Consider the following 144,179-nt stretch of genomic DNA (forward strand, 5'->3'; position numbering starts at 1 on the left):
ATTAGTTATGTGATCTACCCACCTTATCTTCAGCATTCTTCTGTAGCACCACATTTCGAAAGCTTCTATTCTCTTCTTGTCCAAACTATTTATCGTCCATGTTTCTCTTCCATACATGGCTACACTGCATACAAATGCTTTCAGAAACGACTTCCTGACACTTAAATCTATACTCGATGTTAACAAATTTCTCTTCTTCAGAAACGCTTTCATTACCATTGCCAGTCTACATTTTATATCTTCTCTACTTCGACCATCATCAGTTATTTTGCTCCCCAAATAGTAAAACCCATTTACTACTTAAAGTGTCTCACTTCCTAATCTAATTCCCTTTAGCATCACCCGACTTAATTCGACTACATTCCAATATCCTCATTTTGCTTTTGTTGGCGTTCATCTTATATCCTACTTTCAAGACACTGTCCATTCCGTTCAACTGCTCTTCCAATCCTTTGCCGTCCCTGGCAGAATTACAATGTCATCGGCGCCCCTCAAAGTTTTTATTTCTTCTCCATAGATTTTGATACCTACTCCGAATATTTCTTTTCTTTCCTTTACTGCTTGCTCAATGTACAGATTGAATAATATGTGGAATAGGCTACAACCCTGTCTCACTCCCTTCTTAGTCACTGCTTCCCTTTCATGCCCCACGACTCTTATAACTGCCATCTGGTTTCTGTAAAAACTGTAAATAGCCTTTAGCTCCCCGTAATTTACCCCTGCCACCTTCAGAATTTGAAAGAGAGTATTCCAGTAAACATTGTCAGAAGCTTTCTCTTAGTCTACAATTGCTAGAAACGTAGGTTTGCCTTTCGTAAATCTATCTTCTAAGATAAGTAGAAGGGTCAGTATTGCCTCATGTGTTGCATTATTTCTACGGAATCCAAACTGATCTTCCCCGAGGTCGGCTTCTACCAGTTTTTCCATTCGTCTGTAAACAATTCGCGTTAGTATTTTGCAGCTGTGACCTATTAAACTGATAGTTCGGTAATTTTCACATCTGTCAACACCTGCTTTCTTTGGGATTGGAATTACTATATTCTTCTTGAAGTCTTGGGGGTATTTCGCCTGTCTCATACATCGTTCTCACCAGATGGCAGAGGTTTGATTAGCCATTTTGCACTTCCTGTCGTTCTCATTTTTGAGACGTTTTTGTATTCCTTTTTGCCTGCTTCATTTACTGCATTTTTATATTTTCTCCTTTCATCAATTAAATACAATATCTCTTCTGTTACCCAAGGATTTCTATTAGCCCTCCCTTTTTTACCTACTTGATCCTCTGCTGGCTTCACTATTTCATCTCTTAAAACTATCCATTCTTCTTCTACTGTATTTCTTTCCCCCATTCCTGTAAATCGTTCCCTTATGCTCTCCCTGAAACTCTCAATACCCTCTGATTCTGTCAGTTTATCCAGGTCCCATCTCCTTAAATTCCCACATTTTTGCAGTTTCTTCAGTTTTGATCTACAGTTCATAACCAATAGATTGTGGTCAGTGTAGTCATTATCTTGTTGAAATGTAAGTCCAGGATGGTCGCCATGAAGGAGAAGAAAATGGGGCGTAGAATATTGCCGAAATACCGCTGTGCTGAAAGGGTGTCGTGGATGAAAGCCAAAGAGGTCTCGCCATGACATGAAACGGCATACCAAGCCATAACCCATGGTTGTTGAGACACATAGTGGGAGACAGTTATCTCTGTATCCCATGGATTTCCTCTTCAAGTCAAGGAGATTCCAGGCCGAAACCGTGGCTGGAGACGTTCCAGTCCGGTGGGACACAAACCTGACTGTCTCCCAATATACGACCCGATAACCATGAGTTTGGGATCCCATTTCATGTTATAGCGAGACCTCTTTGGTTGCCATCCACGACGCCCTTACAGCATCTTGTGACACGTCTCCGCTCAAGTCAATGAGATACCAGGCCAAAAACGTATCTGGGACGCCTCAAACAGCGGTCACGTACCAACTGACCATCGCCCACCATACGGGCCAACAGTAAGGAGTGATGGTCTGGGGTGTCATTTCTTTTCGTAGTACGACCCCTTTGGTTATCGTCCGCGGCAATATTACATCACAGAGGTATGTCGACGAGATTCTGCACCCATTTTTGTTGCTGTTCTTGGCATGTCCCCCTGGTCTTAAATTTCAGCAAGATAATTCCCACCTTCACGCTGCGAGAGTTTCTGTTGCTTGTCTACGCGCTTACCAAATCCGGCCTTGGCCAGAAAAGTCGTCGGATCTCTCCCCAATTGAGAACGTTTGGAGCATTGTGCATAGGACCCTCCAACCAGCTTTGGATCTTGAGGATTTAACGTATCAGTTGGACAGAACTTTGCACGACATCGCTCAGAAGGACATTCAACAACTCTGTCAATCAACGCCAAGCCGAATAACTGCTTGCATAAGAGCCAGAGATAGACCAACGTGTTATTGACTTGTTCCATTTGTGACGCTCTTTCTCTTGAATAAACCATCCAATTTTCCTGAAACTGTAATCATCTATTTTCTGTACACGTAGATTAGACTTACCGATATTCATCCCATTCGGGTAATTCTTTAGTGGTGCGTCTTTTATTGTGTCAGAGTGTAAACAGATCTGAATATTGGGGCGGCGTTACATCTTCTTTGGAATCCAGCAGAACCACCACAATGGCAGGGCCACACCAGATTATGAGGCGATTTGGCATTGCCTGTAGCAGCCATGGGTTCAAGTCTGGATTGAGCCAGTAGCCACCTTCACTGAGTCCCATGCGGGACTTGGTGCCTCAGCATCAGACGCCATCCAACTCCAGCTCGACGGCAGCAGGTAGCATCGTATGCACAGCAGTCACCACCCACAGCAGAGGTGGATGCATGCAGGGCTCAGTCGCGAGAAGAGGCCATTCCCCAGCGGAACACGAAGCGCTGCTAATGTCATGGTGATGGCTTACTGAGTTGCCGGCCGTCACCTGACTTGTCATCAGCATTGTGGGCCGCCTACGTCAGCGTCTCCTTGCCAGATGGCAACAGCTAGCTACAAGCCAGCGCCAGATAGGGTAAATGGAGTCTCTCTGCCTCACTGAGCTAACTATGTAATATGTCACTTAAGTTGAACAAACGGCTTTCTTTTGGTCACCAGTGTTTCCACCGGGCTTCTGGCCTGTTGTCATCGCCACTCACCTTTCTGAATGCGACCAGACTCGACAGAGTGGTGTCAGGAGAACGGGCGTCGTCACAGTGGACAGCAAAAGGTGTATCAATCCCCACAACGTGACGTCCAAATAGCAGCCTCAAGTGTCGTCGTTGTGCGTTCAGCGAGACTATTCTCTTCTTTTGAGGTGACAATCAAGGAATCGAGACTTAGGGGACATCATTACTTTAGAGTTATTTCGTGAGATCGGAAGAGCTGATGGGTGTCTCTCACTTTAAGGGTTATTCTAGGGATAAATGGCTAAAACCTTTGTAATGAACACAATGCAATTTACTTTGGCATTTTGCCCCTTGTGTCTAGTCTGTGGAATCTCTTCGCTTTACATGTAATGGTCACATGACAAGACAGTGTTGAGAGTCTAGGTGGTTCATGATTAGACAGAGGACATGAGTGTGGTAGTACGAGTAGCTACGGAGTGTTCTATCTGTGTTATTTTTTAATTATTAGTACTAGATTCGTACAATTAAGTAAGGATGATGCCATGGCAAAATCGGATGCACGAAGTGTCAGCAGTGAGGAAGAAATGCAGTCACTGCATAGTCAGATATCTCAGTTAAATATAAAGAAAACATTTGTAAATAATAAGCTCGTAGAGAAGTATCTGGAGATAGAATTATTGAAGTTGCAGAAACTGGAAGCAGATCAGCATTTGTGAACCCGACTTCATCTTTTTGCGTTAGGTCGTCTGAGGATGTGTGGGCCTTTGTAGAGGATCTCTTGTCATCGGCTGACAAACAGGGATGAGCAGATAAACAGTTGTTACATATAGCAAGATTGAATCTGTCAGGAGGGACAAAGTCATTTGTATGGTGCACAGAGACACTGCACAAGCAGGGGAATTTTGAACAACTCAGGCAAGGATTATAACATACACTCCTGGAAATGGAAAAAAGAACATATTGACACCGGTGTGTCAGACCCACCATACTTGCTCCGGACACTGCGAGAGGGCTGTACAAGCAATGATCACACGCACGGCACAGCGGACACACCAGGAACCGCGGTGTTGGCCGTCGAATGGCGCTAGCTGCGCAGCATTTGTGCACCGCCGCCGTCAGTGTCAGCCAGTTTGCCGTGGCGTACGGAGCTCCATCGCAGTCTTTAACACTGGTAGCATGCCGCGACAGCGTGGACGTGAACCGTATGTGCAGTTGACGGACTTTGAGCGAGGGCGTATAGTGGGCATGCGGGAGGCCGGGTGGACGTACCGCCGAATTGCTCAACACGTGGGGCGTGAGGTCTCCACAGTACATCGATGTTGTCGCCAGTGGTCGGTGGAAGGTGCACGTGCCCGTCGACCTGGGACCGCAGCGACGCACGGATGCACGCCAAGACTGTAGGATCCTACTCAGTGCCGTAGGGGACCGCACCGCCACTTCCCAGCAAATTAGGGACACTGTTGCTCCTGGGGTATCGGCGAGGACCATTCGCAACCGTCTCCATGAAGCTGGGCTACGGTCCCGCACACCGTTAGGCCGTCTTCCGCTCACGCCCCAACATCGTGCAGCCCGCCTCCAGTGGTGTCGCGATAGGCGTGAATGGAGGGACGAATGGAGACGTGTCGTCTTCAGCGATGAGAGTCGCTTCTGCCTTGGTGACAATGATGGTCGTATGCGTGTTTGGCGCCGTGCAGGTGAGCACCACAATCAGGAATGCATACGACCGAGGCACACAGGGACAACACCCGGCATCATGGTGTGGGGAGCGATCTCCTACACTGGCCGTACACCTCTGGTGATCGTCGAGGGGACACTGAATAGTGCACGGTACATCCAAACCGTCATCGAACCCATCGTTCTACCATTCCTAGACCGGCAAGGGAACTTGCTGTTCCAGCAGGACAATGCACGTCCGCATGTATCCCGTGCCACCCAACGTGCTCTAGAAGGTGTAAGTCAACTACCCTGGCCAGCAAGATCTCCGGATCTGTCCCCCATTGAGCATGTTTGGGACTGGATGAAGCGTCGTCTCACGCGGTCTGCACGTCCAGCACGAACGCTGGTCCAACTGAGGCGCCAGGTGGAAATGGCATGGCAAGCCGTTCCACAGGACTACATCCAGCATCTCTACGATCGTCTACATGGGAGAATAGCAGCCTGCATTGCTGCGAAAGATGGATATACACTGTACTAGTGCCGACATTGTGCATGCTCTGTTGCCTGTGTCTATGTGCCTGTGGTTCTGTCAGTGTGATCATGTGATGTATCTGACCCCAGGAATGTGTCAATAAAGTTTCCCCTTCCTGGGCCAATGAATTCACGGTGTTCTTATTTCAATTTCCAGGAGTGTAGATACAGAAATCATAACAGTGCACGGCTTTTCCGTCAACAGCTGAGCATAATTTCAAAAAGGCATAATGAAGCCACAGAGGAGTTAGTGGATAGTATTAGGAAGCTTAATGTGCGTATGTGTGAGTTATAACATAACGAGGAGATGAATATGGTGCTGCTATAGGAAACCGTGCTTTCCTGAAGGGTTCAGCACCAATGAGGTCTAGGATGGTTTTCACTGGTACGTCTAAGGATCTTCATGTAGCAACTTCGTGGACATTAGAGTATGAAGAAATTGATGTTTTGCCAGCTGGGCAAATTTGTTTCTGTCAAGTGCAAGAAGTTTTAATTGTGGGCATTCAGGCATGCAGAAGTAGTGCCACCAGCCATGGAGTAATAGGGATGGAATGAACTACCAGCACTTTAATGGGAGTAGTAATAGAGGTAGTATAGATCAGCAGCAGGGGCATCGGAGTAATTTGGAGGTGGCGGTAAACTTCAAAGGTAACCCAACACCCACCGAAAGGCGTTCCCAGAAAAAGTAAATGTAGTGAAAACGGATGCAGTGTGTGGAAGTATTGTCTCATGTAAGCGTGGTAAAAAGCATGGAACTATGTTTACATTTTCTGCATCAATATCATGTCATAGTTGACCTTCAACAATGTATCTTTTTGGGGAAGACGTTCCGGTGAGGTCGTCAATGTTGATCTGTTACGAGGAACGGGTATTGTGTAAGGTAATCCAGTTAAACGGTGAACTATAATATCAAGGCTTAATTCACACGACTGTGTGTCATGTGTTACTGGGAAATTGCTATACGTTAGTGTGAAGCCTGACTTACTGACCGGTATGTTATCTACAGTGCAACCTCTGGAAGATAGGAAGTATTAGATTCGGCTTGTTTTTAGTGAGACGTAGTACCGTACATGTACAAGGAAGGATGGAGCGAAGGTGATTGTTGTCAATGAGGATAATTTTGACGCTGAGAAGATTAAGTAGTTAAAAAGAATATTAGTGACAGCGTTGTAAATTCCGGGTGAGGAACATTGCCACATAGGAGGTGAGTGCTGCAGCACAGAATGCTGCTACGACTGCATTTCATGAGAAGGTGATATATTTAAAGGGGACCGATGGAGGAACTGTTGCTAGACTTTTGAGACCTTTTTTTTTCGCAAAGACCATTGCTTGCAGTACTCGTGATCCAGCAAAGGTTTCCAATTGGGAATGAAGTACAATTTTTTGGAGGCCGAACAGAATACTACAGTCTCTGCAACCGATTTTGGAACACCTTATCTATCAGAAATTGGTACGGAGTATAACAGAAGAGGGCAGTAGCCGCTTGTGGGCAGGAATTGTGATTGTACCGATGAAGTCATTGAATGGTTCGAGGAGATATTGATTCTGTTACATTTACCGCCATTTAAATAGTAACACTACGACTGATACCTACCCTGTTCAAAACACAAAAGGAACGATTGATAATCTTGGAAAGTGTCAGTACTTCTCGACAATGGGCTTCATGAGTGGGTAACATAAGTTAGAAGTGGCTTCAGACAATAGAATTAAGACTGCGGTTTCAGCACCTTGTGGAAACTATCAGCATAAAAGGATGCTGTTTAGTTTTAAAAATGCACTGGCAACATTCCAGCCTTTATTCGACCGAGTGTTGTAAGGAAGCGTTGGGGGAAATGCATGCTCACTTCTTGTTGGGCCATGGGGGATGTAGAGCGACGAATCGGTGGGTGGCGGAGAAGTAGTGGTGGGGAGAACGGAAAAATGATGTCGATCAGTGCGACAGGAACTGTTCAGTATGTGCGCGGCGTGCGGATTTCAATCAGTAACAGATGCTATTAGAGAAGTTGCCAGAAGCAACAGGGCCTTTCAGTTTTATTTTGGTGGATGTATTAGGAGCGTTAAAACGAACGCCAGCAGGTAATCGTTGTATGTTACCCATGGTAGATGATTTATCTTGTTATATCGAGATAGTGCCGGCTCCACACCGGCAGGTACTAGCAATCATGCAAGTGTTGGTGAATAGATGGAATGTCAGGAACAATAACAACAACAATAGAACGGAAAACAGACAAAGTGGAAAATTTTACTTTTATTTGCTTGACGACTAGTTTCAGGTTGGGGCCCATTATCAGATAGTCAGAACGACATTTCTCAAAATATAAGAACTGTCTCAAGGTAAAAACATGTTATCTTGACACTGTTCATATATTTTGGGAAATACCACTGTGACTATCTGGATGATTTACACGTATATGTATATGTTTGTTATGTTGACACGGTTCTTTTATTTTGGGATGTATCATTTTGACTATCTGGATGATCTGGTAATGGGTCCCAACCCGAAACTAGTCATCTAGTAAATAAAACTGTAATTTGCAACTCTGCTTGTCTTTCCGTTGTACTGAATAACACAAGTTGCTGTGCTGTAATTCGACAACAGTAAACGATCAAGGGACGAACTTCATGTACAAACCTCATGAAGGAATTGTGTCAGTTATTGAAGACAAAAAAAGGTTAAAAACGAGTCCGCTGGATCCTCAAGCTAACGGAAGGACGGAACGCGTTCATTGGACTATTATTATATGAATGCCCCCCACAGAGGTTGGGATACATATTTATTTTCTATGGTGAGCGCATGTAATTCAAAACTACGCATTAGCACGGCGCTGTCACCATTACAAATGGCACATGATAAGAACGTGCCATCGCCATTCGACGTGATTAGGCTGAAGAAAATAACGAGCGAACAGTTTAAGAATGTTACCTCAGTACAAGAAGGACTAGTGGATGATGTTATGAAATCCGTATATCCAAATACGGAAGACGAAAACGTTTGTGACACAGTACCAGGGCCCTTATCTTGTTACTGAAACCACGTCACCTGTGAATGGGAAGCTAAAGTTGCCAACAAGGTCAATTATTGCACATGTCGGGCATCTACGACCGTTCAAGGGTGAGCCAGAAGTAGTTCCAGGCGGAATGTCAGTGGAACCAAGGAAAGACTAGAAGGAAAAGAAGCGGAATATGAGCAACAGGGGAAGGAGGTTGATGTACCTCATGCACAGTATGTGTTAAAGCCGTGTGTCGTGTAGCTTATTGGAGAAATTTTTAATGTTTACGTTAAGGCAAGGATTATCTTTAATGCGATGACATGTGCTGCTAAGAGAGAGCAGGCTTCTGGCGGGAGGTGAGGTGATAATGCTTTCTGCCCTCAGGTTGCCGTGTGGCGAAGGCGAGGGGACAAGAATGTCAGCTTTGACAGTGATGTAGCTCTTCGACTGAGGTGGAGTCGGCTGAGGACTTAAAAAAGAGCTATTAATAAGTGATTCTATCTCCATAATCAGGTACCCTTAGTTAGTCAGTTTCATGCTTCATAAATCATTTAAACCAGGGGTTCCCAACAAAATTTTCTCGAGGACCCTCTCATCGAGAAATATTGTCATATCACAGTGTCAAGTACCTAAAACAGGCAAATTAAGAGTCTTTTTGTACGTTTTCTATTTTTGGTACTTAGAAAAACATTACCATATTCATTATTGAAAAACAACATTGAGCTGCCAAATCAAAAAAACTATCATACGAAATATACACTCCTGGAAATGGAAAAAAGAACACATTGACACCGGTGTGTCAGACCCACCATACTTGCTCCGGACACTGCGAGAGGGCTGTACAAGCAATGATCACACGCACGGCACAGCGGACACACCAGGAACCGTGGTGTTGGCCGTCGAATGGCGCTAGCTGCGCAGCATTTGTGCACCGCCGCCGTCAGTGTCAGCCAATTTGCCGTGGCATACGGAGCTCCATCGCAGTCTTTAACACTGGTAGCATGCCGCGACAGCGTGGACGTGAACCGTATGTGCAGTTGACGGACTTTGAGCGAGGGCGTATAGTGGGCATGCGGGAGGCCGGGTGGACGTACCGCCGAATTGCTCAACACGTGGGGCGTGAGGTGTCCACAGTACATCGATGTTGTCGCCAGTGGTCGGCGGAAGGTGCACGTGCCCGTCGACCTGGGACCGGACCGCAGCGCCGCACGGATGCACGCCAAGACTGTAGGATCCTACGCAGTGCCGTAGGGGACCGCACCGCCACTTCCCAGCAAATAAGAGACACTGTTGCTCCTGGGGTATCGGCGAGGACCATTCGCAACCGCCTCCATGAAGCTGGGATACGGTCCCGCACACCGTTAGGCCGTCTTCCGCTCACGCCCCAACATCGTGCAGCCCGCAGCCAGTGGTGTCGCGACAGGCATAAATGGAGGGGCGAATGGAGACGTGCCGTCTTCAGCGATGAGAGTCGCTTCTGCCTTGGTGCCAATGATGGTCGTATGCGTGTTTGGCGCCGTGCAGGTGAGCGCCACAATCAGGACTGCATACGACCGAGGCACACAGGGCCAACACCCGGCATCATGGTGTGGGGAGCGATCTCCTACACTGGCCGTACACCTCTGGTGATCGTCGAGGGGACACTGAATAGTGCACGGTACATCCAAACCGTCATCGAACCCATCGTTCTACCATTCCTAGGCCGGCAAGGGAACTTGCTGTTCCAACAGGACAATGCACGCCCGCATGTATCCCGTGCCACCCAACGTGCTCTAGAAGGTGTAAGTCAACTACCCTGGCCAGCAAGATCTCCGGATCTGTCCCCCATTGAACATGTTTGGGACTGGATGAAGCGTCGTCTCACGCGGTCTGCACGTCCAGCACGAACGCTGGTCCAACTGAGGCGCCAGGTGGAAATGGCATGGCAAGCCGTTCCACAGGACTACATCCAGCATCTCTACGATCGTCTCCATGGGAGAATAGCAGCCAGCATTGCTGCGAAAGGTGGATATACACTGTACTAGTGCCGACATTGTGCATGCTCTGTTGCCTGTGTCTATGTGCCTGTGGTTCTGTCAGTGTGATCATGTGATGTATCTGACCCCAGGAATGTGTCAATAAAGTTTCCCCTTCCTGGGACAATGAATTCACGGTGTTCTTATTTCAATTTCCAGGAGTGTATTTAATGTATTTTTTATTCTAATAGGATCTTGCAGACCCCTCTGGCAAAGCTCGCGGACCCCTGGGGGTCTGCGGACCACCTATTGGGAACCACTGATTTAAACGACTGTTTTATAGAAATGATGTGAATTATCAGTTCACAGGCTGTGTATATATGATTAGCTTTAACATCAAGGAACACGTTGTTTCTTAGGTTTACTCATGCAGCTACACTTAACACATTGTTTTTACAGAGTGATAGTTTTTAACCAAGAATTTATTCATGGAATAGAAAAAATTGTTCTGAAGAAACGATTTAAGATTATATTTACAACACGCTTTGCTACCTTTCTAATATTTTAAGTTATTGGGCAAATGATCAAAAACTTCTGTTTCTGCGTATTGAATTCCTTTCTGAGCCACTGACAGCTTTAATAATGGGTAACAGAGATCAGTTTCTTATTTATCGTTTGAGGTATGAACATCAACAATCTTCTCAAACTGTGTAGAATTATTTGTGACGAATTTCACTGGGAAACGTGCACACTGTAATGGAGCAGTTAAAGAGGTACCTAAAAGATGCCCATGAGTGAACTTCACATATTATCCTTACTGCTGTTTTTTCGCAAACAATATTGTTGTTCCAAGTGATGAATTGCCCAGAAAATTATTCTATTAGACATTATTGAGTGAAAATATGCAAAATATGGTTGGACGTTGATTCAGTTGTTTCCAAGACTGACAATTATACCAATAGCAGAAACAGATGAATTTAATTCTGTGAGCTGCTCAGTAATATGCTTATTCCAGTTCCAGTTTTCATCAGTTCTTACATCCAATAACTTTGAAGAATCAACTCTATTTGCTGACCCCCAGTTCTTATGCACATCATTTGCTGATAAGACACTATTTGTTGAACATAACTGAATATTGCATGTTTTCTCTAAACTTATGGAGAGTCTATTTTCAGTGGACAAGACGTAATTAACAAACTCGTCTGTTGCTTTCTCTTCAATGGGATTTAATGTGACATCAGTGTTGCCTGAAAAACGTTACAGTTATGCGTTATGCTTAATGAGTGGAACGTCACTCACATAAAGCAGGAATAGGTGTGGACCCAAAACTAAACCGTCTGGAACTCCTTTCACGATTTTTCAAGTCACTAAAATTTTCTCTCGTTCCAGTCGTGTTTGAATTATTTAGTTCAACTTTTTGCAGTCTGTTTGTCAAGTATGAGTCAAACTACTTGGTATGTAAAGACACGGACTGCATAAAATCTAAGTTCATCTAAAAGAAAACTGTAATCAACACAATCAGATGACAGAAATATCACAGAAACACCAGTTGGCGATAGTTTGCTATTTGATGCTTGTAATATTTGGTGAGTGATTGTACAAATGGCATTCTAAGTCGAACAACTCTTTTGGGATCCAAACTGTGATATTCTAAGTAATTTTTTTTACTAGCTTCAGTGTTAGGTGGAAAACTCTAAAGGTTGTACCATATTCGTTTGATTGTCAGTAAAAATAGAGGATAAATCTGTGGGTAAACTAGGTATTATCCTTTAACTTAATATAAAACAGAGTCAACTAAAATGTGATGTTTCATGATCGGTACAGTGCAAGCACCTCACACTGGAATGTCTTCTGCTGGAGCAAGAAGCCATGTGTCGTGGGGCTGCATCCTAAGCGAAGAGCAGTGAGAAGAACCTCATCGCTTCTGCGTGGCTAGAAGGAGGGACGTAATGGCAGGGATATCGACTTTACTAGACGCAGCTTGTTGTTTGTCACTTCCAGTCATTCTTCATCCCATCTATGATACAAGTGATACCGCACCTTGTCAGCGAGGAAGATTATCGCGCCACGCCACCTTCGCTGCTCCACTTGCCACTTTGTTTCTCTTAGTACAAACGTGCCCTGGTCCCCAACAGAAAGATAGGTATTTCTCCAGCCTATGTTAGCGCAGAAGGGGTCCAGGATGTTGTGGACTACTTTTTTTGTGGGCTATGAGTGTTGTGGAGAATTAAGAGCATTCAAAGTGTCAGAACAGACGAGGAATTTAGCAGTGTCAACACATCTCACCCGCTCCAGTGCCCTCAAGGGCGCGTACGCACTGTGGTGGCAAAATTTATAGGTTACCTCCTAATATCGCGTTGGTCCTCCTTTTGGCCACGTAATGCAGCCGCTCGACGTGGCGTGGACTCAAAAACTCGCTGGAAGTCCCCTGCGGAAGTAATGGTACACGCTGCCTCTCATCCCTAAATGCGAGAGCGTTGCCAGTGCAAGATTTTGATCACAGCCTGACCTCTCAGTTACGTACCACTAATGTTCGATGGCATTCATGTCGGGCGTTGAGTCTGGCCAAATCGTTCGCTCGAATTGTCCAGAGTGTTCATCAAACCAATTGCAAACAAATGTGGCCCAGTGATATGGCGCATTGTTATCCATAAAAATTCCATCAAAATTGTGCCCAAGTAGCCGAAAATATCCATTTTCAGTCAATGATCGGTTCATTTAGAACAGAAGCCACAGTCCATTCCGCGTGAACATAGCCCACACCATTCCGGAGGCACTGCCATCTTGACAACTTGGGTCCATGTCTTCGTGGGGGTCTGTACCGCACTCCAATCTGACCACCAGCTCTTACCAACTGCCGGCCGCGGTGGTCTCGCGGTTCTAGGCGTGCAGTCCGGAACCGTGTGACTGCTACGGTCGCAGGTTCAAATCCTGCCTCGGGCATGGATGTGTGTGATGTCCTTAGGTTAGTTAGGTTTAAGTAGTTCTAAGTTCTAGGGGACTAATGACCACAGCAGTTGAGTCCCATAGTGCTCAGAGCCATTTGAACCATCTTACCAACTGAAATCGGGTCTCACCTATCCAGGCTATGGTTTTCCAGTCGTCTAGAGTCCAACCGATATGGTCACGAGCCCAGGATGGGCCGTGCAGGCGATGTCTTGCTGTTAGCACAGCCACCTGCGTCAGTCGTCTGCTGCCATGTCAATATCGCTACCCCATGACTTTTGTCATTTCAATGTAACTCTATGTAGAAGACCGGAGGCCTTGGGGTAATAGGATCTTAAGGACCTGATCAGGAAAAACAACACTGTGTTTATACCCATCACTGAATACAGCTAAATACTTATGGTGCTCATTTACAATATTGCAAAATATCTTATTAAAAACAGATGCGGCAGTACACAATCTCCTGTACAGCTCTAAACCTAAAATTACTATGCGCCTCTCCAGTAATGAGGGTGCCAATTGGCTTGGAGTTTGTACTCACCCCACGCCAAATGACTCCAGCGCATTTCATGCTGATCCCAAACTGCAGTGTCGCTCGTGGACGTTTGGAGAAAAGGTGTTCCATAGCTGGACCAGGAACAGCGCGGTATGCTGGTGAACTGAGAGCAGAGAGGGACCTACGTGCTTGACGCCCCATGAGGATTTGCCGCTGAATGGTGAGTGACGTTTCGCCAGTCTCAGCACAGAGATTGGGTATGGGGCTGGTCCCGCAAGCACTCATGGCCAGCCTGATCCACTCAGGATGGATTTCGCCAAAGAACTTCAGGCTTATCCGTACATTGCGCACCCATTGACACACTCTCACAAAAGGTCTATAAAACTGGAGTAGACGCGCTCTGTCTCGCTCCGCAAGACCTGTGGGTAAGGCACTTTCTACATCTACATTTATACTCCGCAAGCCACCCAATGGTATGTGGCGGAGGGCACTTTACGTGCCACTGTCATTACATCCCTTTCCTGTTACAGTTTCGTGTGGTTCGCGGGAAGAACGACTGCCAGAAAGCCTCCGTGCGCGCTCGAATCTCTTTAATTTTACATTCGTGGTCTCCTCTGGAGGTATAAGTAGGGGGAAGCAATATATTCGATACCTCATCCAGAAACGTACCCTCTCGAAACCTGGAAAGCAAGCTACACCGCAATGCAAGAGCGCCTCTCTTGCAGAGCCTGCCACTTGAGTTTGCCAAACATCTCCGTAACGCTATCACGCTTACCAAATAACTCTGTGGCGAAACACGCCGCTCTTCTTTGGATCTTATCTATCTCCGTCAATCTGACCTGGTATGGATCCCACACTGATGAGCAATACTCAAGTATAGGTCGAACGAGTGTTTTGTAAACCACCTCCTTTGTTGATGGACTACATTTTCTAAGGACTCTCCCAATTAATCTTAACCTGGCACCCGCCTTACCAACAGTTAATTTTATTTGATCATTCCACTTCAAATCGTTCCGTACGCATACTCCCAGATATTTTACAGAAGTAACTGCTACCAGTGTTTGTTCCGCTATCGTATGATCATACAACAAAGGATGCTTCTTTCTATGTATCTGCAATACATAACATTTGTCTATGATAAGGGTCAGTTGCCACTCCCTGCACCAAGTACCTATCCGCTACAGATATTCCTGCATTTCGCCGTATATATATATAGTGAAAAGCAATGGTCCCATGTGGAACACCAGATGTTGCTTTAACGTCTGTAGACGTCTCTACACTCTACATTGAGAACAACATGCTGTGTTCTAGAATGAAATTTTCACTCTACAGTGGAGTGTGCGCTGATACGAAACTTCCTGGCAGATTAAAACTGTGTGCCCGACCGAGACTCGAACTCGGGACCTTTGCCTTTCGCGGGCAAGTGCTCTACGACTGAGCTACCCAAGCACGACTCACACCCCGTCCTCACAGCTTTAATTCCGCCAGTATTTCGGCTCCTACCTTCCAAACTTTACAGAAGCTCTCCTGCGAATCTTGCAGAGCTTCACATTATCGCAAACTCTGCTGTAGAGTTAAAATTTCATTCAGGAAACAACCACCAGGCTATGGCTAAGCCATGCCTCCGAATATCCTTTCTTTCAGGAGTGTTAGTTCTGCAAGGTTCGCAGGAGAGCTTCTGTAAAGTTTGGAAGGTAGGAGACGAGATACTGCCAGAAGTAAAACTGTGAGGCCGGGGCGTGAGTCGTCCTTGGGTAGCTCAGTCGGTAGAGCACTTTCCCGCGAAAGGCAAAGGTCCCGAGTTCGAGTCTCAGTCCGGCACACAGTTTTAATCTGCCAGGAAGTTTCAACATGCTGTGTTCTGTTTGCTAAAAACTCTTCAATCCAGCCACACAGCTGGTCTGATATTCCGTAGGCTCTTTACAACATTGCTTTCTGAGTCCTTGCCTTGAGGTCCTTTAGCTGTGGTGACTGCGACAATTTTGAATAAAAAATGAGGCCGACAAACTTCATAGAGTCTTTAAAATGTAGAATTGCGTCCTTCATATAAACGTCTGGTCGGTTAAAAATACAACAAGAAGGATTAAAAGTAACACACACACATACTGTATCATCAGAAAACGTAAAACTTGTCTTTGCAGCCTACTCCTCCAGCCTCTTCACTGTAAGCTGCTGTAGTGTTGAAGGAAGAACATAAAACTGGAAAACTGTCCACAAATAAGGTGCACTGCACAGCACTCCTTAACGTAGACTGTGGTGTGCGTACTGTAAGACCTTCAGTACACACACCATCAGATTATTTGACTTGTCGCTCTAACGAAGTAGGCGAGTGTCAGCAATACGTCTCGTGGTCTTATCGTGGCGTGTTTATCATCTGCCGTTAGGTCAGACTATAGAAATGCCATCTGCACCCTTAGAGTAGCAGATTGACAGTGACCAACTTTAAACAGAACTTGATTAATTTTCACATACATTTATTAAAATAATAACTAGCATAAAATTACTTAACTTGATTCTGGATGCTATTTACAATTGACAATCTGAAGTTCCTTTGGTCTTCGTACGTTAATCTTATTCTCACATATCTATGATACTTGACAAAGTGTCTGTACATTTCTCTTCATGGCTATGTACAGGAATATGATAATCTTATTAGGCGCAGACTGAAACTTAACTATAGACTAATGCAGACAGGCTAATCGGAAGTCTGTACAATCGTTATAATACCTCCCAGATTCAGGTATCACTGCACTAGTGTGATCTGCGAGGAGTAAAGGTTCTACGTTAGCATCAATCTCATTGGCTGCGTTACATATTAATACACGGATCGGCGGAAGCAGAATTTGGCCGGTCTCTAAGGCAGCGCCACCTCGTAGTGTGGAGACGGACGAGCGCTCCGCCTGCGCTGTTGTGCTTAGCGGGGCGCGCTCTAGTGGGAAAATTGTGTACGCGCTGACTACGCGGAACAATGTACACAACATAGACGTTACACTGTTTATGGCTGTGGTGAAAAGGGTGACAAAACACTTTTTTGTAGTATACGAGTGGAGTATGGTTCACTTGCACTTCGAACCATTCTGAATTAGGTTTCCAAACTTTTCCAAGTTAATGCTGGCACGATTCATCTGCGACAACCCCAGTCGACCCCCGCTCCAATCACTGTGCGACAGACAGAGTGCTTCGTCTGTAACGACAGCGACGTGAGCGTGACGCCAGCCTCTGACTCGCTGCCCTCCTCCCCCCCCCCCCCCCCCCCCTCCCTGCGTCGAACGGCCAGCTGCCTGGCTGGGCTCGCGCTGTTATTCGTGGCGGCAGCCCATAAAACGCGCGGCGGCGGTAATTAAACTTTCTGCATGGAATGGCCCACGGCTGGCAGCGCCCGAATAATTAGAGCGCAGCATGCGACGCCGCGCCACGTTTTAATTGTGACGTCCGGCGGTAGCGGCACCAGCAGTGCCAACGCCAGGTACGGCAGAGGTGGCGCCACTGGAGAGAGACGCCGGATTGGGGTGATTTTTCGCAGTTTTGGGGAAAAATATCTTTTCGAGGAGGAGGGGGGTTGGTGGGAGGCACTTTTGGGGAAGCGAAATCATTGGGGAATTTTTTGGGGAATATAATTTCGACACCAGGGATATTGGTGAAATATTTTAAGTCTAACCTTACCACTAATACCATCTTTAAAATTGTCGCACAGACAACACATACTTAGTTTTCTAGATGTTCACTATGTGATGTCCCTTGGCAAGACATTCACAAAATCTTTGAAATGTTGTTATTGTGGTCTTCAGTCCTGAGACTGGTTTGATGCAGCTGTCCATGCTACTCTATCCTGTGCAAGCTTCTTCATCTCACAGTACCTGCTACAGCCTACATCCCTCTGAATCTGCTTAGTGTATTCATCTCTTGGTCTCCCTCTACAATTTTTACCCTCCATGCTGCCCTCCAGTAATAAATTGGTGATCCCTTGGTGAGTCAGAACATGTCCTACCAACCTGTCCCTTCTTCTAGTCAAGTTGTGCCACAAACTCCTCTTCTCCCCAACCCTATTCAATACCTCCTCATTAGTTATGTGATCTACCCATCTAATCTTCAGCATTCTTCTGTAGCACCACATTTCGAAAGCTTCTAATCTCTTCTTGTCTAAACTATTTATCGTCCATGTTTCACTTCCATACATGGCTACACTCCATACAAATACTTTCAGAAACGACTTCCTGACACTTAATTCAATACTCTTCTTCAGAAACGCTTTCCTTCCCATTGCCAGTCTACATTTTATATCCTGTCTACTTCGACCATCATCAGTTAATTTGGCCCCCCCCCCCCAAATAGCAAAACTCCTTTACTACTTTAAGTGTCTCATTTCCTAATCTAATTCCCTCAGCATCACCTGATTTAATTCGACTACATTCCATTATCTTCTTTTTGCTTTTGTTGATGTTCATCTTATACACTCCTTCCAAGACACTGTCCATTCTGTTCAACTGCTCTTCCAAGTCCTTTGCTCTTTCTGACAGAATTACAATGTCATCAGCGAACCTCAATGAAAAAAAGAAACATTTATCTGTATTATTATTATTATTATTATTATTGTTATTTTTATTTAATTCCTGTATGAACGGTTGTCGATTATGTAGACTCTATAAAAAAGAAATAATCTTTCTTCATTTTTATGTTTGCGCAATAATAATGTCTCTGCATGTTGCAAATAACGTCTTTGGCCAACGAGTGTAAAATGAAAGCAGACAATGATAATTAAAAAAGATAACAAAGATGCAATTAAATTGCCTATAAATAGTGGAGGTTAAAACATTACTCCCCCCGTCTTCTTGTAGCCGTTAAAGTTGTAAGAGCTTGTAACGCTTGAATGATTGGTTAGCTTTCTTTTGTTCCTTGTTCGAGAAAGATGCCATTGGAGGCTGATGAATAAAAAAGGTGTGTACTTTGAATATAGAAATTGTTGAAAACACTTGTAATAATTTATTGCTAGCTTGCCCATTATTTCATTAGCCGTTTTCAGCATATTTAGAATTTTTCATGACGCAGAGCTGTCAAATTAAATTGAATGAAATCAGTTTTCCCGTAACTGAGCGGGCAGGTAGCGGTACATTAAAATTATTTCTTTCAGCTTCTCGAAGACCCCAGAGGTGAATGGTGGATTATATTATGTTATTTCGAGTTGGACATGGGCAATTGCTATTACAATATCAGTGACGTAAATAATTTAAGTAAATCAGAGCAATAAAGTTTTACTTGTGTGATACCAAAGACTGCTGTGATGAAACATGTTCTCGCTAATAATATAAAAACCAAATTTCATTTTTAGTTTCCTGCTCTCGTGTTAGTCGTGGCAATCAACAGTACCCATATATTAAAAAATCCACTGCAAATTTTACGTTTAGTGAACATAGCATACTGTAACTTCTCTACGTATAATAAGAGCAATTTTCAATGCATTTCAGAGATGAAAGTAGCGAAGCACATGTTCAATTACATAATTAGTTACAGTAATGATACCGTGTTCCATTTCTAACAACCCAGATGAGGGTTGTATAAAAATAGTTTGCGTAGCACAGTTCATACGCGACAACTAGATGTCTCTTCCTCTCTCTCTCTTTCTCTGTTCTCTCTCTCTCTCTCTCTCTCTCTCTCTCTCTCTCTCTCTTTCCGTCCCAATCAATCATTATGCTTTTCCGTTTGTCGTGTTCGGTATTAGCTTCATATCGATGGTTGCAAGACACCAGCAAAAGTGTTGTGAATATCGACGTCATGACTTGTTCAAACTCTGCTTGCCGAACCAGGTAGTCATTGCAATATCTGATACAGAGTTTTAGCTCTCCCCTACGGAGACAAAGAGACGTAACTTGTGATTTTGTAGGCGTAAAGGATAGCTAACACTGATTTCGCCAGAAATTTGATAAGTGGTTGTCATTTCTCCAAACTTAAGTACAACACTGTAGGAGCTTTTGATGACGTAAACGTTCCCGTCGTAATAAAATTTAATGCTATTCGCGGGTATGTAACCCGATTTCATCGCTCTGGCGACACAATATTTCGATAGTCCAAGTGGCCGCCATCTTCAAATGAGGTTACAGGCGCACAATCACGCCGAAACTGAGGTAACATCAGATACGGCGGCTCCTTTATGCCCAGGGATCACGACGCTGGGAGTGCGCGAGAAGCGGAATGGCTGCCCTGAGTGAAGCGAAGAATTGCGGCGCCGCCAGCGGTAGAAATTAACAAGAGAAATGAATCGCAAGCTAAGAGGCAGCCGGTCGAAAACCAGACTGTTGTGTTCTTATATTTGATAAAATAGGATACCACATCTTGCTTAAAGGAAAACGTTTATCTTTATTCATAATGACACCGGATAATCGTATTTCGATGGGTTCCTTAAACACACAATCCCAGTAGCGGAAAGGTGTCGCTGAACATTGTCTCCATGAAGAGCGTAATATATCATTTAAAGAGACGCAAATTTTTGCTCCGGCTTCTCGTTACTGGGATTGTGGCTCTGAGCACTATGGGACTTAACTTCTGAGGTCATCAGTCCCCTAGAACTTAGAACTACTTAAATCTAACTAACCTAAGGACATCACACACATCCATGCCCGAGGCAGGATTCGAACCTGCGACGGTAGTGGTCGCGTGTTTCCAGACTGAAGCGCCTAGAACCGCTCGGTCACGCGAGTCGGCAACTGGCATTGTAAACTTAAGGAATCCACAGAAATACGATTATCCGATGACGTTATTAATAGAGATAGAAGTTTTCCTCTAAGCAAGATGTGGTATCCTATTTTATCTGATATAAAATAACAAGAGTCTAGGTTTCAACTGGCTGCATCTTAATTTACTTCTTAGGTCATCAGTCCTCTAGAACTTAGAACTACATAAACCTAACTAACCTAAGGACATCACACATATCCATGCCCGAGTCAGGATTGTAACCTGCGACCGTAGCGGTCGCGCGGTTCCAGACTGAAGCGCCTAGAACCACTCGGTCACGCGGGCCGGCTACTGGCATTGTAAAATTAAGGAATCCACAGACATACGATTATTCGATGACGTTACTAATAGAGATAGAAGTTTTCCTTTAAGCGAGATGTGGAATTCTATTTTGTCTGATATAAAATAACAACAGTCTAGTTTTCAATAGCCTGCATCTTAATTTGCAATTCATCGCTTTTATTATTTCCTACCGCCGCCGGCGCTGCAATTCTTCGCTTCTCGCTTCTGGTTCCTTTGAAGGGGGTACGGTCGATTTCCTTCCCCATTCTTGACACCATCCGAGCTTGTACTCCGTGTCTAATGATCTCGATGTCGACGGGACGTTAATCTCAAGCTTCCTTTTTTCCTTCCAAGAAGTAAATTAATTACGGACGCAGCTGGTGTACGTTTTGTGGTGGTTACTTTGTAGATGTTTTTTTCGTTGTAGCATCTCCGAGTTTTTATTGTTTTTACAGTACGTTATCTGAAAGTTTTTAAGTAGGCATGTATGACCCAAAGTAATTATTATTCGAATATCGGGCTGTATGGGCAGCCCAGCCACAATTTTTTACTAAGTTACTATATTTCTACTGTTGCTAGTTAGGGTGCTTTATTTGATGCAAACTAAAGTTTCATTCTTGTCTAAAGCAAAGCTAAAAAGCTACAGGCAAACGATTTTCGTTTTCTTTTTTTTTTTCATAATTTCAATTCTGGCGAAATCAGGTGCTACGAAACCATACCATTTCGATACATTCCTAAGTGCGCTCTATGAGTACTTAATAGAGTGGTCAAATATGTAAGTTTGGGTTTGGTTGCCGGTTTGTGTTTTTATTTACATTGAGTTGGCTATGTGGGTTTTATGGCTGGTTTATGTGCCATTACAGGCGTTATGGGCTTATATTCGTCTAGTGGAATAGAGATAGTACCAGACGACGCCGACCATTGGACCAAACAACACACCACAGACCGATTCGATCGAAGAAACACGCACAACTCTCCTTCACTGTCGTTGGTCAGAAACGAGCGCCACGGTGCATAGATGGAAGTGGTGGCATTTTTTGCTATCACAAATAGTCCGTGTCCGAGATCTGCCGTCAACAAGTCATCCATTGTATTCGGTCAACCAGAATTGCCGCGCCATCAACAGACAGATATTGCCATTATTTGGCCATGCGCAGGGAATTTTCAGAAGCCAGGGACTGTGATGGCCAGTAAATTTGGTGATTGCAAGCAGCTTGTCTCTGTCTGCCGTCAATCGGTGCCCTTGGAGTACTTCATATTTTTGTAGAAGAGAGTGATAGAAATTCGGCGTATCCATATTTGTTAAGTAGGAAGAGAGAAGCACAGCCGCTGGAAAATTACAATATTCAGCACTACGTCAGTTTTAATTTCATTACCAATTTATTTGCAACGGGTTTCGACAATGCAGTTAGAGGGCCTGGTGATGACGAAGAGCCTCGCGGGATTAGCCGAGCGGTCTCAGGCACTGCAGACATGGACTGTGCGGCTGATCACGGCAAGGTTCGAGTCCTCCCTCGGGCATGGGTGTGTGTGTTTGTCCTTAGGATAATTTAGGTTAAGTAGTGTGTAAGCTTAGGGACTGATGACCTTAGCAGTTAAGTCCCATAAGGTTTGACACACATTTGAACTTTTTTTTTTATGACGAAGTGTGTCGTCGAAACTGGTTGGCAATAAATTGGTAACGTTATTACAGCTGACGATAGTGTTGAAAATTGTAGTAAATGTATATAGAGACACAGAATCGTGCCAGAGCGGCCAGCACATCCGCTTCCTTTTGCGGGTCTGAACAGCACCGGCGCGGCGCGCGGCCCTCGGCTGGTGCTGCTTCGTCCATCTGCTCCATTCCGAATGCCGAAACAGAATGAACTCCTGCCAGCACAGTGACTCCTGCAAAAGTCCCGCAGGCAGACATGTCGTGCACTCTCATGGGATACGGCCGAACCCACTGTTGGGTAACTACCACAGACAGTGGTGGACAACTCCTACCGATACGAGCTGGTACTGCTCGGTTAGAAAATAAAATGAATTTCTCAATGCAGTTCTTTGTACCATTTTCACTAATCACCTTCCCAGAGCACAGCTGGTAATCCACTGAATACATTAAAGAGCCATGTGACTAGCTTAAGACCATTCTAACATCACTTTCCATTATTCACATCACCAACCTTTTTAATTAGAATTTCGAAAATATCTGATTCCACTTGAGTTTGACGTATATATCATATTTATTCTAAGATGTCAATTTTTAAAATGACAGCATTTTTATTACAAATACAGTCGCGTGAAAGAAGGCGTGGGACACCTCTAAATACCGTGTCGAACCTCCTTTTGCGTCTAGCATCTCGACGTTGCATGGACTCAACAAGATGTGAAAAGTCCCCTGCAGAAATATTGCGCCAATCTGCCTCTACAACTGCCGAGAGTGTTTCGGCACAGAATTTTCCTCACGAACTGACCTCTCGATTGTGTCCCATAGATGTTGGATGGTATTCATGTCACCTAGGTGGCCATATCATTTGCTCAACTGCCCAGAATGTTCTTCAAACAAATCGCGAACAAATCTGCTCCGTTGGCATGGCGCTGTTTCATCCACAAAAATTCCACTTTTGTTTGGGAGCAGGCAGACGCACATAACCATTTCCAGTCAATAACCAGTTCAGTTGCACCAGAGAACCCAGTCCATTCCATGTAAACACAGCCCACCCCATTATGGAGCCATCGCCAGCTCGCACAGTGGCTTATTGACAGCTTGGCTCCATGCCTTCGTAGGATCTGCGCCACCCTCGAACCCTACCACCACAGCAGCTGAAGTTGGGACTCATCTGACCAGGCCACGGTTTTCCAATCATCAAGGGTCCAACCGATATGGTCACGAGCCCAGGGGAGGCGCTGCAGGCGATGTGGTGTTGTTAGCAACGGTATTCGCGTCGGCCGTCTGCTGCCATAGTCCATTAACGCCAAATTTCGCCACATTTTCCAAACGGATACGTTCGTCGTACGTCGCACATTCATTTCTGCGGTTATTGAAAGCCGTGTTGTTGTCTATTAGCACTGACAACTCTAGAAGAATGCCGCTGCTCTCGGTCGTCAAGTGAAGACCGTCCGTTGTGAGAGCTAATGCCTGGAATGTGGTATTCTTGGCATATTATTGACACTGTGGATGTCGGAACATCGAATTCCCTAACGATTTCCGAAATATACAATGCGTCTAGATCCAACTTCCATTCCGCGTTCAAAGTCTGTTTATTCCCGTCCGGCGGCCATATTCACGTCAGTAACCTCCTCACATGAATTCCCTAACGATTTCCGAAATATACAATGCGTCTAGATCCAACTTACATTCCGCGTTCAAAGTCTGTTAATTCCCGTCCGGCGGCCATATTCACGTCAGTAACCTCCTCACATGAATGGCCTGAGTACAGATGACAGCTCCGCCAATGCACTGCTCTTCTATACCTTGCGTACGTGATACTAAGGCCATATGCATATGTGCATATCACTATAAAATGGCTCTGAGCACTATGTGACTAAACATCTGAGTTCATTAGTCCCCTAGAACTTAGAACTACTTAAACCTATCTAACCTAAGGACATCACACACATCCATGCCCGAGGCAGGATTCGAACCTGCGACAGTAGCAGTCGCGCGGTTCCGGACTGAAGCGCTTAGAACCGCTCGGTCACAGCGGCCGGCCATATCACTGTCCCATGACTTTTGTAACATCAGTGTATATTAGACTTATGGTTTATTTCGCTTTCCAGAAAACAGGATGTAATTTTAAAGATTGAATAAATGGATCAATTAATGTTGACGTCTACATAATTAGAGTTGGGACACAAATTCGGATGAGACGAGGATGAAGGAAGGAATTGACTTTGGCGTTTGAAAATAATCTTACTGGCATTTGTCGGAACTGATTTGGAAACCACAGAAACCCTATACACGGATGAGCATACTTCAGTCTGAAACCCACCCCTCTCGCAGATTAACCCATTCATTCACCAGTTCACCACATCGCTTGGTTGCACCTTAACTGCCGATTGTCAGAGTTACAGGATCATTCGCGATACCGTCGCCAGGTCAAACGGAAGAAACCAAAACAAAACCAGTTCTCCTCACATCGCAAGATGACATGATGGGAAAAAGTGCAACCGATGGCGTCATATCAGTGGATTGCAGTAACAACAACAACACGAACGTAAAAAAGTTTATTGACTACATCAAAACAGTTGATACTGAGCTACGGAAACGGCTTGATTTGTATTGGCAAGATGAGACGACAAATTAAAATGCGCTCTCTCATTATAGCAGGCTCATCCAAGAATTGCGCCCGGTGGGCGCGCCCGCGCCCTGCGGGCGCAAGACAGTGTAGTTCAGCGCCCCGTCCGCGACCGTGTGTCGCTAGTGTCGCCATAGGAGCGAGCGGGAGAGAGAGAGAGAGAGAGAGAGAGACCGCACAGCACTGCTCTGCGCTGGACTGTCCCGCGGTCAGATCTAACGTAAACAAAATATTCTATTTTAAAATTAATTTTATGTAAGGGATACAGAGTCTCATTCGTGCTATTAGTAGTTACAAGTAAGTATTTTTTTCTTATACTTCGTGCTACAATTTTTTGTGTCCCTTTTCAGAGTTTAGAAATCGGATCCTTAGTTTGCTGTTTTGTACGTAATAATTTTAACAGACCAAGTTTGGAAACTTATTAAAATAGAATTAAGGTTATAAAGCTCTTTAATTCTTACAGTCAACATTGTCAAAGACGACAATTAACGTTTTACACGTTTTTCTTTTGTTCGCAGCTCGTGTTCGTGCGGTAGCGTTCTCACTTCTCGGGTTCCCGGGTTCGATTCCCGGCGGGGTCAGGGATTTTCTCTACCTCGTGATGACTGGGTGTTGTGTGCTGTCCTTGGGTTAGTTAGTTTTAAGTAGTTCTAGGGGACTTATCACCACAGATGTTAAGTCCCATAGTGCTCAGAGCCATCTGAACCATTTTTTGAACGTTTTTCATTTTCGAGGAAACGATTTTGTCTAGGTTTGGTATAATATTCCGTGAGACTCCTAATCTCAAAGAATTGGTCAAATTTTTATCGCCGACGAATGAACGGTTCTTAGTTTTAGCAAGCTTTAAAAGAGAGAAAATATAGGTGGAACCAAACCTTGAGATATCTTTGGCCGCGTGCTTATGCAAAAGAAGATATTTCTCTCGTGGAAGACAGCTGTAAAAGTTATCCAAATATTTACACATAAGAAAGCGGTCCTTCAGGCGGATATGGCACTGTAGGTCTATCAGCTCTAGTTGAAGCACTTGTGAGATGTCTTCCGCTCGAAGGTAAAACGGGCGAACAAATATATCTGCCGGCTGGCGTTCGGGCGGTCCGCACGGCCAGCTGAGCGACACGTCTCGGCCACTGCAACAACACTGCTGGCCGCGGGCGATCGCGGGCGCTAGCGCCCCAGGGGCAACGTTTGGACGAACCTGCATTAGAGCATGTGAGCTTCTCGCAGTCAGTGACATGTCAAGTCATTGATGAATTCTTCTCGTGTTATCAGCCGAGTGGTGGCGTCGTCTTGTCGCAAAGTTTCAATGAGTTTCGTACCCATAATCTTCTTCGTGAAATACGCCGAGAAAGACCGCAATCGCAAATGTCAAGTCATATTATTACGACTATCTCTTAGAATCCACAGCAGCTGTCGTTCAGAGCACTGAGAGAAACTAGACAATCCGGCGGTTACTTTATCGAATGCAGTTGATACCCACAGGTGTGTGCTGCCCTTATGTCCCTTGTGATTCCCACTTCCCTGAGGTGCCGCCCTAGTTGAGGTTCAGCTCCATTGTCAATGGCATATCGAATCCTGTAAACACCTGGTCGGCTATTCATAATGGTCCCCGTACTCCACAAGCAATACACTCACCCCTGTTCGACAAATTAGTTGCCCTTGAACGAAATAGCGACAACTTCCAGACGGCCGCGGTGGTCTCGCGGTTCTAGGCGCTCAGTCCGGAACCGTGCGACTGCTACGGTCGCAGGTTCGAACCCTGCCTCGGGCATGGATGTGTGTGATGTCCTTAGGTTAGTTAGGTTTAAGTAGTTCTAAGTTCTAGGGGACTGATGACCACAGATGTTAAGTCCCATAGTGCTCAGAGCCATTTTTTTTTTTTTTTTTGACAACTTCCATTTCTATCGTTTATTTGTTTGGTCAGTAACATCATACCAGTTTCGAGGTCTCATAGTCAAATAAATCGGGCTCCAACCGACGTAAGTACTATCGACTCAATAGCTTTAAAAAGTCGTAGTTGCAAAATACCAACACTAGTTGTCAATACAACAATGCAGTGATTGACAGAAGCTGGCGGAAGACCAGAATGGGATCCGGTGAAGTGCGAGAACACATGATGCAATACTGACCATAAGATTTATCATAGAGGATGGTACGACGGAAGACTAACACACATTAAAGCGCTTTGTTGATTTAGAGAATGGTTTTAAACAATGCTGACTCGAATACACCCCTTGAAAAAGTGAAGTTATCAAAAATACAGAGAACGAAAGGCTAACTACAACTTGCACAGTGACTCTTGCACGGTTGCAGTGGTGTTTTTGAATATAAAGTGTGTTCGAATATTATGAGACATCTCGAAGAAAACGATTTATTGACAAACTGCCCATACAGATTTAGAAAATATGGTTATTATTAAACACAACCAGCTCTTTTTCTTGCGAAGTAATGAGTGCTATTGACAGGAGATGTCAAATGGACTCCATGTTTTTTGATTTCCAGAAGGCTTTTGACACCGTACCTCACAAGCGACTTCTAGTCAAATTGTGTGCATATACACCATCGTCTCAGTTGTGCGACTGGATTCGTGATTCCTGCCAGAAACGTCACAGTTAGTAGTAACTGACGGAAAGTCATCAAGTAAAGCAGTTCTAATATCTGGCGTTTCCCAAGGAAGTATTACTGGCCCTCTGCTGTTTCTGATACACATAAACGATCCAAGAGACAGTCCGAGTAACACTGTCAGACTGTTTGCAGATAATTCTATCATAAAAAGTCATAAAGTCATCACATTATCAAAACAAATTGCGAAACGATTTAGACAAGATTTTTGTAAGATGCGTAAACTAGCAGTTGACTCTAAATAATGAGAAGTGTGATGTCATCCACATGAGTATCAAAAGGAATCCGCTAAATTTCTGTTATACGATAAACCACACAAATCTAAGGGATGTAAATTCAACAAAATACTTAGAGATTACAATTGCTAATAACTTAAGCTAGAAAAATTAATGATGTGGTTAAAGCAAACCAACAACAACGATGTATCACCAGAACACAGAAAATGCAACAGGTCTACTAAAGAGACTGCTTACGCTACCCTAGCCCGCCCTCTTCTGGAGTACTGCTGTGCGGTGTGGGATCCGCATCAACTGGGATAGGCGGAGGACATGCAAAAAGTTCAAAGAAGGGCAGCCCGCTTGGTGCAATCGCGAAATAGGGAAGAGAGCGCCACGAATATAATAACTGAATTCAGGTGGTGATCTTTCAAACAAAAGCGTTTTTCGTTGCGGCAGAATCTGCTCGTGAAATTTAAATCATCAACTTTCTCCTCAGAGTGTGAAAGTATTTTGTTTGTGCCCACCTACATAGGGAGAAATGACGATCACAATAAAATAAGAGTCAATATATTCAAAAAATCTTCTTGATTTTGAAGAAATCTCTTGAATAGTTTCTGAGAAAAAGGCAGATACACTTTGAAAATAAAATTTTGAAATTGAATAAAAAAGTTAAACATACACAATTCAAGCAATTTAACAGTAAATATTTTAAATTCATTCAAAGCACAGTACAATATTTCATTGACGTATCTACAAAATTGTGGATTTGGTGAATCTTTAAAATATTGTGTGTTTCTCATGAAGGTGCTCCTTTAAAGAAAATTTAATATTATTTGGTTTTATTGATGGGTATAAGAACGTGGTAGATTGGATAGCCAGATGAAAGAGGCTGTTTTCCTTCAAAGATATGCAGGGATGCTTACACTGGCAGCCCATATAATAGGGGGTATTTTAAAGAAAAAAATTTCTCACCATGTTCCATGCGTTCTTGTGCTACTGTGCTTGCCTGGTGCCTTTGAATGTACAAATTGTTTGAATCTACCCAATTTAATCGTTCCAATAATGAATAACATTAATGAGAAACTGCCTGTTGCCTCCTGTCTCGAGTTCTTCTTCCGACATTCGATGATTTTTCTGGCGTTTCTCCAGCACGAGTGACTGGCACTGTCAATGTTTCACCCTCCATCGCTGGTGGTGGACTGGAGCCGAGCTCGTCACAGACTATATGTACCTGAGAACTGCACCTGTGGAGGACACGCACTGAAACAGCCAGGATACTGCCCCGAGCAAACCCACCAGCTCGCAAGAAGAGCTTGAAAGAAGAGGTACAGGCTATTAAGAAATCTTAACGCCGTCAAGAGTATATTGATACTACCTGCCGATAAGGGAAATGGGGCTCTCGTAATGAAGACCGAAGATTATGAGCCGAAGACGAGGGAACTATTAGATCTGACGGCGTACCGAAAACTAAGCGCAGATCTGACGCAGCGTATCACAAGGAATATGAATCGGTTAATCAACACGGCTTCGCTGCCGGCGGACATACAGGGGAACCTGCGCAACACAGGTGCTCTACCATTGCGGCTGTATAGTCTACCTAAGATCCATAAGAATAACGTTCCACAAAGACGGAGCGTTAACGCTCCAGGTTCACCGGCGTATAAACTGGCAAAACACTTGGCCTCTCTGCTCCAGCCGCACATGGGGAAGACTGACACAAACATAAAGGACTCAGGACATTTCACTGAGAATCTGAAGAAACTAAAACTTGCTCCAAACGACATTCTGGTCAGCTCAGTGACTCTCTGGAGGACATCGATTCCATTTTCTCGCAAGACATCACAAAGCTCTTTCATGCACGTCTCACCACGAGCTGTTTCACTTGGAACGGAAATTTCTACGAACACCTGGAAGGCGTTGCCATTGGTAGTCCTCTGAGTCCAGTGGTGGCCAACTTCTTCATGGAACATTTCGAAGCACAGAGACTGGACTTGGCACCTTGTAAACCTAAGGTGTGTGAGCCGTGCGCTGCTCGTGTTCATGCAGTTTATTGCTTGTCATCTTGTCCTTACTGTACTGTCCCCTCGCTTCTTATTCGATTTACTGGCGTTACTAAGTTGCTGGTTTGCTTTCCCGTGAGTAGCAGCAGCGGCGCTTATCCATAAGTGCACTTTTGTACTATCTTTGGAGCGACCGCTACTTTTTCCGGGTCGTCGTGTGTCGGCAGTGCGGTCGGGGCGCAGTGCTAGTGAGGTACGAACAGCTAGTACTCGCCGACCGCTTGCGACACACATAAACTGTCCGACGGAAGGAGATTGCAGTGAGGACGACCGTTGGTTGGTCGTTCGGTCGGTCGTCTCATCGGGCGACGTGTCTTTGGTCTTTTGACCGTTAGTTGGTCATCTTGCCAGACGTAGGCTGGTTCCTTCCTTGTGCAGAGATATCGGGTGGCCAATGGGCAAGGGGTCCCTCTGCAAGGTTGGGTCCGAGCCAGTGTGCGCGGGTCGCCGTGTCTCCTAGTTCCGAATGAACAACAAGGGAGTCGGGATGGAGCTGCAGAGAGCTCCGGACAGCCATGACTCGCCCGACTGTTGCCGACACATATAACTTGAGTGGGAACGACCTTGGTTGGTCGTTCGGTCGATCGTCTCATCGGACGACGTGTATTTGGTCGCCGACCGGTTATCGAAACTCCACGTGTGTCGACATCTGATTCGACCTTGTTGTTCCACAGTGATTGGTTTTAGGATTGTCGGAGTTTATGGTGCAAGTGTTTACGCGGAACTGTGTGTAGTTTCTGTGATTTCCACTGAGCAGTTATGAATGCTGTCTGCGTACTGGAGTTGGAAGCCGGTCGGTTGGGACAGAGCAGCGAGTGTGTGTTTCCTCTCCGTGTTGATGCTGTCCGGCACGGCGTGTAGTTCGACAGCGTGTGGTGTTTGTTTATGTTTTTGGTGGTTATTGTGCCTTGACTGTATATAGACGCCAATTTTCAACACGTGGTGCAGCTGGTATCTTCGTCCTGGGCTCGTATTTTCCGTTGTCGTGCCGTTGGTCGGTGGAAGGGCATTGATTAGGTTGTTGGTCGGTCCTTCAGCTGCCATCTGATTACTTAATCTTATTCTTGGCTGTCTATCTCACCTCACCTTACGTTAGAGCTACCTCCTCAGGCCGACCCTTGGAACACTTCTGAGCACCATTGTTCTGTTGTTTTTTGATTGTGATTTTGGTCTCCAGTATTGCGCGAGACCTTCAGCCGCCTATTAATTTAGTTCGTTTTAATTTTAAAATAAAGCCTTCAGCCGACTTAGATTAAGGTTTCAAGAGCGATTTCCTTGAAAATCATTTTGACAAAAAGAGGAATTTTCCTCTATTGCAAATCCTTGTTATCCAGGCCTCAAGCCTTGAGTTGTTCTATGTTCAGTATGTGGCCTTCAGCCGAGCTTTTATATCAAATATTTTTAAGATAAGGCCTTCAGCTGTCTTAAATTAAAATTAGAAAATTCACTTGTTTAAAACCTTTTTACATTTTCTTCTCTATTGGAAATTCTTGTTATCCAGGCCTTAAGCCTCAGTTCTTCTATGTCTAGTGTGTGCCCTTCAGCCGAGTATTTATGTATTTTTTTTTAAGTAAGGCCTTCAGCCACTTGTATTCCTTAAGGCAGTTTTAATAACTTGTTAATTGCATTTGGTCCGCAGCTCGTGGTCGTGCGGTAGCGTTCTCGCTTCCCGCGCCCGGGTTCCCGGGTTCGATTCTCGGCGAGGTCAGGGATTTTCTCTGCCTCGTCATGACTGGATGTTGTATAATGTCCTTAGGTTTAAGTACTTCTAAGTTCTAGGGGACTGATGCCCATAGATGTTAAGTCCCACAGTGCTCAGAGCCATTTGAACCATATTGTATTTGACTCCTTTTAATGGCATGTGTGATTAAGTGTTTTTAGGAAAATAAAGTTAGTGTGTTTTGTGCAACTAACAGCAACTGATCTTGGCCCCAACCAGGATTACAGTGTGGTACAGATACGTCGATGGCACTTTCGTTGTATGAAGCACAGTTCGGTGACTTCTTAAGACACTTGAACAGCCTCCATGCCAACATGACATATACCAAGGAAGTAGAGAAGGACAAAAAACTACCATTTCTAGATGTGATGGGCACAAGGGATGGTGAGAACCTGGGACACAGCGTGTATCGAAAAGCGACACACACAGACCGATACCTGTACAAACCACCACCCGAGCCAGAAAAGAAACATGATTAATACGCACGTAACGAGAGCAAGAGCAATATGTGGGCCGCAGCACCTCACATACGAAATGAAACACCTGGAAAGTGTTCTGAGTAGCAATGAGTACTCCACAAGTTATATTAGAAGCTTAACAGAGCCAATCACTCGGCAGATCAGAAAAAGAAACATCGGGCTTGACATTTCTGCCATACATTCCCAGAGTGGCGGACCGAATCGACCGTATATTGCGCAAACACACAGCGTAAATACTCTTTACAGGCCGACAAAGATCAAAGAGTGTCTCAGATGAGCAAAGTACATCACTTACATACAATGCACGTGCGGAAAAGTTAATGTTTGAATAAAAGAACGATAAATCAACACCAGGATCACAGAACATAAGCGATATTGCAGGTAGGGGGAGGTGGAAAAGTCGGTGGTGGCAGAACACGCGCTATGTGAGACCGAACACGTAGAAAAATTCGCCGACCCGGAAGAGCTGGCTGTAGGGAAGAATTATCACACTCGCTTGTTCAGAGAAGCTATAGAAATGCGCAAACGCGAGAACAGCTTCACGAAGAAAGAAGAAAGCCTCAGAGTAAGTGGATCCTGGGTTCCCGTGCTGCAGAGGACGGTCGTCGCAGGTAGCAAGAGAAACTCAGCGGAAATGACCGCGGAGAATCCCTCGGACGTTGGCGCTCCAGGTACATATAGTCTGCGGCCTGTAGCTCGGCTCCAGTTCACCACCGGCAATGGAGGGTGAAGCTTTGACAATGCCAGCCACTCGTGCTGGCGAAACGTCAGAAAAATCATCAGACGAACGTTGGCCGAAGAACCCGAGACAGAAGCCAACTGGCAGTTTGTCAACAAGTCGCCACGAAAGCCTTCACAACTTTGTAATAACATTAATACTGATTCTGTGCACAACAAATTACTATAATGTTAGCACACTAGGTCACTGGTCCGTGGTAATGCGTGGAACATGCTTCACTGTACATTAATTTCATTTTCTCTTCTATAACGATCGCCGCTTTATTCTACACTCCTGGAAATGGAAAAAAGAACACATTGACACCGGTGTGTCAGACCCACCATACTTGCTCCGGACACTGCGAGAGGGCTGTACAAGCAATGATCACACGCACGGCACAGCGGACACACCAGGAACCGCGGTGTTGGCCGTCGAATGGCGCTAGCTGCGCAGCATTTGTGCACCGCCGCCGTCAGTGTCAGCCAGTTTGCCGTGGCATACGGAGCTCCATCGCAGTCTTTAACACTGGTAGCATGCCGCGACAGCGTGGACGTGAACCGTATGTGCAGTTGACGGACTTTGAGCGAGGGCGTGTAGTGGGCATGCGGGAGGCCGGGTGGACGTACCGCCGAATTGCTCAACACATGGGGCGTGAGGTCTCCACAGTACATCGATGTTGTCGCCAGTGGTCGGCGGAAGGTGCACGTGCCCGTCAACCTGGGACCGGACCTCAGCGACGCACGGATGCACGCCAAGACCGTAGGATCCTACGCAGTGCCGTAGGGTACCGCACCGCCACTTCCCAGCAAATTAGGGACACTGTTGCTACTGGGGTATCGGCGAGGACCATTCGCAACCGTCTCCATGAAGCTGGGCTACGGTCCCGCACAGCGTTGGGCCGCCTTCCGCTCACGCCCCAACATCGTGCAGCCCGCCTCCAGTGGTGTCCCGACAGGCATGAATGGAGGGACGAATGGAGACGTGTCGTCTTCAGCGATGAGAGTCGCTTCTGCCTTGGTGCCAATGATGGTCGTATGCGTGTTTGGCGCCGTGCAGGTGAGCGCCACAATCAGGACTGCATACGACCGAGGCACACAGGGACAACACCCGGCATCATGGTGTGGGGAGCGATCTCCTACACTGGCCGTACACCTCTGGTGATCGTCGAGGGGACACTGAATAGTGCACGGTACATCCAAACCGTCATCGAACCCATCGTTCTACCATTCCTAGACCGGCAAGGGAACTTGCTGTTCCAGCAGGACAATGCACGTCCGCATGTATCCCGTGCCACCCAACGTGCTCTAGAAGGTGTAAGTCAACTACCCTGGCCAGCAAGATCTCCGGATCTGTCCCCCATTGAGCATGTTTGGGACTGGATGAAGCGTCGTCTCACGCGGTCTGCACGTCCAGCACGAACGCTGGTCCAACTGAGGCGCCAGGTGGAAATGGCATGGCAAGCCGTTCCACAGGACCACATCCAGCATCTCTACGATCGTCTCCATGGGAGAATAGCAGCCTGCATTGCTGCGAAAGGTGGATATACACTGTGCTAGTGCCGACATTGTGCATGCTCTGTTGCCTGTGTCTATGTGCCTGTGGTTGTGTCAGTGTGATCATGTGATGTATCTGACCCCAGGAATGTGTCAATAAAGTTTCCCCTTCCTGGGACAATGAATTCACGGTGTTCTTATTACAATTTCCAGGACTGTATTAAGTTAAACATTGAAGAATGAATCACGCCTGGATTTATACATGGTGTCAATAAAGGTTGGGGTATCGGTAATCATAACTAATAGGAATTTTAGACTATGCGTTTGGCCTGAATCTTCGTCAAGGGTAGACGGTAACGTCTTAGACATGTGGATACACTGTTAACAAGGATAATGATAAAATTTGCGCGAAATAGGCCCTTGAAGCAATTAATAACTTTGCTTGTTACACGCACGTGGCAGGCATGGACTGGAGTGTGGAACAAGAATAACAGAAATGATTCGCACCAATCCGCAGAAGTAGGCACGCACTAGGCTTCTGCAGATACCGAACTACTATAAAACCCACCAGAGTAGGAGCAGGGCGAACGGTAGCATGTAGCTAATCAGATATCGTGGTGTCAGAAAGGACATTAAAGTTTGTAAATGAGAAACTAGAATAATTCTTTACTGTGTTGGTATTCCTTGCTTTACCTCAGATAGAGGAGCGCTAACTAACTAAATTATTTCACTGAAGGCGACATTCTTTTCATTTAATCAGTTCAAAATCAATTTAGACTGACATGGTAAGATTCAGACAAAGGACTAAGGTCTAGGTTACTGCTTAACATGTTAAAATTGTGAACAATATCTATGAATGCTTCGTGAATAAATAAATGCTTAACTGAGAAATGAAACGACTTATGAATGGCTACGTAGACACACGTGGTTACATGCCATCAACGCTAAACCGTGCCATACACATAGTGTTAGAGCAAATGCAACCAAAAAATATAACATCCAAACAGTGTATCGAATTCCGCCTAGATCATAAACTGATTGAAACTCTCTACATGCCGAAATGAATGAAACAGTTATCTAAGACCAAACTATACGAGCAATCTCAGAGGAGTTACCTTAATATACACATCCATTCTCAAAGAAAATTGCTTGACCGCTTGCAGTTCTGGGAGGTCACGTCCATGGAAAGTGGTGGTGAGGACCAAACCACTAGTCGCTGCCAACTGCAGTTTAGAGGAATTTAACGGGAATGATATAATTTTGACTCACCTTACATTTACTGCTAAACCCGAACCAACAGAATGTGGTTAGGTTGCTACAGCTCAGACATGCAGGCGTTTTTCTCTGTTTCCCCATGGAACATTCAAAATAGAGACATTCATCCAGTTGTAGTGCGCTGGTTGAGCTATTTAGCATACCCTACAGATCCTACAAGTCCGATCCCTAGGAATCTACAGAAAAGTGAAGCTTTCAGTAAGATCATGAAAATTAAGTAAAACAATTTCCCGCAACGGAAACGTCTTAGTGAAGGAAAACTACTACAGTGTAGCCCTGTTAATCGTGAGAGTACTACGTGTACCACACCAGACATGAATGTGTTAATAAAGGAGCTCCTCTAACCACAAAAGCAAAGCAACTAGTGTGGTATCGATAGTTCTGATGCCACAGTGTAGGTTGGCACTACGAAAGCGGAACATCTTCGCCGACTACAGCGCCCTCTAGCCGACGCTGTGAGGCTCTACGAGCGCAGCTCCACTTTCACGCAGTTCATCAAGAGCAGACGGCCGGGACACTTCGCTTCAGCTTCGCTTAGTATAGAGACTTTGCACTACTTAACGACGGGTCTAACGCTTTGCACCTACGTGCTCATCTGTACAAAGTTAAGTATACATACACTACTGGCCATTAAAATTGTTACACCACGAAGATGGCGTGCTGCAGACGCGAAATTTAACCTACAGGACGAAGATGCTGTGATATGCAAATGATTAGTTTTTCAGACCATTCACACAAGGTTGGCGCCGGTGGTGCCACCTAAAACGTGCTGACATGAGGAAAGTTTCCAACCGATTTCTCACACAGAAACAGCAGTTGACCGACGTTGCCTGGTGAAACGTTGTTGTGATGCCTCGTGTAAGGAGGAGAAATGCTTACAATCATGTTTTCGACTCTGATAAAAGTCGGATTGTAGCCTATTGCGATTGCGGTTTATCGTATCGCGACATTGCTACTCGCATTGGTCGAGATCCAATGACTGTTAGCAGAATATGGAATCGGTGGGTTCAGGGGGGTAATACGAAACGCCGTGCTGGATCCCAACGGCCTGGTATCACTAGCAGGCATCTAATCCGCATGGCTGTAACGGATCGTGCAGCCACGTCTCGATCCCTGAGTCAACAGATGGGGGCGTTTGTAAGATAAGATCCATCTGCACGAACAGTTCGATGACGTTTGCAGCAGTATGGACTATCAGCTAGGAGACCATGGCTACGGTTACCCTTGATGCTGCATCACAGACAGGATCGCCTGCGATGGTGTACTTAACGACAAACCTGAGTTCACGAATGGCAAAACGTCATTTTTTGGATGAATCCAGGTTCTGTTTACAGCATCATGATGGTCGCATCCGTGTTTGGTGACAATGCGGTGAACGCACATTGGAAGTGTGTATTCGTCATCGCCATACTGGAGTATGGCGTGATGGTAAGGAGTGCCATTGGTTACACGTCTCGGTCACCTCTTGTTCGCAATGACGGCACTTTGAACAGTGGACATTACATTTCAGATGTGTTACGACCCGTGGCTCTACCCTTCATTCGATCCCTGCGAACTCTACATTTTAGCAGGATAATGCACGACCGCATGTTGCAGGTCCTGTACAGGCCTTTCTGGATACAAAAATGTTCGACGGCTGCCCGGGCCAGCACATTCTCCATTCTCACCAATTGAAAACGTTTGGTCAATGGTGGCCGAGTAACTGATTCGTCACAATACACCAGTCACTACTCTTGATGAACTGTGGTATCGTGTTGAAGCTGCATTGGCAGCTGTACTCCGAGCTCTGTTTGACTCAATGCCCAGGCGTATCAAGGCCGTTATTACGGACAGAGGTGGTTCTTATGGCTACTGATTTCTCAGGATCTATGCACCCAAATCGCGTGAAAATGTAATCACATGTCAGTTCTAGTATAATATATTTGTAAAAACTAGATTTCACTATAACTATTGGTTTATTACCATAAAACATCAAAGAAATGATTTGTCCACTGAATTAAGTATGTAAATCTTTAATAAGAGGACAAAAGGATTATGATAATGAAATATGCCTTGGAACAAGTGGGTGGAGACATGAAAGCATAACAAGAAACTATATCTCGGATATGGCCAATGATGGCATGGTTTAAAGAAAGAACCCGGAAACGTAAATACGAACAGCGATAGAATTGCCAAAGCGAATGATGGAAACAAGTACTTGGCTGTGAACGTTAAAACTGTGCAGTGAAACCCGGTTGTAAGTTAATTAGCCTCACGTTCCCCTGAATTGGTTGACTGAATCATTTGCTCATTCTTACCACGCTTACATGGTGAGAGTGTGGAATGCGGCAGCAGTAACGGCTGGGAGTTCTTTGTCCAGATCGCTCTCTGTGCTCTGCATTAAGATGGAGACATCCTCTTCTGGAGCGCCTCTACTGTTCAGTGCCCCAGCAGCAAGTGTTGTGTCTCTTCACCCCCAAAACTGTGGCTAGTTCTGCCAGTGTAGGAGTCGCATAGGTTACATTTCAGCAGACCTAGTGAGTTCTGACCAATAATATGGAAATTTGTGGTAAATTCCTATGAGACCAAACTGCTGAGGGCATCGACCGCTAAGCTTACACTCTATTTAATCTATTTTAAACTAACTAACGATAAGGACAACACACACACACCTATGCCCGAAGGAGGACTCGAACCTCCGACGCTGGGAGACACGCGAATTGTGGCAAGACACCTGAGACCGCTCGGCTACCCCGCGCGGCCTGACCAATAATAAATTCATAAATAAATTTAACATAATCCTACTCTCACAGATTTTCTCTCGGTTGACCAATGAAAGACTGGCATGGGGAGGGAGAGAGAAAATGTCTCCCCTTCGATGACAGGTATCTGACCTGAGCAATCGAAAGGCTCACACATAGACAACCGTGTAAAAACATGTCTTCTTTCGAAAGAATTATTGTCGGTCAGTGAAAGCCTCTGTTATCTGGATTTAAAAGAACACTCTTCTCTAGTGTGGCTGCAGAAAAAAAGACTGGTCCCATGTTCTTCCATTTAGAGGGCAACACCTTCTTGAAAGGGTCCTGTAACCACCTTTCATTAGTCCGGTAGCCCACTTTCACTGGCATTTCTGTTTCTTTTCCTTGTTTCTCGTTTTTCATAACTCTCATAGTGGTGTGATTGAATTAATGTGGTTGTGTGTCACGTTGCTAGACGGTAGCGTAGTCTGCTGCAGAAAGTCTGCGATAGTCATACTGATTCAGAAGCAGTTGTACAGAATAGCCAACTCTCGTAGTGGTCAAGTAGGCAAAGAGGTTTGCGCTACTTGTGAGAAATCTACCTGTGTTAGGCTGGTGGCGGAAATGGCATCTTTGGGTTTTCCGGCCCACGCGGAGCGTGGAAGAGGCTGGAGAAGAAGCAGGAGGCAGTCTGCCGCCGGTACGGGAAGCGTCCACAGCTGTGCTCCAGTCGAAGAAGGGTGAGTTAGACTGAGCGCGTGGCGCGTTGTTACTTGGCGAGAGGAGAGCTGTTAGTTTTTGGTCTCGCTTTTCAACTCTGGAAGATTGCTTTGCCTTGTCGCAGCAAGTAATGCAAAACTTTGGCAGATTTTTCTTTTAGTAAATTTCTATAGCAGACTTGGATCCTCTGGAAGAGCGCCACACAAAGGTGTCGCAACTATAAGAAGTGAGCCCTCGCTTCTGTATGAATGCCTGTTTGCCTTCAGCTGTGCCTGTATACGCTTTTATTTTTCTAAATATTAATAGCTTTGGCCTCTCGTAAATTTTCCTTGCTTTATGTATCTTTCGTACGTGGGGAGCCAACCACGTGGTTGAACATTAGAGTTTGTTGGGCTACCGTTATCACTAACTGTCCGATCTCATGTGTATTTTAAAGAATGTTAACTGTTCATGATTGCGTGATGTGATATTGTTGCAACTTGGCCACGATACCTAGAAATTGCGTCTGCACAAACCACTTGGGCACGCGGGAGTGCTACGAAACGTGAACCGTTTCACGAGCCATTGCAGTCAGTAATCAACAACCGCAGTTGTGTGAATGATTCACACCAATGATTTTAGGTTTGGATCATAACGGTGAACGTATCGATGTTTTTCTTTAATCTTTTCGGAATTAATGTTGTCAGGAATTGTGTACATCCTCACATCCATGAATTAGGAATAAATGATTTTATCCACAATTTTCTCTTGTATTCCGAGGTTACGTTTTTGCACCTCAGTCACTCACCTCGTAGCTTTCCCGTTAGGACATCCAACGCGTTTCTTTACGCACACGTCCAGTGATTAGTTTCCCCTTTTATTTTAAAACGAATGCTTTAGATTAAGTCTTATTTTCAGGCGTGTGCTGGGAGCTGATCTTATGCACACTGTTCATGTATTTTCTATTTCATTTTAAATGTTTGATTCTCGTGAACAGTGCACGAACAATACTACTAATTACATCGCATCCCCTATGAGCGATATCACGACGTATGCACTTTATGAGTTTTTGGTTGATGATCAAATTAATTTATTTTCTGACTCGGTCCAACCTTTGACTAGTTGTATGGTTAGAGTCAAAAATGGTTCAAATGGCTCAGAGCTCTATGGGACTCAACTGTTGAGGTCATCAGCCCCCTAGAACTTAGAACTACTTAAACCTAACTAACCTAAGGACATCACACACATCCATGCCCGAGACAGGATTCGAACCTGCGACCGTAGCGGTCGCGCGGTTTCAGACTGTAGTGCCTAGAACCGATCGGACACTCCGGCCGGCGGTAAGAGACGGTGGCGACCCTAATCTTAACGTAATAACACGTAAAAACAGGTTAGTTACAACCTGGTTTCAGATTTCATCTTTCCAAAAAAGTGTTTCTCCTTGCCTCTCACACAAAGCATTTTTATGGCACACTGGCCGCTCCGAGTTTCCTCCTGTGCGGACATGGGACTTAGCGAATTCTCTGTGCTCTAAGCAACTGGGAGGCCTACTTCCACTGCCAAATAAGTTTCCAAACTTTCTCGTTCTTTTAACTCAATTTCCGTGCCCTGAGTCAAATAGAAAGTGCTCCGAAGGCTGCAGAAAATAGCAGGGCCCAATCACCGTAATAAAAGGAAAGGAGCAGAAGATGTAACTAGTTGAGCAGTTATTGGCTGTTTTGAATATTCTCTGCAGTTATCAGGAAGCCATACGGAATCGACAATACTGACTGCTTGGATGTGCATATTACATTACCAAACAGGTTCCGTGACAGTCTGGAAATAAACTGGTGAGTAATAGAATCATTCAGAATAGATACACAGTAAGAAACACTTATTAACAGGGTATCATAAAATAATAGATAAAAATATTTTCCCATTCAGGTTTATTCCAGGGGCTCATCACAACAGTGAAAGAGTGAGATTCACTGTAGCTTGCCTGCTAGTAAAATGCTTGGAAATTGTGACAAACCTTATGGGACATTACTAACAGGACCATTGCAGAAAGGCAGGCAGTAGCTGAGAAGGGGGCGGGGGAAGGGGGGGGGGGGGGGAAGGAATTTCAGTTTAGTTGAAACAACTACGAACGTTAAGGCTGGCCAATGACATCGTAATTCTGTCAGAGACAGAAAGGAATTTTGGAAGATCAGTTGAGCGGAATGGAGGGTGACTTCAAAAGAAATTAAAAGATGAGCGTCGCCAAAACTAAAACAAGGTTAATTGTATGTACTGGAAATAGATCATGTGATGAGACGGAAATGATTCAGAAGATGAGACATTAAAAGTAGTATGCAAGTTTTACTATTTGGAAGCAAAATAACTGACGATGGGAGAAATAGAGAGAATACAAACTACAGACGCAATATCATTTTAAAGTGTTTGTGAAAAAGAAAACTTTATTAACATCGTATACAAATTTAAATGTTTGTCTTTACTGACTGTTTTTTCCGTAAGAGATTATAAGACAGTAAACTCTGGAAACAAACATCGTGGACTAAAGCTTTTGTAATATTATGTTACAGAACAATGTTGAAAAACAGAAGGGTAGATCCGGAAAATAATGAAAAGGTACTGAAATGAAACATGGAGGAAAGGGTTGAGCGGTAAAATTTGACAAAAAAGAAGGGGTTGTTTGATAGGACATATGCTGAGGCATCGTCAGTTTGGTGGTTGAGAGAAAAGCAGTATGCTAAAAAATCTATATGGACAATGGATTTTTAATACAGGTAGCGGAGTCGTGTGGGTGTAGATTTCAGATAGTTTGACGGAGGTGGTGAGAATCGCACAGTATAGACTAACGAAGGAAAGCAGTGTACAACCAGTCTTTAGGCTGGGGACTACTAACTTCAGTCCCAAAATAAATCGAAAACTTATTCGTTCGCCGATTATTTTATCATACTGTGCTAACAAAACACCACTTTAACAGGAGTTCTTTGCCTAAAACTGTTAAAGTTGCGACAAGCACAAATAAAAATTAATGACGATCATACTTACAGCACTTCCGTTCTGAAAGTAGTACCCTGTGGCTGTAATTGTAACACCCTTCCCGTGTGCGTTGGTGGCTTACAGCATCAGTTACGCCTGACAAGGTAACGAGATCTCACTTGACGAATTCTACAGATGTCGCTCTTGTTGCAGAAAGTAACTCTCGATCGTTGCTTCGCTTATGAAACGGTGCTAAAAACATAATGTACGTAGAAAAACACCGGTCTGCCTTTTAGTAAAGAAAACATAACTTTTGTTCCAAAGGATGACGTTTCAGTTTATATATCTTTTGTTTAGTCCTGTACTTTCTGATGCAGCACTGTTAACGTAACACACAAGCTATTACACAACAAGTCACTCTTGTAAATCAGTGTTTGACACTCTGGAATAACAGCAATGTCGAACAAAGTTTATAATAGCGTATTCAACACCAAAATTTAAGATTACTTTGAAAATAAAATGTCGGAAACACTAACACAATTTCACACTACTACTCTTCGAGGATTCAAATGCGCGACTGCACTCGGCTCCCGCCAAAGATAGGGTGGTATGAGTGTCTGTGATAGAATCTCAGAATGAATAACACAATTTCACAAATCACGCATCCAGTGCCTTAAAGTTCGAGACCGCACTTAGCTGCGACCCGGGCCTGAGCCTTCCTGCCACCACGAGGGAGCTCCAGTCCAGGTTTTCAACCAATCCGGACTACCTTTTACAGCTATACTTAGCTTGGCCAGTGGCTACCGAAAAAACTGTTTCGGGGTGGGCTGTCACGCCATAACACTTCACCAAGATGATGAGAGTGGTAGTGTATAAAATTTATGCGTGTTGTTAATTTTATATCGTGGTTCAGAACCACCTGAAAACACCCAAATTTCATTACTGCGCATCAGATTTACAGCCCTGCATGCCCATCGCATAAGTTGAGTTCAAACAACGGACCTGGCCCAATAAGTAAGATGATATGGACCATATTTTATTCACAACAGATAACTAGGATTAGCACATCCTGAATACACGATAGTCATGTGGAGCAAAAAAAGCTGACGTCATGAACAGTGCAGTCATCAAATCTCCCGACACAAAACCGACCTTTCCTTAACTATAGGCGCATTTGAAGACAAATTTTATACTTGTAGTTTGGCGGCTCTGACAGTATGGATGTGGGAGATAAATTATGGATTACTGGGATCCGCTAAATTACCGGGAGATCCATTAAGTACGAGATGAGCTTTATTAGTCAATTATCATTTATCATAAAGTATGAAAAGGGCAATGGGTTAGAGTCCCACCATCAAGGACACCATAAAATATACTATTCTTCTATGATCCTTTAATGAACAGTTGTTTCAGGATTGCTAAGAACCCAAGCACTACTTGCATTGGATGCTGGTGATGAGTAAGTTAACGCACATGGCCAAATTCAGGCCCTCTCCAATAAATTCAAAATCTGCAAAATAATGACCAATTTGCCATGGATGTAAGTAATTGTTACTCAGGTCTTTGAGTAATATTGTTTAGGCAATGTCAATTATCAATAGACTTTAAGCAAAGGACAAGTGATCAGGTGAGGGGCTGAATGTACATAAAGTGCAGTAAATGCAATATCCACAAAACAAATAAAATTTCCAAATGCTTAAAGTCCTCGCAATACTTAGAACTTTCATCCCTGTCGTTTAAGCATGGCCATTGGTCAATAAACTTTAACTAAAGGTCACGTGATCACCTCAAGCCCAGTATTTATCGAAGCTCCAGTTAATCCAGAACTCTAAAAACAAATAAAAATTCCACATGGACGTAAGTACTTGTTCTACTCAGGAATTTCTTAAGTTGTATCGCTTAAGCAAGGCAATGACCAACGATCTTTAAATAATGGCCAAGTGGATGCTTGAGGGCTACGACTCAGAGGATCTATCAAAACGAAAACTCCATCAAAATCTTCGTTAATACACTGTGTAGGAGTCTACACGTGATTAACGAAGGATGAGAGCAGATTGCAAATACAGCTGCTCATGATACTTTAACACTATACACATGAGAGCGTAAGTCTAACGGCTTCTCTAATAACTCAAAGTGGGCCACGCAATGGTACATTCAGCACACGAGTTTACGCAAAGACAGTTAAGGATAGTAAATAATCAGGAAACATTTGCGTAACCTTACGAAAGAAATGAAAAGGGTTACCTGTAATCTTAGTTTAAATTAAACTGACCGAATATCTTTGCCCATAATGTCAGTGGAGCGCGTTAAAAAAGCCAGGCCAATTCGAAGAGAATCCTGTAATTCCTTTGCACGAGTGTATCCACTTCGCATATATAGGTGGGGTACATTTCCGTTACCAACAGTCCAGCTGTGCCGTGAAAAAAAGCAAAGGGCAAATGATCAGGTGAGGGGCACTGGCCAGTCTCTCTGGTTTCAGCATGCCCATCTGTCTGTTAACTTAGCACTACGAAGCCACCGCTCTACAAAACGAAACGGGCTGTGCAAGCGAAAATAAACAGACAGTCTCTTTTCTCCTCCAGAAGCTACATGTTGCTGTGGCAGCATGAAACGGCAGAAACGCTAGACACCGCCATTGTCCTAAGGCGCCAGGCGCACTTCACAGTAATGATACTGATTATTTGCTCCGTTTCAACGTCACCGCCGTCTTATCCGCTAATCTACCAAAAATCCTGATGCACCCACTATATATAATGATCTGTGTGCTTGTATTTCGAGTGTGGGAAGTGGATGGTAGTGTGACCTTGAAAAGTAGTTGAGACTGGGTAGTTGAAAGTGTAGCGACCCCGTTTTCTCACCTATATGAAAAGCTTCAGCCATCTAGAAACAAGTCTCCAGTCACCACTCTGATTCATTAACCAGTCCTAACGCGCTAATTGATGGACTATCAAACTGTTGTCCCTTTTCTTGCAAAAATGAGAGTACGTGGAATAAAATTTCCAGAACACCTCGTACAGCTCACCACATTAGCGTGATGACATTCTGCGCTACTTGTAAGGTAGCAGTATTTTGCACCTTACTGTGATACACTCCTGGAAATTGAAATAAGAACACCGTCAATTCATTGTCCCAGGAAGGGGAAACTTTATTGACACATTCCTGGGGTCAGATACATCACATGATCACACTGACAGAACCACAGGCACATAGACACAGGCAACAGAGCATGCACAATGTCGGCACTCGTACAGTGTATATCCACCTTTCGCAGCAATGCAGGCTGCTATTCTCCCATGGAGATGATCGTAGAGATGCTGGATGTAGTCCCGTGGAACGGCTTGCCATGCCATTTCCACCTGGCGCCTCAGTTGGACCAGCGTTCGTGCTGGACGTGCAGACCGCGTGAGACGACGCTTCATCCAGTCCCAAACATGCTCAATGGGGGACACATCCGGACATCTTGCTGGCCAGGGTAGTTGACTTACACCTCCTAGAGCACGTTGGGTGGCACGGGATACATGCGGACGTGCAATGTCCTGTTGGAACAGCAAGTTCCCTTGCCAGTCTAGGAATGGTAGAGCGATGGGTTCGATGACGGTTTGGATGTACCGTGCACTATTCAGTGTCCCCTCGACGATCACCAGAGGTGTACGGCCAGTGTAGGTGATGGCTCCCCACACCATGATACCGGGTGTTGGCCCTGTGTGTCTCGGTCGTATGCATTCCTGATTGTGGCGCTCACCTGCACGGCGCCAAACACGCATACTACCATCATTGGCATCAAGGCAGAAGCGACTCTCATCGCTGAAGACGACACTTCTCCATTCGTCCCTCCATTCACGCCTGTCGCGACACCACTGGAGGCGGGCTGCACGATGTTGGGACGTGAGCGGAAGACGGCCTAACGGTGTGCGGGACCGTAGCCCAGCTTCATGGAGACGTTTTGCGAATGGTCCTCGCCGATACCCCAGGAGCAACAGTGTCCCTGATTTGCTGGGAAGTGGCGGTGCGGTCCCCTACGGCACTGCGTAGGATCCTACGGTCTTGGCGTGCATCCGTGCGTCGCTGCGGTCCGGTCCCAGGTCGACGGGCACGTGCACCTTCCGCCGACCACTGGCGACAACATCGATGTACTGTGGAGACCTCACGCTCCACGTGTTGAGCAATTCGGCCGTACGTCCACCCGGCCTCCCGCATGCCCACTATACGCCCTCGCTCAAAGTCCGTCAACTGCACATACGGTCACGTCCACGCTGTCGCGGCATGCTACCAGTGTTAAAGACTGCGATGGAGCTCCGTATGCCACGGCAAACTGGCTGACATTGACGGCGGCGGTGCACAAATGCTGCGCAGCTAGCGCCATTCGACGGCCAACACCGCGTTTCCTGGTGTGTCCGCTGTGCCGTGCGTGTGATCATTACTTGTACAGCCCTCTAGCACTGTCCGGAGCAAGTATGGTGGGTCTGACACACCGGTGTCAATGTGTTCTTTTTTCCATTTCCAGGAGTGTATATTAATTGTTGCAAAGACGAGTTAGATATCGTTTATTATATTATTTATCAGGCAACCAGCCTATTGAAATTAATATAGGGAGTATCAGACGGAGTTTGGCTGGAGCGGACGAGCTGCACTGCTCAAAGGCAGGGCAGAGGGGTGCGGAAGTTTACAACCGACCATTACGAGTCGGCATGCGAAAGCGTCCCACTGGGGGGGACGCGCCGCCGGAGCAGCGAGGCACCCATTGCGTGGACAACAAAGGCAGGCTTTCGAGGGACGGCCCGTTGTTGGCGCTGAGCGTTACGCCGACGCCACTATGCCGAGATGAGCTGACGCCTAAGGGAGCCTTCCCATGAATCTTAACGTTTTCTGGGGCTTTCTAAGAAACGGGGTTAAGCTAGTGCAATGACCTTTTCCCGCGCGAGGGAGAACAGAGAGACACGATTGGTGGGTTCAATTTTGAACGGAGTTTCAGTTTGTTCGAGAACATTCTAGGCGCAGAATGTTTTAATTGGCTGGAACAAGCCAGAAAATAATTGTGGGACCGAACTGTGCTGGACTAGAGCCACGGGATTGCCCAGCTCGAAAAATAGCGTGGGGGTGCTGATTTTTGCAGAGGGAAGCTTTTGGAGCTGTTATCGAGGAGAAGCGTCTTAGCTCCTGTAGCGAGCGGACGTCGTGCTTTCGGCTCTGCTGTAGGAGAGCAAATTCTTTTCAGTGTGCTGTGCAGAACTTTGAATAAGTCTGGCAGCTGCAACTGAACTAGTATTCAATTAGGGGAACTGTCCTGTTTTACTGTTAGAGACAGGCTGATTCCGTGAATTACGGTTGGGAATACTGTCTCACAGAAAGCAGACAGGAGCACAGCAATTTCCTTGAGCCACACTTTATTAAAGACGTTACTGGATTCCGCCCTCGGGCTGGTGAGTCCCGTCTTAACGAGTGCGAGACGATTGGAAAGAAAGCAGAATTAGCTTTTGAATAGGCGTTTACGAACAGGAAGCCTGTTGGCGAAAATAAATTCATTTTTGTTACAATTGAGGCTCCTCGACGGCGCAGACGCCACCGGCAGCTTCCTGACCTGTCTACAACGCTGCATTTGGTAACGTGATGCTCAGCTTCGGCATTTAATCCGGTATTACGCACGCCTGTGATTACCGGGGCTCAGTTTTCCAGCCAAGCTCTTATTGAGAATTTGTTAACTGTAGTAGGTTTGTCTGACGTATTTTATGCCGTCTAACAAGGGGAGAGAGTAGAAAATAACAAGTACAGATGCGTTATCCGACCTTAAGAGTTAGTTTTGGAATTTAAGGGCGATGTTAGGAAGATTGTTGTTCAATAAATGTGTTCAATGCTATCCTTGTTTGTTTAGTAGTGATCAGTTCCCTGAACACTAGTTAGTTATCAAATATTAATCAAAATTAGTGAAGGGGCAGTTTTAATTAACAGCTTGGGTCTCGTAACAGGCCTTCAGCAAGAGCCAACGACCTGATCCAGTAGGCAAAGTGAACAAGTAAAAGCATTCTTGCTAAGACCCCCGACATTTGGCTAACCGCCTAGGGTCTGTAATTATTATCATTTTATTGAAAGAAACCCCTTCCATGCTTATTACTCCTATTTGCTCCTTTCCTCTTGCTGCAAGTGTTTCATAAGGTCTCTGTATAGTTGACATCGCAGACTCATCTGCATTCTCAATTTTTGTTGGTTGTATACGGTTAGATGTTGTGTCTTGTCACATTTTCACCATTTTACGGATTACTCGATACCAATTCAATACAAATGCTACATGCTTCCTAGGTTTCCTGTGTTTGCAGCAACCATCACCAGCCGCTTAGGACCAAGAAGCACTTCACTGCTTAGGGAACTGCCATCGGAACCACAAACAGCAGTCTGGACAACCTTGTTAGCCATCAATCCTGCACCAAAGGTGCCTCAAAATGTTTAAAGTCTGTTTTAGGCGAGAGACTTTCTCGTCGACATCGACCACTCGTGGTGGCTGCGCATCGCCTTCCTACGACTAAATCGGCAGCCAAACACGTCGCGAGTGAATCAGTGACGTCACTCATCAGCTGAATGTGTCTGGTGTCGGGTTCTAAAATACCGAGTGTGCGACAGACAGCGCAGGTACAGAAAGAGGTGACTGCTTAGTCGCCTACTAACATCGGAAGTAGACCACACTCACTCGTGCTGTCCAACGGATTTTGTGCTTTCATGTTAACAAAATGGTTCAAATGGCTCTGAGCACTATGAGACTTAAATAAACAACTGAGGTCGTCAGTCCCCTGGACTTAGAACTACTTAAACCTAACTAACCTAAGGACAGCACACACATCCGTGCCCGAGGCAGGATTCGAACCTGCGACCATAGTAACAACGCGGTTCCGGACTGAAGCGCCTAGAACAGCTCGGTCACAGCGGCGGGCCCTTTTGCGTGATTTTATTCTTTATCTTACTGTTCACTTTGTTACCTGATACACTGCAAAGCTCGTATGAGGACTCTTATATCTTCCCAAAAGAGTGAAATGTATGTGAAAAGCAAGAAAAGACCGACGCTGCGCGTGATAGATAAAAAGTATTCGAAATGAAAATTGTTTCAACAGTGACAAAATCACATTTATTGAAAGTGTAAAGTTGTTTTCGACCTTATACGGCACTTCGAAAGAAAACAGGCCACAAAAGCTAAAATTGAAAGACGCTATTTACTGCCTTCTAAATATTACTTGATGTGTATGTATACTATCTGACCAAAGTATCTAGACACTTGTTAGTGGATATTAATTTGGACAATGTCCACCCTTCGCTTTTATGACTTTCAGTGTGGTGTCTGAATGTTTGTGGAGGAATGGCAGCCCATCCTTCCTCAAGAGCTGAAACAGGAAAAGGTAGTAATTGTGGACACTGAGGTGTGCAGTGAAGTCCATGTTAGTAGTGAGGCAATAGCGGCACGAGGACAGTTTTTTAGTGTTGGTTGCCTATGTAAGGGACACATATATGGGTCAAATGGCCCTAAGCACTATGGGACTTAACATCTGAGGCCAACAGTCCCCTGGACCCATATACATTCAGGGGAAAACTTATTGTTTTCTATTGACTGATAGGTCCTTAACCCATTGTTCTGCAAGCCAGACATTGATGGCAGGTAAATACCAATTCAATTCAGTTAAACCAACAATAAGTATTTAATAACCTACACATTATTCAATATAGCACACTTTCGTGTTCACAGTTAAGCTTAATACATCAAAACTACATTTATATTTTACAGTTATTAACAATTAAATTTATTTAAACATATTATGGTCCTTTCATTATTTCAGGTAAAGTATGGTATCAGAGATTTAGAAAGAGAAATCCACGTCTCATTACGGTAACCAGAAGTGACTTCTGCTACAACAGCCTGAGATTTTAAAAGGTCACAAGTCAAAGCACTTTTTGACAAACTGTGAACAGGTGGAATAAAAACTAAATATATACAATCAACAAAAATTTGGAATGCAGACAAGTCAGTGTTGTCAACTGTACAGAGACCTCCTGAAACGTTTGCAGCAAGAGGAAAGGAGCAAATAGGAGCAATAAGTAGCGAAGAACCACGTCATCACGCTACTCTGATGAGATGTAGGAGCTGTTTCGGAAATTTTATTCCACCTGCTCTCATACCTGCAAGATAAAGGACAAATGTTTAATAATTCATCAACAGTCGTCTTGGGACTGGTTAATGAATCAGTGACTGGAGACTTGTTTCTACATGGCTGAAGCTTCTCATGTTGTTGTTGTTGTTGTTGTCTTCAGTCCTGAGACTGGTTTGACGCAGCTCTCCATGCTACTCTATCCTGTGCAAGCTTCTTCATCTCCCAGTACCTACTGCAACCTACATCCTTCCGAATCTGCTTAGTGTATTCATCTCTTGGTCTCCCTCTACGATTTTTACCCTTCACACTGCCCTCCAATGCTAAATTTGTGATCCCGTGATGCCTCAAAACATGTCCTACCAACCGATCCCTTCTTCTACTCAAGTTGTGCACAAACTTCTCTTCTCCCCAATCCTATTCAATATCTCCTCATTAGTTACGTGATCTATCCACCTTATCTTCAGCATTCTTCTGTAGCACCACATTTCGAAAGCTTCTATTCTCTTCTTGTCGAAACAAGTTATCGTCCATGTTTCACTTCCATACATGGCTACACTCCATACAAATACTTTCAGAAACGACTTCCTGATACATAAATCTATATTCGATGTTAACAAATTTCTCTTCTTCAGAAAAGCTTTCCTTTCCATTGCCAGTCTACATTTTATATCCTCTCTACTTCGACCATCATCAGTTATTTTACTTCCTAAATAGCAAAACTCCTTTACTACTTTAAGTGTCTCATTTCCTAATCTAATTCCCTCAGCATCACCCGATTTAATTTGACTTCATTCCATTATCCTCGTTTCGCTTTTGTTGATGTCCATCTTATATTCTCCTTTCAAGACACTGTCCATTCCGTTCAACTGCTCTTCCAAGTCCTCTGCCGTCTCTGACAGTATTACAAAGTCATCGGTGAACCTCAAAGTTTTTACTTCTTCTCCATGAATTTTAATACCTACTCCGAATTTTTCTTTTGTTTCCATTACTGCTTGCTCAATATACAGATTGAATAACATTGGGGAGAGGCTACAACCCTGTCTCACTCCTTTCCCAACCACTACTTCCCTCTCATGCCCCTCGACTCTTATAACTGCCATCTGGTTTCTGTACAAATTGTAAATAGCCTTTCGCTCCCTGTATTTTACCCCTGCCACCTTCAGAATTTGAAAGAGAGTATTCCAGTCAACATTGTCAAAAGCTTCCTCTAAGTCTACAAATGCTAGAAACGTAGGTTTGCCTTTCCTTAATCTTTCTTCTAAGATAAGTCGTAGGGGCAGTACTGCCTCACGTGTTCCAACATTTCTACGGAATCCAAACTGATCCTCCCCGAGGTCCGCATCTACCAGTTTTTCCATTCGTCTGTAAAGAATTCGCGTTAGTATTTTGCTGCTGTGACTTATTAAACTGATAGTTCGGTAATTTTCACATCTGTCAGCACCTGCTTTCTTTGGGATTGGAATTATTATATTCTTCTTGAAGTCTGAGGGTATTTCGCCTGTCTCATACATCTTGCTCACCAGCTGGTAGAGTTTTGTCAGGACTGGTTGTCCCAAGGCCGTCAGTAGTTCTAATGGACTGTTGTCTACTCCGGAGGCCTTGTTTCGACTCAGGTCTTTCAGTGCTCTGTCAAACTCTTCACGCAGTATCTTATCTCCTATTTCGTCTTCATCTACATCCTCTTCCATTTCCATAATATTGTCCTCAAGTACATCGCCCTTGTATAGACCTTCTATATACTCCTTCCACCTTTCTGCCTTCCTTTCTTTGCTTAGAACTGGGTTGCCATCTGAGCTCTTGATATTCATACACGTTGTTCTCTTCTCTCCAAAGGTCTCTTTAATTTTCGTGTAGGCGGTATCTATCTTACCCCTAGTGAGGTAAGCTTCTACATCCTTACATTTGCCCTCTAGCCATCTCTGCTTAGCCATTTTGCACTTCCTGTCGATCTCATTTTTGAGACGTTTGTATTCCTTTTTTCCTGCTTCATTTACTGCACTTTTATATTTTCTCCTTTCATCAATTAAATTCAATATTTCTTCTGTTACCCAAGGATTTCTACTAGCCCTCGTCTTTTTACCTACTTTATTCTCTGCTGCCTTCACGACTTCAACCCTCAGAGCTACAGGTCATAACCAATAGATTGTGGTCAGAGTCCTCATCTGCCCCTGGAAATGTCCTACAATTTGAAACCTGATTCCTAAATCTCTGCCTTACCATTATATAATCTACACTCCTGGAAATGGAAAAAAGAACACATTGACACCGGTGTGTCAGACCCACCATACTTGCTCCGGACACTGCGAGAGGACTGTACAAGTAATGATCACACGCACGGCACAGCGGACACACCAGGAAACGCGGTGTTGGCCGTCGAATGGCGCTAGCTGCGCAGCATTTGTGCACCGCCGCCGTCAATGTCAGCCAGTTTGCCGTGGCATACGGAGCTCCATCGCAGTCTTTAACACTGGTAGCATGCCGCGACAGCGTGGACGTGACCGTATGTGCAGTTGACGGACTTTGAGCGAGGGCGTATAGTGGGCATGCGGGAGGCCGGGTGGACGTACCGCCGAATTGCTCAACACGTGGGGCGTGAGGTCTCCACAGTACATCGATGTTGTCGCCAGTGGTCGGCGGAAGGTGCACGTGCCCGTCGACCTGGGACCGGACAGCAGCGACGCACGGATGCAAGCCAAGACCGTAGTATCCTACGCAGTGACGTAGGGGACCGCACCGCCACCTCCCAGCAAATTAGGGAAACTGTTGCTCCTGGGGTATCGGCGAGGACCATTCGCAACCGTCTCCATGAAGCTGGGCTACGGTCCCGCACACCGTTAGGCCGTCTTCCGCTCACGCCCCAACATCGTGCAGCCCGCCTCCAGTGGTGTCGCGACAGGCGTGAATGGAGGGACGAATGGAGACATGTCGTCTTCAGCGATGAGAGTCGCTTCTGCCTTGGTGCCAATGATGGTCGTATGCGTGTTTGGCGCCGTGCAGGTGAGCTCCACAATCAGGACTGCATACGACCGAGGCACACAGGGCCAACACCCGGCATTATGGTGTGGGGAGCGATCTCCTACACTGGCCGTACACCTCTGGTGATCGTCGAGGGGACACTGAATAGTGCATGGTACATCCAAACCGTCATCGAACCCATCGTTCTACCATTCCTAGATCGGCAAGGGAACTTGCTGTTCCAACAGGACAATGCACGTCCGCATGTATCCCGTGCCACCCAACGTGCTCTAGAAGGTGTAAGTCAACCACTCTGGCCAGAAAGATCTCCGGATCTGTCCCCTATTGAGCATGTTTGGGACTGGATGAAGCGTCGTCTCACGCGGTCTGCACGTCCAGCACGAAAGCTGGCCCAACTGAGGCGCCAGGTGGAAATGGCATGGCAAGCCGTTCCACAGGACTACATCCAGCATCTCTACGATCGTCTCCATGGGAGAATAGCAGCCTGTAATGCTGCGAAAGGTGGATATACACTGTACTAGTGCCGACATTGTGCATGCTCTGTTGCCTGTGTCTATGTGCCTGTGGTTCTGTCAGTGTGATCATGTGATGTATCTGACACCAGGAATGTGTCAATAAAGTTTCCCCTTCCTGGGACAATGAATTCACGGTGTTCTTATTTCAATTTCCAGGAGTGTATCTGATTTCTTTTAGTATCTCCAGGAATGTTCCATGTATACAACCTTCTTTTATGATTCTTGACCAAGTGTTAGCTATGATTAAGTTTTGCTCTGTGCAAAATTCTACCAGACGGCTTCCTCTTTCATTTCTTAGCCCCAATCCATAATCACCTACTGTGTTTCCTTCTCTCCCTTTTCGTACTGACGAATTCCAGTCACCCATGACTATTAAATTTTCGTCTCCCTTCACTACCTGAATAATTTCTTTTATCGCATCATACATTTCATCAATTTCTTCATCATCTGCAGAGCTAGTTGGCATATAAACTTGTACTACTGTAGTAGGCATGGGCTTTGTGTCTATCTTGGCCACAATAATGTGTTCGCTATGCTGTTTGTAGTAGCTTACCCGCACTCCTATTTTTTTTATTCATTATTAAATCTACTCCTGCATTACCCCTATTTGATTTTGTATTTATAACCCTGTATTCACCTGACCAGAAGTCTTGTTCCTCCTGCCACCGAATTTCACTAATTCCTACTATATCTAACTTTAACCTATCCATTTCCCCTTTTTAAATTTTCTAACCTACCTGCCCGATTAAGGGATCTGACATTCCACGCTCCGATCCGTAGAACGCCAGTTTTCTTTCTCCTGATAACGACATCCTCTTGAGTAGTCCCCGCCCGGAGATCCGAATGGGGGATTATTTTACCTCCGGAATATTTTACCCAAGAGGACTCCATCATCATTTAATCATACAGTAAAGCTTCATGTCCTCGGGAAAAATTACGGCTGTAGTTTCCCCTTGCTTTCAGCCGTTCGCAATACCAGCACAGCAAGGCCGTTTTGGTTAATGTTGCAAGGCCAGATCACTCAATCATCCAGACTGTTGCCCCTGCAACTACTGAAAAGGCTGCTGCCCCTCTTTAGGAGCCACTTGTTTGTCTGACCTCTCAACAGATACCCCTCCGTTGTGGTTGCAACTACGGTAAGGCCATCTGTATCGCTGAGGCACGCAAACCTCCCCACCAACAGCAAGGTCCATGGTTCATATAAACAATAAAAGGGGGTTGCTACACTTTCAACTACCTTTCAGGGTCATCCTACCATCCATTTCTCACTTCCGAAATACATGCACACAGGTCGTTGTATATAGGTAATATCTTAAGTTTTTCGTAGATTAGTAAATAAGACAGGTAAATATTCTCATACAAAAACTTTACTATCTTTCGTATATACATTTACACACTCAAACCAAACTCTTTACTTTTTGTTATTATGTCTAGTTTTAATAACATCCAATTTAATTTTTAACTTATAACTTAAATTCACGTCTGCATCTTCTATTTCGTCCTTTAACCAGTAATTTGACAAATACAGAGATGTTATATTATCGAATTCTAATACACATCAGTTTTTTTCTGTAAAATACTTGTTCTATCGCCTTAACTATTAGCTCAGTTCCCTCCTGCAGTTCTTCGAGGCAAGAGCATTCGGCGATTTTAATTTATCCTCTTATTTCCTCCAGGACGCTATTGTTAAATCGTTTCACATCTTGCTGTGCGTATGTCGGCAACTCTTCCACCTCACATCCTTGCGAGATTTCTGTGTATAACTTTAAGTTTACAACTTTTGCAAACGAGTGTCCATTAACTGTAGTTATTCCATAAGTTTTAAACTCGGTAAACGGTTGTTCTGTTGCCTCACAGAGAATATAACCATCCCTTGTAAGGCGATCAGAATGGGAATAGCGCTTAATAAATACATTTTTCGTGTATCCCTTAATATAGCAAACTTTCTCGCTTCCATCGATTACGGCCAATACTCCATCACGTGACCAGTTTCCATTGCTATTTACTGTAAACACCAATATCTTTATTCCCCCTTTGTAGCCAGATTTTTCCATATAGGATGTTCAAATCCATGTGTTAACCTAGCCTGCACATCCGCAATAGCTTCTTCCTTTTCCGATTGCAGCTTATATTCTTTCTTTGTGGCAGTTGTCTTCTCCATACACTCCAGTCTTCTTTCCTTTACTTCCAGGTCCTCCATTTCTAATTTTCTTTTCCGTACACTTAATACATTAACTGCATTTAAAGCAGTTTAGGAGAATGGAAAGTCTGTTTGATAGATTGGTTCTTTTTGTTAAGACTTGTGGTATAACATTATTTATAGGAACCAGTCAAAATTCGGTGATATCTATATCGGACGGTATATTGCAAAATAATGCTCTAGATTGAGAAAAACAAGTTTCTCCTGCCTTAACGTAACACTTCTGTGTAATATTTATGTTGACTTTTTTGGAGTCAGAGTTAAGAAACTCCAAGTACTTTACAGGTAGATAACTGAAACTGTATGCAGACAGAACATAACATATAAGCTTTTTTCGGTCTTCAACGTCCTGCAGTTACTTGCAAACCAGTCAATTTTCGGGTGTTCTTATTACCTCAATAGACAAACTGCAGAACATTATTAAACACAACGCAACAGTTGTTCTGTACGTTGTCCGTTAATTGATGCCACATGAAAGCAAGTTTAAAATAGAGCACAATGTAAATACTGTTGTTGTTGGTGTCCAATACATATAAACACTCTTGCACTGGGTCGAATACACGATCTATTCTGTAGTTGTATATTGTAGCCTCTAATGTCATGCTGCTCACTCAAGGAAGACCTAAAAGTTTCTCGTAGTCGAATGCCTGGACACTTTATAAAATCTATAATGTGGTTAACAATATCTCTGTTCATTCCTGGACTTGTGATCTGACTGATAAATTTGTTATATATCATTACGGTTGGAACTTAACCTCGTTTGATAGTATATTCCAACTATCTTATCGTTGAAACTTCCTGGCAGATTAAAACTGTGTGCCCGACCGAGACTCGAACTCGGGACCTTTGCCTTTCGCGGGCAAGTGCCAGGAAGTTTCATATCAGCGCACACTCCGCTGCAGAGTGAAAATCTCATTCTGGAAATATCTTATCGTTGTCCGTAATGATACTGCTGTTTCCCTGGCAATCTCCTTCCACGCAGCATGGGTTGATATTAAGTAGTTCTATATCTCCATTTTGTTAAAAATTCCGCCAAAGTCTTGCGCTGTGTCCAAGTCCAAAAGGCAATAGTCGTCTATAAGCAGCTGCTGCAATATTCCAGGCAGCTCTTCCGTTTTAGCGTCACCTAATTCCACTTTATGTGGTATGGCCACAGGATTTTTATACTTCCTCTAAATAGTCTGCAGCGCTTCTTGGCTATTTTTCCCGTGTTCTTCTTGCTGTCACACTGTCGTTTCTGTGTAAAGGCAGCTTTACTTTGACGCCATGTCTCACAGTGACGAAATTTGAGAATGTACTACGTAGATAATAGTTAAATGAACCACACATTTTCTTTAACATCACAGACCGTCCTCTTTTTAATTGTTCTTAACAGTCCACTTGATCACAGATTTTAACCATCGTAATGTTATCGCAAAACAGTTCCGTAATAGATGTAAGCACATTTACGTTCTTCTTGCAAAGTACTATACGGTTTTCGGCGTAATTTATGTTTCCAATATCAGTAACCAGATTATCCAAGCTCTGCTGTAGTAGCCACAAACCTAAGCATTCGTATGTTGGTCTTATCTTCCTCCCTAACAGCTGAGGGATGTTAAGCGCTTTGGAGGAATCGACCATGTTGACACAACTATCGCGGTAGACTGATCAGTTGCTGCCGTCAAGTCTCCTTTTATTCTCCAAAGATTCAACATGGAGGCACTGCCGGTCATGTGATTTCCGGTAATACGCTCTACTTAACTCCTAGCCCAGTTCCGCCATTTTGTATGCAGTGTGTCCCTATTATTTGTCTGCGGTGCCTTGCCACGGTTCGCGTGGCTCCCCCAAGTAGGAGGTTCCAATCTCCCCTCGGGCAGGGGTGTGTGTGTGTTGTCCTTAGCGTAAGTTAGTTTAAGTTAGATTAAGTAGTGTGTAAGCCTAGGGACAGCTGACCTCAGCAGTTTGGCCCCATACGAACTTACCACAAATTTCCAAAATTTTCCTACTATCTGCAACACCTTAGCGTGCTAGCTGGGCTACTGTTCCCACTTTGGAAGGCATGAGCTATTCCTTTCGTTGATTTCATGCAATTTTTTACAGTCACCCTCTACAGTTCTCGGATGTTCCCTTCCGTTACTTCGTGAGGTCTGTCTGGTCTTGGTTTAGCTATGGTTCTTCTTTTGCGTTTCCACTGCACAACCACATTACCAGCAGACTTTGACAGCTTTAGAAAGGTTGAAATGTCCCCGATGGATTTGTTACACAGGTCACACCCAGTGACTAGTCCACATTCGAAGTGACTGATCTCTCTTGACCGACCTGCTCTGCTGCTATTGCCTCTGTATTGACGACACAATACGGTACAACGCCAGTTAACTGAACTCAGGTCAACAGCAACCCGGCTTATCCGAAATGACTCCGAAAATCACAAATAAAAAAGGGCAAGAACTGGAGGCGAGCGTGTGCAGGGGTGCGATCAGAGGGGAGATGTGAACTGCTGGCTCTGAGTTGCTTCCCCACGCACCGACCCACCATTCTAATCAAAGCTACGCTGTGAAGAACAGTGCATTTGAGTGATTGTTTCTTTCCGTTGCCTGTGTGTATTTCTGCTATGCTACGAAATATGAAGTAGAGTATACTGCATACTGACGTACTTTAATCTTAAAACTGTGATTTTAACTTTTATAAAGAACATATTCGTTGTCTAGAGAGAGATTTCTGAATCCGTTTTACCTTCAAAAGATTCAAAAATACGTGCAATAAGAAATGATTCAGTAGATATTAGAATTTTGATGGCTTAACCAAAAAAACTGCTACCCAAAATTGCTTTCCCCGTCTAGTTCGCTGAAATGGGGGTTATACTGTACTTCCCACCTCCTTTTACTCGTGCACTGCCAGATCCACCTCTGGTGACATCCAGTGGTCAGTTCCACATTACGTAGGAGTTTCTGCATACTTTTGATCAAATAGCATATTATTTTCCCTAGTAAATGAATGTTTCGTAATGTTCGAATGACACTTTTCGTATTCTTTCGGTTCTCAGCAAGTTGACAATTAACCATACTATCTTTGTGATGACCCCCTGTATAAATTCTGCCTTGGTATTCCGTAAACTGTAGGTGTGGACGAGCGGTTCTAGGCGCTTCAGTCCGGAAACGCGCGACCGCCACGGTCGCAGGTTCGAATTCTGCCTCGGGCATGGATGTGTGTGATGTCCTTAGGTTAGTTAGGTTTAAGTAGTTTTAAGTTCTAGAGGACTGATGACCTCAGATGTTAAGTCCCATAGCGCTCAGAGCCATTTGAACCAAGTAAACTGTATTGTCGTTGTTAGTTCTATGATTCTGCTACCGTCTTTGACTGTTTGTAAGAAGGACGGTCCTATATGGCCTCATTACTGCCCTTCGTCCAGGAGTCAACCTGCACAGGGAACAGCCCTCACAACACATGCAGTTTGGCACCGGCTAGTAAACAAAAGCGACCGTTCGTGACTGGTGACACTCACGGGAAGAATACGGCAAATGCTATCACTAGATTTCCCAGCAACTTCGCTCAATGGAAGAGGAGTCGAAATAAGCGAACACGTCTCCCGGCTTATCCGTTTCTGAAAAAACGACGGTCAAAGTTTTCGATGAACTTTCTAGAAACTTTCGTGCGTTTTAACGCGCCTTAATTATTAGTTAAATATGATAGTGATTGGTTGTAATTAATATTTGCTTATCTGGAACGTGGACGTTTAATTATTTGGCATCAGACGCTTGACAATGGCTTTTTCATAAATGCAATGTTATTCGTAGTTGACCGTGAAATAAGACTCAAATAATCGGACTACGTATTTAAATCGTTTCCAAAGACTGCTGCGGTAGGTGTGGACTCAAAATCTAAATCTCAATATTACAATAATTTGCCAGCCATGTCAATACGTCGTACAGAGGTGACTGTCTACTAAACATAAAAAAGTTTACACAGTTTGTTAAATCAGATATATTCAACGAATAAGCCTACAGTTACGTAATTCTACTTACTTTCATAAATATAAATTCTTTAAAGAATCGAGTGCCTAGTAAGATTGCAACTCGCAGTGTTCTTATATAACATCAAATATGGCAGTGTGCCAGTTAATAAAATGTACGTGCTTCCAGCACCAGTTATTCTAAAAGACCTACTTCTTCTTGTTGAAACATAAGAGTGTCATAATTGTATTTTGTTTTATCAGCGGCATAGCGCTGCAGTTCTGTGCCACAGGCTTTATTTATTTGTCAGAGGTTAATTATTTAATTAAGATTTCGCGTTTCCGAGGAAACTCACGCACCGCATGCAAATGTGCCTTTATAGTACCCTCGAAGGAAATGGCGACTGAATGTTTTTTTAAATTTTACGCCCCGCGTTCGAAACCCGTTTTTAGTTCTTTTCTTTTCTTTTATTTTTTCATTTATCTGTCCATGTCTATAGAAGGTTGCTGCACGTATGTTTCTTATCAGACTAGGGGATAAGAGGGTATTATATTAATTGTAAAATTACAACTGGATTTCACAATAAGTGTCATACACTTATTATGTCTTATTCATATATTTATTCTTCAGGAAGATTTGATGTATTCCCTGGGATGATTCTTATCGCAGAAACATTTGTTACACAGATATTCCGAACACCACAAGCCTCGTAAGAAGGCAGATTTGCCATAGTGAAATTTCTTCGTATGAATCTCATTCGGGAGAGAAACGCCGGTGACATTGCTGAAGCTTCCACGCGTTGGCAACAATTTTGCGGGAAACCATGCGTAACGGATCACTTTTTAGAAAAATGGAACTTGCAACTGGTTGTGAGTCAAATACACTACAGGAATTTCACCGAAAATAATTTCAAGTAATGTTCTCATTTTTTTCCGATTCATTCATCTGACATGCAATTAGTACATGAATGAGGACAACGTTGCATCAACATACAGTGGTATATACCCGTGTAGTTGTCTTCTGCAGACATGGGCATATAAATAAAGCACAAAAATAAAAGTGATAATCGGGTTTCCAGCATAAGGCGCAAAATCAAGAAGCCCTGCCACTAACCACTGTACCACCATTTTGTCCGAAGATAACACACGGTATAAGGTACATAAAACACCTCGAAAACAGATCGAAAACTTTGATCATCGTTTTTTCAGAAACGGTCGAGTATCTCCGGATAAGCCGACACGTATTCGAGCAATTTTACTTTCCTTCCACCGAGCGAAGTTCCTGGGAAGTCGGGTGATGGATGGCACGTGCCGTGTTCTCCTCGTCAGTACAGGGGCAGTACGCCAGGAGCGCTGCAGTAGACTCACTTGCCACGACTATACAATCACGACAAGTAGTCTGTTCCTGTGAGAGGGGATTAAGCCGACAGTCGAGCACCAACTAGTGCGCTCCCCAGCAATACGAGACGCGGCAGCGCGCGCTGCTGGCCGCCGCTCATTCTACCCTCAATAGTGACGTCACGACGGCCCGCTCATCCGAGCCACCTGGAGCCCTTCAGCGCCTGAACAGCAAGCGCCCCCCCCCCCCCCCCTGCCGCCCCCCTCTTCCCCCTGGTAATACGGCCATCAACCATTTATGACGCGCCGCGTTTTGCATAAGTAACGACTCAGCGAAAGCGCCAGTCGCCCCCCTCGCGCTTCACCCAGCCAGGAGGGGTTTTCGCGTACCCCTCCCTCCCCCCCCCCATCCCCAGGCCCCTCACCCATCGCTAGTTGACTGCAGCAGAGATTCGCCTGTTTGTAGTCGCTGTACACTAGCCAAGGTATGCTAAGCATACGTTATCAATTCTCCCAATAGTTGTTTTCTTTTCCTCCTGCACCATCGCAGCAGGACAACGAAAGAGAGATTCATATGTGTGTACGGCAACGTGAATTGTTGCCTACTCTATGCATTTAGCACTATTGAGCTAACGTGTGTGTACTGTGAAGGGGCTACTTCCCATTGCATCAAGTATTAGTGTTCCCGCCCACTTCACCCTCAGGGACTCAGCATTCATTCACTGGGTATGGACTTGGTGGCACCAGGGTTCTTGAGCTGGGCACTGGTAAAAGCCACCAGTCCTTCGGCACCGGCCGCTGTGGCAGAGCGGGTCTAGGCGCTTCAGTCCGGAACCATCCTGCTCCTATGGTCCCAGGTTCGAATCCTGCCTGGGGCATGGAAGTGTGTGATGTCTTTAGGTTAGTTAGGTTTAAGTAGTTCTAAGTCTAGGGGACTGATGACCTCAGATGTTAAGTCCCATAGTGCTTAGAGCCATTTGAACCAGTTCTTTGGCACCATGCGCTCTGGACATGCTTTATCGACTACTCTACAGCAAAGTGCAGGATGTTGTGCGCCATAGGCAACGGGGATCTTTGTTTCACTGTCCGAATAACTAGGATGGTAAAGTTCAAATGGCTCTGAGCACTATGGGACTTAACATCTATGGTCATCATTCCCTTAGAACTTAGAACTACTTAAACCTAACTAACCTAAGGACATCACACAACACCCAGCCATCACGAGGCAGAGAAAATCCCTGACCCCGCCGGGAATCGAACCCGGGAACCCGGGCGTGGGAAGCAGGAACGCTACCGCACGACCACGAGATGCGGGCTAGGATGGTAAAGACCTCAATAGCAAAACGCTCAATCTCAATATGTGCTGCGTGTCAATGAGATGCGCTGCTGTTAAAGTGGAACAGTTGTTATCAGGCAACCTCTGTAAAAACCGTTATGTTATGACAAACCATGATGCAAACACCGCATATAGTGCGGCAAGAGGTGCCCAGGTGGCACACACGACTGGCGTGAGAAACATTTACGAAATATAAAAACTACAGAGAACATATGAATTAATATCTATATATGAAAACCCTTGCAGTTGTATGAACCAAAAATGCATTAAGGTACCCCTATATGAAGCAGAAACAAGTAGGTAAAATGATGACATGAGAAACAGAGATTCAAAAACATCAAGGTATCAGGATCATGGTCAGTCCTAAATATTGCAAACTAGAGACAAAGGCCTATTTTTAGTGATTAAAATAAAGAAATATAAGTTTGGAATATAAAAAGTTATGTAACAAATGATAAAATAAGGCCATTCTTAAGAACCATTGAACTATTGCTAAACCCCTCGAACTCAAGGGTTGTAATATGTCAGAATGACCCTGAAGTATAGTTTGGGAGAGATATGTGACTCACACCAAAGTGTGCACAGAAATCCTGGCAAGTGTGTCATTGACTTTATTCCATCAAAGGTACCGAGCAGCCCTTTCGCTGCTCCTGGTGGTGGCGCCGTGCAGGGTGTGTGCACGAGTCAGCGCCAATGCCAGTGCCAGAATATGCTGAGTCGGCATCCGGCTGCCCAGCTTGCAGACACAGCTCAGTGGCCACGGTGCGTGCTGACTGCGCCAGTAGCACGAGACACGGCTGGCTCCTCCCTTAAACGTAACTCATGTAGAGCGCCGCAGGGGAACAGCCGATGGCTTCGGTGTAGTGAGTCTTAGCAGCATCGCCCATCCATCCAGGGCAGCTCGGTCAGTGACTGCAGGTAGCTCTGCACCCAGCACGCTGCGAGTTCGAGCCCCAGCCCCACCTCAGCGGATGCCAGCTTGCAGACTGCCAGATGATGCCACCCAGAGATTGGAGTCTAGCAGCCCTCTCGCTTCTTGCGCCAGCGCAGCTCCAAGGTACGGCCCAACCTGCTATAGCTATGATGCGCTCGTGCAGCGAAGGTTGGCGATAGTTTGAGTGGGCTGGTTGTCCACTGGCACCCATCACCAGAAGGTCGTAGTGGCTGGCCTCCAACTTAAACAATCGTCAATCTCTCTGGTTCTAGACATGGACAGAACGGTGACACAACATACCCCCCTCCCTCACCATTTGAACGTCTACGCTCGCTTATTTATACGTCTTTTCCCTACGCGTCTGACATAGTTCCCCTGATGGAGAAAAGTGGAGTGCTGTTTAATAATTAAAATGTCAGCCTTCCTAAGCCTCATTCAGCCTCTACACACAGGTCAGTAAGGGCTGTTGTAACTGCAAGATAAAGGTTCTTCATAACACGTCAGTGACCCGTGCTTCCCTGATTACTTCACACTTGTATACAGTACCTGCCAGGCAGTGCCTTCTCGCCTGCGAACGGTGTCGTAAACATGCCTTGCAGAATCGTTTCCAAAATATCAACTTTTTTACCTTCCAGCCATAGTGGCGCGAGATTTACAAGAATTCCCCAAATCCACGCCTGTAATTATTTGTGGCACATCAGTATAATTCCCCCAACTTCCCTCACAACAAAACGAATAAGTTAAAAAATAACGCTGTAGACATAAAATAAAAGGTATCATTGGAGCAACAGTCTAAACACCGGTGGCGCTGTATCAAAATATACCTGATTTTCGCCAATCTATTCATGATTCTGCAACTTGTCCTTTTGTCCTTATCAACATAGAGAAGTTTAACAATTTCCAGCCCCTCGAACAGAATAAGCTTATTCCTCTTCCAAGCAAGGTGTAGCATTCTCAAGTATTCTAGTGTGAGGGACTCCTACCCGCTTGACTTCAGATGCTCAACAAATGGGCAATTCTGGCTTTTCTTAGTTGCCATGTGCTCACTGAACCTAGTCTTAAACATTCTGCCAGTCTGGCCTATATGCATTTCTCAATCACTACACTCTAATTTGCATGTACCCGATACTGCACACCTAACTTTATAGGGACGTTCACTGTGAATATAATTCTGCTGAACCTTCCTACCAATAGCGAAAACAACACGCAAACTCTCGTTTCTTAAATGTTTAGCCAAATCATAAGAGAGGTTCCCAACGAACTGGATCTTTCACAAGCTTAAACATGGTCGCGAATTGAACGGTGACCCGAATACAGAATAAATTTCCTCTACATCACGACTATTTTCATCTTCAGATGGTCATTATAGACCGAAACCGGTAGTCGGATGACAACAAATTTGTGACCATAGATGCAAAGCAAAAGGAACTGGATCTTCACAAATTGGGACCTCGTAACAGGGACATGGGGAGAGCTATGAGCTCAGGCATCGATTATTTTTTCTTTATATAGTTTACCGACCGTTGCATCACTATACATATTACTTACTGCGGTGTATTTCAAATTGTCTAATTCTTTTTCTATGGGCGATTGGCTGAGCGCTATTTCACTAATGCAGTGCATCATAGATTTGAAAAAACTCAACTTATACTGATGAGGGTGGCAGGAGGAAGCATGGATTGTAGAATCGCTAGTCGTGGCTTACGATAGATGTCAAGACGAATAATACCCCCAAAAATCTTAAGTTGCAAGTCCTGATTAGGGAAGCGCCCTATTGTGGTCCATCGCCTCGAGTGTGAGTACCTTCTTTTCGTGTGAGGCATTAAATTACTCAAGAGGACATCGTTATCAGCAGAAAGAAAACATGCGTTCTACATATCGGAGCGTACGATGTCAGATCCCTTAATCGGGCAGGTAGGTTAGAAAATTTAAATAGGGAAATGGATAGGTTAAAGTTAGATATAGTGGAAATTAGTGAAGTTCAGTGGCAGAAGGAACAAGACTTCTGGTCGGGTGAATATAGAGTTATAAATACAAAATCAAATAGGTGTAATGCAGAAGTAGGTTTAATAATGAATTTAAAAAATAGGAGGGCGGGTAAGCTACTACGAACAGCATAGTGAACGCATTATTGTAGCCAAGATAGATACGAAGCCCCGCCTACCACAGTAGTACAAGTTTGTATGCCAACTAGCTCCGCAGATGGTGAAGTAATTGAAGAAATCTATGATGGGATAAAAAAAATTATTCAGAAGAAGGGAGAAAATGTTCGAATATGTGTGAATTCCTAAGGGACCAAACTGCTAAGATCATCGGTCCCTAGACTTACACACTGCTTAAACTAACTTATGCTAAGAACAACACACACACCCATGCCCGAGGGAGGACTCGACCCTCCAGCGGAAGGGGCAGTGAAGGGAGACGAAAATTTAATAGTCATGAAGGAATGGAATTCGATAGTATCAAAAGGAAGAGAAAGAAAAGTAGTACGTGAATATGGAATGGGGGTAAGGAATGAAAGACGTAGCCGCCTGGTAGAATTTTGCTAGAGCATAACTTAATCATAGCCAACACTTTGTTTAAGAATCATGAAAGTAGATTGTATACATGGAAGAGGCCTTGAAGGTTGCAAATAGATTACATAATGGTAAGACAGGGATTTAGAAATCACCTATTAAATTATAAGACATTTCCAGGCGCAGGTGTGGACTCTGACCACGATCTACTGGTTATGAACTGTAGATTAAAACTGAAGAAACTGCAGAAGGTGGGATAAATTGACAGAACCAGAGCTTATAGAGAGTTTCAGGAAGAGCGTTAGGGAACGATTGACAAGCACGGGGGAAAGAAATACAATAGAATAAGAATGGGTAGCTTTGAGAGATGCACTAGTGAAGGGAGCAGAGGATCAAGTCGGTAAAAAGACGAGGGCTAGTAGAAACCTTTGGGTAATAGAAGAAATATTGAATTTAATTGATGAAAGGAGAAAATATAAAAATGCTGTAAATGAAGCAGGCGAAAAGAAATACAAACGTCTCAAAAATGAGATGGGTAGGAAGTGCAAAACGGGTAAGCAGGGATGATTGGAAGACAAATGAAAGAATGTAGAGGCATATATCACAAGGGTAAGATGGATACTGTCTACAGGAAAATTAACGACACCTTTGGAGAGAAGAGAACGACATGTACGAACGTAAAGAACTAAGATAGAAAACCTGTTCCAAGCAAAGGAGGGAAGGCAAAAAGGTGGAAGGAGTACCTAGAGTGTCTATACAAGGGCGATGTACTTGAGGGCAATGTTATGGAAATGGAACACGATGTAAATGAAGATGAAATGGGAGATATGTCACTGCGTGAAAAGTTTGACAGAGCACTGAAAGACCTAAGTCGAAACAAGACCCTGGAGTAGACAGCATTCCATTAGAACTACTGACGGCCTTGGGAGAGCCAGCCATGACAAAACTCTTCCATCTGGAGAGCAATATCTACGAGACAGGCTAAATAACCTCAGATTTCAAGAAGAATGTAATCATACCAATCCCAAAGAAACAGGCATTGACAGGTGTGAAAATTACCAAATTATCAGTTTAAAAAGTCACGGCTGTAAAATACTGACACGAATTCTTTACAGACGAATGGAAAAACTGGTAGAAGCCGACCTTGGGGAAGATCAGTTTAGATTCCGTAGAAACTTTGCAACACGCGAGACAATACTGACCCTACGACTTATCTTTGAAGATAGATTAAGGGATGTCAATCCTACGATTCTAGCAATTGTAGACTTAGAGAAAGCTTTTAACAATTTTTACTGGAATAATCTCTTTCGAATTCTGAAGGTGGCATGGATCAAATACAGGGAGTGAAATACTATTTACAATTAGTACAGATACCAGACAGCAGTTATAAGTTTCCAGGGACATGAAAGGGAAACAGTGGTTGGGAACGGAGTGAGACAGGGTTGTAGCCTATCCCCGATTTTATTCAATCTGTATATTGAGCAAGCAGTAAAGGAAACAAAAGAAAAATTTGGAGTAGGAATTAAAATCTGTGGAGAAGAAATAAAAACTTTGAGATTTGCCAATAACATCATAATTCTGTCATAGGCAGCAAAGGACATGGAATAGCAGTTGAACAGAATGGAGAGTATATTGAAAGGAGGATATAAGAAGAACATCAACAAAAGCAAAACAAGGATAATAGAATGTAGTCGAATTAAATCAGGTGATGCTGAGGGAATCTGATTAGGAAATGAGACATTTAAAACAACAGATGAGTTTTGCTGTTTGGGGACCAAAATAACTGATAATGGTCGAAGTAGAGAGGACATAAAATGTAGACTGGCAATGGCAAGGAAAGCGTTTCTCAAGAAGAGAAATTTGTAATATGAGAAACTGAGTCCGCCTTGATGCAAAACACCTTGTTATCCGTTTATTTCTTTATTATCACAAACTAGTTTCGGTGACAAACATCACCATAATCAGTGGGGTTTTTTAATCTAAAACATGCAGAAAATGGCATGGTTGTACAAACACAGTAAAACATTATTACATTTTTACAATTCTTCTTTTGACATATAATTTTCTATTGATACTTTCATACTACCTTATTTATTGTATATTACAGCATGTTTTAAGCAATTATTGGCGCTGTTTGCGACATATTTTTCGTGCTCTTTTTTTTCTGTTGCCGTCTTACTTATCGAACATCATGTCACCTGCAGCCATGTGAGCGGCTGTTAGTAAACAAGTAGTAGAAGGTGAACTTCGTACGTCAGCGGTATACACTTACAGTTGTGGTAGTGTTCTGGAAACCAGTTATTTGGCGTATACTGAGCTGTTGCTTAGCTATTCGTGTACTCACGTTCGTTGGATGGTATGTGGCTGCTTTCATACACAGAAAAACAAAACTTTTGCCCTTTGTTTCTGATCCAGAATATTACCCCATCTTGCTGTTCGCGAGTGTCGAGAGAGGCGTATCGCATGTGGCGGAAAGGCTATGAAAAACTGTAGCGCGAATTACGACGACTTCTGTTCGTTATTTATGTCTCTGTGTGTGATGGAGAAGTGGTTCTTTTGCGTGTGTGTGTGCTTTCTGTTCTGTGTCCTTGGTCAGTTCTCTCAGAGCGGTAAAGAGTGTGTTGTTGCAGAGTGTTGTGTTTTCATTTATTACATTTTTCCCTTAGACTATAGCTTTTGCATGTACAGGGTGTTTCAAAAATGACCGGTATATTTGAAACGGCAATAAAAACTAAACGAGCAGCGATAGAAATACACCGTTTGTTGCAATATGCTTGGGACAACAGTACATTTTCAGGCGGACAAACTTTCGGAATTACAGTAGTTACAATTTTCAACAACAGATGGCGCTGCAAGTGATGTGAAAGATATAGAAGACAACGCAGTCTGTGGGTGCGCCATTCTGTACGTCGTCTTTCTGCTGTAAGCGTGTGCTGTTCACAATGTGCAAGTGTGCTGTGGACAACATGGTTTATTCCTTAGAACAGAGGATTTTTCTGGTGTTGGAATTCCACCGCTTAGAACACAGTGTTTTTGCAACAAGACGAAGTTTTCAACGGAGGTTTAATGTAACCAAAGGACCGAAAAGCGATACAATTAAGCATCTGTTTGAAAAATTTCAACGGACTGGGAACGTGACGGATGAACGTGCTGGAAAGGTAGGGCGACCGCGTACGGCAACCGCAGAGGGCAACGCGCATCTAGTGCAGCAGGTGATCCAACAGCGGCCTCGGGCTTCCGTTCGCCGTGTTGCAGCTGAGGTCCAAATGACGCCAACGTCCACGTATCGTCTCATGCGCCAGAGTTTACACCTCTATCCATACAAAATTCAAACGCGGCAACCCCTCAACGCCGCTACCATTGCTGCACGAGAACATTCGCTATCGATATAGTGACGATTGATGACGGCGATATGCATGTGGGCAGCATTTGGTTTACTGACAAAGCTTATTTTTACCTGGGCGGCCTCGTCAATAAACAGAACTGTAACATACAAGAAATAAGGTAGTATGAAAGTGTTCAATAGAAAACCATATTTCAAAATACGAATTGTAAAAATGTAATAATGTTTTACTGTGTTTGTACAACCACACCATTTTCTGCATGTTTTAGATTAAAAAACCCACTGATGATGGTGATATTTATTGCCCAAACTAGTTTGGGATAATAAACAAATAAACGAATAACAAGGTGTTTTGCATCAAGACGGGCTCAATTTCTGATATTACTGTTTTTCTATGAATACACGGACCAAACGGAAGAGTACCAAGATACAATTGAAAGAAAACAGCCCTCTGTCACTATTTTTAACGAATTAAACGGGTTTCAACACTGCTAGGAGTGTCTTCCTCAAAGTTTAAATCAAAGAATGGTCTATAACATGGTCACAGAATTATGACTAAAAACGTATGATACAGAGTATAAGTACGAAATCATCGTGAAAGACTGGCAGTACTTATATGTCATTTATAAAATAATAAATATGCCAAAAGGGCATTAGTCACAAAGATATTTAAGATAAAAAACTGTGATGGCGAGCCCCTAAGGGCTGCTAGCTACTTACGCGGTCACAGGTGGCCGCGTTAACAAATACGGCCAGGTGAACATGGCACCGCAACGAACGGGCCATCTAGTACCCCTAGATACAATTAGGCTACTTCACATTGAAATATAGGCAGAAATGATTATAAATGAACAGTATTTGGTACATAATGGAAAGCAATGTTTGTTTGATAGTAGCACACAACATAACATTTTGTCTACATCAAAGCTTATAACAGTAAGATAAAACATGAAAACATCATTATGAAAATGTAGATAGGACTGAATGACAAGTTGTAGAAAGCAGTACTGACGTGAAATACAGCCAAGAAACATTTGATAATTACAAAACATAGGACTGTCTTAGAAGGAAAAGAAGATTTCGGCAACCTGCACAAGGAGACCCGCAGTCAGATATCGCGTAATGATTATACCGTTGAAATAATGTTTGTTACGTAGCTGTTCGTTAAGGATGAGGCTATCCTTTCGAGCAAGATGTTTGAAAATCTCTAATTCTTCTAGAATATCTAGTCTACCCCCTTTCTTTCCGGTGTCGCAGATGGCTTTAGGTGAATGATATGTAATTAGAAAATGATCGACAAAAGACGAATTTTGTGGGCTAGTGCCATTTTTTCTTAACAAAGTGTTCTTTATATCTGGTAATGAAGGCACATCCAGTTTGTCCTATATAGTAAGAGGAGCATGTATTGCAGACAATTTTGTAGACACCAGAATTTTCTAAAGGGGAACGAATAGAATGTAAATTATGAATGAATTATTTTCAAATTGTTATTAGTAGAAAAAGCAACGTTGCAATCGTATTTCTTTCGAAGAATGCGTTGGGTCTGATAAGAGATAGGCTCCACGAAAACAATAGAGAAATATTTTTTTGAGTTAGACTCGATAATAGAAGTGCCTAGCGTAGTAATTCTTTTAGCAGTTTTCTATTTAAGGACGTCATCTACTATGTTAGCTTTTTACTCGTTTTTAACTGCTATTGTTTTAAGTAAATTGATTTCGTCGTCGAACGTTTCGTTAGAAAGTGGAATGGAAATGGCTCGGTGAGCAGCAGAATGAAAGAAGGCTTTTTTATGCGATTGTGGATGGGTAGAAGTTGCAGGAACGATCTGGTCGGTATATGTTACTATACGAAAAACATCGAAAGAAATTTTATTTGTTTCTATGGTAAGCGTCAAGTCAAGGAAGTTTAATTGACGGGCCTCATTTTCAAATTCGATAGTGAAAGAAATGATTTTCCTATGTGAAAGCATACCGATTTTCACAGATTCCACTTGAGTATTCATACAGCTTACACGATATGTTTCAGAATTCTCATTCCATCGAAGGATGTGCCAAAGAAACGAACCATACCCGTATCGATTCGATTGAATAAGCCCATGCATGGATAGCTGCTAATCGCTAGTATTCTGCAATAGCTGTATACCATGGGGTACTATCACATGAGATTATGCGAAAACTTCATTATTCTACAACACTTGTGAAACCTTCTCTGATCATGGAAGGCACCGACCAAATGTGAGGTCCATCAACAGGTGGAAGTGCATAGGCGCGAACATTTTGCTTTTGTTTCATGGGTGTACCAGGTCCGGGAATCGACCTATGTGTGGTTCCCGCTCCCGCCTGCTTCAGCAACTGCGACAATCTGCCAGCATTCGAATCGGAAGCAGCAAGCCCACCGCCACTTCCCGTTACATGAGCTTAAAACCTGCGAAGATCCCGAAAAATAGTCCCCGCCCACCCCACTTAAGCTCCACCCCTGATCAGCAAGAAGCTCCGCCCAACCGGAGCAAAACGATATACATCGTCGCAGATATGTTACTCCTAGAACGAGAACTAGAAAATGAACAATTTCCAACGTATAATGCAAAGACTTTAAGTTGCAGGTATTAATGTAAACGTTTACAGACACGACTACGATTATAACTGTGTGTTATTGATGAGGTAGAAGTGTCTATAACTTAAAATGGATTTCCGGTACCTAACGGTATTTACAACAAGCGGAACAAAAAATAACGAATGATTTAAAATAATAAATGAAAGCGAAGTACAAACATGCTGTCTGTTAATTATAATGTGAGCCAATTACCATCAATTTAATCGCTTATTTTAACGTGATCTTTCTGGAAAACTACACTTCGCAAATAATGTGGTTGGAAATGTTACGTATGTCGGTAATAAAAGCTTACGATGCCGCAGATGGCAACAGAGTTTATTTCTTTTATTCATCGAAAAAAATCTATCCAGATTATAAGACACAGAACAAACACAAACCAAAATAGCACAGTAAAAATACTGTATTATGCCAGCAGAGACATAAATGTAAGCTTTATCCACCAAACAGCATGCACTATTTGCATTAGCTTCACTATCTTGTTCTAGTCTCTGTATCTCAAACATCCAAAACATTCTGCTACGGAATAGCAGCAATAATCTAATACGAATAGACAGGCCTACCTGTTTACAATGTCCTCACTTGACTCAATAATTTTATGTTTATTAAATGTAGCTTGACTCATTAGACCTAAAGAAATGAAGAATATAAAAATCATACTGATAACAAAACGTTATGAAGACAGTCGTATTTTCCAAATTGACACACGAGGTATTTCATTAATATAGTATTTGCGTCTGTATGTAAAGTTCCTCCCCCCATGAACCATGGACCTTGCCGTTGGTGGGGGAGGCTTGCGTGCCTCAACGATACAGATAGCCGTACCATAGGTGCAATCACAACGGAGGGGTATCTGTTGAGAGGCGAGACAAACGTGTGGTTCCTGAAGAGGGGCAGCAGCCTTTTCAGTAGTTGCAGGGGCAACAGTCTGGATGATTGACTGATCTGGCCTTGTAACACTAACCAAAACGGCCTTGCTGTGCTGTTACTGCAAACGGCTGAAAGCAAGGGGAAACTACAGCTGTAATTTTTCCCGAGGGCATGCAGCTTTACTGTATGGTAAAATGATGATGGTGTCCTCTTGGGTAAAATATTCCGGAAGTAAAATAGTCCCCCATTCGAATCTCCAGGTGGGGACTACTCAAGAGGACGTCGTTATCAGGAGAAAGAAAACTGGCGTTCTACGGATCGGAGCATACGATGTCAGATACCTTAATCGAGCAGGTAGGTTAGGAAATTTAAAAAGGGAAATGGATAGGTTAAACTTAGATATAGTAGGAATTAGTGAAGTTCGGTGGCAGCACGAACAAGACTTTTGGTCAGATGAATACAGGATTATAAATACAAAATCAAAGAGGGGTAATGCAGGAGTAGGTTTAATAATGAATAAAAAAAAATAGGTGTACAGGTAAGCTACTACAAACAGCATAGTGAACGCATTATTGTGGCCAAGATAGACACAAAGCCCACGCCTACTACAGTAGTACAAGTTTATATGCCAACTAGTTCTGCAACTGACGAAGAAATTGATGAAATGTATGATGAGATAAAAGAAATTATTCAGGTAGTGAAGGGAGACGCAAATTTAATAGTCATGGGTGACTGTAATCCGTCAGTAGGAAAAGGAAGAGAAGGAAACATAGTAGGTGAATATGGACTGAGGCTAAGAAATGAAAGAGGAAGCTACCTGGTAGAATTTTGCGCAGAGCATAACTTAATCATAGCTAATACTTGGTTTAAGAATCATGAAAGAAGGTTGTATACATGGAAGAACCCTGGAGATACTAAAAGGTATCAGATAGATTATATAATGGTAAGACAGAGAATTAGGAACCAGATTTTAAATTGTAAGACATTTCCAGGGGCAGTAGTGGACTCTGACCACAATCTATTAGTTATGAACTGTAGATTAAAACTGAAGAAACTGCAAAAAGGTGGGAATTTAAGGAGATGGAACCTGGATAAACTGAAAGAACCAGAGATTGTACAGAGTTTCAGGGAGAGCATAAGGGAACAATTGACAAAAATAGGGGACAGAAATACAGTAGAAGAAGGTAGCTTTGAAGGCAGCAGAGGATCAAATAGGTAAAAAGACGAGGGCTAGTAGAAACCCTTGGGTAACAGAAGAAATATTGAATTTAATGGATGAAAGGAGAAAATATAAAAATTCAGTAAATGAAGCAGGCAAAAAAGAATACAAACGTCTCAAAAATGATATCGAGAGGAAGTGCAAAATAGGTAAGCAGGGATGGCTAGAGAACAAATGTAAGGATGTAGAGGCTTATCTCACTAGGGGTAAGATAGATACTGCCTACAAGAAAATTAATGAGACCTTTGGAGAAAGGAGAACCACTTGCATGAATATCAAGAGCTCAGATGGAAACCCAGTTCTAAGCAAAGAAGGGAAAGCAGAAAGGTGGAAGGATTATATAGAGGGCCTAAACAAGGGCAATGTACTTGAGGACAATATTATGGAAATGGAAGAGGATGTAAATGAAGATGAAATGGGAGATATGATATTGCGTGAAGAGTTTGACAGAGCACTGAAAGACCTAAGTCGAAACAAGTCCCCCGGAGTACACAACATTCCATTAGAACTACTGACAACCTTGGCAGAGCCAGTCCTGACAAAACTCTACCATCTGGTGAGCAAGATGTATGAGTCAGGCGAAATACCCTCAGACTTCAAGAAGAATATAATAATTCCAATCCCAAAGAAAGCAGGTGTTGACAGATGTGAAAATTACCGAACTATTAGTTTAATAAGTCACAGCTACAAAATACTAATGCATATTCTTTACAGACGAGTGGAAAAACTGATGGAAGCCGACCTCAGAGAAGATCAGTTCGGATTCTACGGAAATGTTGGAACACGTGAGGCAATACTGCCCCTACGACTTATCTTAGAAGAAAGATTAAGGAAAGGCAAACCTACGTTTCTAGCATTTGTCGACTTAGAGAAAGCTTTTGACAATGTTGATTGGAATACTATCTTTCAAATTCTGAAGGTTGCAGGGGTAAAGTACAGAGATCGAAAGGCTATTTACAATTTGTACAGAAAGCAGATGGCAGTTACAAGAATCGAGGGGTATGAAAGGGAAGCAGTTGTTTGGAAATTAGTGAGACAGAGTTGTAGCCTATCCCCAATGTTATTCAATCTGTATATTGAGCAAGCAATAAAGGAAACAAAAGAAAAGTTCGGAGTACGTATTAAAATTCAGGGAGAAGAAATAAAAACTTTGAGGTTCGCCAATGACATTGTAATTCTGTCAGAGACAGCAGAGGACTTGGAAGAACAGCTGAATGGAATGGACAGTGTCTTGAAAGGAGGGTATAAGACGAACAGCAACAAATGCAAAAGAAGGATAATGGAATGTAGTCGAATTAAGTTGGGTAATGCTGAGGGAATTAGATTAGGAAATGTCACACTTAAAGTAGTAAAGGAGTTTTGCTATTTGGGGACCAAAATAACGGATGATGGTCGAAGTAGAGAAGATATAAAATGTAGACTGGCAATGGCAAGGAAAGCGTTTCTCAAGAAGAGAAATTTGTTAACATCGAGTATTTATTTATGTGTCAGGAAGTCGTTTCTCAAAGTATTTGTATGGAGTGTAGCCATGTATGGAAGTGAAAAGTGGTCGATAAATAATTTAGACAAGAAGAGAATAGAAGCTTTCGAAATGTGGTGCTACAGAAGAATGCTGAAGATTAGATGGGTTGATCACATAACTAATGAGGAGGTATTGGATAGAATTGGGGAGAAGAGGAGCTTGTATCACAACTAGAAGAAGGGGTCGGTTGGTAGGACATGTTCTGAGACATCGAGGGATCACCAATTTAGTATTGGAGGGCAGCGTGCAGGGTAAAAATAGTAGAGGGAGACCAAGAGATGCATACATTAAGCAGATTCAGAAAGATTTAGGTTGCAGTAGGTACTGGGAGATGAAGAAGCTTGCACAGGATAGAGTAGCATGGAGAGCTGCATCAGACCAGTCTCAGGACTGAAGACCACAACTACAACATGTAAAGTTAGAAGTAGGTATATTGCAACCTATGAATTATTGTTATAATCACCAAATACTTCAATGGAACGACTAATTCGCTTCAAAATTATTTACTATTTATTGATCTACTTTCAGTTTATCTTTAGTGACTCAAATGTTGTGTGGGTGCAGGAGTGCCTTAAGAAGTAGAAGCTCTTATTTTGTATACTTGCTGTAGTGCCCGTTCTTGTTACGAAAATGAATATTTAGCGTTTTCAGTAATACTTTTTCTTAAAAGCAATTCGTTTCATAGAAATCCAAATAGTCGCGACGTAGGCCGAAATTTTGTGTTACATAAACATTAAAATATCTGCTTAAGTTTTCTTAATAATTTAAATTTCGTTAAAACAAGGCAGCAATTGGTTCCAACATTGTCTATTATGTCTGTTTTTGCCAGAAAAGAGTAATTAAACGTTTTAATTCATTTTTATCAACACAGTTCGTATTTGTTACTGGTTAGACAGACGTGATGTAGGCATACAATTTCTGAGTTGCTAAGGCTTAAAAACATATATAAACATTCATTATAACGTGATTCTCCAAAACCAAAGCAATTAGTAATTAATTCTTCTGCCACTGTACCTCTAAATCAGAACGTAAACAGCGGCAACAACGCAAAACAATTTATCATCGTGTGTGTGTGTGTGAGTGTGTGTGTGTGTGTGTGTGTGTACTTACTGCTAATCTCACGTCCTTGACAAATTTGAACTTAATTCTTCTATGGAATTAAATAATGAGTGATAAATACAGGAGCTGTTATAGAATAGTGAGTAGGGTGATTTGTTGCCAGTCTTGTAGAAAATATTCTCATTGAGGTGGGAGGGGGCGGGGGGAGGGGGAGATGCATTGGGGAGAACACTGGGAAAACAAAAGAGGCTCACTCCTGGAAATGCAGAGTATGCAGTAGCAACATTTTGTCTGAAGAACAGAAAAGGAAGTAAGTAGGAATTGATTAGGATCAAGAGAGATAAAGGGGAGGACAGTGGTTAAGAACTGGCAGTGGGCAGGAAGAAAGAGAATGTGATCTGATAGTTTTATTATCATCGCCAAAAACAGGTATCTACTGCTGCCAGAGTTCAGTGGAGAAGAGCCTAGGGTAGGACTAGCAACAGGAAATGTGCAATACATTTCAACCAATGTCAGGAAACCTAGGAGTATACAACGAGTTGGGAAGAAAAAAATGTGGTGCTGCTAGGTAGTAGTCATGGGCAAGCTGTAGGCCTCAGTTACAGAAAGAATTAGGGTATCATACAAGGTCACGAGTATATTCAAAATAAATTTAGGGCTTTGTCAAATGATGGAGGACTTAAGGACTTTAGTTACGGATTTCACAAAAGATGACCATGTGGTGATGGTGGGTAGGGGTCGGAAACAGTTTGGACAGGAGTGGGGCATAAAACATAGGTGGTGACCTGGAGAAGACAGTTTCCCTGACACATGGCACAAATGCACACTTTGATGAGTTGTCCCAGTGTCATGATCAGCCACACCTATATGGAACTTTGAGGCAGATTAAAGTGAGGTTACAGAAGGCACTGATGGCAGCCAGGTTCACATATGTTGCTGTCATGCCAGTCAATACCATCATGGTGTGTCACTAGACATGGCCTAGTCCTAAGCAGGAAGAGGAAGAGAAGATTGGTACAGTAGATTCACCGTAGTATATGGGGTGTACCTCAGGCCAAGCATGATGAAATATTTGCTGTCATACACAGGAGAAGCAGATCCTTTTTATGATAAATCGAGATAACAGATTTCCCCAACTAAATAGTATCTGCAGCTGATAAAAAAATCTGATACAATAGTTTACAATATGGATATATTTACATGTCATAAGAAAACAAGAACCCATCGGAAGAAGTATTATGGGACATTCCAGAGACTTAACAACTCTTCATCAAATCATACAATCAATAAAACATAAAATACAACAGTCTGAAGGTGAGATCCAGTCCTTGTACTGCACAGTAGTTTCTGTCACTGAGCACTGGTGTAAAGACACAGAAATCAAACATGTATTATTAGCATTGTATGTAAGGACAGACCCTTACCACAGGGCTACTTCGAAAGGGTTAAGGATTGTGAATTTATACAAGAAAAGAAATGTGGCTCAAATCAAGGTGTGTCCTTACTACAATAAGTGAAGACAAGCACTTTGAAATATCAGATACTGAATTAACAGGGCTTGATACAACCATAAAATTAATCATATTGTGTGTGTATCAAATTCCTAGTAGTAGTGTGGGAACTTTCTTCAATAAATTAACAGAAGTTCTAAAAGCCTCAGACACTAAAGTAAACAAACCTCTCTGTGGAGACATAAACAAAAATATGAAAACAAAACAAGTAGAACCTTCATCAATATTCTTCAGAGTTTTCGTATGTCCCTGTTGGTCAATGGTGTAATAAATATTACTGCAGTGACTCCATTGGTGATTGACACTGTGGCCACAAACATGGACAGGGAAAAGTGTGATGTAGCTGAAAAATATCTTTGGCTAACAGACCATTTCTGGCAAATAACAACAGTAAAATCTGGCATCGGAAAATCCCCGAAACTGCAAGTTTGTGAAAGACATCTATCAGAAATAAAAAAGAAGATATTTCAAAATAACAAACAAACCAAACTTGAGATGAATTATATGGAGAAACTGATGTAAATGTGAAAATCTCTAAATTCTCAACATTTTTAAATTGAATTTTGAAAAGACATTTCCAGAGGTACCTACATCATATCAATGTCTCACAAAACAAGTGGATAATGGCAGATACTAAAAAGTCCTCGTGAGCCATTAAATACGTCAGTTCCATGAAAAACAGTTATAATGATTCAGAGTTCTTAAATAATTATTTGAAAGCTATGATAAAACTATCAGGGCTCCAGTATCTAGGGATACAGTTTTGATGATGGGAGAAGGGAGGGATCTCCTGAGGTTTCCCCAACTCCCCCATTTTGGCTGAGCTGCTGTAGGTGGCAGTCATGTGTGCTTGAGATGTGCTTGCTTGTGAGAATGAATGGTGTGTTTCTCTTTATCTGATGAAGGCTGCAGCCGAAAGCTTGTGTTTAAGTGTGTTTTAATTGTGTCTGTCTGCAACTTAACATATAAACTTTATGGTAAGCAGCAATGTGTCTTTTCCTACACTGTTGATATCCTTCCCTGGAGTTTCTGTTGTTTGAATTTTGACAATATACTTTAATAATGGGCCTGTTTAATGGCATACTACTTATAGAAAAGGAAACAGTGAGGCTTGCTTCTATGCTCCAAATAGTAGAAAGGGTAATATGTAGAGACCTCATGGACATGATTTTAAAATATGAAGCACCTTATCAATGAATCATGGATGCAGTACAAGTCACTAGTAGGAACAATAAAGACCTGGAAAAACTGTTACATTTATTATGATTTAGCATTCCTACTTACCACAGTATGTAAACACAGGTAGTAATATGTGCAGTGGTTACGGCATTCATCATCAGCACCATGTGATGTTTTAAACTTCACTAGTTGGGTCTTATGGTAATGGCCTGCAAGGGTAAGACATCTTACAACAAATATGTTGAGGCACACAGGAAGCAGGCAGCATGTACCTCATTGGTGCACATTAACTACTTCAGATACCTCTAAGATTTGAGAACTGATTACCCTATTTTCCAAGCAGAGAAATATTGTAATAAGAAAAAATAATGAAAGGAATCACATTCAGTGGACTCTGAGATTAATTGTAGGTCACCAAACCACAGCATTTATGGCCTATGCTGTTACAGTGGTGAAGACAGTGTGGGGATGTCAAACCGCTGGCTCTAACCCCCAATAATATTGCTGCCCTATAAGGCAGCAAGAAGAACTGTCTCTTTGCCAGATCAATTCTCTTTAGTTCGCGTCCTATGCTACATCTATTGTGTATATGCTGCAAGAATAAAAGTATTTGTAGCAAGTGCTGAGTGATTATTTATCATCATAATTACCAGCTCCTCACTGCCTGCAACATCAACAGAAACATATGCACGAGCCAACTCTCAAAAAACAATCATACTACTCCACCTTCAGGTAATCTTGTCATAAGGAAATAAGAGTAGTGGTCATGGCAACTGGAAGATTATGGAAGAAAATGTTTCAATGTCAAACTCTAGTGGTAGGCTTGTTACCCAAAAGCCAATTGCTCCCCAACCCACACAACACCGAAGTTCAAATGTGTGTGAAATCTTATGGGACTTAGCTGCTAAGATCATCAGTCCCTAAGCTTACACACCACTTAACCTAAATTATCCTAAGGACAAACACACACAGTCATGCCCCAGGGAGGACTCGAATCTCCAATGGGATCAGCCACACAGTCCATAACTACAGTGCCTTAGACTACTTGGCTAATCCTGTGCAGCCCCACTCTCACAATAGAAAGGTAGAAGAAACAAAGAGGATAAAATTGCACCCATGTAACGGGTTACAGAATTCACATACAGGAAATGAAGCTCATAGTGCTGGAAAGACCATTGTGTCTCTGTTTGCAAGGAACATTTTTGAACCTATTGACACTCCTGTGATGGTAGATAATAGCCTCCACTGAAGAGGAGACAGTACCAATCACAGAGCAAAATGCGGGCTGGCTGTTTTTGTCAGTGACATATATCAGCCTTTACAGAACCCTTAATCACATCAGCATAGGTAGTTGCTGTGATGGTACATGCCTATTTAATGTCACAGTGTCTTCCACCACATGATCCTTGACAGTGAGACCCTCTAAGAGGTTATTGCTCAGTTTTCACTGATAATTCTCCTGCATACAGTATAATATGAGGGGAGTGGCACCTGGTTGAGGGTTTGAGAAACTGAGGGTCTCACACAGACAGAAGATATTATTCTATGCTATGCAATGCATGCTACCTGCTTCAGCACTGCTACAGGGTCACCTACTACCATAGATCTATTCTCACCCTGCTTGCTTATCTTGACAGAAATTACACATTGGGACATGGCTGTCAACCTTTGTATATGTGACTTCTTCCCCATCTGAACCCACACACCAGATAAAGTAGACCTGACAGAGGGCATGTCCAAAATGGCTAACTGGGCAGTAGCCAGCCAGTTGGCTGTCTTTAAGCATTATGAAAGCATTTCATTACTTCCATGTTCCGCCAAGCTACTCACACATTTATCATCACGAACTTTGATTAGCAAAGAAATGTCTGCTGACTTGAAGGAAAATAATTAGAGATTAAGTAGAATTTTTGAGTTCCTTCAACAGGTCAACTTTTGCAAATATTTGTTACTAAATTTTGATTGTTATTTTAAAATGATTAACAGAATTGTTTTTCTAAAGAAGATGGATAATTCACATCAATCTGGTGATTACTCAGTGACATTACTGTTGTTTGTGTCTGATTATCTCATTAAGTTTGTATTAAAGACCCTCTGTCGTTTCTTTCATGGGAGATTTTAGTGTGTTCGGAGGGTGGCTGGGGTTGGCCAAATATGTTCCACATTTACTAAGCAGCAAAATTATTCTGTTATATTTTTAATTATTTTCCCCTTCTTGACAAGAGTTTATCTATTGACTCAATGTTGTTGTTTTTTTTAATCCAAATCCCCCAACCACATATTGGGGTGGGTGAAAACTAACCATACATACGTATTACATATTACTGTTTTATTTTGTATAATAGTATTATTGTACCATCTCTATTATACATGCATACATAAATACTTGTTCCATAGATTATGAATACGATATTTCGTAATGATGTGGAACATGTCACTTTAACATAAGTTTCAAGGATTCCAAGACTTACCAAGCGGGAAAGCGCCGGCAGACAGGCACATGAACAAAACACACAAACACACACACAGAATTACTAGCTTTCGCAACCGATGGTTGCTTCTTCAGGAAGGAGAGGGAAAGACGAAAGGATGTGGGTTTTAAGGGAGAGGGTAAGGAGTCATTCCAATCCCGGGAGCGGAAAGACTTCCCTTAGGGGAAAAAAAGGACAGGTTTACACTCGCACACACACACACACACACACACACACACACATATCCATCCGCACATACACAGACACAAGCAGACATATTTAAAGGCAAAGAGTAAGGGCAGAGATGTCAGTCGAGGCGGAAGTACAGAGGCAAAGAAGTTGTTGAAAGACAGGTGAGGTATGAGCGGCGGCAACTTGAAATTAGCGGAGGTTGAGGCCTGGCGGATATCGAGAAGAGAGGATATACTGAAGGGCGAGTTCCCATCTCTGGAGTTCGGATAGGTTGGTGTTGGTGGGAAGTATCCAGATAACTCGGACGGTGTAACACTGTGCCAAGATGTGCTGGCCGTGCATCAAGGCATGTTTAGCCACAGGGTGATCCTCATTACCAACAAACACTGTCTGCCTGTGTCCATTCATGCGAATGGACAGTTTGTTGCTGGTCATTCCCACATAGAAAGCGTCACAGTGCAGGCAGGTCAGTTGGTAAATCAGGTGGGTGCTTTCACACGTGGCTCTCCCTTTGATCGTGTACACCTTCCGGGTTACAGGACTGGAGTAGGTGGTGGTGGGAGGGTGCATAGGACAGGTTTTACACCGGGGGCGGTTGCAAGGGTAGGAGCCAGAGGGTAGGGAAGGTGGTTTGGGGATTTCATAGGTATGAACCAAGAGGTTACGAAGGTTAGGTGGAAGGCGGAAAGACACTCTTGGTGGAGTGGGGAGGATTTCATGAAGGATGGATCTCATTTCGGGGCAGGATTTTAGGAAGTCGTATCCCTGCTGGAGAGCCACATTCAAGGTCTGATCCAGTCCCGGGAAGTATTCTGTCACAAGTGGGGCACTTTTGGGGTTCTTCTGTGAAAGGTTCTGGCTTTGAGGGGATGAGGAAGTGGCTCTGGTTATCTGCTTCTGTACCAGGTTGGGAGGGTAGTTGCGGGATGCGAAAGCTGTTTTCAGGTTGTTGGTGTAATGGTCGAGGGATTCAGGACTGGAGCAGATTCGTTTGCCACGAAGGCCTAGGGACTGTTTGATATGGAATGGGTGGCAGCTGTCGTAATGGAGGTACTGTTGCTTGTTGGTGGGTTTGATGTGGACAGATGTGTGCAGCTGGCCATTGGACAGATGGAGGTCAACGTCTAGGAAAGTGGCATGGGATTTGGAGTAGGACCAGGTGAATCTGATAGAACCAAAGGAGTTGAGGTTGGAGAGGAAATTCTGGAGTTGTTCTTCACTGTGAGTCCATATCATGAAGATGTCATCAATAAATCTGTACCAAACTTTGGGTTGGCAGGCTTGGGTAAACAAGAAGGCTTCCTCTAAGCGACCCATAAATAGGTTGGCATACGAGGGGGCCATCCTGGTACCCATGGCTGTTCCCTTTAATTGTTGGTATGTCTGGCCTTCAAAAGTGAAGAAGTTGTGGGTCAGGATGAAGCTGGCTAAGGTGACGAGGAAAGAGGTTTTAGGTAGGGTGGCAGGTGATCGGCGTGAAAGGAAGTGCTCCATTGCAGCGAGGCCCTAGACGTGTGGGATATTCGTGTATAGGGAAGTGGCATCAATGGTTACAAGGATGGTTTCCGGGGGTAACAGACTGGGTACGGATTCCAGGCGTTCGAGAAAGTGGTTGCTGTCTTTGATGAAGGATGGGAGACTGCATGTAATGGGTTAAAGGTGTTGATCTACGTAGGCAGAGATACGTTCTGTGGGGGCTTGGTAACCAGCTACAATGTGGCGGCCAGGATGTTTGGGTTTGTGAATTTTAGGAAGTAGGTAGAAGGTAGGAGTGCGAGGTGTCGGTGGGGTGAGGAGTTTGATGGAGTCAGGTGAAAGGTTTTGTAGGGGGCCTAAGGTTCTGAGGATTCCTTGAAGCTCCGCCTGGACATCAGGAATGGGATTACCTTGGCAAACTTTGTATGTAGAGTTGTCTGAAAGCTGACGCAGTCCCTCAGCCACATACTCCCGACGATCAAGTACCACGGTCGTGGAACCCTTGTCAGCCGGAAGAATGATGATGGATCGGTCAGCTTTCAGATCACGGATAGCCTGGGCTTCAGCTGTGGTGATGTTGGGAGTAGGATTAAGGTTTTTCAAGAATGATTGAGAGGCAAGGCTGGAAGTAAGAAATTCCTGGAAGGTTTGGAGAGGGTGATTTTGAGGAAGAGGAGGTGGGTCCCACTGTGATGGAGGACGGAACTGTTGCAGGCAGGGTTCAATTTGGATAGTGTCTTGAGGAGTTGGATCATTAGGAGTGGGATCAGGATTGTTTTTCTTCGTGGCAAAGTGATTTTTCCAGCAGAGACTACGAGTGTAGGACAGTAGATCTTTGACAAGGACAGTTTGGTTGAACCTGGGAGTGGGGCTGAAGGTGAGGCCTTTGGATAGGACAGAGGTTTCGGATTGGGAGAGGGGTTTGGAGGAAAGGTTAACTACTGAATTGGATTGTTGTGGTTCCAGATTGTGTTGACTAGAATTTTGAGGTGTTGGGGGGAGTGGAGCTGGAAGTGGGAGATTGAGTAGATAGGAGAGACTGGGTCTGTGTGCAATGAGAGGAGGTTGAGGTTTGTTGGAAAGGTTGTGGAGGGTGAGTGAGTTGCCTTTCCGGAGGTGGGAAACCAGGAGATTGGATAGTTTTTTGAGCTGGAGGGTGGTATGTTGTTCTAATTTGCGGTTGGCCTGTAGGAGGATGCTGTGTACAGCCGGTGTGGATGTGGGAGAGGAAAGATTGAGGACTTTGATTTGGGATAGGAGTTGACGGGTGTGTTCATTGGCCGAGTCGATGTATAGGTGAAGGATTAGGCGGGTGAGGGCTATGGATTGTGCTGTTTGGAACTGGTATAAGGACTGATGGAAAGAAGGATTGCAGCCAGAGATGCGAACTTTAAGTGTGAGGCCTTTGGGAGTAATGCCAAATGTCAGACAAGCCTGAGTAAATAAAATATGGGAGCGTAATCTGGCTAGGGTGAAGGCATGTTTGCGGAGGGAATGTAAATAAAATTTAATCGGGTCGTTGTAGGGATATTGTGAGGTTGACATGGTATTAGTTGGTGGAAAGGGTAATAGGTTAAAGTGAAAGTAAATAGAGATTTATATAGGGAGAGATAAAGGTGTGAAAAAAGTCGAAAAAGTGTTGGTTTGAGATGAGCTATGTTGATCATGTGCAGAACTTAGGTTGGTGAACAACAATGGGTGCAAAGGTTGGGTAGTTATGTTGTCTCCAGACCACGTTAAAGGGTGGGGACATTCAAGAAAATTTCGAAAAAAAATTTTACGAAAAAAGTTTCGAAAAAATAATTTCCGAAAAAATAAAATTCGAAAAAAATTTTCGAATAAAATCTCGAAGAATATGTGTGTAAATGTATTCAAAGGACTGGTTATGTACTGGCAGGTTATGAGAATGAGGCTAACAATTGTTTGATGAAGAAATAATAACGTGTAAACCTGTGGGAAGCTGCTAAAAAATGATCGGTTATGTGGGAAAAACGGGAATGGAAATAAAACGAAAGTTGTTGGAAAAAACTGAGATGGTTGTGTAATGGGTGAAAGGAACTGAAGCTGTGAAATAGTATTCACGAGTTTACACGAAATGTTTGTAAACTTGGAACAATGGATTTTAAAGCAGTAGTTATGTTGAAAGCGTTGAAAATTTTAGGTTATGGTTTGGAAGTAAATTACGTATTATTGAGTATAATTAGGCAGGATAAAATGTATGGTAGATTACGGAAAAATGGAAGATGAATACAAAGTGAAACTTCTTGTACAAACGAAAAGAGAAAGTAAGACGATAGAGAAGATTTCGAAATGCAACAGAGACAATTGACCTCCATCTGTCCAATGGCCAGCTGCACACATCCGTCCACATCAAACCCACCAACAAGCAACATTACCTCCATTATGACAGCTGCCACCCATTCCATATCAAACGGTCCCTTCCCTACAGCCTAGGCCTTCGTGGCAAACGAATCTGCTCCAGTCCTGAATCCCTCGACCATTACACCAACAACCTGAAAACAGCTTCCGCATCCCGCAACTACCCTCCCGACCTGGTACAGAAGCAGATAACCAGAGCCACTTCCTCATCTCCTCAAACCCAGAACCTCTCACAGAAGAACCCCAAAAGTGCCCCACTTGTGACAGAATACTTCCCGGGACTGGATCAGACCTTGAATGTGGCTCTCCAGCAGGGATACGACTTCCTAAAATCCTGCCCCGAAATGAGATCCATCCTTCATGAAATCCTCCCCACTCCACCAAGAGTGTCTTTCCGCCATCCACCTAACCTTCGTAACCTCTTGGTTCATACCTATGAAATCCCCAAACCACCTTCCCTACCCTCTGGCTCCTACCCTTGCAACTGCCCCCGGTGTAAAACCTGTCCTATGCACCCTCCCACCACCACCTACTCCAGTCCTGTAACCCGGAAGGTGTACACGATCAAAGGGAGAGCCACGTGTGAAAGCACCCACCTGATTTACCAACTGACCTGCCTGCACTGTGACGCTTTCTATGTGGGAATGACCAGCAACAAACTGTCCATTCGCATGAATGGACACAGGCAGACAGTGTTTGTTGGTAATGAGGATCACCCTGTGGCTAAACATGCCTTGATGCACGGCCAGCACATCTTGGCACAGTGTTACACCGTCCGAGTTATCTGGATACTTCCCACCAACACCAACCTATCCGAACTCCAGAGATGGGAACTCGCCCTTCAGTATATCCTCTCTTCTCGACATCCGCCAGGCCTCAACCTCCGCTAATTTCAAGTTGCCGCCGCTCATACCTCACCTGTCTTTCAACAACTTCTTTGCCTCTGTACTTCCGCCTCGACTGACATCTCTGCCCTTACTCTTTGCCTTTAAATATGTCTGCTTGTGTCTGTGTATGTGCGGATGGATATGTGTGTGTGTGTGTGTGTGTGTGTGTGTGTGTGTGTGTGTGTGTGCGAGTGTACACCTGTCCTTTTTTTCCCCTAAGGGAAGTCTTTCCGCTCCCGGGATTGGAATGACTCCTTACCCTCTCCCTTAAAACCCACATCCTTTCGTCTTTCCCTCTCCTTCCTGAAGAAGCAACCATCGGTTGCGAAAGCTAGTAATTCTGTGTGTGTGTTTGTGTGTTTTGTTCATGTGCCTGTCTGCCGGCGCTTTCCCGCTTGGTAAGTCTTGGAATCTTTGTTTTTAATATATTTTTCCCATGTGGAAGTTTCTTTCTATTTTATTTATAACATAAGTTTCATTTATACATAATTATTTTTTATTGAGTATTATTTTGAAAACCCTCACTCTAAAGTTAAAATGTCTGATTTCATTTCTGATTTATATTACTACTCATAATATAGTTTTACATCAGATGCAACACACACTGAAAACATAACAATGCATAACACTGTAAATCAGAATGTTATTTATATCAGTTCATAAAATATTTAGCTGCAGTATACTTGTGTAAGTGTTATGCATCCTACATTTCATCAAACATCATTTCACAACAAAATCCTACAAAGAGAACTACCAACATACCTCAGATCATAATAAGATTAGGTCGACATAGAAATTCTGCAGGTAGTTAAAGTGGTTATATAATTGAATTTGCTGTGAAATTGATATTTATCACAGTAATGTAAATTTCCACCCATGAAAAGAATTCATCAGTCTCATTATAACACTAGATCTAGTATATTTCATGACTCTTGACAATTAATTTCTCAGTAGTTAGCTTACATTTCTTTCTTGAGATCGTTCTTGGTATGAAGTTACTAATCACAACTGAAAAAGTAGCTATTCTGTTATCCTCTGAAAAGTTTTGTATATCACCACAAGACTTGAAATATTATCAATTATCTATAGTGTCAGACCTAATATTTTTATTTTAAAAGTGTTCTGCACAGAAGTACAAGTTTCATTAATTGCATATTTATGCAGTCACCATCTTGGCTATTGGATGCATAACAAGAACCCCAGGTATTATGTGTAAACACACAGAACATAGAAAAGATTCTTGCACGCGTGATACACCCTGGCGAGAAAAAAGGGACCAGACTCCATCCTGGCTCAATGTCCTGTGTTATTAAAATATCCTGACTAATTGTTCAGTACATCCTGTGTATTGTCATGGTATTAGGTGTTACCAGTTCTCAACTCAAGCAAGCATCAGTACTGTGGTGCACGGTGGCACTTGGATTTCATTAAAAAAAAAAAAAAAAGGTCAGAAATATTTTCCAAGGAACTGCAAGGTAATGAGATTAATGGTGACTTAATTCCTTCATTTGTTTGTCACATCCCTGTTTTTCCACTATTAGACATGAACAATAACCTAGCTTCATTGGAAGTGATGTACCAATTAGAACCATTTGTGATGTATACACCACAAAAATGAAATCTTTTACAGTGCAGTGGAGTGTACTGTTTTTGAAACATTAATGAAACATGAAATTTGTGAACCAGTCTGAATTTGAATCCAGATACCACACTGGTATTTGTAGAGTAGCTCTCTTGCCAATTGAGCCAGTCATCAAACTTTGATAATCTACTACCTCTTTCCATATCTTTCCAAACAAACCAGGGGCTCTCTTCAAGACCTTCCAGGAAGACCTTTATTGACTGAAATGATAGAAAATCAGCCCGTACGCTGAGAGTAAGAATTCTTCTCTGTTAAATGTAGAAAGATATGGAGGGAGGTGCTGGGGATAAAATCATGAACCACCTATGAGATTTGCTTCAGAGGCTCAATTTGTTTATGCCTTCAGTACATTCATGTTACATAACACATTTAGGATGACTATTTTCTTAACACCACAGCACAGAGAATGGAATTTAATTATGTAGGACAGGAAATGCAATAATAAAAATGAAAATTCTTCAGTGAAATAATTTTATTGAATCATTAACTTTCTATAAATTACTAACACATCAGAGCAAACAAAATGTTGGGAACAAGGTGCATTTAGCCTGGGACTCAATATCTGATGTTCCAAGAGGATACCATTATCTTTGGGAGTGTAGTAATGTCAACAGTTAAACATTAAAAATATCGCAAAGGTCAAAAATGAATTCCTTTCACTTTGCAGACTACACTCTCAATCATAGATGGTTAAATTCTCTCACTGGTCATACAAATGATGTAGCAAACTATATTTGATTATTCAGATAACTATATTTGAAAACACAATCTGTGTTACACTACATGCCACAATTTCAATTGTTTCTTTGGATAGTACACCACATTAACATTTAAAAGTTGTACAATTTAGAGCATTATGAAATAATTCCATACCTACAGTACCAACAGTACAATGAAATTACAACATGATACATACATTGTACCTTGAACAAAATAAAAGTTTACTGAGTATTCTGACAATACACAACCAATCATTTAATTGCAGATACATTAGTACAAAATGAAGTGTCATGAATAATAAAGTATTACAGAAACAGATTACAAGTAGACATACAAAAAACATAATTACATTGGGCACTTAAGGAGAAATACTGCTTGTACCATGATGACAGTGAACAATCACTCTTACATTACTATAAATGACAGACATTAATCTTAAGGGTTAAAAGTACCTATTTATCTTTGCCTCCAGCAATTTTTATGTTGTTTTCAAACCTTTAAAAACATGCTTGTATAGGTCACATGTGCAGTAGTAAGGACATGGAAAACATCACGAGTATCTATCACCAGTGTCCAATTGGGACATTTTTATGTTTATGCCAATCGTCATGAATTAGAAAACAACTTCTGCAGTAATATGGGAAATACCTAACTATTTCAAAAAGCTAAAATTAATAACATTTCCAGCTGTGTTATATTACATCATAATGTTTCAGAGGACACATACATTGTGTGAATTATGCTACAAGAAATCTTGCGCAATTAAGATGTATCCATCATTTGTATTGAAATTGTCAGACAGACAGACACAAATTCCTGTCTGTTCATCTCAGAGTATCACTTACACCCATGTCTTCAAAAATGGTTCAAATGGCTCTGAGCATTATGGGACTTAACATCTGAGGTCATCAGTCCCCTAGAAATTGGAACTACTTAAACCTAACCTAAGGACATCACACACATCCATGCCCGATACAGGATTCGAACCTGCGACCATAGCTGTCATGCAGTTCCAGACTGAAGAACCTACAACCACTCGGCCACTCTGGCCGGCCCCCATGTCTACAATATTTGCTCCATGTATTTGAATTAAACCAGCAATTAATGGTAGTAAGTCAAATGAGTGCTTTTAAATGCGAAGTGTATGGGCAAATGTACAATTACAGAAAGAATCTCAGTCAGCATGTTTGCAAAACCATCAACATGATCTGCCTGTTGCCATAACAACTACTGTAGCTTCTTATCAGTGCTATGTGTGCGACAAAATTTTTTCTCTTGAAAACAATTTGTATCGCCACCAAAGAAATATTCGTGGTTTGCAGGAAGGGGGGGGGGGGGGGGTTCCTCAAGTGTACATTGTGCCCATTTCAAAGTAGTTCAAAACGGGGCTGGATAGATCGTTTACAAACTGCTCATCAAATTCAACTTAATTCCGAAGATCTGCAGTTCTCAAATGAAGATGAGTTTTTACAGTGGAAAGAAGACACTGAACGCACGACACATTCAAAGTTTATTAAAACACATGGGTCTACTAGCTCTATATATTATTATGGCTGCCATCGGTCAGGTAACTTTATCTCCAAAGGTAAAGGCACAGCAACAAAATGAATGGAAAGTGCTCTGCAGAGATGAAAGTAACTGTACACGAAGGTGGAACATACCAAGTACATTTTGTGTCGACCCACATTGGTCACAAACAAGATTTAACGCACCTGCCCCTGAGTCAAAAAGACCGGGAAACCATAGCAACAGATATTGCAATGGGACTTCCGTATGACAAAGTTCTAGATAATGTACGGACAAATTTGCAGGATTTGGACTTGCAGAGAATCCATTTGACTACCAAGCAAGACTTATAGCTTGCTGCAATGTTATATAACTTCTCCTCCATGTCGGTCAGACATAAAAATGATGCAATCAGTGTCGAAGCTTGGGTAAAAGAAAACAACGAAAGTGAGAATCCATCTGTGTTATTCTACAAACCACAAGACTCGACTAGTGAACATCAAGAACTGAGGAGTGAGGATTTTGTATTAGTGATAATGAACAGAGCACAAAGCGAAATGTTATCAAAATATGGAGAAGACTGTATCTGTATTGATGGAACCCATGGCCTTAACGGGTATGATTTTGAAGTGACCACTCTCTTAGTGCTGGGTGATCTCAGGCAAGGATTTCCATGTGCTTTTCTAATTTTGAACAGGAAGGACGCCGATGTTTTAAGCACATTTTTGCAGTATGTAAAATCACAGGTTGGACCAATTTGCCCCAATGTATTCATGACTGATTTGGCAGAGTCATACTGTATTGCATGGAACAGGACAATGGGTGCTCCTAAGATGAGACTCTATTGTACCTGGAATGTGGACAGAGCATGGAAAACTAATATCAAGCGGAAAATTGCAGATCTGGATAAAAGAAATGAGGTGTATCGGCTCATTAAACCAGTGTCAATGCTGAGAAATGTAAGTATGTTTCAGGAATCAATGCAAAAAGCACTGCAGAAGCTCAGTAGTGACCCTGAGACATCAGAATTTGCGTCATACTTCAAGACACACTATGAGGGAAATGTGGAGTGTTGGACCTACTGTCACAGAATGTATGCCGGTCTCAGTACCAACATGCATGTGGAGAGTATGCATAGGACGTTAAAGGAAATACATGGTAATGTGAGACAGATAAAACGACTGGACAAAGGCATATCTACACTAATGTCCCTAGTTACAGCCAAGATGTTTGACTAGCTTATAGCAAATGTAAAAGGGAAGGTTACAAGCAAAGTTCAAGACATTCATAATAAACACATAACTAGTTTGTTAATGGACAAGGACTTCATCACTGAGGTAGATGGTGGTTGGAAAGTGCCATCCACATCATCTTCAGAGGTGTACATTCTTAAAGATAACAGAGTCAACTGTGAGTGCAAATTAAATTGTAGTGTTTGCAATGTGTGCATACATAGGTATTACTGTACATGTATGGATTACAGTATTAGATTTAATATGTGTAAGCACATTCGCACTGTTTGCCGATATGACAGTGTCGGTGAAAATCCCCTGCAAAGTCCAGAGGTACAGAGGTTGATGTTGAAGCCACCAGTGAGAGAGCAGCAATATTAGCTGAAGTAAGCACAAAATCTGTTTCAAAAGCACCAAAATCATTGTTAGAAGGGAGACAGAAGCTTATTTCAATGTTTTCCAATTTTGTCAGTGGAATGACTGGGACAGAACTGCAGTTGGCCAAAAAAACTGTGTTATCCTTAAGGGCAAATGTAGGAGCTGTTCGAGCCCGAAACAGTTATTTCAAACAAACAGATAAGGGCCAGAAAAGAAAGCTAATGCCACAGAGGAGCCTGTTTTCTACCAAGAAGAAAACAGCACGTAATATTTCTCTGGCTGTTCCAAATGCTGAAGAAAGATGTGAATTAGTAAATTCACTTCTGACTAAGGGTATGTATCAATTTTCAAGTTATTGGGCAGATACTTTTATGTGTTGAACCTTGGCATAGTAAAATGTAATTCATGGTTAATATACGAATTTGTGTTCAGAACCTGTCAACTTTGTGTGAATTATAATTTGAAATTTATATGCAGAGCTCGACATGAATCATGATGTTCCTGCAGAGCATAGTCGTGCCATGCCAGATGTACAGCACAGCAAAACAGGTAAAACTTGATGGGATCCATCATTCCAAATATGTGTGGTACTACTATAATGTCCTCACACCAAATAAACATCTCACATTAAGTAAAATTTATAATTTTGCTGTTCAGTAGCAGTGCAGTGTGTTTGGAATCTGATGTAATAGTTACCTGCAGTACAGTATGTTTATATACTATCTTTCAGTACCTATCAATTTTGCCTCAATTGAGATATGAAATTTATTTGCAGGGCTTGACACCAAAAATCACTTTCATGTTGTAGAACAACCACACAGTATGTTATAGCAGTCAGGTATTCATCTTGGTGCATCAGGTGTGTGTAAATTAAATCTAATGGATATGATAATAATCTGAATTCATATTAATGTATACTGATATCTTTAAATTCTATTTTCCTGTGTCTGCATTATAATATAAAATTAATTTACAAGGCTGGACATGAACCACATTGTTGCTGTGCAGCATGGTTATGCCATACCAATTGTGCAGCACAGCACAACAGGTAACACTTAATCGGACCCATTATTCTGAATGTACCTCATTCTGCTCTAATGTCCTCATATTGGCTAAGGGTGTCAGATTAAGTAATATTCACAATGTTGCTGTTCAGTAGCAATGTAGTGAGTTTGGATTCTGATTTAAAAGTTATTTGCAGTGGAGTATATGCCACCTTTTAGACCTATCAATTTTGTCTGTATAATAACACAAAAATTATTTGCAGTGCTTGACACCCACAATCAGGTCCATGTTGAACAACCACACACTATGCCATGGCAGCCTGGTGTTCATCATGGTGCATCAGGTGTGTGTAAGGTAAATCTAGTGGAGATAACATTATTTGAGGATAATGAAGTTCTGATTTTATATCTGTATATTGATACTTTTGTATTCTGTTTTACTGTCTGCAATAATATATAAAATTATTTTACAGGGCTGGACATGAACCACATTGTTGCTCTGCAGCATTCTTACACCACATCAAATGTGCTGCACAGCACAGGTAACACCTGATGGAACCCATCATATCAAATGTCTGTAGTACTGCTCCAATGACCTTATATTCTTTAACCATGACAAATTATATATGAGCAGCACATCACGTATGTAACATTGTTTTTTTAATTAAGTAATCCTATTTATTAAAGTAATAGTGTTTCATCTGATGACCAGTCCTTGTAGTGGTGGTGGAGCCAGTGCATCACTGTGTGAACTTCCTATGCCGATTGACAGATGCTGCGGCTACTGCCCACTGCCGAGTCGTAAAGCATCTGTCCTCGCGAATGACAACATCAGGTTGCTGCAACATACCGGGTGTGACTGCCGCGGATGGTCTCTTCGACCGCTGCAATCGTATTGCAGTCATATTACAGTCTTTTCGAAATGTCCACTACTCACAGTATGGAGGTGACGCAAACGAACAGCGGAATTTGTCATCACACTTTGCAGGGTCTCAATATAAATGGATTCAGACGCCACATAGATTCAAGGTCGTCCAGCTTGAAGAGATGGTTTCGGTAGACAGTGTCTTTCAATGTGCACCACAAAAAGTAGTCAGTAGGAGTCAGATAGATCGTATACGGAGACCAATGCATCCCTGTGCCAGTAAGTTTCCACTAATAGAACGCAATGACCATTCATCACGAAAGTGAAACGCTTCCTCGGTGCGATATGGTCTGGCCCCATCTTGCATCAACTTTTCTATGTCTGGCCAATCACCCAAGGCTAGCTGTGCAGCGACAGACTGTTCCAAAATTGTAGCCTAATGTTCACTAGTGATAATTTCTCGCTTGATAAGAGGGCCAATAATGCCTCTGCTGCACACTGCGACCCAAACAGTAACTTAGGAAAACTACAGTGGTGTCACTTCACACAAATTTGTATTCTCAGAACCCCATGATCACCAGTTTTGTTTATTCACGACTCCGTTCAGGTATAAATGTCAACCAGGTGCAGTCAACATCAAATCCTTCATTATCAGGCATTGTCAGAATCTCCTTCGCAAAGTAACTCTGTGCCGCACACCTAGTACCGGTGACTTTGGATTTTGAAAGAAACATCTGTGAGTTCTGTCTCCTGTCTCACTCACTACGTTCTGCCTGCTGTAACACTCCAAACCAATCTCTGCTGCAATTCTCGTAATGGATTCCCTTGTATTTTGCTGAATGCTTTCAGAAACATGGCTGCATTTTCAGCAGTACTACAGTTAGTCTGGGGACAACATTAGTATTGGGGTAAAGAGAGTTTGGCGCCACTCTGCATTGATACCAGATGTATCCAAGATGTCAGCGATGACGTCATCTAATATGGCGGTGTGTAGACTTGGCAACAGCGCACAACGTCATCCAAGATGCTAGTCATGACGTCATCCCGCACCTTCTTGCCACCCCCCCCCCCCCCTGGTGGGAAGTTTGAATTTGGATAGGTCAATTGGGCTACCTCTAGTAACGTAAGATAGTGGTGGGAAAGAAAAGGGAGTTGTTGGACTACCTCATCCAAGATGCTAGTCATGACGTCATCCAAGATGCCGGCCGTAACGTCAGCTGATGATGGAAGTAAAATTATCCAAGATGACGGGAAAGTGCCGCACCTTCTTGCCACCCCCCCCCCCCCCCCCTGGTGGGAAGTTTGAATTTGGATAGGTCAATTGGGCTACCTCTAGTAACGTAAGATAGTGGTGGGAAAGAAAAGGGAGTTGGACTACCTCCACTGAATCTGAAAAAGAACTGCCATCAACTTCAAGAGATGCAAATTTCTTTCCAAGCACATCATCCTCGAACCACCAGGAGAGTTCAATGACCTCATCAGGGATGTAGAATTTCGTAAAAATGAGGCAGAGCGTTTGGTATCACGGCACAGAAGTGGAAGAATGTACACGATTCCGTGAAAGTAAAAACATTTTGTAATAAAAATTAGGACTTTGACTGGTTTTTTTTTAATTAGGGGAGTTCGCATCCTGCAAAGACGTGATTCATGTGATGGAGGCATCTAATACAACACATAATCCTGATCAATGGCAACTATTCATCGATGCTTTGAAAACACATCTTACAGCTGTACTTTTACATAATGGAACAGAGTTTCGCTTCGTTCCCATTGTGTATGCCACAAATACAAAAGACATATACACAAATTTGAAAAACATTGTTACACGAGTAGACTACATTTAAAGTTATTGCCATGTTATTAGTGATGTAGTTCGACTACACCCATTTCTTCTGTTTCTTTCTCCAGTGGGATATCCATGCTAGAGACAAACACCATTCTCAGAAATGTTGACCCATGAGACAGTCATTATCTGCTACTACTACTACTACTACTACTACTACTACGACGTGATCAAGCCCAGCGGACCCCACGCATCTACAAGTTTCCTCCTCCACTGTATTCTGTCCATTGCTGCTATCCGCCATCCGTCCTCATCGATTGACACTTGGTTTAAATCTTCATGGAGTACATCTCTCCACAGCTTCATGGGTCTCCCTGATGGTCTCTTTCCTGTAGGTGTGAAATCCAGGAGCTGGAATGAAAAATACATTTTATGAACCACTGACAGAGCGAAACGAAGTTTTACTTCCAGCACTACATATAAAACTGCAGCTTATGAAAAAAAAAGTAGGAGCTTAAGATACAAATGACTTCGCAATCTCTTATAAACGTCAGAAGTTCCCTAGGCTCAGTTTCGAAAAAGTTAAAGCTGGTTGTTCATTACTCCACATATTAGATAAGACAATAAATTTGAATTAGTGCTAACTGATAAGGAGAAAAGAGCATGATAGTCACTTAAGAATGTTACGAATAGCTTGAAAATTTCAAAGAATTTGTTGATGATTTGACATGCTCCCATGATCAGCAGAAGTGTAATATGTCACAAAAAATCCCCATTTCTAAATCAAGCCTAGATTTATTTCCGAAAAATTGTGGTGATATGAGCGATATGAAGAGGCGAGAAGAGGCTTGCACAGGATAGAGTAGCATGGAGAGCTGCATCACAACAGCCTCTGGACTGAAGACCACAACATGAGCGATGAAGGTGTTGAGCGGCCAAAAAACATACTGGAAACATTTTCTTGGCCATAACACTCAAATTGAGTAGAACAATATTACCTACTACAGTCTAAGTTGTGATATAATGCACTACCTTATATTTTATCTCTAAAAATTGGTTGGTACATTTCCCTGTTACCAACTGAGAGCTCCAATAGAGTTGAAAGAAAACAAAGCCACACCGCCTCCATTAGATTATGCCCGAAACATTGTACATTTTAAGTTACCGTTCTGGTGAGTTACTGCTTCATTTAATCTGAAAATAAACAATATATATCATAATTTGGAAATGATATAATAATGACTAATTATGTTTCACAACAAGCTAAATTCGTGATGACGCACGGAGAATCATGCAATGCCGACAGAGCACCGCGCCGCTCCCCCTGCCGTTGTCCCTTTCTCGACCATGGAGTCTCTGCTACTTATCGAGGTAGCTGTTCAAATGAGATTACTCTCACGATGTTTCTCCTAAATTAACAATGACCCTTCCTTCATTTCGTGTTTTTAGTTTGACATTTCGCTTATTCTATGGCCATTAGAAACAATTAGGTAGCTATAACGATAAGACTAACGGGAATGAAATGCCCACGTGCCTCTTGGATTTTCTGTGGAACAGGTTAGGAAAAATAGAAAATAATAGATATTATTCTGCATCGTGGTACTTCCATTTTTTACTCCTATCTATGTGTCATTCTGTCGTCCCCTTTCTCGCTATCTTTATGTTCATCTACACACCCCAAAAAAAGTTTTGCATCACACAGGTTCGCAGAACTCCTGAAGATATACGTTGACTGTGAATATTGTATCACAGACACGGTCCCTATGACTGTACACAGATATCACTATACCCTCCCAAACATTAAACAACCATGCATGTGCAGCTCCTATTAGATGGAGAGAATCCGACAGCCGATCAGTTTCAGTCATTCCACCAGGAAGGAGGTACACGGTTGTCTGTAGTTCCACCATGCCTAACGGTCAATGCCGCGGTTCGATCGCGTCCGCATTGTTACTTTGTGCCAGGAGGGCCTCTCAACAAGGGAAGTGTCCAGGCGTCTCGGAGTGAACCAAAGCGTTGTTGTTCGGACATGGAGGAGATACAGAAAGACAGGAACTGTCGATGACATTCCACCCTTAGGCCGCCCAAAGGCTACTACTGCAGTTGATGACCGCTACCTACGGATTATTGCTCGGAGAAACACTGACAGCAACGCCACCATGTTGAATAATGCTTTTCGTGCAACCACAGGACGTTGTGTTACGACTCAAACTGTGCGCAGTAGGCTGCATGATGTGCAACTTCATTCCCGACGTCCATGGTGAGGTACATCTTTGCAACCACGACACCAAACAGCGCGGTACAGATGGGCCCAATAACGTGCCGAATGGACCGCTCAGGATTGGCGTCGTGTTCTCTTCGCCGATGAGTGTCGCACATACCTTCAAACAGACAGTCGTCGGAGTCGTGTTTGGAGGCAACCCGGTCAGGCTGAACGTTTTAGACACACTGTCCAGGGACTGCAGCAAGGTGGAGGTTCCCTGCTGTTTTCGGGTGGCATTATGTGGGGCCGAAGTTCGCCGCTGATGGTCATGGAAGACGCTGTAACGGCTGTACGATAAGTGAATGCCGTCCTCCGACCGATAGTGCAACCATATCGGCAGCATATTGGCGAGGCATTCGTCTTCATGGATGACAATTCGTGCCCCCATCGTGCACATCTTGTGAACGCCTTCCTTCAGGATAGCGGCATCGCGCGACTAGAGTGGGCTGCATGTTCTCCAGACATGAACACTTTCGAACATCCCTGGGATAGACTGAAAAGGGCTGTTTATGACGACGTGACCCACCAACCACTCGAGGAGATGTACGCCGAATCACCGTTGAGGATTGGGACAATCTAAACGAACAATGCCTTGATGAACTAGTGGATAGAATGCCAAGACGAATACAGGCATGCAGCAATGCACGAGGATGTGCCATGGGGTATTAGAGGTACCGGTGTGTACAGCAATCTGGACCACCAACTCTGGCTGTAGGGTGGTACAACATGCAGTGTGTGCTTTTCACGAGCAAATGAAAAGGGCTGAAATGATGTTTATGTTGATCACTATTCCAGTTATCTGCCCAGGTTCCGGAACTCTCAGAACAGAGGTGATGCAATTTTTTTTTTATGGTAGTATTTACGTTTCCGTAGCAGCACTACGGCATCACGAGGTTGACTGTTTTAAACCGTTTCTTAAAAGGTTGATCATAGAGCAATGAGTTTCTCTAAAGAGAGTTATTGTTTCAGTCATGAACTTTAAGGCTGGTTTGACCCAATTGTCCACTCTATTTCTAACAACTTTCCTTTTTCAGTTCAACGTAACTATTGCATCCTATACTATGTGTCTTACTAACCGATACCTAGGCCTGAGACTACCATTGTTTCTTTTCAACAATCCTGCAACAAAAGAAGTACAGTGTCGTAGCACTCTTTCCCTTCTCCTCGGAGCACTTTGGTGTACATCCAGTTTTTTACGGCAATTGAAGTAGTCAACTACAACCAGCCTGTTCTTGTAAAACGGTGAATCGCATAGAACAGTTACGTTAGCGACTGCCATAAACGCCTTTGTCCCCTACTGAACACATTCTCTATTAAAATGTTGGCTACAGTTCCTGTCAAATGTAAGCGTAACTGACATTCACACAAGGCACACGCTCTAAATCATACTACACAATAGCACATTCAAATAATATGCCAAAGTTTAAAAGTAAGAGATAAATAAAGATAAGTAATGCAAGCAATTAAGAAACGATTTAATTATGAGGCCTGCTGAGTCGTCATTGCAGACGACGGGCACTTCAAAATTAATTGATGAACGTTAACTGTTTTCTGTTCTGCTTTAGCTTGTCTATATGAAATAATAAAGGACACTGTAATGCTGTTCAGTTAGAATGGCTTGTCAAAAGCTGTTACAAAGTTGTTATTTAAGTACATGGTGTCCATAATTAAAGTTCGAGTTTCTAAACGCTGTAGAAGGAGAACCACTGCTAACAATGACTTCAAATTTGAATAGCGAATTATTGACGCAGGATTAAACGTCATGCAACAAATAAAATTTACGAAGACTTAATCAACAGATGGCGTAGAGAGCGTTAGAATATTCACACCAACGCGCGACACACAGCTGTTCTTCAGTTAGTATGCGAGACGCGCAACATACCTGTCCCCATAAGTACCCCACGCTGCTAGTAACGTTCTTTTACAAGTACAGTATGCCAGTAGCTTTGCAGAAGTTCCGGACGCACAGGGATATGAGAAAGGGCATTCGTCCAATGCCGCAAAGAGTCTGGAGAAAATGATTACAAAATTCGCAAAGACAGGTTCTTTTCAAGTGCAATGTGACATAGGCAGGAAAGCAGTTGATCCGACGTTAGTTGAAGATGTGACCATAGCTTTGCACGAGGGGACGAACACTGGAGTGTAAACATACAGTGCACAGGGAATTGCCCGAACGTTGAATACGCCTGAGAGCACAGTGCATAAAAACTTACGAAACATCATCACCAATCTTCAGGAGCTGCTTGCTGCCGACCTGCCAACCAGACCTGTGTTCGGTCTGAAATTTCTTGCTCGTACGGAAATTCACAATGAATGGCCATAGAACATGCGTGGACAGTCGAAGCCCCTTTCCACTTTCAAGGACATGTCAATTGTAGAACATGGCAAACGGAAAATCAGAGCGTCGTTTATTGTATGTCCGTATTTTTTCAAGGACTTTCGTCCTGCAGGTTCTGTTACCTATATAGTCACCAGCAAACGCTTTGAGGGCTTCTTGCGCGCCAATGCCATTATAGCCCTTCAGCAGCACGGATGTATGGATACCACCACCTTGATGCAAGACGGCGCTCCTCCGCACAATAAACAGTCAGTGAAGCGGCTGCTGCAGAGGCATTTCGGAAATGCTAGAATTATCAGCTGTGATTTTCCTATAGCCTGGCCGTCCAGAACACCCGATTTTATCCATGAGACTTCTGGCTGTGGGGTTACCTGAAAGATGTATTCTGAGCTCCACTTACGAACGTAGCTGGATAGAAGGGACGCACTGCGCAACCATTCTGAATGTGACCGTCGAGGCACTTCTGTTTGTTGTGGAACACGTTGTTTCTCTATTTCAACATGTTGCAGGAAGCAGTGGACAGCATATTAAACATATCTAGTACCAGTCTCATGACAGTTAGAAACCAATGTCATTTTGCTTTTTATGCAGTTTTTGGCCCCAGAACAATTAAAAAGCGGTATCATTGTTGCTTTTTATGTGGTTCTTGTCCTCAGAACAGTTAAAGACCGGTTTTTACCATCCCATGCTGTACAAACTTGCCGTGATGGGTGGACTTACCAAACTAACAGTGTTACAACTCTTGACTGCCTAACTTTTGCAGTCAGGCACTCTGAACAGTACAGATGGTGTAATGTGCAACTCAAACCATAGATGTCGTAGTGCGATTCTTCTGTCATTTGTAAACGACCCCATTTACGTTAAGACGCTTACAGCACATCTATTGGTAAAATTTTAGTTCATTTTTTTTCTTAGACGATTCTCCCTGCGTCAGTGGTATACTTGTTCTAATGTGACATCATTCTGAGCAGTGGTTCTACTTCTACTGAATTTGGAAACTGCAACTTTAAACACGGATACCTTGTACTTCGCCTTCTGTATGTTGATTGTTTACATTACATAATCTTCTACAGCAGATCAAATATTTTTAAAGTGAATTACAAATGAGTTCTTTCTCTAAAATAATAAACTTTTTGCTTTTTTACTGGCTTTAATCCTGATTCTACTTTGGTTCCTGTAAAATTCTTCTCCTAAGTACAAAGTTCTCAATAGCTGCACCAACTTACGTTCCAATCACTGAGTTTAAAATCGAGAGATAAGTCAGAGAAGGTAAACCACTTCATAACGTTGCCTCGCTTATCGCGAAAAAAATATCTGCAACAGCCGCTACACCAAGAAAAAAGCAATCTCGGTAATGGCGTATCTCCTATGTTTAATATACGTAAACAGAAGATTAAAATTCAGAGTGTAAAGTTTTGCAGTGGTAGTTCACCGTTGGACAGTATGCGACGTGCTGGATGTCCCAACAATTACCAACGGATGTTAGGATGGGGATTTCATGCCCAATTAATACAAATGACGGTTAGTACAAACGCCCGTTCCAAGTATATTTTCTCAGATCGTGGACATTTATCTGATTCCCCATACATAACACGTACAACGCCCGATTGGCCCATACAGTCGGTCACCTTCTTTCAGTCTGTCTGAACTTTAGGCTATTGCTTAAAATAGCAGTTTCTCCTTAGTAAATTTCTGAAGAACAAATCGTGGTTCGAAACTAATTGACACTGCTCACAGTTCGTATCGAAAACTCTCACTTATTAAACTTTCGCCTCCCACACATTTCAAATTAACGCGTGCAATCTTTTAATAATCGTCAAGTTTAAATCGGCAGTAATATCCATTAGCAGACTAATGTGACGCACAAGATTACTATTCCTCAGCCTCCACGGCGCCTTTACTTGCCCAAGTACAACCAAAAGGATGTCTGCGGAAAGACTTCCGAAATCACTCGCAGACGAAAGCGCCTCTTGATCAAATTTGATTGCATTTGCAACACTCGGTGTGTCTCTTCCTACCCGACACCCTAACTCAAATCCTCCTGCTGCAACGACCAATTCTTCTCAGTCTTGACAGCAGCTTACATGGATAAAGTACGTCCCTAGCTGAGACACCATACTGCCTTACATACACAATAACAGTTTTAGTCATATTACAAGTACAACCTAAACATTATTTGCACAAGTGGGAAACACAATATAATTCCACAGTTTGACACAAACGTATACTAACAACATAAGCGATATAACTCACAGTAAATTTGGAGGATGAAGAAAGGAGTGTACATACATATCGATGCGTAAATGTCAATAAAAAGTGTCGTATATATATGCGTAAATGTCAATAAAAGAAACATCGTTTTCATTATCTAAGGTCTAAGCTAGGGGGAAGAGGGGAGATCAACTTAGTTTCGCGGTGAAGGACGAAACAGTTTTGAGATTTCACAGCAAACGTTTCTGGTTGCTAATAGTCGGTATCTATCATGCTTTGCTTCTTCCTTCAGTCTGATATTGAATTGTTTGTCTATTTGGCGAAGGGAGGTTGTTTGGCGAACTTCTATTTATTTGTTTTTCTGTGGGAGGCGGCTGACCTCGCCTACTTCCGCTGGCTACACCCCTGCCTGTAACTACACGTCTTAACACGTGCCCAGCCTTTCTATCTACACGATTGCCGAACCATCACTGGGAGTATACGTACCGAACGATTTAAAGCTGAATGATTACTGATCGCAGGAAAGGCAGAGGACATCTTAGATTCATTGAAATGATCATCAGATAACATAGTCCAACCACGAAGTAAGCAGATTACGAAACCCTCTTTCGATCGATACTTGAATACTGCTCGTCACTGTGAGAATTGTATCTGTTAGGATCGATGTAGGAAATACCGTAGTTCCAAAGAAGAGCATCGCTTTTCGTCACAGGCTCCTCTGGCGCTGAAGACGTTACAGAAAAGGCGACGTCACACTGTGGTTCACTGGATAATTTTGAGAACTCATGTTCCTCGAAGAGAACGCCGATAAACACTCCGAACCAGAAAAACGACGCACCATGAAAGAATTATCTCAATAGAAGGGAAATCGGTAGATGTGATGTAAGTGAATAGACAAACAAATGATTAGAATTTCATAAGAAATTGATGATTTATTCAAGACAACGAATTGATCAAGTCAATTACGAGTTGGTCTACCTGTGGCCCTTATGCAAGCAATTATTCGGCGTGGTATTGACTAACGGGGTTGTTGTATGTCCTCCTGAGGGATATTGTGACGTGTTCTGTCCAACTGGCTCGTTAGATCGTCAAATTGATGCGCTGGTTGGAGGGCATTGCCCACAATGCTCTAATCGTTCTCTTCTGGGGAGAGATCGGGTAACCTTGTCTGCCAAGGCAGGGTGTGCCAAGCACAAAAACAAAGCCGGTCGGTGTGCCAGAGGGGTTCTAGGCGCTTCAGTTCGGAACCGCACGACTGCAACGGTCGCAGGTTCGAATCTTGCCTCGGGCTTGGATGTGTATAATGTTCTTAGGTTAGTTAGGTGTAAGTAGTTCTAAGTTCTAGGGGACTGATGACCTCAGATGTTAAGTCCTATAATGCTCAGAGCCATTTGAACAAAAACAAGCAGTAGAAACTCTCGCCGTGTGCGGGCGAGCATTATCTTGCTGAAATGGAAGCGCAGAATTCGTTGCCATGAAGAACAACAAAAAGGGCAATATAATTTCGTTGACGTACCGCTGTCCTGTAAGTGTGCCGAGGATGACAAGCAAAGGGTGTCTGCTATGAAAAGAAATGGCACCCCAGAACATTCTTACAGCCCAGCGGTACAGCGACAATATTCTATACCCCGTTTTGGTGCCCTTCATGACAAGCCATGCTGGACTTACAATTCAGCAAGACATTTGAATTTTCTCATTATGAGAGTACTGTAGGGAGCTCTGTTTTAACTGCTAAAAACCATTCCAAAACTAAGATCACTTAAAACATTTTTTATTCAAGAAAACCGGTTTCAACAGTCATAGCTGTCACCTTCTGGTATGTAAGGAAATGCAATACTTGGAATATGTCTCACTTGATATAAAAGTTTTAGTTTGGTATTATAAACAAAAGCCGGAAATGGACCTGTACATTTACACATCTTGAACATTTTTTGTAGTAAAACACTTTAATTTTACTCTGACCTCATGCAAAAGATGTCAAGTGGATAAAACTCACCACATAAGAAACGTTTGTCTTCGCTGTAGGTCTTTACACTGAGGGAAGTGTGGGATAACGATAATATCATTCTGCATGTAATAATATCGTGAGTATAAAGGATGGTGCTTATTTTAACGTGTTGAAATAGCATGTCCGCCTGTATTTAACTTCCTTTTCCCTTATTATCATTATTATTTTTTTATCATGGCACTCGACAGTCAAGAATAAATAATAATACGGTAATAAGGCTACAGTCATTCCTTACACTGGAATCCATGTTAATTATTTATTATATTGAAACACTGGTAATGATAGGTTTCATGTCAAAATGAGACCTATCCGGGTAGGTTGTCATGAAGTGAGGAAGTGAGGCACAACAAACACTAGTATAAGTGACGTGGTACCGTAGAAGGATAGGAAGAAGGACGGCTAAGCTGAACATAAAATAACATGGTAAATTTAATTTAACGCGCTAATTGAACAGAATTTGACACGCCTTCCCTCGGGAGGACACCTAACACCTCTATCAATCAATGCTAAGCCGCGTAACTGCTTGTATAAGTGTCAGAGGTGGAAAAATGCGTTACTGACGTGTTCAGTTTCTGAAGCTGTTTCTCTTGAATACATCGTCCAAGTCTTCTGAAATGGAATCATTTGTTTGCCTTTATGTGTACATCACACCTACTGATTTCCGTCCCTTTCGAACAATTCCTTCTTGGTACATCGCTTTTTGTCGTTTTCCTTGTTCCTAGGTATATCTCGCGAATAGACCATCAAGTTAAAATTAAAAAAGATTCGAGCTTACACAGAGGTTTACCAAGAGAGAGCGTTCGCTTCTTCCATTTGAGACTGGCTCATGGAGGGGAAGAAGTGACAGTGGAACAGATATCAGTATCCGCCACACAGTATAAGGTGGCTTGCGTAGTGTAGAGGCAGATGTAGCTGTTTAGGTCGCCCTCATTGCGTACTCGATAAATCCGTCTGATCTGCAACAGTCTTCTCTAACACCAAATATCAAAGGCTTCTAATCTTCTCATTTCAATCTATGCCATCGTTAGTGTTGTTTCACAAGAGTATCATATCAAAATTTGCTTGGTTTCACAACAAAACGACCAGTTCTTTCTCTCATTTCCCTGCCAAACTGCAGAATGTCGGTTAACGTGGTGACACAGTAAACAAAGTAGTTGTACCTAGGTCAGCCCTTAAGCAGCTGGGCAAGCAATTGGGCGGTAAGAGCCATGTTAAACTGCGCGAACACCCTGGCCATGCCCCGAGTCCCCTCCAGTCACCATCCCACCACGACGCCGCAGGCCTCCTTTGAGAACAGGCCAGGCCTGGATGGTCTGGTGGTGGGCCGGATGTAATTACCGCGGCGTGGGAGGAGAGCCAGCAGCCACCTGCCGCCGCTCGCGCAAGACGCATGGCCCAAGTTTCTTAATCTCGTTCCCGGCAACAACCCCCGCGGCCGCCCCTATAAATCTCCCTCGACTTCTCCGTCCGCCGCGGCTCCACCCTCCCGGTAACGTCCCCCTCCCCCCTCCCCGTTCCGAATCTGAGGCTCCCACGCTAAACAAGAACCCGGCTCAGCTGTGCGGCAACAGCATGGGCGAAAAATGAACTTCCGGTTTGTCAACCGACAGCCGCACTCTGATGAATGTCTCTGTTCGGCACACCTGCTGCCCCGGCTTTCGAATCTGGAAGCAGAAACGTCTACCTACGCAGGGTACACCCACACCGTACCATTGTCCTGTAATTTACAGGAAGCTGTTCAGGTTTGAGCACAACATTTCGAGAAAGCAATACGAATAACTCTGACTCGAAGCTGTGTTTCATTCGGTTACCAAACAATGGCAAAGCGCCTGAAAATTTTTTTGGAAAGCTGTGGAAAGTTACTGTGGGACCAAACTGCTGGGGCCATCGGTCCACACTGCTTGATCTAACTTAAACTAACTTATGCTAAGGACAACACACACACATACATGCCCGAAGGAGGACTCGAACTTCCGACAAAGGGGGGGGGGGGGGCGTGAAACGTGGCAAGGCGCCTTCGACCACGCGGCTACCGCACGCAGCACAAACTGTCTGTTGACAAATAATTACTAACAGTGGGTCTTATGGCGACTACCCTCCGGAAATTGCGGAGAACGGCAGCTGCACTTCTATTATTCAAAGACCCCACACCCTGAGCCGAACCGATCTTAGACCACGCACCAAATTCTCTTGGTGTTGCGCCTGTATGGAAAATAGAGTGCAAAACGTCATTTTTAACGGAGAGGACACTTCAAACGCAAAAGCAACTTCACGCATACCCCAAGAGAGTGTTGTTGTTGTGGTCTTCAGAAAACTAGTTTGATGCAGCTCTCCATGCTTGTCTATCCCGCGCTGGTCTCTTCATCTCTACACAACTACCGCAACCTACATCCATTTGAACCTTGCTTCTTGTATTCAAGCCTTGGTCCCGCACTACAATTTTTACCCACAGTCCTTCTATAATCAGATTCACAGTTCTTTGGTGTCTCTTGACGTATATGCTCTACTGACTCCTTCTTTTGGTCAACTACTGTCGTAAATTATCCAACTACCTTGCTGCAGTGGTAACACAAGTTCTCGCCAGATCACCAAAGAGTTAAGGGCTGTCAGACTTGCCTAGCAACTGGACGGGTGACCATCAGGGTCTGCCAGGCGCTGTTGGCAAGCGGGGTGCACTCAGACCTTATGGGTCCAATTGAGGAGCTGAGAAGTAGCGGATAGGAGAGCGGTCCGCTGACCGTACGACCCTCCATGTCCGCTTCCAGTGACGCCTCTCAGCTCAAGATGACACGGCGTTCGGTCAGTGCTGCTGGGCCTTCCAAGGCGTGTTCAGGTGGACAAAGAAGGCCACAAATTTCTTTTTTCCCCTGTTCGGTTCAATACTCCCTCAACTGCTATTCGATCACTTCCACAACTGTTATTCGATCTACCCATCTACTCTTCAGCAGTTCTCTATAACACCACATTTCGGAAGCTTACATTCTCGTTTGGTCTCTATTGTCTATCATCAACGTTTCACTTCCATACAAGCACCTACAGAAAACAATCCCTAGCATGTAAACGTACAGGGTGAATATTTTAAAGCTTCAGTTCCAAAGCTTTCTAAAAACCGAAACCCTGCTCAATGACGTTAAATTTGATCGGAATATTACCCCAGATGGGGGAAAGTTATGAAAACAAAAAACAAAAACAAAAAAAAACCTTAACGAAAAGTTTACCCTTAGATGGCGCTGTAAGCGGCGGAATACGCAGAATAAAAGACAAAGGCACACGTCTGTTTCTGAGTTTGCGTCTGAGTCGCTCAGCAAGACAGTCTCGATGCAGGATTGCGTCCTGCTGGTAAAGGTCTCTTACAAGAACGGTGAACGTGCGCAAGTAGCCCCTGTATAGTTCTGAACACTCAAGAGCATGAAAAATGGCGTTTCTCGAAGTCCACCAAGGAACTGGAAAAAATTATTACGGAATTCGAAAAGACAGGTTTCTTTAAAGTGCTGTGTGTCAGAGGAAGGAAAACAATGAATCCGACGTTACTAGAAGATGTGGCTACAGAGTTGCCAGAAGGGTCGAGCGGTGGTGTCCAAACTTTGGACATGCCTGTCAGCACAGTGCATAAAATTCTTCGGAACATTCTGCACTGATGCTCGCACAAAATTACCTATGTTCCAGAGTTTCTTCGTGCTGACCTCCTAGTAGGATAAATGTCTGCCATAGAATTTCTTGCGCACGTCGAAATGGACAGTCAAAGGTAATGGAACATTCTGTGGACACAAGAGGCCAATTTTTATCTCCAAAGGTATGTGAATGCGCAGAATTGCAGAATGTAGCAACGCAAAAGAATCTGGCACATCGACAGGTGGTGCTTCATTCTGCAAAGGTGACTGTGTGGTGCAAATTGACGGCATCGTTTATCGTAGAGTCATATTTTTTTCGAGTACATGTGTCCTACGAGTCGTACTACCTGTATCGCCATTGGTAAGTGCTTTGAGAGTCTTTTGCTCACCAACGTCATTCCAACCCTTCAGCAGTGGGGGGTGTTTGGATAGGATCATTTTTATCCAAGATGGCGCTCCTGTGCACATTGCTCAAGCACTGAAGCGGCTGTTGCAGAGGTATTTCGGCAATGCTAGAATTATCAGCCGTCATTTTCCTACAGCCTAGACGTCCAGTACAACTGATCTTAAGCCGTATAACTCCTGGGTGTGAGGTTATCTTAAAGATGCTGTGTTCAGTCCCCCAATTACAAACCTAGCTGAATTGAAGGCATACATTGTGCAGTGCATTCTGAATGTGATCCCTAAGATATTCCGTTCTCTTATGGATCATGCTGTTCTCCGATTTCAGCTTGTGGCAGGAAACTGAACATGTCTTACCTCATTCTCAGGGCAACTAATTCTCATTGTTGCTGTCTATGCGGTTTTCGGCCTCGGGACCATTAAATACCGATTTCCTATTTGGTCCCAATATTATTGTTGCTTCTTATGCGATTTTTGGCCTCAGAACAACTAAAAGCCGATTTTTCCCATCCTATGTAGTACGGCCTTCCCACGTTGGCTGGGTTTACCTAACTAACGGTATCACAACTGTTGAATGCCAAACCTGTACGATCAGATACATTGCACAGTACCGTTGATTTAACGAGCACCTCACACCACACACATCGTGTTGCGACTTATCTGTCATTTGTAGCCGAAACCATTTACTTTACAGTGCTTACAGCGCCATCTAGTGGGAAAATTTTCTTTAATTTTTTTTTTTGTTTCCATAACGTTTCCCCCTTCTTCGATAGTATTCGGTTCAAATTTCACATCATTCTGAGCATCTGTTTTTCTACAGTGTTTTGAAACCGGAATTTTAATTATAGTTACTCCATGTTCTAGATGTTTATAAATTGCTAAATTTTCAGATGTTCTTTTCTTGCTTCTGGCAGCCTCCATTTTATATCTAATTCTACTTCAACCATCATCACTTACTTTGCTGCCGAAATGGCAAAACCAGTGTTCTCCAATCTAATTCCTTAAGCATCGCCTGATTCAATTCGACTATATTATGTTGCTCTTGCTCTACCTTTATCGCTGCTCATCTTATAATATCTTTTAAAGACATTATCAATTCTGGTTAACTGCTCTTCCAAGTCCTTAGAAATCTCTAGCAGAAGCACAATGTCTTCGACAAACGTAAAAGTTTTTATTTTCATAGGCACAAGGCGAACTCAGAACCCACGGAAATGCTCTTATGCGCTGACAAATTTTGCCTGACGCCCAGTATTCTCCTGGCATACTACCCAGTGGTTTATTCCCCTCTCCTCAGACTGTGGAATCATCACTTAGGAGGTATTTCCAGAATGACAGCGGGGTGATTATTGAGTGGAACGTTTGTGGGACAGCAAGATGGCAGACTTGTACCACCAACGTCTCCTCCAAGTTATAAATTTTTGGGAAAAATGTCTCGCACTAAAGCGCTAACATGCAGAGAATGAAGAACACAATCATCAGTAAGCTTCATAGCCGCAGAGTGATTTTTTCACGAGGAAAGTGAAACTGTACGACTACGTCTCGTTTGTAACCTTTTTGCCTCATCTTGAGAAAAAAAAAGTAAGCACAACGTAGGTTTTCTTCAACACATTACTGTTTTAACATTCCGCTAGAGATCTGTGGCACATTGGCTCTAGATAGCACTAAGAAACGGCTAACGTGCTGTTTTAATTTCCCTCTAGCTATTTTCTGCATCGTTCTCACACTCAGCCGAAAAAAGGAACTAAATGAAACGGTGCTTTACGTAAGAAAATGGACACTTTCCCAGGAGACTTCTTGCCGATAAGCGGCCGCTGTGCATTCTGCGCCCTCCTCACAAACGAGCGCCGCTCGTTTGGGGGAGGGGGGAGGGCACCGTCTCTCTCCTTCCCCCCTCCCCCTCCCACCACGACACTGCTTATCGCGAGCCCCCACCCCGCCGAGATTAGCGCCGAGGAGGTAGGAATGGGGCGTAAATACAGTCGGGCCCGCCGCCGTCACTGAGGCCGCCGTTCGTATTCATTCTGGCCGCCAGAAAGCAGGTCGTAGCCCACCCCCAGGGCACACGTACACACAACCCCCCCCCCCCCCCTTTTCCTTCCTTCTTCTTTTTCTTCTCTCCTTTCCCTTCGATTCCTTGTCCTCGTCCTCGCTCAACGGGGCAGACTTGGAACTCGATACAGCGAAACGCACTGATACAGTTGCAAGGTACACACTGTTTCCGGTTTTTCTCTCGCGTTACGTGCGCAGCCTTAAGCCGCCGGCACAAGGACCGTGCTGTCGAACGTTAACGTGGAGCGTGCCAAGTTCAACGTGCTGTTGAACGGTCAGGAACGATGCGACTCCTGCATACGGTACGTGGGCCCCAACGTGGTATACGCGATCGCAACGCACTCCAGCGGCAGTCGCGGAATGTTTCCAATCCGTAAATCACACTGTTTACTCAACGGGCGCGCTTAAAATTCCCACGTTAGCTCTATTGAAACGCAGATTTCCTCCATCGTCCACGAAAATAAAGTACCATGTCCAATCAATAAGGACACAGGCTTGTAAAAGTTCCATTACAAAAAAGTGCGGTACAAATTTGGAATACTTCTCCTCATAAGATAAACATTATTTCATCATTACCACATTTTAGTAAAACCCCAAGGTCAGTCTTACTTGATCACTGTTCCTACTATAACATTTCAGCTCCTCAACACCAAATTAAAACGTTGCATTAGGAGGTGTCTGTTTCGTGCAAAAGGTCTTGAGTTCATATTGACGACAACAAGTAATTCTTCATTACAGACGTTTATTTACAAACAGGACTGACAGACTTCACAGACTCAACAACCGACTCTCCGAGCCAACCGCACTGCACATCCGAACTGGCAACTGACAACTCCTAGGTGTATTAATATCTTTCCAAACAATGAGAGTCTTTGACAATGTTTTGTTTACAGTACGATAGCAATTCACGACTTAAAACTAAATTAGACATTACAGAATTTTAGTACAGATTAAAGTAAGTAAAAGGATCATTACATATAAATTCTTACAAGCATAATTTCCAAATAGATTTTATAACATTTTTCTACCAGCTTCTGGATAACCTTCACCAGATTTGTACCGATGTTTCCAGAAATATCTTGACATTTGATTCTGGATATTTCTTGAGTGATTTAGAACAACTATTTATATGTAAAATTATTTAAATCGTGTTTCAAAACGCAAATAAATCTTCTTAGCAACATTTCCTGATACAAATCGTCCCTCGAAACTAGGCTATGAAACAGTTTTCACAAGTTTTCGTATTTTTGCGATCATAATATAAAATTTCTCCATAGAAAGTTCCAGAAGTGTGCATTAAACGTTCATTTACAGACTTTCTCTTTAGCTGGTGAGTTTTTAAAAGTATCTTGTCCATATTATACGAAATAATTTAGCTCAAAACTGATAATTTATACAATTAATCAGAGCTACAGCAAACAGTGAGTCTTTCTTTTACAAAATGAAATATAATTACAAAATTGAATGAAAATAGGTTACTAACACTAATATATATTTACATTAATTCTATTTTTGTTCTTTCTGTGCAAAATGTCCTAATATTGACACAGTACAATATTTAAACATCACCAAAGTTTCCCTTTACTTTTTGCATATCTGTATCGACATCCCCTAAAAGTCTACAGTATCGAATACTTCAATATGTCCCAATATGTCCTGTAATGTTACACTACCCAGTAGCAGAATCTTTGAAATATGTGAATTCTGAAGCATAAAAGAAAAAGGAGTAAAATATCTTTATACAAGTAGCGCAAGCTGTCCTGTAGATTAAGCCAATCGAACAAAGTCACCCCTCAAAAAAGGTGAACTTATATTTACATAACATAAAATATTATAGCATATACTTATATTAAACTAATAATAAAGTATCAGAACCTAATAAAAACGCGAATATTAGGAAAAAAATTTGGATGTGTTAAGACGCGAACCACAGCCCAAACAAAAACTCATTAGTTGGTAGAGACACTACTCATTGCACTCTTTTTTTTCTCGTTTTGTTTGGTATTGTTCGTTGAGTTTGGTCTGGGCGGATGTCACAAGACATCTATTCAAGGTGATCGTTGATTCCTTTACTCAGTTCTTTTATTACAGAGGGCGAGCAACCGTGCCACTAAACAACCAATATCCTTCTTCTACGTAAGAATACTGTGTTACCCCTTGCTAAAAACGTTAATCGTAGATAATTATGTTACTAATTGAAATTTAACTATAACAAATTGTACCACGAACAATTCGTTTTGGGTGGACCTTCAGTGTGTCAACTGCCTTCAAATAGCCTACTCTCATAATATGCAAGCTACAATAATTCTTTTGCCACGAATACGATGTATCTCATTGTTTTGTTAGAACGAATCACACAACTAAGAATGGGTTTTCCAGTGATTCTCAATTCGCTGGTGCTCAGAAATGGCATATATACGTATAGGCTTGAAATGATTGCCAATATGGCGCCTTACAACTCTGTACTGAAGAGAGACGGCGCGCGTGTGACGTAGGTGGCGTTGTGCCATCTCATTGGTCAACGCTCAACGCACGTTCAGAATGTCTGACATGCTAGATATTGCTCTGCACGTTCAGAAAGACTCCCGAACGTGCTATTCCACGCTATGACGTCAGAAACTCGGCACGCTCAACGCTCAACGTTCGGATGCACGGTCCGTGTGCCGACGGCTTTATCAAAGACGTGTCTCCGAGGAGCGGAACGGAAAAAAAAGTAGCGAGCAGTACAGTAACTACGTGCACGATTCCCCAAGACAGGTTGCTAGTAGTGCATGCCACAGACAGTAACTGTGAAATGAACTAAGCACACCAGATAAAAAGAATAAGCACTTACGGGAGACATGGCCTCAATTCAGTGAGGAACAGAGTCCATCTCTTAGCCAGCCGCAACCACCCGCTGAGGATTAGATCGCACAGAGCTACCACATTATGGGGATATTGTTTACTACGTCTCACACGCTGTTCCCAATAATCTGAAACATTTTCTGTAGCATGAAGGTTGAGTGATTTAATGGTTGCTATAGGTTGCGTGAGTTTTGCACAAAGCAGAAACATATAGTTGCAGCCCTGTCGACACAGCTCTTGTCATGTTGGAAGATGGGAGAGTCCACAGTATACTCGTCGTGAAGATAGTTTTTGTTCACAGTAATCTGAGTGAGCCACTTCTGTGGCACTCAGCTTACGTACAACACTGTTATTGATCACTCACACAGTCGGTTTTGCGGAGACCTGTGGAACAAACGGGTGGTTCCTGTGCTCATTGCAAGCATGCTTACACACTCCAAGGAGCAATCCTAATCGAAAAACGTAAACAGTGCCCAGGTGAATCACACTATGATGAATGGCACATGTTGAAGTCTGCAGACAACAGTGAGAATTGCCACGCAAGTGTGGGCTCGTAGCATTCATGTGCATCCGCGTAGACGGGTCCACGTGATGTGCCCGCAGTTGCGACGGCACCATCTGTGGTACAAATCTCTGACCTTCATTCCATATCAATACTTGGGCTGGATGGGGAATCCGAATCACTGTCGGGTACTAAGGGGCCCAAGTCATGGTACGATAAAAACACCCTCAAAACGTCACAGAACAACCACTGGCCTCAACTAAACCCTCCACACCATGAATGCCTCACTGGCCCACTGTTGCGCTCAACACCTTGGATTATTTGAAAAGAGACAAAATCGCGATCATCTTACACACTTCCAGTAAGCTATAGTCCAGTTACAATTGGTCAACTCAGTACATGTAGCTTGTCTACTTCTGTGAGCAATGGCCTTTTGCAAGGTATCTAACTCATTGCAAGCAGTTTCATTTGCGGTCACTGCTTGGAAACAGTTCCTGTCTCATAGAAAACAACTGTGACTGACAAGCTGTGACTCTTTTCTTCATTCTCGGATGCTTAGGATCTTTTTACAGCTACTGTTGTTCTCAAGCAATGTTAACTGGCTGCACATGATACACCACTGATACTGGGAAACTGGAAATATCTTATGTTTTATTGGCTTCATTAACCAATGCTGTTCTTTCAGGTGTCCAACCTAGCTGTGGTTTTTATATTACGCACAATATTTCATCGAACAGTCCAGTCCACTTCTTCACATTCTATGAGTTTTGTTGTTATGTTGAGAGGCACCCACATGCCTTGCTCATACTGTGGCATCAAGCAGTCAGGCCTGCAAGATGAGTGGTCTGCCAAGCGAGTGGACTCATTCTTATTTATCGAGTAACATGAACTCTAGTACTCACAATTAAGTTACAAGTTATTCTCCTGTTTGAATATTACGCATGGGTACGGAAACGCACATCTGTCTATTAGTAATTCACACAACTCTGACTGTTCACTACGCACTGGCAATACCACATATTCTTTCTTATTTAACGACTTTGATCAACACGGGGCCATCGCACTGAATATGAATCACGCACACATTATGAATTCTGGGTACCGTAACAACATACTATTCGCAGGAAAAGGCCACCAATCTTATTCTTTTCACTATCTTATTTATTCCGATAAATTCTATAGCCTAAACACACAAATCCTATAACCTACAACAATAACACATGAGAAATTCCGCCCAGTGGGCACGGATTTACATTGGTGATTCTCTGTCTTATGGTCTCGTAATTATTTAACGCTACAGTGCACTTTCTGGATAGGATGGTGGATCTTTTTCTATATCTCACAATTCGACTCTCACACCCATCATTACGAAAATTTCCTCCAGACCGAGCGGTACAAAAAGGAACATGCATAACCCACTGCCTCTGAAATTATCTTGTTACTCTCCCATGCCAACCACACATACTTAAATTTCATGAAATACATCACATTGGCAACATACAATACAAAGAATAGTCACAACGTTATAATCACATCACTTTCAGCTTTCCCACTTCAAATAGTATTTATCCCAGTTTCACACGACACTGCCCCACTTTGTAGTTTTTCTTTCCTACTATAAACTCTGGAGGATATATGCACGTCTTCCTGTGCAATGCAAGCCAAGTGGCGTTGCTGGATAGGCGGCTCACTCATTTTGCTTCTCTCTCAGAGTATTATAGTTTGAATCAAGCACCACACGGAAACATAACACGCAAAGTAATATTAAGAACATTTTCATCACACACGCGAGTCCTCAACTGATACCATGGACGAGTAGTTCTCTTTATCGTTTGTCTCTTACACAGATTGAGACTCACACAGTACTCACCACGTGGAAGTACTCGTCTCTAATTTCAAGTGCTGCTCACGCCATTTCTTGAATATTTCCTACTTATAGTACACACTCTAGTAATTCAGCTTAACTTAAGCACTCGGAAGTATTTCAACTTATTGTTACACGTGATTTCATTGTGACCGTTGGTCATTTCCGAAGATTACTACGGTCCCCTTAATATTACCTGCCTGACATTTAATTCTCCCCACAAAAGTTCCTGAAATAGAGAAATTATTATTCCAAACTACTCTTAAGTATTTCACATGCGTACCATGATTCCACTCTTTTGTCTTTACGGAGCACACCTAAGACAGGTCTTACCAACAATAGATGCAGCGGCAGAGTGCTGAAACATGGCCATTCTTAAGGTCATCTCGCACCTCCGTCGAGGTGGGGGAAGACCATGCTACCCATTGGTCAGCCACATTTCAGGCCTCAAAGCTCCGTTAAATTTCATCTCTTTGGTTCCACCAAAGGTGACCAAAAGATCGTCTCAAAGATGATCATATATTCACATTCACTACCTGTGGTTAGCAGATGACCATACATTCATTCATTTCACAGATCTCACCAAACTGGATGTAGGGATTTATTTTGTGGGAGTGCACATGTGATTAATTAAAAAATAAATTGTCATTCTTTCCCACACTGGTATCCGGCTTCGCTGTGTTAATTGAAATTGAGTTATTATTAAAAAAATATGTTGTACTGACAAGAATAACGAAGAATGTTGTACCTATTTTCAATGTCGGGCGGTAAAGTACCCTTTCAATGTGTACTCGCTGCATGGACCCCAGCTGTGAATTGCTGTTGGTTTCACTTCTTAATAGAATGCAGTCATAATGATATTCTTGGGTAGGACATCTTGTAGGCATCAGAAACAGCTGTAGACTGTAGAAGATCAGAGCTCCAGACTGACAAAGCTATTCCAACAACACACATATTAAAGATTGCTCTGGGTGCTTGTTTGCTGTTGGAGACACATTATGCCACCATCATCCAAGAGATGAGGTCAGGTGCCAGTTCTAATGTTCATATGTGAGGTCTCAGTCTCATTTGGGCCACGTCCTCTCATTTTAATTCCAGATTGATGTAAAGTAAATTCGAGTCTATGCAATTTACTTTCCTCGAGCTTTCTCTATCAATAAATGATTGATTACAAGGTTCAGGTGTAATGTGTTTTTTTTTTTCAGTTTACTGCATTTCATAGTTTCTCTTGCAGCTAGAATTACAGTAGTGCATGAGATATTCTTGGCAGTAGATTTTTGGTAATAGTTTGAATCATTTCCTTGTACTGTGAAAGAAGAATTGATAACTGGATACCTCTCTGGTACCTCACCAGAAGTGTAGTGTCGGACAGGAATTCAACTAGATCACAAGAAGGCAGCCCCAGAGAAGGACAAGCAACCAATCAGACCTGCAAACTGCAGAGGGAGCCATTCTTTGTTGTGTCTGGACAGACCTCCAGACTCGCTTTCCCTTTAAGCCACCAATTGTCGGCCTGACCAGTGCACCTACTCACCCACCAACTTGCCCACTGAACAGTCTGGCTGTGTGCAGGCAATTGCGACTGCTTGGCAGACCCCAACTGTCTGTTCTGACGGAGTGTGGGCAGGCAGGTAGCAGACAAACTAATACACCTGGATTATGGACCCGTTCACTATAAAATCGCCCACACATGGATAAACTGGTCAAGACGGTTCCGCTCAGCAGGGGGTTGGCAGACTGGTCGACCTATGTATGGTGGCCTTTAAAGGCAGGGATCAGAGAATGAAGAGAGGCGGACACCGGACCATAAAACTGGGTCCTCAGTTGTGGAGACCAGACATGTTGACTCCAGCTAACGCTGTCTGTGGGTAACGCAAAGGATGGAGGAATGCTAACTGTAGGATTGCCAGGGCCAATAACATCCAGACAAAGTATATCAAATTTCTCACCAACTATCTGTCTCTTCTTGTCCGTGATACTGGGTAGATATATTGCGTGTATGTCAGACAATAATATGTTTTTACTTTAAAAAATTTACAATATATCTTTTGTAAAACATGGTGGTTTCTTTCATTTCTAAATTTCTTCATCCTGGAAATTATAACTGGATACACAGCAGCCTGCAAACATCGAAAACCACAACGACATTTTCATGATTGCATTATAATGCATTCTTTATCACAGAGCTGCACGGTGCATCCTTTTCTTCAAGAAGGAGGAGGCAAACGTCACTCTGTTCAAAGGAGAATTAATAGGCCCTATATCAATTAATTTCGACTGTTGCAGTGGTAACCGCAGTGGGAGACTGCAGAGATGCGAACTTAGACGCGTGAATTGCTGTTCTTGAAAGCATCCGCCAGCCACACACCTCGAAATAATCTACGTTTTTCGCACCTCCTTACGGCGCCAGTACTTAAACACTAGTAGAGAAGGCAGCGGTGCATTGCTTCGAGGCTGAGTGGACAGCCACAATTTTGTAAATAGATAATTACTGTGTATTCATGGAAGACTCAGTGTGCAAACTGGCTATCAAAGAGCAACTGCCATTGAATTGAACTTGGAAAATTTTCAGTAAGCTGTAGCCCGCTTCGATTAGAGCCAAAGTTTTGCCATTTTGCATTGGGTGGTATCTCAGAGCTCGTCCAGTGTCATAAATAGATAGCAGAGGCAGACTGCGTAGCTTTATACTTGCATCCGCAACTGGCAATCGAGGCGAGGGTAGGAGTCGTAGCCGGACCACGCCGTCTGCTGCCGTAAACAACAAATCCTGCCGTGGTAAGAACGCTGCGCAATGCAATGCGTTGAGTGTACAATGCAAGGAAGAGAGGTTAGACATCGTGGGACTAAATTAACAGTGATGTGTGAAAAGTGGAGAATAGATCTTAGGCGCCGGCAAGTGTGGCCGTGCGGTTCTAGGCGCTTCAGTTTGGAACAGCGTGACCGCTACGGTCGCAGGTTCGAATCCTGCCTCGGGCATGGATGTGTATGATGTCCTTAGGTTAGTTAGGTGTAAGTAGTTCTAAGTTCTAGGGGACTGATGACCACAGATGTTAAGTCCCATAGTGCTCAGAGCCAATAGATCTTAGGCAAATGGTGCAAGTGGTATTATCTTTATTTTCCTGTTCTATTAGGGCCAAGTGGTTACTCATTTGGTCAGGTAAATTTGGGAGAATATGCGTCATGGTGTTACAAAAGACAAGTAACTACACTGTTTTCTCCCTTAATTCAACCCCATTCTTCCCTCCACTGATTACGAGTAAATGTCAGATTCTTTCTTTTGAGTAGTGAATTTATAACTTTTCTTATCTAATACATTCAAGATGACTTTTCTTTGAAGCACCCTAATACTGTATCCTTTTATAAATAAATATGCTTCTAAATCATACTTTTTCATTAATTCATTTAATTGTTCTGCGATGGCAACGACCTTGCCGCAGTGAATACGCCGGTACCCGTGAGATCACAGAAGTTAAGTGCTGTCGGACGTGGTCGGCACTTGGATGGGTGACCATCCAGGACCCCATACGCTGTTGCCATTTTTCGGGATGCACGTAGCCTCGTGATGCCACTTGAGGAGCTACTCGACCGAATAGTAGCGGTTTCGGTCAAGAATACCATCATAACAATCGCGAGAGCGGTGTGCTGACACCACACCCCTCCTCTCCGCATCCTCCCCTGAGGATGACACGGCGGTCGGATGGTCCCGGTAGGCCACTCGTGGCCTGAAGACGGAGTGCTGTTCTGAGATGCTTATACTATACTATGTTACCATAACTTAGTTGTTCAAAATGGCTCTGAGTACTATGGGACTTAACATCTTAGGTCATCAGTCCCCTAGAACTTAGAACTACCTAAACCTAACTAACCTAAGGACATCACACAGATCCATGCCCGCGGTTCCGGACTGAAGCGTCTAGAACCGCACGGCCACCGCGGCCGACCATAACTCAGTTGTTGCAGCCAGTAGTTGTTGCAGCCATTATTAATTATTAATTAATTTAACATTACCCACTTAATAGTGTTTCCTCATTCATAGTAGTTTTTTCACCCCTAAGTTCACGGGGGCCCTTGCATCACAGGATCCAGAGTGCCAGGGATTAACACTAACAAATGTATTGTGTCACAGGCAAAGGTATTACATCTAGCAAACTTGAAATCTTCTGCAGATTGCAAAAAGCTATTCAGGCTTACAAAACGAATCTCCATACCATCAAAGATTAAAAGCATTTCAGATGGTCAAGGAGAATTTTGAACCACTATTCGTCACGAGCACTTACAACTTACCCCTAAATGTATGCGCATATGAGCAACCGAACCACTCCAGGACGGATAGCTAAGTACCATCGACAAAGAATCGTGCTCTACTAACACTATGGACAACGCAGGAGAGGAAGCTACTATCGAAATGCCGATACTATCTGGCCTGACCCAGAAGAAACGTCAACGAATATTAGCCATTCCTTCACAATTTTCGGATTCTTTCAAATCCGGAATGGGGACGAGACAGACCAAATGGAACAGTGTGAAAAACTGTATCAACAATGGGGAGCATCCTCCAATTAGCCAACGTCTGTATAAGATGTCACCGGCTGAACAACAGCATAATTTGGAAGAAGTGGAAAAGATGCTGCAAGATGACATCACTGAACCTTCAGAAACTCATTGGTCCTCTTCTGTCGTGTTTGAGAAGAATAAAGAGACTACCGATGAACAAGCAAAATCACAAACAATTCCTCATTGATGAAATCCTAGACTACCTGAAAGCAGCAAAGAATTTTTCGACTATGGGCACGCAGTCAGGCTGCTGGCAAAACGAGATTCACGAAATGGACCGGGAAAAGATGGCGTTCATAGTACCTGACGGCCTCTGTGAACTCAAAGTTGTGCTGTTTAGGCTATGTCATCACTCCAGCCACCTTAAACATATGATGGATAACTTGCTTCAGTACCTTAAATGGATGACGTGCCTTCGATGTCTGGATGACGTCAACAATTTTTCAAAGACTTTTGAACAACATTAAGCCACGTGACAATACCGTTGAAATGTGTTCAGACCACAGTCCTCTCTCTGAATGTGAAGAGGTACCTCTTCGTCACCCAAGAAATAAAAATCTTAGGGCACTTAGTTAATGGCGATGACGTTCACCCAAATCCACAGGAACAAGAGAAGTCATGATTTTCCGACTGCTCGTCGCATTAGTGATGTCACAAACTTTCTCGGATTATATGCGTACTACCGACGATTCATAAAAGACTTCTTCGCCAAGGCATCTACATCTATGTGACTATTCTGCATCCTAGCCGGCCTGAGTGGCCGAGAGGTTCTAGGCGCTACAGTCTGGAACCGCGCGACCGCTACGGTTGCAGGTTGAATCCTGCCTCGGGCATGGATGTGTGTGATGTCCTTAGGTTAGTTAGGTTTAAATACTTCTAATACTAGGGGACTGATGACCTCGGAAGTTAAGTCCCATAGTGCTCAGAGCCATTTGAACCATTTTGAACTATTCTGCATTTCACACTTAAGTGCTTGGTAGAGGGTTCATCGAGCCACCTTCACAATATTTCTCCACCACTCCACTTTCGGACAGCGTAAGGAAAACGAGCACGTAAATCTTTCATATGAGCTGTGATGTCTCATATTTTATTAAGTGATTATTTGTCTCTACGTATGTGGGCGTCAACCAACTTTTTTTTCATTCAGAGGAGAAAGATGGTTTCTGGAGTTCCGTGAAAACATCTAGCGGCTACGAAAAACACCTTTATTTCGATTGCCACCCCAACTCGTTTATCACATCCATAACATTCTCAGTCCTACTTCTCGATAACACAAAGCGAGCTGCCCTTCTTTCGCTTCTTCGATGTCTTCTGTCAATCCTATCTGATGGCCGCGCGGTCTTAGGCACCATGTTACAGATTGCGCGGCCCCTCCCGCCAGAGGTTTCAGTCTTCCCTCGGGCATGCGTGTGTGTGTTGTTTATAGCATAAGTTAGTTAAAGTAGTATGCAAGTTTAGTGACCGATGACTTCAGCAGTTTGGTCCCTTAGAAATTCACACACATTTGAACACACAATTTTTCTATCTGACAAGGATCCGATACCACGCAGCAATACTCCACAAGAGGATGGACAAGCGTAGTTTAGGCACCTTTTTGGTAGATCTGTTGTATCTTCTAAGTGTTCTGCCAATAAAACGCAGCATTTTCTTTGCTTTGCAAACGACATTTTCTGTGTGATCGTTCCATTTTAACTTGTTCGTAATTGTAGTCCCAAGGTGTTTGGAAGAATTGGCAGCCTTTCGATCTGTGTGATTTATTGTGTAAGTGAAATTTGGCAGATTGCTTTCCGTAGTAACGTTGATGATCTCACACTTTTTAATATTTGGAGCTTGTGCAAATCATTTTGCAATTGGTATTGATGTTCTGACGACTTCACTCAACGGTATGAGGAACGGTGTCATAAGACTTCTGGAAATCTAGGAATATGCGAGCAATCTGAGATCCCCTGTCGACAGCACTCATTACTTCATGTGAATAAAAAGGTACTTTTGTTTCACAAGAACAATGTTATCTGAAATGTGCTGAATGTGTGTCATTAAATCTTTTTCCTCGAGGGAAATAGTAATGTTTGAACACAGTATATGTTCCAGACTCCTGCTGCAAATCTAGTCCAGTGATACTGGTCTGTAGTTCAGGAGATTACTTCTGTTTCCTTCCTCTTTTATTGGTGTGTCCTGTGAAACTTTTCATCCTTTAGGTACGGGTCTTTCGTCGAGCGTGCGGCTGTATACGATTGCTAAGAATGTAGTTATTACACGAGCATATTCTGAAAGGAATCTAACTGCTATACAATCTGGAGCGGAAGACTTGCCTTTATTGAGCTATTTAAGTTACTTCCCTACACTGAGGATATCTACTACTGAGTTACTCTTGGTGGCAGTTGCTCTTGATTCGATTTCTGGAATATTTACTTCATCTTCTTTAGTGAAGGAATTCCGGAAAATGTGTTTGGTAATTCCGCTTTAGTGACGCTGTCAGGGGTAATATTATCATTCCTATTATGCAGCTGGTGCACTTCATATGGGATCATAATCTCTTTGGATTTTCTACAAGATTTAGACACGGAGTTTCGCTGTGGAAACTATTGAAAGGTTCTTTCAGAGAAATTCGCGCTAAATTTGTAGCTTCTGTAAAACCTCGCCAATCTGGAGCTTTTACTTTCTTTCATATTTGGTATGCTTCCTGAATTGCATGTGCAAAAGTGTGCGGACCTGTTTTGTATACCATATGGATCATTCATGTCTCATACCAATTTATTTGGTGTAAATCTCTCAATTTCCATCATTACTATTTCTTCACATTAAGCCACGTGTGGTCGAAGCTTCTTTATTTATTCGAGTCAGAAGCAAATACAGTACGTGTTGATTACAATTACAAACAAAAACTATGAATGTGCAATACTCTTGACCAAAATCTTGCAACTTCAACTGCACCCATTGTCGCAAGCAGAAGATTTTCTTCTCTGCAAAATGCAGGCAGTAGTTGATAAGCCAGTAGATGCCCCATAGCCTGTGGTTCTCTCCAGTCACAGTTGGCAGTAACCACAGGGGAGTGCCATTTCTGGAGCTTACTCCTGGATCTTCCATTTCCAGATTGAAGACGGTTGAGTGACCTCCACACAATCCAGTTCCATCCATAGCAAAAGGAGAGGTCAATCAGACTTATTCTCGAGTCGAGAAATCCACAACTGGTTTCTTGCTGTAGCCGCTGTTGTTTGCAAGACTGAAGTGGCCTTGAGGAAACTTCATCTGGACTCCAGCCTTGGAACTGCCGGAACGTAGCTATATAATGGAGGATTTTCCTGCTGAGCCTGATTTGTTCTCTCCTCGATGGCACCTACTTCACAATTTCGGCCCAAACTCCACGCTCGCTCATGTGTCTACCCTCGTACACGAGCCTACTCTCGTGCATGCACACACACTGGCGTGCAAGCGCAACCTTCTATTACAAGGTGCTGTTGCTGCCCACCTTACGAGATACTACAAATGCAGCGTTCCAAATTGCTCTTCATACAAGATGCTACTGATTTACACTTTACAAGATGTTATGTACACCTGTCCACCGTCCAGGTACGAATCAATCGCGTGCATCTGCCCTCCAGGTCCGAGTCCTGCCCAGGTGCTTTGGTCGCCACTGGCTGCTTTTCGCCCTTCAGCTACTGCTATTGTTTTTCGCCTTCTGCTCTACAGCTTCTGTGCTCCTCTCCTACTATATGCCGTCTTTCTTACTTACTGCAACAAATTCTCCTGCATCTGTTTTCTTTCTTCAGTCGCATTCAGGACGTTCCTATCTTCGTCGACACCGCTATTCACATCACCTGGGACGACCATACCTCGTCGGATGCCGCCTCACAAAAATGTTCAAATGTGTGTGAAATCTTACGGAACTTAACTGCTAAGGTCACCAGTCCCTAAGCGCACACGCCACTTAGCCTAAATGATCCTAAGGACAAACACACACACTCATGCCCGAGGGAGGACTCGAACCTCCGCTGGGACCAGCCGCGCAGTCCATGGCTGCAGCGCCCTAGACCGCTCGGCTAATCCCGCGCGGCGCCGCCTCACAATCTCTAGTCCAGAATACCACAGTCTAGTCCACAGCAGCCAAATGCCTCTCGCTCTTGCAGACATCTTGCCATCGCCCCCGTGACGGCACCTGTTCTGTGTGGACGCCCGTTGACACTCTTCCCTCCAGCAACAAGTTGGCACCGCTGCACTTTCGCTTCGAGTATTCGACGATCAGTCATGTCCAGCTTTCTCGATGCTTTTTATCCTCACGAGCGGAAGGAGATATAGTATCTGCAGTCAAAGTCGTGACGGCTCCGCCATCTCTTTCCCGAAGGAGGAAGGGGATGTAGGATCTTCAGCTAAGAGAACTCTGCGATCTTTTCCTAAGAAGGAAGGTATGCCGTGACCGTGGCCACTCGCCGACCTCTCATGCTACCAGGGATACACCAGCAACTGGCAGGCAACACGGTCCAGTCGTCTGCTGAAACCAGCCTGCAGCCGCCGCTAGAGGCGCCCGACTCGTCATCGGCACAGCGTGGCCCAAAGACCGTGGCGCTGCGATCAAGTCATGTGCTCCAAGCGGATATCCAGCCGCCTACCCACTTATCACATGGTGACGACTGCCAAGCGGCGTTTGCTTACACTCAGGGCCTTATGTCGGCTGCCCCCCTGTGGTCCATCCGTCAGAACAGAAGCAATTTCTCACCATACGCTCCAGACATTATGTGGTCTGCACCCATGTGGTTTATCAATCACGGCTTGAGCACAGCTCACAGTAGTGTCCGTCTGATAGCAGTTCCAGCTTCAACATGGACACCAGTCAGGACAATGTGTGTTCACCAGCGTTACCTGCCAAGTGTTCTCTCTACTTGTAACTGTCTGGTGCACTGTGGGTAGGCCGGCCGGTGAGGCCGAGCGGTTCTAGGCGCTTCAGTGCTCAGAGCCATTTGAACCACTGGGGTTACTTGTCAGGTGTTATCTGTTTGGATAACTCACTTAAGAGCTGGACAGTTACTTGCCAACTGTTGGTCCAAAGAAATCAGAAGTGTCATTGCAGCCTAATTATGGTACCTGCAGAATTTTCTGTGTTTTCTGTGTTATGTCACAACCAGTAATGAGTACTTCTTCTCGTCTATTTGCCTGAATCTCACCGCCAGACACATCATTCTTGAAATTCCCTATGGTATTGTGGAATATTGTATTGTGCATAAATAGCGGCACTCTCTGCAGGAGACAGTTCTCCTCTCTCAGCACATTATTGGCGACAACAAACATGCTTTCAGTGCTAAATGTTGTACTTCTTTAATGAATCAGCTTTCGAATGTGAACTTGGCTCTGGTTACGACGTGACAATAAATCTTTTCCACACACGGAAAATTATACAAAAAATAATAATATTTTAGACCTTAGACCAGATGGCAGTAAAGGGAGTGGAATCTAAAGCCCACCTGTGTTCTTGTTTTTCGTTTAAATTCAGTCGCTGCTGTGCACCACTGAGAAAAACGGTGCCAGTGCAACTTTGCCTTGAATGGTGGAGCTCTTTGGAAAGACTGTGATGATATAAGCAATGGTTGGTCTGGAGAATATTCATATGCCAACGAGACACATAATATTCAGCGTCAGTTTACTTTCGCAGCATCTCAGTGCCGATAAATAATCAGTTTTTATACCAATAGTGATGTCAGATTTGAAAGTTATGTTTTACGAGCAATAACAATACCATTCTGAATAGATCAAGTCTGTATTTGAATGATTATTTCAATAAAAGTTGTATTCTGATGTGCAGTTAAATATTAGGAGACACGGAAGTGTTTTTTTGTCAAAGTAAAAGTTCAGGTATGATATTAATTGAAGGATATTTATTTTCGTAGTAAATTGACACAGTTGGTTTGCTGAAATCGTTGCTACAAATTTTAACTATCTAACATGTTTATCAGTAGCGAATTTTCTGCAAAATCTAAATCGGCGAAAAGTGTGTGAATACTTTGTTGTTAAGTGGGAAGAAAAGCTTGCTGAGATTAAATTAACCGTTTAACAAACTAGTTTTCGGGCTTGTGTATAGAATCTTGCTTGGCGTAATTGAAATTGAGTTACTGTAAATGGTGTTCTGCTACAGAACAGATATTAAAGGTGCCGGTGCGAGAATGAAGTTTTCCATAGTGAGAAATACTTTTATATTTGAGAAGTGATCCTGGAAACAGCTATTTATTTCATTATGATACGACTTTTTTCTAATTGCTGCGGTGCTTATTATCGTTCTTTATAAATAAATAAAGTAAAGGAAGTGATGACGATGTAAGTAGGAATTGTGGCCTTTATTTATTTCTGTAGTCGATGTAGAATTTTCTTTCAGAGTCATGATAAAGAGTGTGTCTGTTCACACGTATTCCTGGAATCTGATCATTAATAGAAGTGTTTGTCTAGTGGAGTGTCTATTGTGAAGTTTGAGGAGAAAAAATTGTAACCTATCTACGAAGCCACTAGACTGGCACTTTCACAAAAAGAGTAAGCATCCGATACTCTTTTCCCATCTGAATATTTCACTTCAGCGTCCACTCTACAGATCCTTTTCCCCTTCAGATGGAATTTCAACTTTAGAAAGAGTTCATTGATTTTGGATACAGGTCTACTGACCTTCAGTACCCTGGCGACTGTATTTTTAATTTTATTATTTTAGTTATGCAGAGCAGTACTCCGTTCGCTTCACGGACGAAGTCAGGTTGTACGCAGTTAACCTTGCAGTGTTACAAAATACGTAACATTAGAAAGGCATCCCCCGAGCTGAGAAACTGTAGTTAATGGCGTGAAGAATGTCATTCGCAAATAGATCTAAAATTAAAGCGTTATTGTCCGTCATTACCGGGCCCTGCGGCAGGCAGGACAAACGCCAAGAACAAAAAGAATGTAGCTGATGTCAGGAAACTGTTAGATTTTTCTCCGCTGACAAAATCAAATTGTAAACTGACATAGAAAATTGTCCCACCCCTGAGTAGCAGCTGAGCACTAGCCACGAAACAAGTTTTAAAAAACTTGGAAACTGTAGCTTTTAAATAAAATAAAATGTATCTCTGATAAATCTCAGATGGAGTAGAGTCGCACGTCGCGTTCATTTATGTCAAATGTAACGGCTCCTCCGAAGTTTGATTAAACCAGAAACGACATGTTCCTTTTGCTTCCTACTTCTATTCCACAGTATTCCGCTCCTCGTCTGGAATTTTTATTCGCCAAGTAAATGAAATATTCATAAGAAAGGCGGCACAATTTCCATCCTGCATAACCGAAATTCGTGTTCAGACCGAGGGAATTTCAGGGGACGAATTATCTGTTCATAGTCCCAACTGCGCTTATCTTCGATGCCCCCCAATTTAATTCTGGAGATTAGCGCAATCCGCAGCGTTAATTCATCGTTTGCAAGTAAATTAAACCGCTCCATTCAAGAACCTATCTGACGCAACTGCATCTCCTACTGTTAAATAACCGACTTCTGCATGATGAATAAATGTCGAAATGAGTCTTAAATATGAGTAAAAACGTAGGGCAGGAAACACACAGAACGTGACGGTGCAAGGAAATGGAGAGTAACTGTACACAGTTGGTGTATATTTATTTATTATACTTACACCCTTGATCATTTTCATAAAACTTAAGAATATTTTCATAAAAGAATATTTGAAGAAAGTATATGTATAGTAGAAACTAGCTTTTGATGATAATAACATATGTGACGTAGAAGCTTAGAGAAGTTGGTGTATGCGAGTGTCTGACGACATAAGTGGGAAAGTGTGCTCATACTGTCGCGTAAGCGTGTGCATTTCCCCAAAGCATTAACTGTCTTTAGTTTCATTTCAGCATTTCCATTTTAGAAAGTGTTATTTACAGTGATCATAAACACAGTCTCCGCGTTCTTCGTATGGTGTGGATAACTCATGCCACCGCTCCTCTGTCTCCTTCGTCCCCTCAAAGTCCTCAGTCTCCTTTAGCCAGGCTTCATCATCACAACACTCGTCACATCCTGGACAAACGTAAACATCATTCTTTGAGGTTCCATTCCCTTCTGATGTGCCTGGCCCAAGATGCCGCTGTTACGAAGTTGAAAGTCCCTTAGTTCCTGCAAGTTTTTTAGCTTTTATGGTCGTCTTAATCTATTGAGGATTCGTCATGGTGAACAGTTTTGCTGGTTTCGCCTTCAACCATTTTTTCTTTTTCTTTTATTCTTGCTCTTTTAACATTTGCTTATCCTCAAGGATTTTCTTATGAGGGGGAAAGTTATAAAATCCGATTTCTGGACACCTCGTTTTCATTTGTTTCCGTTTTGACATTTAGAGGGTTCAAAATTGTTAAGGCTTTCGTGGCCACTTGTTGACAAATTGCCTATTGGCTTCTGTCTCGGGTTCTTCGGCCGACGTTCATCTAATGATTTTTCTGACGTTTCGCCAGCACGAGTGGCTGGCATTGTCAACGCTTCACCCACCATTGCCGGTGGTGAACTGGAGCCGAGCTCGCGGCCGCAGACTATATGTACCTGGAGCGCCAACGTCCGAGGGCTTCACCGCAGTCATTTCCGGTGCGGTTCTCCTCTTGCTACCTGCGACGGTCGTTCGCTGCAGTACGGGAAGCCAGGATCCGTTTACCTTAAGGCTTTCCTCTTTCTTGTTCAAAGTTCGCGTGTTTTTGTATTTCTACAGCTTCTCTTAACAAGCGCGTGTGATAGTGCTTATCTACAGCCAGAACTTCCGTGTCGGCGAATTTTATTACGTGGTCGGTCTCATTCAGTGCGTGCTCTGCCACGGCCGATTTCTCCGCCTGCCCCAACCTGCAATGTCGCTTATGCTCTTTGATCCTGGTGTAAACTGACCGTCCAGTCATTCCCACATAAACTTTTCCGCATGTGCATCGTATACGGTATATTCCCGACATTGCAAGTGGGTCTCTTTTCTCCTTCGTCGATCTAAGACACTCTTTGATCTTCCTTGTCGGTTTGAAAATCGTCTTTACGCCATGTTTGCGCAATATACGGCAGATTCTGTCCGTCACTCTGGGAATGTATGGCAGAAAGGCCATACCAGCATTTCTTTTTCTGATTCCTTACTTCATCAAGTTGTAACGTACGCGTGGGGTACACAATACTCCTTAAAGCCTGTACTATGGTAAGTGAACGGGCTTCACCTTATGAGAAAGGATTTCCGTATAGATATCGACCGCGTGTACCTGAATGGTGACAAGTCAGACTTACACCCACTCTGTAAATACAATGATCCGTCAAGTAAGTTCAAAAGGCAATTATAAGTCAAGATGGACTAAAAGTAACACTGCAGATGCTACCAATTTAATAACAATACGGTCACCAGCCTAATTAGGCATTAACTGAGTTTCTTCCCTGTACAAGTTGGTGTATATTCATGCAAAATAACAAGTAGTAACACTGCATAATATAGTAGAATTTTAGAACCAGAAAATCTATTGAAATTATAGTTTCACGTTCTGTACTGATATGGAAAAACCATGAATACATAACACTACACTATAATGTATACTACAAAACTTTATACTGTCTATTAATCTGATTAAAATCGGGCGTAGGTTACCCTAGCAATAGCACTTTCGTGACACACACAAAATGTCAATTTTGATAAAGATAAAACACTGATAAATTTTGACTTGTATAGTGACTTTAACTTTTGCTGGTCAAACCAATGTGGAACACTTCAGAATTCAAATGAAAAAAATGGGGGGGGGAGACCCTGAAACTTTTATGATCACTATATTGAAAAAATTGATTACTGAAATTATCATGCGTTCAACATTTCCAGTATATGAGTTACCACTCTTTTTATCTTATTTACTTCTCATTTAAATACCTTTATATCTGTCTCAAAATAATTAAACTTCATCACTATATCAATATTAAAGTTATCTTTCAACTTCGTTAGACCTCCGTTATTCATTTACTGGTTCATTAACAAAACAGTTCTTTAAACACCATTCTAACATAGCTAGATCTGCAAGTAATTATTATTAACACAAAATTTAATTGTTTATTTCGGGACAGTCGTATTGCACAACAATTGGAAAAGACACTGTCTAGGTTAGTTGTGAGGATAATTAAATGAGGGAAAAGTTCTGGTAAAATTTAGGTTATTATTGAACAGTTCACTCTATGGTCCATACGAATATAGTACTGAATGTTTCAACCTGCTTGCATCGATGCGGCGGTTGGCGAGCGGCGAGATGGCGAAGCACAGAGCACACACACAACCACAGCTGTGGCTCTTGACGTATCGGCACTTTAATTCTTCTTTGTGTCGCAATACTTTTCCATTTAGTGCCTATCGACTTTTGCCATGCTGCATGTGCGTTGGAACAGCATACCCGAGGCTCAGTGCAACTACGTCTTCCAGGAGAGCCTCCTCGCTCCAGAAGGTGTTGCTCAGACCAATGCCAAACTCCAACTACTAACGCTGAGCCCGTTGTGCCGTGCAGTGCTCATGTGCATTTTCCCGCGCTCGCCTGCCACCCACCTTTTATCGCTCCCTTACAGGCCGGGTATTCACCCGAGGTTTTGCATTCTACATATCTTAACAGAGCTTGCACGGGATAGAGTAGCATGGAGAGCTGCATCAAACCAGTCTCAGGACTGAAGACCACAACAACAACAACATATCTTAACACATTGCCTACGTATGGACCAGACGCACCGTTACAATTTTAAACATCTTACAACAGTTTCAACATTTGTTACATTTCAATTCTATTACAGTATTGCTTGACATTGGGCATAAACATTAATCTTCACATTGAAACTCGTTTACAGTTTCCTTAACACAATGGCATGATACAAAAAAGAAATGAAAGCAGAACATTAGTTACACCAGTTTATCGAAAAATCAGATGGAAAAAAATTTACTTTATGAACAATAGCACAGCGTCGTAGTCGTTACAAAGTGTATGGCTCTGTTACACTTCTCATATAATTTGTGGAGTACCCAATGCTCCTCAGGACAGTATCCAGATGTTGCATTTCTCGTTCGAGGTGTTGCGGCTCACATATTCGTCCCGCTCTCGTTACGAGTGTACTAATCATGCCTCTTTTCTGGCTCGGATGGTGGTTTGACAGTTTGTGCAGGTATCGGTCCGTGTGTGTCGGTTTTCGATACATGCTGTGTCCCAGGTTTTCGCCGTCCCTTGTGACCAGCACATCTAGAAATGGCAGTTTCTTGTCCTTTTCTACTTCCATGGTAAATATTATGTTGGCATGGAGGCTGTTCAAGTGTCTTAGGAAGTCACCGAGCTGTTCTTCACCATGGCTCCATACCACGAAAGTATCATCGACTTACCTGTACCACACCTTAGGTTTGCAAGTCCACGAGTCCAGTGCCTGTGCTTCGAATTGTTCCATGAAGAAGTTGGCCACCACTGGACTGAGAGGACTACCTATGGCGACGCCTTCCAGCTCTTCATAGAGCCGCAACACCTCAAACGAGAAATGCAACACCTGGAACCTGTCCTGAGGAGCAATGGGTACTCTACAAATTATGTTAGAAGTGTAACAGAGCCAAACACTCGGCGAAGTAAGGAATCAGAAAAAGAAATGTCGGGTACGGCCTTTCTGCCATACATTCCCAGAGTGACGGACAGAATCGGCCGTATATTGCGCAAACATGGCGTAAAGACGATTTCCAAACCGACAAGGAAGATCAAAGAGTATCTTAGATCGACGAAGGAGAAAAGAGACCCACTTGCAATGTCGGGAATATACCGTATACGATGCACATGCGGAAAAGTTTATGTGGGAATGACTGGACGGTCAGTTTACACCAGGATCAAAGAGCATAAGCGACATTGCAGGTTGGGGCAGGCGGAGAAATCGGCCGTGGCAGAGCACGCACTGAATGAGACCGACCACGTAATAAAATTCGCCGACACGGAAGTTCTGGCTGTAGATAAGCACTATCACACGCGCTTGTTAAGAGAAGCTGTAGAAATACAAAAACACGCGAACTTTGAACAAGAAAGAGGAAAGCCTTAAGGTAAACGGATCCTGGCTTCCCGTACTGCAGCAAACGACCGTCGCAGGTAGCAAGAGGAGAACCGCACCGGAAATGACCGCGGTGAAGCCCTCGGACGCTGACGCTGACGCTGTAAAGACGAGCCGATCCTTGGCTCGAGAATGGTGCAGTCTAGACAGATTTGTCATTCCTGCGGTTCCTGTGGAAGAGAAAAGAAAAATATATTAACACACTTGTCGAATTTTCCATGCTGGTGTGACCTGTAAGAGAAAAAGTAACACACTCTGCTGGGGGATTAGTAAAACTTAATCCCTCAGCAGGTCAGGCCAGCGCGTGGTTGGCCTGTGATGTGGTTGTTGGCCCAGTCCACGGATGAGCCGGTTACGGGAGTGTTCCGTCCTCTCGTAGAATTTCCTGGCGATGGCGCGGAATCTTTCTCGAAGAGGCAGGATTCCGGTGTCCTCGTGGAGTTGGCGCGTCGAAAAGCGCTTTGGAAGATGCATAGCAGTCTTCATGGCGCGGTTCTGTACCCGTTGCAGAGTCACAATGTGAGCATCTGCGGCTTTCCCCCAGACCACGGCCGCATACTCTAACAGTGGGCGAACCAATGTTAGGTAAAGCGTGATGCCGTGTTGCGGTGGCAAAGTTGACTGCGGGTTTAGCAGTGGATACAGGGCGCGGAGGCGTCCAATTGCTCTCCCTTTCACATCACGGATGTGATGCTTCCAGGTGAGCCTGCGGTCTAGGGTAACCCCTAGGTATTTTGCCGTTCCACTCCATGGGATGGGTTCTCCCAGGATTTCGAGCGGCGTAAGCCCTGGCGGCAGAAGTCTTCGAGTGAAGACGACTGCCTAGCTGTTTGTGGCGTTGAATTTCAACCGCCACTTTGTTGCCCATGAGCCCAAGGCGTCGCACCCGCGTTGGAGGCGGTTTCTCAGCACCTGGGCATTCATGCTGCGCGTGAACAGTGCTGTATCATCAGCATACAGCGCCAGTTCGACTCCTGCCACTTTCGGCGCGTCTGCAGTGTACAGGGAGTACAGCGAGGGGCCGAGAACCGACCCCTGCGGCACCCCTGCACGTATCTGCCGGTCTGTGGACGTACCGTCGTCAGCCCTCACGTGGAAGGTTCGTTCGGACGGGTACGACCGCAGCAACGCCATGTGAGACGTCGGTATCCCTTGCTCAAAGAGTTTGAACTCGAGACCGTCGTGCCACACCGAGTCAAACGCTCGGGAGACGTCGAGGAACACTGCGCCAAGGAATTCCCTCGTCTCCAGTGCCCTCATGGCCGGTTCTACCACCCGCAACAGCTGGTGGGAAGTGGCATGCTCTTCTCGGAATCCGAACTGCTCGTCCGGGATGATGCCCTCCTGGGTGACGTGTCGCATCAGTCTTCTCGCGTACAGCCTTTCGAAAACTTTCGAGAGGGACGGGAGTAGGCTGATGGGTCGGTAGCTCGATGCCTGGCGTGGGTCCTTGCCAGATTTCAGGATGGCCACGACCTCCGCGTGTTTCCACGCAGAGGGGTAGTCACCCGATCGGAGAATCTCGTTGAAAACATCGGCAAGTTGCCGGTGTAGGCCCGGTGGAAGGTTCTTCAGCAGGAGGTTTGTGACGCCATCGCTGTCTCCGGCCTTCTTGGGGTTCAGCGAGCGAAGTTGTACCGCAACTTCCTCCTCCGTTATCGGCTCGATAACGTCGCCTTCCTCCCTTGCGCCGCGGAAGGTTGGCAGTTGCTCGTGGACTCGCCGCATGTGGTCGTCGTCGATGACGTCGGCCACCGGTGTGAAGTTGGCTGCAAAGGCGTCAGCCAGGACGCTGGCTTTCGCGTCGGGGTCGCTGGCGAAGTCGTTCCCGACCTGTAAAGGCGGTATTCGCTGTCGCCGGCGTAGGAAGGACTTTACCACCCTCCATGCACTGCCATCCTCAGGATTGAGGGTAGACACAAGGTCTTCCCATTCCTGGTTCCGGTGACGCTCGACTGCTGCCTTGATTTCCCGTCTCATGCGGTTTAATCGGCGCTTCGTGTCTGGTAGGCGAGTGAGCTGCCATTCACGAAACAGTCGGTTCTTCTCGGTGATCGCGTCCAATATAGGGCGCGGTAGCTGTCGCGAGAAGTCTCGTGTTCCTTGGCGACGTCTCGCCGTGGCTTCCTCAGCTGCTCGGAGTATTCTTCGGGTGAAGAATGCCAGGGCGGCGTCTGCCCCTACGTCTGTGGGGTTTGGCGCGTCCTCGAGCAGTTCGAGGGCTTTCATCCGAAAGCGTTCGGCGTCGAGCCTGCGATAGCTCGGACGGCTGTCTGGAAGAGAAGTTCCGGCCACGTCGAGGCCAAAGATGACCGGTACGTGGTCGGAGGAGAGAGCCGATGCCCTTCAGAAGGGCAATGTCGAGCACGTCGGGCTGTCCCCGTGCAGGGAAGATCGTGGGGTCAAACGGCCCCACGGTGATCGCGCCGTTGCGGTGAACAACGCGGGAGAGGCGGCGCCCGCTGCGGCTAACAGTTCGCGAGTTCCATTCGGTGTGTTTCGCATTGAAATCCCCGGCAATGAAAACTCGCCCCTCCAGCGACAGCAGGACGTCGAAGTCGGCTTCGTCTAGCGGTCTGCTAGGCTGCCGATAGACCGACACGAAAAGAATCTTTCCGGCGGTGGTGTTGACGGCCACTCCCGTGGCTTCCAGCGCGTTGAGCGCAGGCAGTTGAACTCGGTGGTGGCGCAGTGACTTCTTCACGTAGATGGCAGTGCCGCCCCCATGGGTGGCTCTGTCATCTCGGTAGCAGCAAAAGTTTGCTGCTCGCACGTCGACCCCAGGTTTGAGGAAGGTCTCCTGCACAAGGCAGATGTCGACCGCCTCGTCCCGTAGGAATTGGCGAAACTCGCCCTGCTGGGGGTGGAGACCCCGAGCGTTGAACGTGCAAATGGTTAACCCATAAATATGGTCGTTATCCATATTAGGGCTGGCTTCTCCCGGCAGTGGCCTGGAGGGCCGCCGTCACTGCTCCCACGAGCACCGGTAGCTGAGTCATCAGCTGGTTGAGCGACTGCAGAAGCGCGGCCAGCTCGGTGGTGTCATCCTTCACTGTTTCGGGAAGGTTGTTTCCCGTAGTCGGCAGCGGAGCGGCGTGCTGAGAACACCCTGCGCGGGAGGCAACCATCCTAGCAGCCGCGGGCGCCGGCAAGCCGACACCCCCGACCACAGGCGGCACCGTCGGCGAGGGCAGCTGCGACGGCTGCGGTGCCGGTGCGGCCTCCCCCGCGAGCGGCCCAGGCCGCTCGGAGGGGGCGGCCTGCTTCCCCTTAGCTGCAACCGCAAAGATGCGACCCGGGTTTACGCGGCTGGCGCGCTTCCCTCGCTTGAAGGCGACGCACCCTCGGTAGCACGCGACGTGGTCCCCGCCGCAATTGCAGCACGTCGGCCGGTCTTCTTTCCTCTTGGGGCAGTCCCGCGACTGGTGTTACTCTCCGCATTTGCAGCAGCGCTCCGGCATCCTGCAAAATTTGGACACATGATCCATGCATTGGCAGTTGAAGCACTGGGCTCGCCTGCCTTTTGCACGGAGTGGTTCGACTTTTACGTCGAAGTCGGCAATGCTGTCAACCTGAAAAATTTTCCGGTTGTCAACGTTGTCAACCAGAACCACTAGGAACAAGGGCATGTCCCTGTGGGTCCTAGGTGACTTCATCAAGCCGACGTGGCGGGTCTGGAAGCCGATCTCTTCCAGCTGCCGCTGTAGGAACTCCGGTTCCATCTTCATTGGCAGATGGCGAATGACTGCCTTCAGCTGCTTCAGCTGATCGGTGCTCTGCGTAAAGCAGTGCCACTTTTCGGATTCGCAGAGCTGCATGAGTTTCGCGTGGTCCTCTATGCAGTCTGGTCGAACCTTGTACGTGTCGTTGCCCGCGATCATCCTTCGCAGTTTTGCGACAGCGTACAGCTTGTCCCTCTGCTCGGAATAGCTCCCGGGAAACTGAATAGAGACGTGCGGCGGGCGGCGGGGCGGTTTCGTCGCCGTGGTCGGCTGTGACCCGTCCCCGTCGGTCTCGGCTACTTCCGGCAGGCCCGCGAACCGGTTTGCAGCCTGGACCGCTTCTGGCGTCACCAGTTCGAACGCCCTGGCTCTCGCTGTGTGGCGCCGGGGAGGCGCGATGAAGCCTTCTCCATCGGGTTGCCTCGGTGACGTGGTCGTCCTACGGCGCGCCCTCTTCTTCCGCCTGGCGCGACCGGAACTTGCCTGGGGGGAGGGAGTGTCCTCTACGGCCGGGGCTGGGCGCTTCCGTGAGGTTTGCTCGACCTCTGCAGGCCTGTCCGGTTCTGCCAGACTGCACGCTGGCGATGGCGTGGCGGCCTCTGTGGCCGGCGTGACTGCTGGCAGCTGTCGTGGCGGTTACGACATGTGCGCGCATGTCCACTTGCACCAAGGACCGGAGTCTCAACAGTACCTCCACCCTGACCTCTTCTGTCCCCGTGGTCAGCCGTTGCATGCAGCTGAAGCTCTCCTCTGCGGTCAGGCGCGCGATGGCGGTGGCAAATTCCTCCTTTGTTAGGGGAACCGGCGGCTCTGGCCATCGTCGCCGTCCTGAGAGTGTGCGGGGCGCGGCGCCGTGCGTTCGCGGAAATTTCCGCGCCATCACGGCGGCCACGTGCAGCACTCTCGCTCGTCGTCCTCGTCGGTGATGGCGGGTCAGATGCTGCCGCCGTTCGGGAAACATCCCTTGGACGGCCATCCGCCGCGCCCTGCGTCTCGCCGGAGCGATCATCTCGTTGCAGCTCCTCCTCCATGTCGCGACCCCAACACGACAACTTTGCTTCTTTAGAAGCGACGACAGATTTTGCTTTTCAGATTGTGGGGTCACGCCACGTAGATTTTGCCACCTGAGTCCCTAGCAGGCTGATCCGAACCTAGAAGGAAAAAGGAAACACCGGTGAACGAGAACACACAAGGCGAGAAGCCAAATGCGTGAACCCGCGCAGCCGATTGCAACACAACCGCCAAACAAAGGAATAGCCTCGGTAGCGTCAGCTAAGAGCGTCCGCTCGCTTCGGCATCCGCTGCGCAAGTGCCGCGTGCGTGTGTGCCGCGTAAGCCCTCGGACGTTGGCGCGCCAGGTGCATATAGTCTGCGGCCGGAGCTCGGCTCCAGTTCACCACCGGCATTGGAGGGTGAAGCTTTGACAATGCCAGCCACTCGTGCTGGCGAAATGTCAGAAAAATCATTAGATGAACGTCGGCCGAAGAATCCGAGACAGAAGCCAATAGGCACTTTGTCATTTATAGGGTTCTTTCTCCTGTCGGTCACCTTCATCACCATTACCATTGTTTGAGTGAGTGCTGGTTACTGATTCATAAAGATCTTTCACTGCTGGCACGTGGACTTTTGTTGTTTAGGCTGGCAAGAAATCGCCCGTGAATTAATCCGTATTATAAGGATAAATCCCTGGGTCACGGAAAAGAAGTTACAGCTCTCCCAGAAGTTGACACTGCTTCAAACGCTGCACAGAATACACTGGGCGCTTCCATGGGCGTAACACCTCTCTCTGGATTTCTACAATGACATTTCTTGATTTCTGCTGCACAAAATTTCTTGAATGGGCCAGGTACGACTTTATCTAACGACTGTAAAATGCGATGAGCATGAGATGGTAGACTTACCAGTGCAGTAATATCCTTGTCCAGAATTGTGCAGCCGAGAGGGAGCAGTCAGAGACATGGTTATCAAGAACCAGTAACCAGTAGGACGGGATCATCCACAGAGTACTTAACATATTTTTCGTAGTCCTCCAACGAAACTAGGAAAAGTTCAGAATTAATATAGCCCGATTCACTCATCAGACCATGAAATCCTGCAGTCGCATTGTTTATAAGCTCCAGTTTATTACGCTTACGACGAAAAATCAATGAACACAGTGTGAAATGTCAGGTGACAAAGTCAGCATACGGCTGTTACTATTTGACTTCACTCTCTTCATTAAATTTGCTTAACAGATTTCTTCCCCCTTTCTCACCACAACTCTAGGAGTCTTATTAGGAACGGTAGACACGCCAATGTATAGCCCTTGAGGGGGCAACTAGTACTTTTCTAGAAATTCTTTCATATTCTGAAAGCATTTTCCTACTTGTCCCTTGCTGGACCCTAAAGCTCTGCCTCAGCTGGACTGCTCTGGCGTAAGTGAAGGGAGATCAGAATCTTGAAGGAAACGGTACATCCAGTCTTTTCTAGTTCATTGATAAAGCCGTACTGTAATCCATTCTGCGCAACAAATTCTTGTGCCACTTTCATGAGTGTCTTACTGGTCATTCCGTAAAATACAGCCTCTAAATCTTTCGTATGTGTGGCTACCTGTCCTTCCATTTGCTCATTTAACACTTTATTGTACCTTTCCGTCGAATTAACTACAATACCTTAAATTTAAAACATAATTAATACCTATTAAAATGAAATAATTATATTGACTATTAAATGTAAGTTTAGTATTGACGGTGAATGAAAGAAATACCCAATGAGACGAACACAAAAGGCTATTTTAATCAAAGATAATAATTACAGTCAAGTCACAGCGATTTTTGATCGTCCCTTATATATTGATAGGGTGTGTGATCAACGTGGAGAACACTGCGTGCTCTGCAACGTGCTCCTGTGCCGTATTCAAGGTCTGTACAGAGTTGTTGTTTTGGTTTGGCGTTCTGTTGCTCCACCAGCGCGGTTGACAATTGCTGGATGGTCGGTCGTTGGTGGATATCGGCGTCGCCAGTATGTTTCCTCAGCACCACCCACATGTGCTCGAAGGGATTTAAGTCATGGGAACAGGGAAGCCAGTCCATTCGCCAATATCGTCTCGTTCGAAGAACTCTTCCACCTGCGCCGTTCGATGCGGTCGCGCGTTGTCATCCGTAAAAATGAAGTCAGAGCCGAATGAATGCCTGGAAAAGAGCATGTAGAGAAAAGATGCTGTGTTACAATAACCTTGACCAGTGAGTGTACCACGTTCAAATACAGTACTCGGCTTGAACGTGAGTTACATCGTCAAAGCACAGATCTTCCTGTGAATTTCTGCAGGTACAAAATCAGTCTCGGATGTTTTTGAGCAGACTGTGTAGATGAGTAGATCGTATAAGTAACGAAAAGGTACTGAATCGATTTGGGGAGAAAAGAGCTTTATGGCACAACCTGCGTAAAAAAGGAACACGTTGACGGGGCGCATCACGGGGCATCAAAAAACAGTTAATTGGTAACGGATGGAAGTGGAGAAAGGGGGGAGGGGGAGTCAAGGAAACTGCAGTAGGTGACAAAGCCTTGGCCTTCGTTACAATAATCACGTTGAGATGGATGAAGGGTGAAGCAATTTCGCAGAGTTGAAGAGAACTGCATGAGAACGAGAGAGCTGCATCGGACCAGTCTTTGGAATGAAGACCACAATATGATTCCGATATCAGTGAGTCATTATAGAAAGGGGAGATAAGTATGGTCAAACCGAGCTAAAAGTCACATTTTCCGATTACAGACTCTTAATAACATTTGATCTACCCCAAACAATTTCATGTATCAATTGTCTAATAATTCCAGTTATAATTGAGCATTTTATCATTTCAAGGATAATAGTGCGAACGTCATAAAATCTAATCGTTCTGCGTTGACTTACTTAGCATCTCTGTCGCTGTAAGTGTTCAATCTAGATGGCTGTCGTTTTCAGCTATTTATTCCTTGAAATTATGTTCATGTTAAGAGGTTGGATGCACTGTCTCTAAACAGACGTGGCGTTATTCCACATGCATCTAATGCCTTCTAAGTGCTGAATTGTGAAAATAATAAAGTGTAAATGGGAAAGGAAGACTGTGCCGCATACGGCACTATAAGCCTAGGTTGCCTAGAGCCACTTAGGTTGGCCATACTTCGTCTCAACTGCGTTTGCAACCGAGGTATCCCATATGACAGTTTGTACGGATGGAGGGCGGTTCAAAGACATGAGGATGTAGCGAACTTTTAATATTTTGGAAGACGAATGGCGGCTTGTAAGCAGCCACAGAAAAGTTCCGGTTCTAACCCCGTCGAAAAACCTGCGTAATATCGACTTTTCAATCATTTTCATGAAAGAAAAACACCTGACTACACCGTTTTTTTTTCCTTTTTTCTTTCCCTAAGGGCGGTGACACATCCTCTTCCCCCGTGGTATGGGCGCCCTTTTTTGCGATCTCTCTTGGCTACGAGTGGTTCATCTGGTCGAGCGTGGGGTCCGGAAAGTGAAACGGGAGCTGGGAGTGTGGCGGCGGCGTCTGCTAGGAGGCGGAAATTATTGCTTGCCGCCGGGATGCACGGCGCTGTGAATTGGCAATCTGTTCTCCTGCAGTGCCCGTGCGAAGAGAAGGTTTGCTGTCGCACGCAGCGTGATTTTGGACAGATGGATCACTAGCAGACTGTCTATGAAAATATAGCGCGCGTGAAATCTCTCGTCGCACGGGAAATCTGGCGTCGTTATCACAACTGGGTTGTGCACTGTTATTCAGGTATTGTGCACGCGTGGCCATGTCGCCACGATTTCTGTCTTTCGTTCACCTACAGTGGGACGTTAATTGATGAAGGGCCTGTTTTGAGCTTTCATACAATATAAATTCCGTGGATGTATAACGATTCAGTCGCCTTAGTTCGCGGATAGAATATTTGTTTGGTTAATACAATCCTGCTCTGCTACCCTCTCTGTTACGGTGATGTTGCATTTTCACGCTGATGTGAGCTGCGCTGACAGACTTGATTTTGAGGCTCGTTGCTTGTTCTTGGAAGTCGGTATATTGTGTGTCGCTTTTGTTTGTGTGCCGCTTTTGTCTAACACTGGCCTGTTTCAGGTGCCATCTCAGATCCAGCTATAGTCTGTGTTTAGCGCGGAGCTCTGATGTGGATGCCAGAGGACTGGATGTAGAATCCAGGGATCGAAACTGCCTGACAAGTAGCCGCGCGAGATTAGCCGAGCGGTCTAGGGCGCTGCAGATATGGACTGTGCAGCTGGTCCCAGTGGAGGTTCGAGTCCTCCCTCGGGCATGGCTGTGTGTGTTTGTCCTTAGGATAATTTAAGTAGTGTGTTAGCTTAGGGACTGATGACCTTATCAGTTAAGTCCCATAAGATTTCACACACATTTTTTTGACTGACAAGTAAGGGAAGGAACCGCTTCTTATAGCTTTTGATGTTTGATAATAGGTACAGAGGCATTGGTTATGACCTCCCTGTTAGATATTGGCCGTAGCTTATTGTCTGAATACCTGTTAGTCTAAAAAAGCAAGCAAGAATAGTTACTTTACACGTTGTCCTACTTCGATTAAAACTAATAGTTGCCACATTTACTTTTACGAAAACATTAACAATTGTTTAGATGTTATGTGTTGACTGTTTTCCCTTTATTTTAATTTTATTTTACTTTTTTTAATCTACGTAGTTGCGGAAATAAAGATTTAATGCTTAGGGTTGGGTTACCATTATTCAAATATTGTAAACTTTCCGACTCGCCAATATTGAGTCTTTAAACTAAAGCAGATTTGAGAGTAATCAAGATTAAATCAGTTGAAGGTAGAACTTTCGTAATAGACAGTGTGTCTTTGTGTTTTATTAAGTGACTTCTCACCTTTTCTTTCAAATTTCATCTCAGTGGTGGTCCTGGTATTTATTGTTTAAGGTATGTACACGAGTCTGATACCCACTTCTTACCTCATTCTAATGTGTGGGATAAGAGTCATGTTTTATTGATATTTAAATTAGTCTTGCTGTTGTGCTTATTTGTAACTGTGGATCATTGTTTTCTGTAAAATGGTTTTCTAATTATTTGCTGTTTGTATGACAATGTTTCAAAACCTCTTGCAGTATGAAATGGTGCATATTAAATGTGAAGTGCATAAATGTCACTGAACCCAGTCAGTCAAGCCACCCTTTGTTTATCGTTTAGTTCTGTACCACGCTCCAAGACTTACAGATTAAAATATTCATAAACTCCAGAGTTACTATCGAATGGCAGTAAGATAAACATATATGCCCCACAAGAAGTGAGAGCAGTGTGGGCCACATTCGTCCACTTATCATCCACTGATGATAGCCCTATGCATGATCTTTGTTGAGGCAGCAGGTAAGGAGGAACAATTAAGGCACAGGGAGAGCATACGACCTGCCGTCATGGGAGTTATTGAAGCAGTGTATTCGGAGTTAGCTCATTCTTAACCGTCTATCCAAATGTCTCCGTGGACGAACGCAAAACTCGAATGAGTCTTACAGTTATGTCATATGGACTCGCACAGCAAAACATACGTTTGTAGGAAAGAAAACTCTAATCTGGGTGTTTTGATGCGGTAATAACGTTTAATGATGGTGATAAGGGAAGAATTGTGGTACTAGAGAAACTTGATAGGACTGGTACTGGAGCAACTTGATAGAACTCCAGGAGATAACTCTCTTCAAGCCTTCCACCAAATGGATCGATTTAGAACCAAGAAAGCCTGGCTTGGTGCAGAAGAAATGACTACAGAAGCGAGCTGCAGAGAAAGCAGAAAGCGTCTAGTCTTTCAGCACGACCAAGAACAGGATGTAGAAAGTGCTGATGGGTCTGCCTCTTTCTATGAGATACCATGCCTCCCTATGTGAGTTAATATCATCTAAATGTTAAATATTTGACCTATTGTCAGGAGCTACACCGACAGAAAAAAATCGCAACACCAAAAAAAAGTATGAATGTAGAGTAATGAAAGTTCAACAATACGTTTATCTAGGTAACATATTTAAGTGATGAACATTGCAAGATAACAGGTTAACGTAAGCGCGAGATACGCCATTGCAAATGTGGAATGTTGGTACAATAATAACAGGTGCAATCTTCAGAATGTTGAATGTAAGCATGCAAACGTGCATGCATTGTGTTGTACAGGTGCCGGATGTCAGTTTGTGGAATGGAGTTCCATGCCTGTTGCACTTGGTTGGTCCAATACAGGGATGGTTAATGCATTTTCTTGGTTGACACTGGAGTTGACATCTGATGATGTCCAATATGTGCTCGATAGGAGACAGATCTGGTGATCGAGCAGGAAAAGGCAAGATGCTGACACTCTAGAGCATGTTGGGTTACAACAGCGGTACGTGGTCGAGCGTTATCCTGTTGAAAAACACCGTCCCTGGAATGCAGTGGATGGATGGGAGCTGAACATATCGAATCACCATACTGACGTACAGATTTGCAGTGAGGGTGTGTGGAATAATCACGAGTGTACTAATGTTGTCATACTAAATCGCACCCCAGGCCATAACTCCAGGTATAGGTCAACTGTCTCTAGTACGGAGGTAGGTTGGTTGCAGGTTCTCAACTGGTCTCCTCCTAACCAACACACGGTCATCGCTGACACCGAGGCAGAACCAGCTTTCATCAGAAAACACAACAGACTTCCACTCTGTCCTTCAACGATCTCTGGCTTGACACCACTGAAGTCGCAAATGGCGGTGGTTTGGGGTCAGTGGAAAGCACGCTCAGGGCGTCTGACACGGAGCTGTCCTTGAAATAAACGATTTGTAGCAGTTCGTTGTGTCACTGTGATGCCATCTGCTGCTCAAATTGCGTTGCACATGCCGTGCGATTCTCCAGAGCCATGTACAAAACACGACGGTCTTCTTTCTTGACACCGCGCGGAGACCAGTCTTCTCGCGACCGTACATACCGTTGCCAGCAATCATGTACAGTGGCTGCATTCTTGCCAAGTCTTTCTGCAGTATCGCAAAAGGAATATTCAGCTTGTCGTAGCCCTATTATACGACATTGTTTAAACTCAGTGAGGTACTGATAATAGCGCCTTTGTCGACTTAAAGGCGTTCTTGACTAGCATCAAAT

The sequence above is a fragment of the Schistocerca gregaria genome, chromosome 5 (genome assembly GCF_023897955.1).
Source record: "Schistocerca gregaria isolate iqSchGreg1 chromosome 5, iqSchGreg1.2, whole genome shotgun sequence".
Lineage (NCBI taxonomy): Eukaryota > Metazoa > Arthropoda > Insecta > Orthoptera > Acrididae > Schistocerca > Schistocerca gregaria.